Raw genomic sequence first — 135,494 nt, forward strand, 5'->3', positions numbered from 1 at the left:
AATAAGTTCTGATGGATTGATTTAGAGCTCCTATAGTGATACCACCAGCTGTTCAGAACATTTTGGGAGGGATCTCTTTCAAAACTACCTTCAGAAGCTTTTGTCTGCTGCATATTATTTCAGCCATCTTCCAACACATTAAGAAATTTTCTTTGACTCTGGAACTGATTATGTAACCATTTAAGATAATATTTCTTTGTTTAAAAATTTTAATATTCTAAAATCAAAATCTGACTTATACGTTCAAGGCTTCTTTGTGGACTAATTGATAAGAACAGCCCTTTGTAAACACTTATTATATATAATGTTAAGTTGTTATGATCATCTAAAGGGTCATGTTTTTATAGTCATAATATTTAACAACTAGAAAAGTATCATAATCACAAAGTAATTTCGTTTTCCCATTGTGTCTTGCTGATCGATGTGATCTATCTTCTAATAAGATGGTCTTCTCTCTAAAAATGTGGTTACAAAAGAGTTGTTCTGTCATTCTTTCCACATTATTTTTACTTCATTCCAATTATGTCTTGATACTTTGGGGTACTGTTCCAAGCTTTGAATGGAAATGTATCAAAAATGCAAATCCAGGTTACGGCTACAATTAGGATCATCTTCCTAAGCCTCCTCCCCAGTGAGCCTGCCCCCCCCCTTCCCGCACAAGGTGTGAGCTGGGAGCCTGCAAAAGGAAGCTTCCATTCTGTGAATCTCTAAGGAGATGTCCTGAGTGGTGTTGGGCTTCCTGGTTTCCCTGCATTCACAAATCTAGAAGAGTGCCTGTCACCTCAAAGAACAGCAGGCACCTTTCATCTGTACCTTTTATCCAGTACAGTGGGGTTTCTCAGTCTGTTGTCTGTGAACCATTTACATCAGAACTCCTAATCCCAACTCTGACTTTCTACTGAATCAGAAATTCTTGAGTTCAGCCCATGAACCTATGCTTTTTTACACTTTCCCCCAGGGATTCTTATACATTCCAAAATTTGCCATGGTTTGGCAGATTTCCTGAAGTCCAACTTGTAGGGTACAATATGAACTAGACCTGGTGATGTACCAGGGTAAAGCTTCATTGCATTAAAAGATTCATTGATGTGATACATTTCATTCCTCATCAAGAACAAATGGAAGACTGAGGGTATAGCTCAGTGGTACAGTGCTTGCCTAGTACTTGTGAGGCACTGGGTCCAATCCTCAGCATCACATAAAAATAAATAAATAAAATTAAGGTATTGTGTCTGTCTACAACTAAAATTATATAATAAAAAATTTAAAAATAATTTAAAAGAAAAACAAATGGAATTTCTCTCCAGCAATCATGAGGACAATAGGTCAGACCCACATTCATTCCCTTTAATAGACTTACGGTCTCATGATCCTTTGCTTCTAGATATTTCAGGTCACTCAAATGCAGATTTTTATTTTATGTCATTATTATTATTATTGTTGTTGTTGTTGTTTGGTAATGGGGATTGAACTCAGGAGTGCTTAACCTCTAGCCACATCCCCAGCCCTTTTAAAATATATATTTTATTTAGAGACAGAGTATCACTAAGTTGCTAAAGGCCTTGATAAGTTGCTGAGGCTGATTTTGAACTTGTGATCCTCCTGCCTCAGCCTCCCAATTTTCTGGGATTGTAGGTGTGTGTCATTGTGCCCTGCTCAAATAAATACAGATTTTTAAAAGTGCATTTATTCATTCAACAAATATTAATTAGTCCTCCCCATGAACCAGGTTTTATGCTTGTCATCAACAATATTGGGATAAATAGGATGTTTTCCCCAAATAATTCATTCTAGTTCTTAATCCTGTCTTCCCAGTCTCCCTAGTAATTGCTGCAGAGGAATTCCAGATATTTCCTAATCCAGTGTTGTTCTCTTTTTAGCTTTGTCTGTCTGTTTATGGTGTTACTTAGAACTTCCAGGGGACACAGGTACAGATCAGGTAGGCTCCTCACAACTACCTCCCATTCAACCACATAGTTCATTTTCTCTACTTATTTTTTATTACATTTTCATGCAAAATTTCAGTGAAGACAAGAAAGTTTATGAAACAACAACCTAGAATAGACATATTTTCAAGTGTTTATCTCCAACAAAAACTTCTAACATTTTTTAGAAACAAAGACTTTATAATTTTAAGAATCAGTCTTTGTGTGATATTTATAAACCTTTTAGATATTCTTTCAAAGAGCATTGTTAACATTTCAACCGTTTTTTATTGAGGTTTCACACACAGAGAAACACAATAGGACTTAATTATAAAAGTTAAAAGAATAGTTCAAATACTGGTATTACTTTACACATTTACTTAACACATAGAATACAGAAACCAACTGTTTTCCTTTCTCTTTCATAAAAACAAAAGAAACTGGTACATATACACAATGAAATATTACTTAGCCATAAAGAATAATAATATTATGGCATTCACAGATAAATGGATGGAATTGGAGAATATCATGCTAAGTGAAATAAGTCAATCCCAAAAAACCAAAGGCTGAAAGTTTTCCCTGATAAGTGGATGAGGATGTATAATGGGGACTTGGGGGTGGGGAGTGAGAGAAGAATGGAGGAACTGTAGATTACATAGAGGGAAATGAAAGGAAGAGGGAGTATGAAAGATGGTGGACTGAGACAGACATCATTACCCTATGTACATGTATGATTACATGAATGGTGTGAATCTACATTGTGTACAGCCATAGAAATGAAATGATGTACCCCATTTGTGTACAATGAATTAAAATGCAGTCTGTAAAAAATTAAAAAGAAAAATAATTTAGCAGGGTGCAGTGGTGCACTCCTGCAATCCCAGGTACTTGGGAGCCTGGAACAAGAGGATCACAAATTCAAGGTCAGCCTGGGAAACATAGCAAGACCTGTGTTGAAATAAAATAAAAAGTGCTGGGGGTGTGGCTCAGTGGGAGAGTGCTTGCTTAGCACATATGAGGAACTAGGTTCCATCCCTGGCCTATGAAACACACCAAAATACAAAAATTGTTTAAAAAGAATTGTCACTGGTTATGAATGATTTAAAATCATTTACGTCTGAGGAGAACAAATCTAAATTACTTCCATTTTGAAAAAACAAAACCCAGCTTATTCATTTCTATCCACTCAAGTCTTAGGCCCCATAATTTTGACAGTACTCTGCTATTTATTCTAAACGACAGAAGATACGTTATCTTATAATAAAGAAGTCTGTACAATGCAAAAAGTATATAGAGTTTAATTAAGGCACATTTCCAAGACAAAAATACTGCATACACTATAATTGAATTACATTTGTTTTGGGTTAGACAACAAGGCTTACACTGTAAGAACATTAAGTATTCCTAGGAAATCTCATATGATTCTATTTTACTGCGATTAGTTCAACTCTCCCTTTCTTGTCTTCTTTTTCTGTTTCGGATAAATCAGAGACAATACCTCAAATTGGTGCTTACTTGGTATAAACTCTTTTCCCACTAGCTAAGCTTTAATAAAGATGTTTGCCCTCGAGGGAGCTGGAGGCAGTAGAATCATTAACTTTCAGAAGAACTACCGTCCTTGAGTTCCACTTGGAAGAAATTGTTTTGGAACCATCTCAAGCCACAAAAATGGGTACTTGAAGCCACAAACCTTAATTCTCCATTTCCTGAACTGTCTTGTTCTAACCTGCTCCTATCTTCTTCTAGGCTGATTCTTTGTTTAATTTCCATTGAACTGTGGTTCAGTGACAACCTCCACTGAATTAAAAAAAAAAAAAAAACTATCAATTTTCTAAAACAACATTTGCCTTTCACATCAAGAGTCTAGCTGCAAATTTGCTCAATTGTTCTCAAGAACCTAGGTATTAAAACAGAACAAGAAGGGCCTCTTTATTTATCACCAGTCATGTATATTAATACATATGCTTCTATCAACCTACACATTTAGACATATTTAAAAGACCTGTGTTCCCTGGAAAACCACATACTAAGACTGAAGTAGTGGAGACCACATGGTGGGAGGGTGGAAAAGCACAGATTTTCCTCTAGAAACGAAACCCTATTCATAAATAGAAGGTGCTTATGTCCAAGTGCCTAAGGATAAATGCAGCAACTTAATCTGGCTAAGTGACATTCAATACACTGGGCTGTTTGCATTCCAGTTACTTGTAACTCCAAGTCCACACATTTACATTGGAGTGTGCATGTCTGCTTGCTTTGGGGGGTAGTTCTTGTTGAAGCAGTTTTTAATAGACAACAATGGGTGTTTTGCCCATTTGCTGTTTGTGCTGTACTTACAGCTGAGATAAAGGGTTATGGAAAGGGCTATTTCAGGCTATGGCTGCTTATGGAGTCATAGATGTGTTTTCCTGGAATAATCACTCACCTCTAAGTAGTATATCACGACAATAACTTGGAGATGTTTTAAATGTTCTCCACATTGTTATAGTGAATTTCTAGGTTTAGGACTTGAGAAAGCAAAGATCTAAGCCTCGATGACCTCCAAATGGATACACAGTTGCTCTAGGCATCTTTGAAGAAAAAGTTCAAAAGAAGTTCACTCTCTTGTTTTGTGAGCTTGGACATCTGGTTCAACATCTCTATCCTTAGATTTCAGATCTCTCTTTTGTAAGACATAAAAGTATCTATCCATCCAACCTCACAAGGTTGTAACATGAAAGTTCCTGACTGTGAAAGCATTCTGCAAAGTCCTTTGTAAATATAAGGGGGGAATAGTACGATTTTTGTAACTGTTAATGAAGTTATAAGATCGTTAAGATCATTCACTGGGGACAATCCAGATCCCAGACCCTCCTTAGATCCACTGACAGTGTTCCTATTGCTTCCAGCTTTTTTTGGTGAACACCTGGCACCAGCCTATCTTGGGGGACATTTCTGAATGAACCATGGCATTTAGGAAGCTGGCCTTGAGAGGAAGCAACATGCACAATAGAAAACTACTCACATCCTCTAACTTACCCCTAAATTCATATTTCCTCTCATATTTAGAGAAAGACATTTCTCACAGCAAAAGGCACAGAGCAACATTAAGTTGCAGTTTCTGGGACATGAAACATGAAAAGGTTTATTTCATGGGAGACTGATTCCCAGACTTGTACTGGTTCGAGCAAACACAGGTACATGAAAACAGCCTCCCAAGATGAAATCAGACCGTAGCTCACTTGTTACCTGTATTTTGGCATCAGACTGCCAAATCCAGCTAGGCAGTTTCTTTCATAGAGATTTTTTGGAGCTGGCAGACATGTAGGTGCATGTGGAAGGTAAACACTTGAAGAAGAGCAAATACAGGCACTTCTATCACCACCATGCCGAGAAAGTCATGCCACCTGCTGAGAGATGATGTGGTCAGGTTCTCTCAGGTCATTACTCAGAATTACAAAAGTGTGGAAAACACCTGCAAGAATGAGTGAGAAGAGGAATTCTGGAGCGAGAGTGTGGATGTCAGCAAAATTTTCCAGACTCCATGAACAAACCCAGCCCCTCCAGGGCTACCAAGCAGTACCGAGGGAAGCAGGTGTGCTTGATTCATAAAGAGAGAAATAAGGTTCCACATTTAACATAAACTTTGAAGTCATGTTTCATGTATTAACATCAAAGTAACATTCTCAATGGTATCACTAGAAATCCATTCTACATGTTAATTATGTATGTTCCCCATAGTTACAAAGTTAGTAAGTTAGTAAGTGGAAAAGCCAGCACTTAGATTTCAAGTCCGATGCGCTGTATCTGGGTTGGGGAAGGCACATACATGAAGCTTGATTGGTCAACAGGTGTTGACAACCAAGCTTCCTTGGCAATAGACTTCATAGACTCAATGAAGTCTATTTAAGACATATTTTCCTTCTCATCCACCACTGTGGAACCAGGGATACAGAAGGAGAAATCGAATCTCAAGCCACACAGACCTACCAGGAAAGAGGAAGAGAGAAATGTGTAATTTAAATAACATCTAAAACCTAAATTACCTGTAGCCTGACAGAGTGTGTTCTGTGTTTCCATGTGATGATTATGTGTGTGTGTGTTTTAGTAAGCTGTTTTGCTACTGTGACAAAAGTCCTGACAAGAACAATTTAAAGAAGAAAAGTTTATTTTGGGACTCACAGTTTCAGAGGTCCCAGACCATAGATAGCCAGCTCCATTCCTCAGGGCTTAAGATGAGGCAGAGCTCATGGTTGAAGAGTGTGGTGAAGGGAAGCAGCTCAAGTATCACACCAGAAAGCAGAGAAAGTCTCCACTCATCACAGACAAAATACGTACCCCAAAGACACGCCCCCAATGCCCACCTCCTCCAGCCACACCCTACCTGCCTACAGTTACCACCTAGTTCATCCCTATCAGGAGATTAATTCACTGATTGGGTTAAGGTTCTCATAACCCAATCATTTCACCACTAAATGGTGAAATGTCTCACACATTTAGCTTTTGGGGGACACCTCACATCACATCTAAACCATAACAACATGGAATGCCATGATTTGAACCAATTCATCAACTACTAAAACAAAAGGCCAGATTTTTAAGGGATCTTGCAATCTGACTGAATTTCTCACTCTAACCTTGGCCCAAGTTCAGATACCCCCGCCTCCACCTAAAATAACTCATTAATTAAAATTGAGGACACAGTAGAACTTAATTAATTGGGTTTTTAACCTGTCATCAAAAACTGTGCTTCAGGGCTGTGGTTATGGCTGAGGGGTAGAGCACTTGCCTAGCACGTGTGAGGCACTGTGTTTGATCCTCAGCACCACATAAAAATAAATAAGTAAAATAAAGGTATTGTGTCCATCTACAGCTAAAAAACCAACTGTGCTTCAGCTGTTTCTCCTCTCTAAAAATGAGAGGGTAATTATTGAATTACTTTTAAAAATGAAGGAAGTTTTTGTTTTTGTTTTCCATATTTTTATTGGTGCATTATAATTAGGTAAGTACATATGATGGGATTTATTACATATTCATACACGCATAAAATAAAACAATATAAATTGGCTAGTATAATTCCCCAGCATGTCCCCTTTCTCTCCCCTCCTGCCTTCTCCTGGTCCCTTTCCTCTACTGGTCTCCCTTTAATTTTCATAACATCCCCGCCCCCAATTCCCTTTTTTCCTCTCAACCTTCTACGTAGGAAAGAAAACATACAACCCTTGACATTCTGAGTTTGATTTATTTTACTTAACATTCTCAAGTTCCATTCATTTTCCCACAAATAACATAAATTCATTCATTATGGCTAGATAAAACTCCATTGTGTACGTATTCCACTTTTTCTTTATCTATTCATCTAAGAATGAAGTTTATGTTTGGAAAGCAGGAAGAAAAATGCTTGTCACACAGTAACTACTCAGTGTCATGAGCAGTGAGTAAGAGAGGAATCAAGTTTGGTTCCAACAAGTGGATTTTATTCATGCAATGCACACTCAACTTAACATTCCTAATAACAGCAAGTCACAAATACATTGAAGATTCACTTCCTTGTTCACCTAGAGTCCAATCCCCATGGACTTACTCAATGCAACATCTCTTAGCCAAGAAGTCAGTCTGCAAGACCGAGGGGATTCTTCTCAGCCATAGCCTCTCTCAGCTCCTCGGATGTCTTTGAATGTCCTCAGGTGTCTGATAAGCCGGAGGTGGGTGGCAGTTGTCACCGTGGGAGAGGTGGTCAGCTGTATGGCCTTGGTGACAAGAGTCGATCAGCAAACAGCGATAGAGTGGACAGCAGTCAGGGCAGTCAAGAGACAGAGCGACGTGGAGTCCTCTGGTCACGGTGCTGCTGACAGTTTGCTCCAAAAGTCCAGGGGTTTAAGTAGTGATTTTCAGCCCAGTCATGTTCTGGTCTTCATTGATAAAGACCAGAACGTGACTAGACTAGGAGCCACTACTCAAATCATAGATAAAGGTTCATATCGGCATTGTTCAGGAGTGTCATCCTGCCACACAGCAAGTTTGTCACCAGGCGCCTTTTATGATTTTAGTTTTATAAGTCCAGGCAAATACCAAATACAGCTTATTATTACTATATAACACACAACTATAGCAATTCCAATTATTTCCTTGCCTCATTACACTCAGTAAACAATGGGTACAAATAATCCTAAAAGTTTATATACCTTAAACTAGAGTTCAAATACACGAAGCAAAAGCCAGTGGATCTAAAAGGAGAAATAGACACATTAACAATTAAAATCAGAGATTTAAAAAGCCCACTTTTAATAATTGATAGTACAAGAAGAAATAAAATAACTAAAGGTACAGAAGACATGGGTAGCACTTCAATCAACTTAATGTAACTAACAATTAACAGAACACTCCACCCAATAAGAGACTACAGGTCCTTTTAAAGTATTGTTATGAGCTGAATGTTTACCTACCCCAATTTTGAGGCCCTAGCCCCCAGGGTGGTTAGTGTTTGGAGGTAGAATCTTTGGAGGTTAGGTTTAGATGAGGTCATAAAGGTGGAGCTCTTATGAGAATAATCTCCTTAAAAGAAGAGGAAGAGAGACCAGAGTTTGTCCTGTCTCTACCATGTTGGAAGAAAAAGACCCTTCACCAGGAACTGAATTGGTCAGCACCTTGATTTTTAATTTCTCAGCCACCATAATTATGAGAAATAAATGTCTGTTGTTTAAGCCATCTAGTCTATGGTATTTTGTTAGAGCAGTACAAGATGACTAAGTACATATGAAACATTTTCCAAGATAGATGGCATCTTACTCCACAAAACAGTATCCATTGATTTAAAATGATTCAAAGCATACAAACAACATCTAAGGAAAAAAACCTCAAAATTGTATAGTAAAAGAAATGGAAGGAAATTTAAAGACACTTTAGAAAATATCTCATCCAAAAGAAGGTAATAATGGAGAAACTGATGAACCAAAAATAAACACATAGTAAAAAGCAAATTACGGAAGTGAATGTTTCCATATTGGCAATGACATTAAGTGTTAATGAATTAAACTATCCACTTAAAAGGCAGAAATAGGCAGAATGGATTTAAAAAATAACCTGACTATATGCTAACTACAAGAAACTCACTTTAGAGTCAAAGACACAAATAGGTTGAAAGTGAAAGGATGAAAAAAAGATACTCCATGTAATCAGTATCCAAAAGAGAGCTGGAGTGGATAAATTAATGTCAAACAAAATAGACATTAAGAAAATATTATAAAATATTACATTATGTGAGAAGTCAATCCATCAGAAAGATATAGTGATTATTAGCATATGTGAATCTACCACAGAGCTTTGAAATGCATGAAGCAAAAACAGACAAAACTGAAAGAAGAAGCATTTCAATACCCCACTTTGAATAGTGGACAAAACAGAGAGAAGATCAGCAAGGAAATAAAAGACATAAAAAAAGAAAAACTAGCTGGGTTCTGACAGCACACATCTATAGTGTCAGCTGTTAAGGAGACTGAGGCAGGAGGATTACAAGTTCAATGCCAGCTGAGCAATTTAGCAAGAACTTATACCAAAATAAAAAAGAAAGAAAGAAAGAAAGAAAGAAAGAAAGAAAGAAAGAAAGAAAGAAAGAAAGAAAGAAAGAAAGAAAAAGAAAAGAAAAGAGCTGGGGGTTTAGTTCAGTGGTAAAGCAGTTGCCTAGCATGCATGAGGTCCTGTATTCAATCCCCAGCACAACACACACACACACACACACACACGCACACACACACACACACAAGAAAGGAAAGGAAAAAACTAAACTAAAAAATAAATAGAGTTAAGAGCCTTCTATAGAACACTTCCTCTAAAAAATTAAATTCTTCTCAAGGGTGCAGGGAATATTCTCTAGTACAGGCCAAATTTAGGACATGAAACAAGTTTCAATGAACCTCAGAAGACTGAAATTGCCAAGTGTGGTGGCACACAACTGTAATCCCAGCAACTCAGTGTTATAGGGTACAACTTAAGAACAGACTGATCACCACTGAGAAGTCCAAATTTGAGAGTCTTTATTAACCGGGTCAGCTGACTGTCTCACACAATGCCCCCAAAAATGGCTATTGGGAGAACAGCCCCGACCATAGGGTTGTAGGGGTTCTTATACCAAAAATCACATAAATTATGTGTCTATTGCTATGATTCGAAATTACAAACTAACATTATGAGATCATTAACAGAGGGGGAAATGGGTCAAAACGACCCTTACCTAGGTACAAACTAAAGAATGGTTACTAACATTCACACAATCACCTTTCACATGGTTTAGGAGCAATAGGAATCAAAAGAGAGCAATTTTTCATTACTTAAGAATCATAATTTTGTGTCACTAAACATGTCATGCTAAGTAACTGATGATGGGTACAGAGGCAGGGTGTTCCCATGGGAGAAGCTTATTTCCTACATTACATCGAGTCTCAGAGCAAAATGGAGTCTGTTTAGTTATTTCCCTTATAGTCTGGCCTATAACATTCTTATGGAGCCAGATCTGTCAGCCCATCACACTCAGGAGGCTGAGGCAGGAGGATTACAAGTTTGAGTCCAGCCTGAGCAACTTAGTGAGATTTTTGTCTCAAAAAATGAAAGGCCTGGGGGTGTAGCTTAGTGAAAGAGCATGTTATAGTTTCAATATTAGGTGATCTCAAAAGCTCATGTACGAGACAATGCAGGAAAGTTTAGAGATGAAATGATTGGGTTTTAAGAACCTTAACCTAATCAAGAGTATTAATTCTCTGATTAGGATTAACTGAGTGGTAACTAAAGGCAGATAGGGTGTGGCTGAGGAGGTGGTCCCGGGGGGTGTGCCTTTGGGGTTTATATTTTGTCCTTGTTGAGTGGAGCTCTGTCTCTGTCTCCTGGTGTCATCTCCCTGGCTGCTTTCCTCTGCCACATACTTCCTCCATGATATCCTGCCTTATCTCTGGTCCTGAGATATGGAGTCAACCATCTATGAACTGAGACCTCTGAAACCATGAGCCCCAGAATAAATTTCACCTTCTTTAAAATTGTTCATGTCAGGTCTTTTGGTCAGAGCATTGAAAAAGCTGACCAAAATAGAGCACCCTTGGGTTCCATTCCCAGCACTACTGGGGAAAAAAAGAAATTCTTAGAATTATACAAAGTATCTTTTCTCTCCATAAATAATTATGTTAGAAATCAATAACAGAAAGAAAGTAAAAAAATTCACAAATATGTGAAAATTAAATGGCAAGTTCCTAAAGAATTGATAGGTCAAAGAATAAATCATATGGAAATTAAATATTATTTGAGATGATTAAAAACAAAAACAACACACTAAAATGTATATAATATAGCAAAAGAATGCTCAGAGGAAAATTTAGAAACTGTAAATGCCTGTATTTTAAAAGAAGAAAGATTTCAAATCAATAATTTAACATTACATCTTCAGAAACTAGAGAAAAATTAAACCTGGCAGAAGTTAGGAAATAAGAAATACTAGAATGGAGATAGGTGAATGAAAAAAATGAAAGAGAAAATAAATGAAACCAAAAGTAGACAAAAATATCCACAAAATCAAAACACTATGAGCTAGACAACCCAAGGGAAAAAAAAGAGAAAATGAAAGTAAAATCAAAAATGAAAATTGAGGAATCCTAGAACAAGGAGACCTCGCCTAAGATTCCAGCGGTGCGAGCTTGGAGTGCAGGCCCAATGGAGCCCCAGACGCTAGCTCCATTCCCCTCTGGTCCGCGTCCCTCCCTGGGCCAGGCTGGCACACTTGTCTTTCTCTTCCCTCTTGGCGCTGCTCCAACGCCCGATGGTGTCCACTGATTTGGAGAATATTGACACAGGAGTTAATTCTAAAGCTACGAGTCATGTGACTATTAGGCATGGGGTTTTAGAAGAAATTGGAAATAGAGTTACAACCAGAGCAGCACAAGTAGTGAAGTACCACCAAAGTATCAGTTCAGGCCACCAAAGCAACAAATGTTGACAAACTGAAACCTACTGCTTCTATGAAACCAGTACAGATGGAAATGTTGGCTCCAAAGGATCCTTCTCCCATACCTGAGGATGTCTCCATGAAGGAAGAGAACCTCTGCCAAGCTTTTTCCAATGCTTTGCTCTGCAAAATCGAAGACATTGATAATGAGGATTGGGAGAACCCTCAGCTCTGCAGTGATTACATTAAGGATATCTACCAGTATCTAAGACAGCTTGAGGTTTTGCAATCCATAAATCCACATTTCTTTGATAGAAGAGATATAAATGGACGTATGCATGCCATCCTAGTGGACTGGCTGGTTCAAGTCCACTCCAAGTTTAGGCTTCTGCAGGAAACTCTGTACATGTGCATTGCTGTCATGGATCGATTTTTACAGGTTCAGCCAGTCTCCTGTAAGAAAGTTCTATTGGTTGGGATTACAGCTTTGCTCTTGGCTTCTAAGTATGAGGAGATGTTTTCTCCAAATATAGAAGACTTCATTTATACCAGTTCTCAAATCCTAGAAATGGAAACTCTAATTTTGAAAGAACTGAAGTTTGAGTTGGGTTGACCTTTGCCACTACACTTCTTAAGGCAAGCATCAAAAGCTGGGAAGCTGATGTTGAACAGCACACATTAGCCAAATATTTGATGGAGCTGACTCTCATTGACTATGACATGGTGCATTATCACCCTTCTAAAGTAGCAGCAGCTGCTTCCTGCTTATCTCTGAAGGTTCTAGGCCAAGGAAAATGGAACTTAAAGCAGCAGTATTACACTGGATACACAGAGAATGAAGTATTGGAAGTCATGCAGCACATGGCCAAAAATGTGGTGAAAGTAAATGAAAACTTAACTAAATTCATCACCATCAAGAATAAGTATGCCAGCAGCAGACTCCTAAAGATCAGCACAGTCCCTCAGCTGAACTCCAAAACCATCAAAGACCTTGCCGCCCCTCTGATGGGGAGGTCCTAGGCTGATGCAGCTTCATCCATGCACTTTTTCTTACTGTTGTGAAACTCTTGATTTTGTACATAGTCCTCTGGTCTAGTTCAAGAAACCTCTTCTCAGACTAATTTCTAAATGTATATTGAGGAAAAATAAAGCTATTGATTTTTCTTAAGGTAGAAAAAATGAAAATTGAGACATTATAATGACCTTACAGAATATATGAACCTTATAGAATACTATGGACAATTATATAATGCAAATTAAATAACCTAGATGAAATGGACAAATTCCTAGAAATACACAAACTGCCAAAGATAACTCAAGAAGAAATAATGAATATACCTTTAGCAAATAATGATAATGAATTGCTAGTCAAAAATCTCCCAGCAAAAAGTACCCAGGTGGGAACAGCTTCATAGGTGAATTCTCCCAAATATTCAAGAAGAATTGACACAAATCCTTCTCAAACTCTTCCAAAAAATGGATGAGGAGAGAATGCTTCCTGACTGCTTTTTTAGGCAACATTTCTATCCTGTTACCAAGTCATACAAAGACAATACAGAAAAAGAAAAATGCAGATCAATATCCCTTATGAATATGAATGTAAATATTCATGACAAAATGTTAATAAACCAAATCCAGTATATTAAAAGCATAGTACACCATGACCAAATGGAGTTAATTCCTGTGTGGATCAAGATCAATCAATGTAATAAGCCACATTAATAGAATAAAAAGGTGAAAAACCTACATGAGCATCTTAACAGATGCAAAGAAACATTTGACAAAAATCCAATACCTTTTTGTTGCAAAACACTAAACAAATTAGGAAGGGCGGGATCTTCTTCAACGTGATAAATAGCATGGAAAATTCATAGACAACATCATGCCAACGGTGAAAAACTGAAAGTTAGTTCCCTCATGTCTGGGTAAAGACTAGAATGTCTGTTCTCATCACTTCTATTCAACATTGTAGTTGAAGTTCCAAATTAGGCAAGAAATAAGGGCATTGAGATTAGGAAAGAAGTAATTATTCTCAGATGACAAGATCAATTATATAGAAAACTTGCACGCAGAGGTAAAAATTCGGTTCAGCAAAGCTGAAAGGTCATTATGCAAAAGTTGTTTGCATTCCAATATACAAGCAATGAACAATCCCAGATGAAATTATGAAACAATTCAATTTATAATTATATAAAAAAACAAGTAGGAATACATTTAATAAAAAAAGTACAAGATTGTACATTGAGAACTACAAAACATTGTTGAGCTGGGTGTGGTGGCTCATGCCTATAAGTCCAGCAAATCAAAAGCTGAGACAGGAAAATGGCAAGTTCAAGGCCAGCCTCAGCAATTTAACAAGGCCCTAGGCAACTTAGTAAGATCCTGTCTCAAAATAAAAAATAAAAAGGGCTGGGAATGCAGCTCAGTGGTAGAGCACTTCTATGTTCAATCCTCAGTATGAAAACAAAAACAGAAAATCTGCTGAAAGAAATGAAAGAAAACCTGAAACAAGTGGAATGACATATGGTGTTCCTGGGTTTGAAGTTTTAATACTTTTAAGATGGCAATACTCCAAACCGAACTACAAATTCAATTCCTATCCAAATTCCCACAGTTTCTCTTGTACAAATGTAGAGGTAAAACCTTCAATTCATACGGAATTTCAAGGGACCCTGAATAGGGAAACAATCTTGAAAAAGAGGAACGAAGCTATGGGAACTCACAATTCCCAATGTCAAAACTTGCTGCAAAGATACAGTATTTAAAATATTTGTGGTACTTAGAGATGGATAAACATCTAGATAAGTGCAGTAGAATGAAGATTCTGGAAGTAAATTCTCATGGCCATGGTCAATTGACTTTGATAAGGGTTCCAAGACCAGTCAATGGGAAAGGGTGGTCTTTTCTACAGGTTGTGCTGGGTCACTGGCTACTCACATGCAAAAGGATGAAGATGGACCATTTCCTCACACCATACACATACACACAAAAAAAAAAACCTCAAAAGTATCAAAGGCATACACACACACACACACACACACACACATATATATGTGTGTGTGTGTATATATATATATATGTATATATATATATATATATATATATATATATAACTTAGTTATAAACCCTCAGAAGAAAATATACAGATAAATCCTCATGAATTGGGTTAGGTAATGGTTCTTAAATGTGATACCAGAAGTACAAGCAACAAAAGTGAAAAGGGTAGATAACTAGAATTATAATAAGTTTAGAGTTTTTGTACATCAACAGAAACTATCAGGAAAGTGAAAAGATGGCCCACAGAATGGAAAAAAAAAATCCGTGTATCATACGTCCAGTAAGGCCCTAGGACTCTAGCATAAAGGTGAGTTCTTCAATTTGATAAAAGGGATACACACAAAATTCAGAAACACTATCATACTTAATGGTAAACATAATAAATGCTTTCCCCCTAAGATTTGGAATAAGACAAGGATAATCTTCATTATTTCCACTTAGTATTTCACTGAAGCAAGAAAGCTGGAGCAAGAAAGCAAGTGAAAGGAATAAAAGGGACCTAGATTGAAAAAAAAGTGGTAAAATTATGATTTGTACACATTCTTTATCTGCATATTATTCATTCTGGATTCCAGCCAGTCGGAGTTTGACCTTCACCATTGTTCTGCTGGCTGGGATCTGGAAAAGGATGGATGCTTTCAAACCCCAGGACATCTTGCAGACAAATGGCAGTGGCATGCACAACCCAGCCCCATGGTAACTGCTAAGGCCAGATTTATTTTAGAAGATGATTTTTAACTAAGGATAAAACCTGCCTTCACAACCAGCTAATGAGCCTTAACTGGGGAAATCAGAGGACAGAGAGCAATGGGTAAGAGGAAAGAGCCTGGAATTTCAGAAGTAAGGGAGAACTCTTAGGTAAAAGAGTGGCAGCTAAAACCAGGCATGAGAAAGGGCATCAGCCACAGAAAAGACCAGCGTGGGTCCCAGTTCTGGCTCTTACCATAGAGCTATTTGACCTTGGGCAATTTACTTAACCCTTCATGTTGTATATGAAATGGAAATAAGCACCTACCTGACACCACTTGTCCTTCAAGTCTTTTTTTAAATAGTATCCCCCATCTACAGAAAGCCTCCTCCTACTTTCATATAATTAGGTTTCATTTTCTTCATAGCACTAATGTAATCTGAAATTAATTAGTTCATTTGTTTAATGACTGGGGTGGATCTTTGAGATTAGTTGATAAAATATTTCTTAAGCCAAGAAGATTGTTCGTTCTGAAAATAGGGAAAAGAAATCACCTGTGCCAAGGATTTAGCCTTGTACCTGGGTCTCAATAAACAATTAGTATATAATAACGATTTCTTTATCATCTTTGTTCTTTATGAACACATTGTAAGTGCTTATTAGAGTGTTGGCTGAATGCAAGCTCTAGACATTAGGCCAGGGAGGCAACAGAGGTGGCCCAATATTCTGGTCATATGCAGGTGACTTGGTCAGAGAAAAGCCTCTACTGGAGGTCAAAACTAGAGGGTTGAACCAAAAAGACACCCTGACCTTAGACAACCAACCCACAGTTCCTGGCTGGCTGCAAATCTGGCTGGCATCTCAGCTACCAGGACTTACCTCCTGGGACTCACCCCAGTTCTTTTCCAATTTCCTCCTTATTGCCCCCCAGGAGGGCTCCCCATTCACCCCCCAGAATAATGTATGCCGTATCTGTACCAAGCATTAAACTTTCTTTGAAAACTGTTTTCATTTATAATCCTATTCTTACTTCCATTAGTGAATGATGCTGGACTGACCCTCCCGCTCTGTCTCAAAACATCCCCCTGAACAAGCCCAGATCAGCTCGATGGGAACAGCTTCCTATGGAATGTCCCACTGAATGAGTCCACAGCTTTCTTTTATGAAGTGTCACCTCTGCTTGTGAGAACTTTCCTTTCCCTGCAGAAGAAGAAGAAGAAGAAAGAAGTCCTTAAAGAAAAATCCAGTCAAAACTCTTCTAAGTAAACTTTGACTCATTTTTCTATTAATTTAAGGAGATGTGGCAAAGACAAGCTAAGGTACTATGGAACAGCAGAGCCTGGTCATGGGTTCTGGAGCCCATCTGCCTGGTGTGGATTCCAGCTCTGCTACTTCCTAGCTGAGAGAGGAGGCAAATATCTGAACCTCTGTGCCACTCATGGGTTGCTGTAAGGAGTTAAATGAGTTACTAAATTTAAAATGAGTCAGAGTCTGCTACATAGTAGATACATGTCATCCAACGAACAAGACAAAACAAAAGTGAAAGAAAGGTGTCAAAAGAGACATAACTAGAGACTGACAGAGACAGGCATCATGATACATCAAATGGGAAACTTGCCCACAGATGCCAACAGGTTGTGTTACAAAGTCAATAATGTTAACTGATACCTCAAATTCATGGAGAACCCAGAGTTCCACTGTAGGATCCACCACCCCTAAAATGTCTGTTAGGAAATAGAGACATGTCCTCTCTGAGAAGAATAGGATTTGGGTAAGATTTGGGTTTCCAAGCAGACTTTGATTCAAAGTGGCTTTGATGGAACTTGGGATGCCTTAGCAAAAGTATGAAATAAATTCTGCATTCAGGTCTCCATCAAACAGCAGTGCTTGCCTACTTGGAGATTAGATGGTCCAGATAGGGTTTACTGCCACTAAGTGATGTAGGGAGCACTCACTTTGTGCTTCACATTGGCCCTAATAATTGCATGTAGTCAGTTTGCCTATCTGGCTTGTGGGGTACCACAGCCTCTGGCCAGAGCTGAGGATGTGGTTATTGGTTGTCCACTGATGATAACCATTCAAAACTTCCTAGACTGGTTTGCACCAAAAAGGTTTCCTTCTTCAACCTGAAGACACAAAAACACCACTGAACCTTCATGTTTTAAACAATGTTCTCTGGAATGTAAGAACCAAGAAGGCATTTGACCAGCCAAGAAGGTGAATTTATTGAAAAGTCATAAAACCCAGAGGCAAAAAAAGACAGCAGGTTTAGAGCCTGGAACCTGGGCCTGTAGAGCTTCCAGAGGCGGCTGATTGCTCTCAGAACTTCCCCAGCTTTCTTGCCAGGGAAGTGTACCTCTCATTTCTCCTCCCTGGAAATCTGCTCATGCTCCTTTGGTACTACAGATGAGCCTTCTTTACATTCCCATTCACATGGCATGTGTGTTACCTCAAAACTGTCACATTGACTCTCTTGAACACATATCCTAAATTCTCAAGAGAACCTAATTATTCCCTTGTGGATCATATTTCCAATCCAGGTTCAGAAAGCTGTGGCTGTAACAGAAGCATTGTATAGTACAGTCATGGCAGCTGGGACCCCACACACTCTGAGTGTGTGACTGGGTAGGGGGTCCTCAGAAAAGCCATCACCACAAACAAGATAGCACCACATCCATCATCCCTAAACATCCTGTGCTCCTGGGTAATCTGTGTTTGCTGCCCCTCCCCAAACAACTCCTGATTTACTTTTTTGTCACCATGGCTCTGTTTACATTTTTCTGGAGGGTTATATAGATGGCACCACATAACAGGTACTGTTTCATCAGTTTTTTTAAGATTCATCTTTATTGTTGCATGTATTTATAGTGCATTCCTGTTTATTGCTTAGTTGTATCCCATTGTATGGATGTTTTCTTGACTATTTATTAAATGGAGTTTTTCAGGGTTTACAGGGTTAAAAGTTCACATCACTGAACTCTGTGACAGGATAGATCTTAGCAAACTGTGAAACATTCAGCTCAAGTTCCTACAAGTGGGAAGAACAGTTTATGCAAATTATTAGCAGAGAATGTAGATTGCAACAGTTTCTAAGTAGTGTTCCATAACTGCAATTTTGGCATTCAATAAGAGATAGCCCAATGGCTTTGAGGACCCAGAGGCGGGGAGTGAAGCAGCAAGGAGAAACAGGAAGAGCATGATCTCTGAGTCCTAGCCCAGCTGATTTGACCCAGGGAAAGTCACTTCCCATCTCTGAACCTCAGTTTCCTTATTCATAAAATAGGGAAACTGGACAGTGGTGTCTCAGGCTTAGTATTGGTGGAATCTCCTGACTCAGCAATGTCAGCAAATGAGCCATCTTCCCTTAGCAGTGCAGGATCTGAAGCACATCCAAACCATCACCAAGGATGAGCAGCTCTTTTCTTTCTCCATCTAACAGGAAACTCGAACTGCATAGTGGGAAGTGACATTTTGGAGTTAGTGTCCAACTTCAAGGAGGCTACTTCTTCAAAACCTCTTTGCTGTCAACTTCTATTTATTTAGCGGCTGCAGCTCTTGGGAGTCGGTCCTTGGCATAGAAAGAGAGAAGAGCCCCCTGCTGGTGAGTCTCAGGCTGACACTGTGTTGGACTTGCATAAAACTAAAGCGCAGGGTTACTTCTTCAGGCTGTGCTACCTGGGGCCACTTCTCTAACTCTAGTCCCTCTGAAGTGCTGCCTCCATTTCTATGAGTGTAAGTCCACCTTCAAGATTCTCCTGAGATTCAGCAGGGAAGAAAGAGCCAGAGCTTGCAGAGGAGAGGAGCACAAAAAATGGAAGCTGGAATGGAGCCCGAGCAGCAGTAGCTGGACAGAAGGTAGTGAAGCATCCTCAAGGCAGGGATAGAGAAAGATATGAGCCAGAGCACCTCCCTCCCTCTGTTCACAAGTGCCTAAGGTCCATCTTGTCACGCGGGGTGCACAGAGCATACCTTCATCCATTCAGCATCCCACTGCTCTGTCCCACTGGATCTGCAGCAGCATTAGGATGTAGGTAAATCCAGTTATGATTACACCACCCTCCTCCCATCTCACAGAGAGGAAAACTGATGTTCAGAGCAATACAATGATTCCCTCCAAATAGATTATCAGGCAGTACAACCCCAAGCTGTTCAGGCTCAATCCTAGGGTCTCCACTCCAGAGACAACTTATGGAGCACTTTCCAAGTATAAGATCCTTGAAAGAATCAAAGATTTATCAGGCAAGCCGCTTCAGAGAATCTCTCTCCAGCAAAGTAGGCCATTGCTTCAGTGGAAATCAGGGAATGAAGTTAGTGTAAAGGGCACCAATGAAGCTCCATCAGCAGCAGAAGAAAGTAAGGAAAAATTCCAGCCCCAAGGAGCCAGGAAAGCCTTGCTTTTCCTTTGGCCTGCCATTTCATATGTGGAGCTAGCAAGCCTGCTGCAGAAGCCAGCACAGTGATCAGGAGGTATAGAAAAAGGAAATGAGTGAAAATATTTAGAAGGGAAAATGACTGTGAGGTTTCATTAAAAAAAAAAAAATAATTCTGTTCACACTTTTTTCTTTTACTTTTCAAAACCATTTAACATGCCAGTTTAAAAGAAGGAGAGAGAGAGACTGAATTATTTTTGGTTTGGTACCCAAAAAGGGGTTAAAGGATTGTGTCTGCAGTAGAACTAAGTTAATAGAATGTTAATAGAAGCTGAATTTTTACTTTTCATTGTTTTCTAGTGTTTAACATCTTACCATGTGCCTAGATTACTTTTATAATAAAAATAACTTTTATAATAGAGGAGAAATCCATTCCTTCCTCTCCACCCTATCTATACTAGCTCAGTGACAGGCTTATTACCACTCATCTGTTAATCATAACACTTTTCTAACAACTTATAAGGAAGAGCTACTCTTTACAGAGTGCTTGTTATATGTAAGACAGTGTGCCAAGTTCTCTAAATGCTATCTTCCCTATTCCTCACTACAGTTCTAAGGGTAGGTACTGTGATCCCCTCTACAGATGAGGAAACTGAGCTTCAGAACGATTAAGTAACTTGCTCAAAGTCACAGAGTTAATACGCAGCAGAGCCAGGTTAAAATCCAGACAGAACTTGCCATGGTCTGTGAACAGGAATAACAATCACTACTTTTTGTTGCCAGTTATCATCTTAAACCAGATATAATCACTTTACTCCTTTGCTTAAAACTTGTGCAGCACCTGCCTGCCATTTCCATTACCCAAATTCCATTTTCCACACATTTGTTCACCTATTCTTTGTAAATCAACAGATTATAGTGAGCTCTAATGTTTACTTCAAACCTGTTTATATATGGTCTCTAAACCCCTATGACACAGGCAGTGAGCAAAGAGTCCCATGCAGTTTCAATGGCTGTCAGGAGGCAAGACAACAAATGCTTATAGCTGAGACCCAAACCCAGGCTGTGACTGCCTTGTGGGATGCGTGCCTGAAGTTCCTTCCTGGGTCATTCAGTGCTCCGAGCTTACTCTCAGATTTCAAGAATACCAAGTTTTCTCTTTTCTCTCTGATTTAGCTACCGCTCTGCCTTCTCCAGGTGTACCCTCACCCTGCCTGGTGAACCCATGCAAATCCTTCATGACTTAGCTCCAATGACCCATCTTTCTTTGAGCTTTCATAACAACTATTAATATCCCCTATTACAGCACTGGTCAGAACGTTAGATTAGATGATTTGCTTGCCTTGCTTTCTTTCCCAGGAGACTGTTACCTTCCCTAGAACAAAGATTACAAGCTGTGAGCATAGCCTGAGTAGAAAGCTAGGACTGACTAGTGATGGTGGATGGAGATGAACAAGAAATGAAGGAAGATGTGGTTAACAGCAAAGCTGTGTTTCCAATGCTTCCATAATTTATGCAACACTGAACCACGTACACATATACACACATATATATGGTGTATAAGTGTACACTATATAATGTGTATACATAGCATGCTTGAATTATGTATACATATATAGTGTGCTATATGAGTGTACTTTACCTATATATACTGCCTGTGCATATATAATGTGCATACATATGGCATGTAAATACATGCATGTGTACATATATAATAGTGTGAACATATCTATAAAGTTTGTGCGTAGGTTGTGCATATATAGTATACATAATATACATGTCATGTATAGATGCACATATATATAGTCTGTGTACATATAGATGTGAGCACACATTTTGCATATATACTATAATGCAATGCAATAGGAGATTTACATAGTACATTAGGAGATGGTAGGAAGGATACACATGACACACAATACAGATTTTAAAAAAAACTAGTACCTTGAGACTTGCCTTCCTGTTGTGTTGAAAGAGAAGCCATCAAAGGGAGAGGAAACAGGGCAGGGGATATAGCTCAATGAAAGAGAATTACCTAGCATGCACAGGCACTAGGTTTGATCCCCAGTACCACAAAAGAAGAAGAAGGAGGAGGAAGATGAGGAGGAGGAGGAGGAAGAGGAGGAGGAGGAGGAGAAGAAGAAGAAAAAGCAGCTTCTGGAGAATTGGGAAGGAAAAGGATTTAGAGAAACCTCACTGAAACTAAGTAAGAACCACATTCTAAGATGAGATTGGTTATTAAATGAAATAAACTGAACTTGGAAAGTCAAGGGTCATATGTTTTCTCTCGTATGTGGAAGCTAGAGAGGAAAAAGGAAAAAGAAAGGTGGGGGAGGATTTCATGAAAACAGAAGGGAGATCAGTGGAGTAGAGTGAAGGGAGGAGGGGAAGGAAAGATTTACTGGAGAATGATATTGGTTAACATATTGTTATTTGTGTGCATATATGAATATGTAACAACAAATCCCACTATTATGTATAACTATAATGCACCAATAAAAATATGGAAAAAATGAAACTGGGTAACAAAAACAAGAAGAAAAAAAAAGCCAGGAGTTGGAAAAACTAATAGGGAAAAAAAAAAATCCCTGGATCTGATAATTTGGAAGATAGATAGTGAACCCAGAATAAGGGTTTCAGGAAGAGTTGGGGGTGGAATGACTCAGAAGTGAGGAAGTAGAAGGAGACAAACATAGACTTCTGTCTCTTTCCACAACCTTTGCCTTGAAAGGGTAACTAGAGAAACAGCTTGTAGTGGAAGCAGGATCAAAAACTCAACTTCTTTTGGCTCCGTATGAGATGGGAGAACTCAAACATGTTTGTGTGCAGAAAGTCACATCCTGTGGCTGTCCTGGTGCTTACGTGGTAAATCATCAGTCACAGCAAACACTACAACCAAGACCTCCAGCCCACACACCACTTGACATCAAATAGCTCAAAAACACCTCACATCATCTCTGTGAGGGAGATTCTATGATAATCCACATTTTGCTGATGAAGAAACTGAGGCACAGAAAGGTTAAATAACTTCAAAGTCACTCAGTAAGTTTCAGAACCCAGGTTCCTCCTGGTAATCTGGAGTACATTTGTACTCTTTTTTTTTTTTTTTTTTTTCCTGGTGCTGGGGATCGAACCCAGGGCCTTGTGCTTGCAAGGCAAGCACTCTATCGACTGTGCTATCTCCCCAGCCCCCAGCATTTGTACTCTTGACCAAGAAGTAGTGTGGGTTGCTGAAAATGGAGTCCTTGACCTGCTTCCTGCTTAGACTGACCTACATCTACCTTCCCCAGCTCCTCCTCATCCCCCCAGGCCTGGCTCAGCATCATAGTAGTGAGCCAGGGGAAAGCTGTGTTTTAGCAGTAGTGGCCAAGAAGGAAGAGCAGAAAGAGGCCATTTGTTGGCATTGCAGGGTTTGCATCTCTCTGGAAGTCGTGAAAAGTCTCTTAGCATCAGAAAAGAGATATAGCAAATGCTATGAGACCTAGGTTTGGGAGAACTGGCTCCAACTCCTAGGGTTACTTAGAAAAGGAATGTGACATGTGCAGGTACCAATATTTCATCCATAACATTGATGAGGATAACAATGATGATGATGGTGATGATGTTAACTATCTTCATCCCTTCTGGTTATATTGCAAAGAGCAAGTGAAAGAATGGGTTAAAATGCAAGCCAATATGAATGATTTCTAATTACTATTAGGCTCTCAAACTCTCTGAAAAATTGCTCATCCTTCCCACTCCCTCAGTTCCACCTCACAAGGTATTGACCATTAAACATGATTTTGAGAAAGTGTTTCAAAATCCTAATACTTTCCATGTGTTCAATTTGCCTCAAATCTAAAGTTCCCTTATATGGTAAGGCAGCATGGCACCTTTTAAAAGTTCACTGAGAGTGAATGTGACCAACTGTCATTATCCAAGATTTACAGAGCAACTTTTGGATGCTCACAATAACTAGTTGCTTCACATATTCCACTCCCTCCTGTTTATCCTTCTTTTCTTTCTCCACTCACCATGTACTACCTCCAATGTAACATTTACTGCTCACTTATCATTTCCTCTTTCTGCAAGTTTCACTTTTATAAATCAGTGTCATCTTTAAGTTCAAGCCCGGTCCTGCCGTGGACTGAGGAGGAGGTTAACTTCTGTCTAAAAGGCAAGGGAACATGCTAGAGGAAACATGAGCAAATCAGTAGAGAGACCAGGCATATTTCAGTTGCACACTGCCGTTCCTTTGGAAGACTTCTTAGGAATCTCATTGGCAGATTGTGAAAACCAGGTCTTTGGATGGATTTTTACCTTTATACAAAATAGTTCAGTTCATATATAATTAGTAGAGAATTACATGCAGAGGTACCCTTCTTTACAGATTTCCGTCTAAATTATCTTTGTTTTTAACTTTACCCTTTATGAACTATAGTTCAAAATTAACATTAAAATAATTAAGCAGCAACAAGATGGGTTGCTTGATTGGTGACAGGTATGTGACCAGAAATAGGGACACTTGCTAATACAAGTAATCTGCTAGAACATCTGGGACACCATCTCCTTTTTACAGATGAGGAACCAAGGATCTCAAGGATCTTTCTTTGAGATGGGGCTCTGCATTTTGCATATCTGTCTTAAGTTAATAAAAGGAAAATGCAAAAATTCCAGATTGCAGAGGCAATGTTTTGATGGTCATATAATAATGCACCAGCTAAGGATGGATTCCTGAGAAGGAGGGCTTACTCAAAATCCCTCGTTGGATGGATCATTGCCCTAATGGACATTATATATTACCAATTTTCAAAGGAAAGCTCTCCTCTAATGCTATAAGTCCTTCTAAACACCCAACTTGAAATAACTCAATGATTGCCCAGTGTTAATTGCTCTGTAAAAATTTACAGAGTAATTGTATTGTTTGTCTGTTACGAAGAAATCAGCTGAAAAGTATTCAGAATGAGTGTTTTTCTTTCTGTGAAATCTCTAGACCAAAACAGACAGCCCCCATTCTCCTGCCTCCTTCTTTCTTATAACCCCCTTCCCCACAAAACACTTCCCCACTAGGTTCCTCTCTTTCCATGGTAGGGTGGGTGGAGACTCTGAAGCACTTGTCATCCCAGCTCCCCCTTCCCATTTTTAGTTTTTATCCATCGAAATGTCAGTGAAACAGGAGTCAGTACTTGTTTGGTTCACTTATTTCTTTCTTGCTTTTTAAGCACAAATAACATTTCTTTCAATATAAATATACGGTTCTATGGAAAAATACAAAAAAGTACTATAATCTTAGTCACTGTCCAGCAGGAACATATTTATGAATAGAGTCAGAAGTTAGATACTCCAGAAAAGTGTTATGTTAGCCCAATTCTAAGACACTTTTAAACATAAGTCCTTGTTCCATAAGCAGATCCTTTTAGAGAGGCTTTAAATATGCCAGTGATAACTGTCTAATTTATGTCCAGGAATCAAGGTTACTGAAGTGAGCTAGAATTTGACACCAAGAATACAATTGTATTATGTACAAATATTATATAAATTACTCTGTCAGATTGCAAAAATAAATCAGATTTTATCTATAATAGTTTTCATCAGTTAATAAGTTAATTGATTTTTTAAAAAGCAGCTCAGGTATATTTCTTCTGATTCAAGAGTGAAATGCAGAGGGGTCCAGGGTCTGAGGGACACCCACCACAGTCACAACTCCATGCTGGCAGTGGTGCAGGGCGAAAGGTACCCAGTAATTTGTCCCAGTGTGTGAAGTAAGGGGCAAAGTTGCAGTTAAACTGAGAGTGATGCACATCGTGATGCGCCACGCCTCCATACCACCCGAAAGGAACCAGTCTGTGAGTGGACCACGGGAAGTCGTAGCCTGAGTGGTCCTCCACCGACAGCCAGATGTTGACCACGTGGAAGATAAGGACGGTGAGCGGGTGGCACTTGAGCAGCGTGACATTCACCAAGTCAAAGAAGCCCAGGGAAAACAACTCCCAGACGCTCATGTACTGCGTGGCCAGCGCGAACGAGGACGAGTTCTGGTGATGTACCTTGTGAAACGTGCGGTACAGCCAGGGCACTTTGTGGTGCAGCACGTGCCACACAAAGAATTCAGCGTCGAAGAGCAACAAGCAGAACACGATGTGGCTCACTAGTTCCAGCAGCTGGGGGGCTTCAGGTGGCAGGAGCACCGGGCTTCGGGTCCAGTGCAGCAGCGTCACGGGGAAGACGAACACCACGTGCTGGTAGAGTGTCTGCCCTAGGCAGGGCAGCAACTGCCGGGCTGACGGCGAAAAGTCCGGGTGAATCTTGTAGCGACGCAGAGTTGGCACCCAGGGGCTCAGGAGGTCCAGCACCACGAAGGGGAGGCAGAAGCCCACGTAGGTGATGACTGAGAAGAGGACCGGGAAGAAGGGTGACTGGGTGAGGGTCTGCCAGGTCTTCAGGCGGTCCCAGAGGGGCTGCAGGAGTAGCTGGCTGGAGCTGCAGAGGACCTGGAGTTCGGAGCTGTTGTGGCAGCTCATGATGAAGCTGTGCTTGGCAGCTGCCGCCGCGCTCCAGTTCCACCGACTTTTCTTAGGACTGGCGGCCCCGCCCCGAGTGATGTCAGCAGCCTTTTCACTCCTTTTCCCCGCTGCACGGAACTTGAATAAATAACCGCAGAGATGCGCTTAGTTGCTACACATATCCACAGCTGCCTGCAATGCTTTTTTTTTTAATGTTTAAAAAATTTGTGCTAATTAGTTATACATGACAGTAGAATGCGCTTATGCATTTTAATCAATCATACATAAATGGAGTATAATTTCTCATTTTATGATTGTACATATTGTAGGATCACATCAATCATGCCGTCATATATGTACATGAGGTAATAATGTCTGTTTCACTCTACTATCCTTATACATGCATGTAAGCAGTGATTCTTAGTAACCTTTCCTATGCATGAAGAATTATGTTCTCATTTTTCAACTGACATGCAATTTACACTCAACATAATGTTTGGATCTACAGTGTAGAGTTTCTATGAGTTTTTTGATCGCTCAATTCACTTGTCATAACTTCTTCCAAACTAATGTCTCCATTATTACCGGAAAATGCTCCTCCTCAATCAATGCAGAATGACTTCTAATTTTTATGCATATATCAAACCGCATATATGCGTTTTCATCAAGACACAAGCATAACTTCATTGAAAACAACAACAAAAAAACTCTTTAAAGCGACGTACCTTGTGCAGTCCGAGTCTTTTGTGTGCTCACTCTATAACGGTCTAACCTGCAGCGAAAGGTAAAAGAATTCCTATGCAGAGGGGACGGCGAATCCTTGTCTGTTCGCCCGATGGCTCCAGAAATCATACAAGACCAGTGGCGAGATGGGAAATTCCGTCGACTCCAGCGACTCGGGAAAGGAGCTTTCCCTCCGGGACTGGTGGGAAACACACCGTATGCAGGCTTGAGAACACACCGTATGCAGGCTTGCCGGGAAGGTTCTGCGCCTGCAAGAGCAGATGATACTTAGCGCGGCGTGTAGCAGCGCATCCAAGACTAGTGACCGCGACCGGGAGACACAGCAGTCAAGAGAGGGCTGCCGTGGAGGCGGGGGGATGCTTGGTTAACACCCAGAGCCTGCAGAGATCATGCTAAAATGCCCTCGCATCTCAGTATGGGGCGGAAGTGATTGGATAGGTGAACCACCTACTTTCATTGACAAGGGAATTATTTGTGCGATCCTGAAGCCTCCCGGGAAAACTGCGGAAAGTACAGAAGATCCCTTACCTCCCCTGCCCTTCCTTTGACTAGCTCCTCTACACCTACTTTCCCCCAGCACCCCCTAAGTCCCTTCCCCAAACCACTCCCCGCCCAGAAATCAAACTACGACTCATTGCTAACCCCTGCGTTTCTCCGCCACGAACTGGGGTCGCAGGGCCAGGGACTAAGCAGGAGGTCCGTACTAGGAGAGTTCTGGGACTACCCTGGGATCTGTATAAAAAACAACCTTCGCCTTTCACTTGAGTGACTGACACAGGACACAAGGGACCCCTAGTGGATTGAAGTTTTGGACAAAAACTTTGAAATGGACCATTCTGCATTCTAATTTTTTCCTTCTTTTATCTCTGCGGGTGGGGCCCAAACTGGCATTTTCTCATCCGCCTGCAGGGAAATAATAATAGCAGTCATCTTTGGAGCCTATTGTGAGCGTTAAACGGAAAGATAATATTATCTACCATGTAATGTTTGTCGACTAGATGCTTGGCATTAGCTAAGTTTTTTACTTGAAATTATTTCATCCAATCCTCAAGAGCTGAACTCCCCCTCTTACAAGAAGTAGGCATTATTATTGCTGTAGGTTTACAGCAGCAAAACCATAGTGCAGCAAACACACAAAATAAGATACATATTAAATTTGTACTCCACATTTCATCTAAAGAATAATTGAGATGTTTGAAATTAAAATCAAGTCAGATTATGGAAAGAAATAAAAAAAAGTAAAGCCATATATTATGAGCAAAGAACAAGTAGTATCAACATATAGACCAATAAATGAGCCTTAGATCTATAATATATAGAATATATATAACATAGAATAGGCCTATTAATATATTTTTATATATAGGATATATATGTTTATATATTTATATATTTATAATAGGCCAATTCATAATTTAAAGTCTCCCAACAGGCATATATCTCAGAAGTTCTACTAATGGAATATGGATAGTCCTTAGATACTCATTCTCCAGAGCCCCTAGAAAGTAGACTCTGGTTCTACAGCAACCTTATTTATTTATTTAGTTAGTTAGTTTTAAACTCCAGCTTGCCCCTAAGACTATTATTATATTCTGCTTGCTTTTTTTTTTTTTTCTGCCATTGATGAGATAGTCTCAGAAGCAGCTTGGAGCTTCTTGACAGCCAGTGCAAAAAGGGAATGAGAATAGATTTTCTAATGCTGCCCTGAAATCTAGATGGTAGCAGAAAACAGGTTCAAGGCAGGCCCCTGGCCTCCCTGCTGCTGGCTTTCTTCCAATTAGATGATGACAGACCCCTTCTCTATCTCCCCCTCCCCCACTTCACTTTGAGGACAATCTAGGAACTTTCCTCTTTCTCATTCCTGGTGGACATGGTCCTGCCCTTGATGCAGCAACTCAAAGGAAGAACCTCTTTCGCTTTGCTCGTGTGCCCTTCAGTGCTCCATACAGACTACCCGGAGCTCGCTTTCTCAGATTTACAAGTGAATTGTAAATATCACTCAAATTTACCCTCACCCAAAGTTAATTCAACCCTCAAATCTCCTTTCAGCACACATTGTTCTTTTCTTTAGTCTGATCTACCATGCTTAGATGCCCTTGCAGATTTCTTTAAGTGGGTGGTTTTGGCAGGTTTGCTTAAATTGAATTCAGCTTTTAGATTTGCTGTCAGGACATCTCCTTTGAGTCCCCAGCCCAAATCAACCCATTCCTTTGGTGCTTTAGTGGTTCTGTCCTCTATCCCTGTTAGAATAGCCTCCAAGTGCAGATTACATTAAGCCCTCTGAAACAAGACCTAGAAGCCAGGGCTTCAGACTGATGGGTCCCAATTCACCCACCTTACCTTGTGGCACTTTGAAGATTAGCAACTGTGCCTGCACATGCAGCCCAGCAGGACAGAAGTTTGTGTCCAGTATACAGAAGCAACCATGTCAGGGAAATTGGTCAGGTAAAATCTTACTAGCTGTTCACTCTGTGTTGTGGAGGGTACTGAAAAAAATAGGTGTAATATGTCAGGTGATCAAAAGCAATCAATTGTAATGGACCAGAATAAAACTGATACATTTATAGGGCTGACTAAAGCATTCTTGAATTTGGCAAGCTTGTACCTTTGAAGATTCTCTATTTGCACAGTTGCTAGTGGAACAGATCTTTTTAGATATTTTTTCCCCACAATGCCAATCTTATCTTTGGGGGGGGAGTGTGATGGGGGGTGCTGGTTACTGAACCAGGGCCTGACAAGTAAGTGCTGTGCCACTGAATGACACCCTCAACCGCAAACACTCTATCTTGTATGTAGTGAATATTCAAAAGGTACTAGGTGAACGTTTTAAAAGATATCCATTCAAAAGTGAAGCTAAAAAGTAGGTTCATGGGGCTGGGGATATAGCTCAGTTGGTAGAGTGCTTGCCTCACAAGCACAAAGCCTTGGGTTCAATCCCCAGCACTACAGGAGAAAAAAAAAATTGAATCATTCTTTTCTGGAGGACTAATTGATGTAATTTGGGTCTGTTCACCTACAGGGCAGTTTTCCACACAGAGGGTTGTTTTTAAATTTCAGATGGCATAAGGACTTTGGCAACACTTTTCTAGTTGATCATTACTTTCTGTGTATTATTTTTATCTCAGCATGAACTCTCCATCAGGGGTGGGAAACAGGAATCCTTTCTTCTCTAGTTGCCATAGGAGTCAAACACTTTTCTGAGAGTACAGCAATCAAACCTATGCATATTTAACTCAATCTCAAAGTTATTTGGTTCCAACTCACCAAAAGACTTTGTATAGTGTCCACCCCTACTCCACACACACACACACACACACACACACACACACACAACTACAAAACACACACACACACACACACACACACACAAAGTTGGTAAATCCTGTTATCAAGCACATAATCTCTTTTTTTATGACCTTTATGACTTTTTTCTTCCCAGCATGAATTGAGGCTGTTTTGGTAGCTATCTAACTAAAACAACTATTCCTAAGTATCAGAAATATGTAGTAATGTTAGACTCACAAAGGTGGACTAATCTCAAAGTCTAATTCTGAATTTTAAAGACTAAAGATTAAAGTCTCAGTCTCAGAAAAGTCAAAACTTGCTAGGGTTAAATAGTAAATTACAGCCAAGTCAAGAGTGAAAGCTTGTTTGGTGTCAGTTCCAAGCTAAGTATCTCTACAGGAGGAGCCTGGTGTCGGAAGGGGGCACCAAAGTTGCTTTTATTTGACAATTTACAAAAGATTCAGAAAACATATGTGAGCCACAACAAAAACAGTAGGTGATGTTGATAAAGAACCCGAGGGATGCCAGCTCCCCTGAGACACTGCCTTGATGTTCCTTTTAACCCAGATATCGATTCAGGGAACTGATCGATCATGTGGCATATAAGTGGAAACTTGCACTGATATTGTTGGAACTCTCATCCATCTCTCTAAAACATTTAAAATGTATAAAACCATCCCTAATAAAAGGCAGAGAAAACAAACAACACTCACTCCACCTGTCCAAGGGGTTGTTACAGTGATGGAGGCCTTATGAGAAGGCTTTCAAAAGTGAAAGCATACCTTAAAATACAAACTTTTATTTTTAGTAATTCTAGAAGAATTTGGAAAAAAAAGTTTTATTTACTCAGTTTAGAATTGAGCTTGACATCTGCACCTTGCACATTTCAATAACTACTCTTGAATGAATAACTGTCAATTTTTTATTTTCATCAGAATAATTACAAACCCAGAGTTGCCTTTCAGGTGCCACAAGAAATTATGATGGCTTCCATTCTGGAAATCTCTCCAAGTGTAAAAATAAATAAATAAATAAAGTGTCACAGGCAAAAGATTCAACTACAATATAGTTTAAAAGGTTGCATTTAACAAATTAATGCTTTTAATAACCACAAGCACGAAATAATCTTCATTATTTGGAGATAATGCACAATATTTTAGTGCTTAATAAGTGTGAGGCCTTCACCACTCCCCACCTACCCACCATTCATGTCCAAGATTATGACCATTTATTTACCTAGGAGGCACATTTTTATATTCAGTTCACAGTTGAGTTATAGTTATCCCTTGCGAATATTTTTCAGATGTTATCCATTAGGCAAAAAGTAATCATAATCCTGAATAGAAATGACCACAACTGTAGTTGGCCTTACCTGTCAGTAGAGACCTCAACAAGATGCAAAGGTTTGAAGAAAGGCAGGGGGTGGGTCTCGGAAAAGATATGCCAGGAAAGCCAAGAGCGCCCTCTTGTGGCCAATAACAATGATTTATTTATTTATTTATTCTCAATTCTGATTCCCTTGGAAATGTTTCATTTTCCTATGTGTTCGTGGTACCTTAGAAAGGAGTTTCAAGTTGGCAGAATATTAACCAGTCCTCTCCTTGGGCTAGAGGCTTGTGGAGATCTTTGTGTTCTGCTCAACAGAAGATGCATAAAAACCCATTGACATAGAACAGAATTGGAACCCCTATCAAACTATCACAGAACTCCTGGTGGTTGAAGTTACAAAGCTGAGCTAAAGATGAAACAAAACTATATGAATGTGGTCAGGATTAGAAGGCTACAAAGGGTTTATGCCACTACATCCAGGGCAAGAGATAATTGACAAAAGCAAATGAGCAGTATAACCCATACGTTGCAAGAACAGTCATATCTCTACCATTAGACTGGTCCAGCTACTCTTCTTTAAAGACCCAATGCAAAGTTTTGAGAACCGATGAAAGGAAGGGAGAGAGAGAGAGAGAGAGAGAGAGAGAGAGAGAGAGAGAGAGAGAGGTGAAGCGCAGGCTTTGGAATGCATCCCCTGTTCATTCCACAGTCTGTCATCTGTGGCAGGGGGACTTGATTGATTGCAATTGTCAAGGGAATCTCTGTGAGACCCACCCCCTACCCAATGGCAGCAACCACTGCTAGAGAAACCAAGTCACCTCTGAACTGCAACCACTCTCAAAAACTATCCCCACTACTGGTGAAAACAGAAAACAAATATACCTAGTCACTGTCCCCTTCTTTTCAACTCTACCCAGGTTGGGAAACTATATCATTGGCCAAACCAGTTTAACTTGGCTAAAGAAGAAAAAAGGGCTCCCGGAGAGAGTCGTGGCTGGCAAGGTGGGTGGCATCCTCCTGGGGATGCACACTCATTACACCTAGCAACGATGTCCACTCTTGTGTGACCGCCATGAAAAACCACAGTAATTGTGTCAGTCCTTAGACCCGCCCAGGTGTCACTTGTGCATCTAACTTCACTTAGCTAAATGAAGAATTCCTGTTTCCATGGATTTGTCAGTACACATGCACCTACTGACTCACTATACTCCAGGCTCTGTGTTGGACTCTGGATATACAGAGATGAGTAAGATGTATGTTCTGCCCTCAAGTTCACAGAATAGTGGAGATTGCACTGGGCCCCGAATGTGTGTTTTGGGGATCCTAGAATATGAGCTGTCTCTACTGGCCTCTGTTGCCTCATATGTTCAAGGAGAGCATTGAGTGGATAGTCCTTGAATCCATGATGGTACCTGCAGCCAGTCACTGCCTGCAGATGGAGTTCACACTGCCTACTCTCCACTTATAGCCTATGACAGTTTAGATATGAGATGTCCGCCAAAAGTTCATGTGTGAGACAGCGTAAGAACTGTTCAGAGATGGAATAGTTGGATTCTAAGAGTTGTAACCTATTAGTGGATTAATCCATGTATATGGATTAATTGGGTGGTAACTGTAGGCAGGTGGGTAGTGGCTAGAGGAGGTGGGTCACTGGAGCATGCTTTTTGGGTTTATATTTTGTTCCTGGTGAGCAGAGCTCTCTCTGCTTCTTATTTGCCATGTCTTGAGCTGCTTTCCTCTGCCATGTCATTCCACCATGATGTTTTTCCTCACCTCCAGCCTAGAGTTATGGAGTTGGGTGATCATGGACTGAACCTCTGAAACTGTGAGTCAAAATAATGTTAATTTTGTCAGGTCTTTGAGCCACAGCAATGCAAAAGCTAGCTATAATACAGCTTCATTAACATGGACCACACTGGACAACATCGGAGCCCATGTTTCCAACCATCCTCCAGGCCTCCGTGGGCTGGAGATCCCTTTCTCCTCCCTGTGGAGGGGAACATTCATGGAGTCTATCTGCAACATTCATGAAGAGGACAGAGGAAGGGGAGATGAGAAGGAAGAATGGAATGGTTATTAAAGAAAGGGAACCACAAGGTACACAAAATCCTTCAGGCCCATGAGGCTCACTGAGTTTTATTGAAAAGTTTAAATAAGATCTGGTAAATGTTACAAGCATTATTAGTCTGCCTGCAGTTGTTAGCCAACAGAGCAAGAATTGTTATTGTCGCTAACTGTGTCGGAACATCAGTCACTCAGTCCTTCTGTCCATCTGACAGTATTGTGAGGAAAGGAAGCGAAGCAGATACATATAATGCAGAGCAGGCTTTTTAAAAAATAAGGCTACAAACAAAACTAAAAAGGTAAAGTGAATTCCTGAGCTGAAGTTGAATCTGAAAACATTCACATTAACCTGTCATTTGAGTGAAAATGAACGAGAACATTTTCCATAGAGGCCACAGGACTTCACACAGATGTCCTCACTGAGTTGCAGCAGTTGGTTCAGAGTTCGTTGGTGTCAGGAAAAAATAGTGGTGAAGTCTCTTCCACAGGATTTTTCTTCTTTGACAGGTAGAATTATGGCCTGCCACATAATCTAGAGTTCATGAACAAAAACAGTTGAATGTACCAGTCTTCAAGCTATTTATAACACAGACTTTTTAAAACAGTGCAATCTGTTTTTGAAGACTCCAGCCAACTTTTGCTTTACCTGAGCGATTTAAACATTTGCTAAACATTTGTCACTTATATTGAATGAAACTTACTACAGAATATTTATTACTGGCACAGCTAGGATATCACCGGGTTTGACTAGGTACCTCCTGCATAAAAATATGAAAAAGCAGCATTTGCATCCCAAAATACAAGCCTATTGGACTGGAGAGCACTTTAAGGCAAGGAGATGAAAATTGAATACTTTCATACCCATGTTTAAGTTAGTGACATTATTTAATATCAACCAATACAGTTTAAATGTATGTTAAATTTGTGTGTTAAATGTATGTTAAATTTTTGTGTTAAATGTATGTTAAAATGTGTGTTAATTTGTCCTGAATAAGTGTCAAGACATAATAGCTTTTAAATTGTAAGGAAAAACAGAATGGTTTTAATAGTCTTTTCATATGTCTGTGATATTTGTTTAAAAAAACCAAAATGACAACGTTATGGTTGAGACACTAGCTTCAGGTTCGGCCATAATTAAACAAAATAGAGCCAGTGCGTTTTCATCCTAACTAGAGAGAATTGGGCATCTTCAGAGTCATAATTTTCTTGCATATAAAAATATAAAAGACCTGGGAAAGGAAAACCAAGTATTTTAAGCAACGAAGCAAACACGTTTTCTTGTGACTTGGTGACGTGCATCTCAAGTCTGGCTTTCACTGGTACTTCCTCATCAGATTGATAATTTCACTATATAGCCGCCAAGGAGCATCCAGGCCCCAGATAAAGTCAAGATGTTCCCAGTCGGGAATGCGCTTGTGGTACACCAAGTTGGTGATCTGAGTCAGTAACATGTTGACATCGCTGTCATCGGCAAGCCAGTCCTGACCTCCATTCCACACCGCGGTGGGCACAAGCATGTCTTTCACATTGTATGAGGGAGGGAAACTCTACAATGAAAAAAAAAAAAAATAGCCATGGAGAGCTTTGTTATTTTGCAATCATTTTCAAAATCACAATAAACCGTTAAACACAATAAAACATTAAACACTGTCCACTAAGTCTGATCTGAGAATAAGAAACCAGATTTTGAAAATCACTTTCGGTATACTTTTCAGGTGGTCACTATCAGAACAACAACAACAACAACAACAAAAACAAAAATTCAGGCCACAATGAGAGAATACAAGATGTGGAACTTGGGCCCAGTAATGACTTTAATTCCCACTGAGGAACCTACTGTTCTCTGCAGGGAGTAGACGTGAAGCAGGAGAACCAACTGGTTAGGATGGGGCTTTCTTTCTCCTTTTGGGTGTAGAAGGAGTCACAGAAATTTTCTACACCTCAGTGTCCTCATCTTTAAATCAGGTACAATCACGTTTATCTCACAAAATTATTATGATTAAATATTAAATATGAAAAAACAGGTAAAGCATCTTATACTTTAGTACATTTAGCATTAAAAAAAATAGCAATTTTATTAATCCTGGGAAGAGATATAGTAATTTAATATGGCCTAGAGCCCCAGCTGGCAGGTAATGGAACTAGGACTCCTGCTGTTTAATCTGTGTTCATGGTCACTCTGAATTACACAGAGCAGTGATGGTTCTCATTTAGAGCCAGAGAAAGGACAGAGAAAAAAGGCCCGGCTGCAAAGCCTGGGTCGTTCTGGTGTGGACTAAGGGAAGAGAAACATCATCTTAGCAACCCACCGCACCCGAGCCAAACAGAATCCTGGTAACACAGGTTGGCTTCCCAGATGAGTCTTCAGGGCCCATTTCAATGAAAACACTGAAAACTTTTACCTGGTTGTAGTGAAAATAATTTTTGGCACTGCTTCCCCAATCAAAGGCTTGAAACTTTTGAAGTTTAACAGTCTAAAAGAGAATTTGGAAAAAATTATCTCACACAAAAGTCTGAGAAAACATCAGGTTGCTAGAGTTCACCTTATGTCCTCAGAAATAATTTTATACTAAAATCCACATTTACTCTTCATTCTCAGATTATTATTTGAAATAAAATGAAACTGTTTTGTTCTCTTTACTACATGATTCAGTTTCTCATTCAGTGTTGGAAAGTAGTGGCTACATGACAAAAGAAAGCAGCTGTACCTGCATGCTTTGAATTATGCAGGATGCTCCCACTAGCTGAACTTTTATTTATAAAAATGCTTTCCACTGAAAATTGTATCTTGGACTTTTTAAAAGAGTTCAGGATTTTACTTGGCTATATAGATAAATGCACAGGTACCACACAAATAATGTTTCAATCATGGGCTGCATATGATGGCAGCCCATAGGAGTCTATCACCAAGTTACATCATAACTATGTTAGTTTGTGTAAGGACACTCTATGATGCTTGCATAAGGATGAAATTGTCCAATGTCATATTTCTCAGAATGTATGCATACCTGTTAAGAGATGCCTGCTTGTATCCATATAAATAAAATCAGATTTTCTACAAATATATCCACCCTACTTGTCTAGTACATTACTTGTTCATATTTTAATAATATTATTGACTTAGAGCTTTTTCCTGAGATTTGGTACCACTATAATCACCAAATGGTACCATATACCAGCATAATTCTGAGTTGGGGATATTATCACTATGAAATAACATTGTATATTAAATTTATATGTACGCATATTTAGAAAAACATGATAGAAAGATATTAACAAAAAGCCATTTACCTGTGAAATTTGAAATAATACAAATTCATACTTCCTCTAGGTCCCCAAATTTAAAATATGTCAAGAATTAAACCCAAAATTACCAAATCAAATGAATTGGGAACTACAAGTTTTGGCCACATGGTGGCGCGTGTTTGCCTTTGATTTATGAGAAATTTCAGTTTTTATCAATTACAAAAAAATTCCACTGCTTGATGTAATAAAAGAGTGTGAGTTTAGCTACTACAGGGGATTGCAACAGAAGAAATGTCTAGCATTTGCTTTTGGCTTTTGCAAATGACAGATATTAAATAAGTGTGTCGTATTTTATGGATTTACAGCAACTGGGAGTGCATCTATTCTGTCTCTGCCACAGTACTCAGACATTGGTTTACCACTTCCTCACACATGCACTTGTATACAGCACCAGGCATGAGTATAAAATACAAAGGAAAAACTTCCTTATACCTCTGACTGACCTGCTAAACCTGACTTTTGCCCTTGAAGTCACTTAGGACTTCAGGTTACCCATTTGAAAAGGCATCTCCAAAGGAGGGAAGTGTGAAGATTACTTACAGTAACAAATAACTTGGAAATAAACTAAAGCTCAATTATAGATATATGTTACATTAACAATACAAAACCAGAACATACTGCCACAAATATAATAAAATAAAACCAGAAAACTGTTTACAAATTCCATAAATAATGCTAAGTGAAAAAAGTCTTCAAATAAAATTGAATACACACTATGGTCATACTTCTGTGATAATACTATGTAGATAAAAATCAGGAACAAATGCTTATAGTATTTATAGTATTGAAACAGCTTTAAAGTGACATGTCAAAGTGATTTTTAGGTCTTCAATGCTAATGAAAATATAAATCAGCTAAACTCTTATAAAGTATACTACATACCAGAAAAAAGAAATGTGTACCTTCCCACCACTAAGTGGTCTACTCCTATGAATGTTTATCCTAAGAATATTTATCCTAAGAAAATAATCTTCCTGATGAATAAGAATAGATTCATATACAATACAAGAATATTTTTCCCAGTATCCTTCACTATTGCAAAAATCTACCATGGCAAAAAATAAAAAAATTAAATTCACACAACAGAGAACTGTCCTTCATTACAAATACTTTAAGAATCAGTTATGATCTGGAAAGATATTTTTAATTATAACAGAGACTAATTTTTCCCCAGTACCCGTTCTTGTCTTCTTCCTTTCAGTAATGGAATCCCTAAAGCTTGCGCAAAGCATATGGCAGCCAGGTTAGAAAACACATCTGCATCCCTCTGTGAACAGCCAAGCTGTGGCCAAGCCACTCACTTGTCAGCAATCTCCCTCATGCAGAGCCACTTGTCCTGGGCCTCCTCTCTCCCACCTCCCTGTGGGCTGGGACAGACATGGCACTGACCCAGCTTCAACCTGGCATAGGTAGATATATGTTACATCTATATAGGTTGGTGCTCCAAGGGTGGCAGAACTGCGTATGGGACCTACATGATCTCAGGGAGACAGGCACGCCTCCCTCTCCTAGTCGGTCCCCCATTCTTTGAATTGTGTTATGAGAAAGAAACAAACTATTTATTTCTGGCTATATATTAAGGTTTCTGATAGAGTAATTGAACCTCTACCTAACAAATACAATGCTATTTAACTAAATGAAAAATTACTAAAAAGTACATACAGTCTGACCCTACTTTTGTAATGGAAATGATTATGTTAAAAAAGTATGATTATGTCAAAATACTAGGAGCGGTTATTGCTTGGTGGTAGAAATAACAAGTGATTTTTTCTTGTACTCATGTATTTTCTAATATTTCATAAAATATATATTACTTATAGAATAAAAATTATACTGAATTTTTATGGTGTTTTAAAAAGCCAATCAAATGTTCACTTTTGTTTTTAATGCAGTTCAGTTTCAAGCAATAGAGAACATCAGGATGGTCCAAGGTATTTATTAAAATGAAGATCCCAGGGACATATTCTCAGAAATTCAGATTATCCACAGGTCTAGGATAGGCCCAAGAATCTGTATTTTTATGGGCATCCTGAGTAAGTTGTGACCAACACTGTAAAGATAAGTTAGGACTGAACTTCTTCCAACAAAAGCAAATACCTGGGCTCTGGGCAGATATGAGAGGGGAAGATAATAACAAGAGGCTTGGCTTGGGAGATCTCTAAAATTCATCAGGTTTAGGAAGAAAATAGGAAGGACTGTAAACTAGATTTAAAAGCCCTGAAAAGAGTTTTTAGATTGTTAATAAGTGAATATTAATTATTTAAACAAAAAGTAAACTTTGAAATGTACAGTGAATAAAATGACCTTAAGGCACCCCCAAACTCACAACATAGGAGCCTTCAAGCTCCACAATGGATTATAGCCTCCAGTCTGCCAGCATCCAGGCCTTGCCACCCTCAGCAGAGCCTCACCCAGCAGGCACCAAGGCTGCCTCTGGCCAACGGCCCAGAGGATGGGGAACCAAGGAGATACCACTATGAGACAGCTGTACAAAGCAGCTCTTGTACAGACAAATGACAGGAGAGTGAGCAGACAGCAGAGGGCCAGGCTGCCTTCTGCAGTAAACCTAGGTTTTGGAAATGTTCTAGAAGCACATTTCAGTGTAGTTTAAACTGAAAGCCACAAGGTCAAAACTGGGCCTAAAAGGAGCACACTGGACTTCAGCCTATAGCCTTTGTAGCAGCTTAGTAAAAGGGGCTGGAACAAGAGAAGAAGGCTGATTACATTGTAGAGGATCCAACTGTGCTACTGCAAAGCCCCATATTAGTGAGGCCTGGGACACAGAAGGTGAAGCAAAACCACCATGTCATATACACAGAGCAGTCTTGGGACAGTTAAAGTTTCCACGTTTCTGAGGACCCCTGAAAGCCTGTGTCTGGTGGTTACTCAGACTTTGCTGAGTCATGTGGCATATCACATGCGGGCTGCTGGCGGTCACTAAGCTGGAAAGTAGCTCAGTACCTGCCTTCAACTGGGCTCAGTCGCCTTCCATACATCTCAAGGAGGACACTAACTCCTAAAGTGAGAGAAATTGGTACTTTTTGAGGCGTAATCATTGGATAGGAGGGTAATAATGTTCAAAAATGTAAGTGAATTTTGGCGTCAGTGTATGTGAAGAAAATAAGTGATTATAAACAGAAATGTGACTAAGGAGAGGAGCAGGACCTGAAAGAAGAACCTCTATGAATCGGAGGGCTTTTGAAGATCTGGGGCATTCCTTCAGCAGTACGGGTGGGCTGCCCACAGGAACAACTTGCATTCTGGAGGCCTTCTTCTAAGCCTGGCGACTTCTGCCATGTAACATCCAGCCTCTGGTCACCACAGTGAGCCTAGAGCCTCAGGCCAGGTCCTGGACCATTAGAGACGAGGCAGGGTTGGTGGTAGGGATGGTGTTCAATAAGTGTTTAAAAATACACTCCCAACAGACAGAGCTCCTGGGACAACTGAGGGAGGAGGCTAAAACATCAGTGATGCCCCATTCAGCGACTCCCAAACCTAAGTGGAGAGAAGAATCTGCTAGGCAGGGTTTTAAAAAATACTGGTATTCAGAAATAAAAAGGACTGGCCTACTGATCCTCAAGAATAAAAAGAAATGACCTGCTGATACATACGACATGAACAAATCTCGAAACGATTAATAATAATAATGAATAATATCACTGATATGAATTAACCAGGTGGTAACTGTAAGAAGGTAGGGTGTGGCTAGAGAATCGGGTCACTGGGGGTGTGCTTTTGGGGTATATATTTTGTCCTTGGTGAGTAGAGCTCTCTCTCTCTCTGCTTCCTGTTGCCATGTCCTGAGCTGCCCTCTTCTGCCACACCCTTTCCAGCATGATATTCTGCCTCATCTTGGGCCCAGAGTTGTGTAGCCAGCCAGCTGTGGACTGAACCTGTGAAACCATGAGCCCAAACAAACTTTTCCTCCTCTAAATTCTTGTCAGGTCTTTGGGTCACAACAATAAAAGGCTGACTAAAATAGAGCCTGAGGGAATTTTGTGGGAGACCAGTGTGTTCACTATCTTGATTAAAGTGATGGCTTCACAGGTGTGAAATATATTTAAACATATTAAATATATTTAATTGTACCCTTTAAATATTCGGTCATTTGTACCTCAATAAAGCTGTTAAGATAAAAAAAGAAAAAAAAAGTGCAGATTCTCTAGTCCAAATGAATTAGAATTTCTGGGGATGGGACACAGGAATCGTTTTTTTATTTTTTTAAGCCTGAATTGTAGCCAGTTCTACAAACCCAAGCCTTGTTACTTCTTTAAGCCATATTTTATTAAGAGGTGTACTTCTAGCCAGGCACAGTGGTGCCTGTAGTTCCAGTTGCTTGGGAGGCTGAAGAGGGAAGAGTAGTTGCACACATGAGTTCAAGAACAACCTGGCAACATACCAAGACCCCATCTCAAATAAATCCATAAATGAACAAATAAAAATAAAATGTGTACTTTTAAAAGCAATTCAGTCGTTCTGATGCAAGCAGTGACTCCCAGGTGCTTGGAAATTATTATCCAAGACACCTACAACATCTTGGTTTAGAGCTCAAATAGTAAATTGCTCCATATTTTTAAAAAGTCATCTGGGGAAAAACATGTCAAAAATATATGCAGATTTTGAGACAACAGCCAGGCCCCGTAGGACCCCTGGCTGGACTGACTGAGCCCCATCTCCAGGATCCCTCAGCCCCACCGATCACTCCCTGCCTCTGGGTCCCTCACATCGACTGAATGCTCCCTGCCGCCAGGACCCCCAGATCAACTGACTGCGCCCTATCACTGGGACCCAAGACTGACTGATTTCACCCGGCCTCCAGGATCCCACAACCACACCAAATACACCCGACCTCCAGGACCCCTGCCTGACCAACCCCATGCCGCCTCCAGCACCTCCAGCTGACCATGGCCACACCCTGAGCTGCAGCTCCCCATTTGCCAACACATTTGGAAGCCAGAGCAGCCATCTTGGATAATCCTGGAAGCCATAGCTCCGATCTTTAGGTGGGGCAAATCCCATCCTGAGATGCCTGCAGGAGACCTGATGCTCATTGTCAGGTACCTCTCATGCATCAGGCTACTGAACACTGGGAGGTTTCATTAGTATATGTTATACTGAAGATTTTCATCAGTATGTTATACTGAAGATTTTCTTTTTTCTCCTCATTGAAAAAAGTTAAGTTTTTATTTCTTTACTTTTCTTGCTCTCTTTTCCTTTTGTTTACCTGTTCCCTCAGAGTCTCTTTTTCCCTTTTTTGCATGCTAACATCCAATTTCTTTTGATTATACTCTCACCCTTTCTATTATCTAGAACTTCTGTATATTCTTTTCTTATCCCATTAACAGCCACATTCTACATCTCTCTGATCATCTTTGTCCTCCATTAGAAACTGCAGACCTTATTGCAAATCTGTTTGTTTTACTGAAGATAATATTTGAACTCATTCTGTTTATTATGACAATTTTGTTATTGTTCACTTAGGGACTATTTGGTCTAGGATTGCATAGTGTCTGAATTGGGCACTGCTAATATTGATCTCCCCTTAAAGAAAAGGTTTTGGAAACATATAGGGCCACTATAAGCCTATAGGGGGAAATCTGCAATACTCCAGATATGCACTGCTAGAGGGGAAGATACATGAACAACATGAAAAAACAAGGGAAGAAAATGATCCAAACAAATCTAGATTCTATATTAATAGAACCCAATGACAGTATGTTAGAAGAAATGTCAGAAAAGAACTTCAGATTATACATGATTAAGATGATTTGCGAAGCAAAGGATAAGATAAGAGAGTAAATGCAGGCAATGAATGATAATACCAATAAGCTGAAAGAGCAAGTGCAGGAAGCAAAAGATCATTTCAACAAAGAGATAGAGATTCTCAAAAAAAAAACCAAACGGAAATCCTTGAAATGAAGGAAACAATAAACCAAATAAAAACTCAATGGAAAGCATCACCAAAAGACTAGACCACTTGGAAGACAGAACCTCAGACAATGAAGACAAAATATCTAATCTTGAAAATAAAGTTGCCCAAACAGAGAAGATGGTAAGAAATCATGAACAAAATCTCCACGAACTATGGGACATCATGAAAAGACCAAATTTAAGAATTATTGGGATTGAGGAAGCACAGAGATACAAACCAAAGGAATGAACAACCTATTCAAGGAAATAATATCAGAATATTTCCCAAACCTGAAGAATGAAATGGAAAATCAAATACAAGAGGCTTACAGAACACCAAATGCACAAAATCACAACAGATCCACACCAAGGCATGGTCCACATGGAAATGCCTAACATTCAAAATAAAGATAGGATTTTGAAGGCTGCGAGAGAAAAGCATCAGATTACATATAGGGGGAGACCAATACAGATAGCAGCTGACTTCTCAACCCAGACTCTAAAAGCTAGAAGGGCCTGGAACAACATATTTCAAGCTCTGAAAGAGCATGGTTGCCAACCAAGAATCCTATACCCAGCAAAACTAACCTTCATATTTGAAGATGAAATAAAATCCTTCCATGATAAACAAAAGTTAAAAGAATTTACAAATAGAAAGCCTGCGCTACAGAATGTTCTCAACAAAATATTCCATGAGGAGGAAATGAAAAACAACAATGTAGGTCAGCAAAGGGAGCAACTACCTTAGAGAAAAATCACTCAAAGGAGAAACCAAGCCAACTTAAAAACCAAAAATAAGCCAAATGACTGGGAATACAAATCATTTCTCAATAATAACCCTGAACGTTAATGGCCTAAACTCATCAATCAAAAGACATAGACTGGCAGAATGGATTAAAAAGAAAGACCCAACAATATGCTGCCTGCAAGAGACTCATCTCATAGAAAAAGACATCCACGGACTAAAGGTGAAAGGATGGGAAAAAACCTACCACGCACATGGACTCAGTAAAAAAGCAGGGGTTTCCATCCTTATATCAGATAAAGTGGACTGCAAGCCAAAGTTAGTCAGAAGGGATAAAGAAGGACATTTCATACTGCTTAAGGGAACCATAAATCAGTAAGACATAATGATAGTAAATATTTATGCCCCAAACAATGGTACATCCCTGTATATCAAACAAATCCTTCTCAATTTCAGGAATCACATAGACCACAACACAATAATTCTGGGTGACTTTAACGCACTGCTGTCACCACTAGATAGATCTTCCAAACAAAAACCAACCAAAGAAACCATAGAACTCAATAACACAATCAATAACGTAGACTTAATAAACATATATAGAATATTCCATCCATCAATGAGCGGATTCACTTTCTTCTCAGCAGCACATGGAACCTTCTCAAAAATAGACCATATGTTATGCCACAAAGCAGCCCTTAGGAAATGCAAAAAAATAGAGATACTGCCTTGTGTTCTATCAGATCATAATGGACTGAGAGTAGAAATCAATGACAAAATAAAAAACAGAAATTACTCCTACACCTGGAGACTAAATAATATGCTATTGAAAGAAACATGGATAACAGAAAACATTAGGGAGGAGATAAAAAAATTCTTAGAGGTCAATGAGAATGACGATACAACATATCAAAATCTCTGGGACACTATGAAAGCGGTACTAAGAGGAAAATTCATTGCATGGAGCACATTCCAGAAAAGAATGAAAAGTCAACAACTAAATGACCTAACATCAGAGCTCAAAGTCCTAGAAAAAGAAGAACAGAATAACAGCAAAAGTAGTAGAAGGCAGGAAATAATTAAAATCAGAACTGAAATCAATGAAATTGAAACAAAAGAAACAATTCAAAAAATTGACAGAACAAAAAGTTGGTTCTTTGAAAAAGTAAACAAAATAGACAAACCCATAGCCACACTAACAAAGAGAAGGAGAGAGGAAACTCAAATTACTAAAATTCGTGATGAAAAAGGAAATATCATGACAGACACCACTGAGCTACAGAACATAAGGAGAAGCTACTTTGAAAATCTGTATTCCAACAAAATAGAAACTACTGAAGACATTGACAAATTTCTAGAGACATATGCTCCTCCCAAACTGAACTAGGAGGACATATACAATTTAAACAGATCAATATCAAGCAATGAAATAGAAGAAGCCATTAAAAACCTACCATCCAAGAAAAGCCCAGGACCACACGGATTCTCAGCCGAGTTCTACAAGACCTTCAAAGAAGAACTCATTCCAATACTTCTCAAAGTATTCCAGGAAATAGAAAAGGAGGGTACCCTATCAAACTCATTCTATGAAGCTAATATCACACTCATACCCAAACCAGGCAAAGACACATCAAGGAAAGAAAATTTCAGACCAATATCCTTGATGAATATAGATGCAAAGATCCTTAACAAAATATTGGCAAACCGTATCCAAAAGCATATTAAGAAAATCGTGCACCACGATTTTCTGGAATGCAAGGATGGTTCAACATTTGGAAATCAATAAACGTAATCCATCATGTCAATAGACTTAAGGATAAGAATCATATGGTTATTTCAATTGACACAAAAAAAGCATTCAACAAAATACAACACCCCTTCATGCTCAAAACACTAGAAAAAATAGGGATAGTAAGAACATACCTGAACATTGTAAAGGCTATTTATGCTAAGCCCAAGGCCAACATCATTCTTAATGGAGAAAAACTGAAACCATTCCCTTTAAAAACGGGAACAAGACAGGGATGTCCTCTTTCACCACTTCTATTCAACATTGTCCTCGAAACTCTCGCCAGAGCAGTTAGACAGACTAAAGAAATTAAAGGGATACGAATAGGAAAAGAGGAATTTAAGCTGTCACTATTTGCTGATGACATGATTCTATATTTAGAGAATCCAAAAACCTCCTCCAGAAAACTTCTAAACCTCATCAATGAATTCAGCAAAAGAGCAGGCTATCAAATCAACACGCATAAATCTAAAGCATTTTTATACGCAAGCGACAAAACAGCTGAAAGGGAAATGAGGAAAACAACTCCATTTGCAATAGCCTCAAAAAAAAATAAAATACTTGGGAATCAATCTAACCAAAGAGGTAAAAGATCTCTACAATGAAAACTACAAAACATTGAAGAAAGAAATTGAGGAAGACCTTAGAAGATGGAAAGATCTCCCATGTTCTTGGATAGGCAGAATTAATATTGTCAAGATGGCCATACTACCAAAAGTGCTATACAGATTCAATGCAATTCCAATTAAAATCCCAATGATTTACCTTACAGAAATAGAGCAAGCAATTATGAAATTCATCTGGAAGAATAAGAAACCCAGAATAGCTAAAGCAATCCTTAGCAGGAAGAATGAAACAGGGGGTATTGCAATACCAGAACTTCAATTATACTACAAAGCAATAGTAACAAAAACGGCATGGTATTGACACCAAAATAGACAGGAAGAGCAATGGTACAGAATAGAGGACACGGACACAAACCCAAATAAATACAATTTTCTCATACTAGACAAAGGGGCCAAAAATATGCAATGGAGAAAAAATAGCCTCTTCAACAAATGGTGCTGGGAAAACTGGAAATCCATATGCAACAGAATGAAACTAAACCCCTATCTCTCACCCTGCACAAAAATCAACTCACAATGGATCAAGGACCTTGGAATCAGACCAGAGACCCTGCATCTTATAGAAGAAAAAGTAGGTCCAAACCTTCAACTTGTTGGTTTAGGACCAGACTTCCTCAACAGGACTCCCATAGCACAAGAAATAAAAGCAAGAATCAATAACTGGGATAGATTCAAACTAAAAAGCTTTCTCTCAGCAAAGGAAACTATCAGCAATGTGAAGAGAGAGCCTACAGAGTGGAAGAATATCTTTGCCACTCATAATTCAGATAGAGCACTAATTTCCAGAATATATAAAGAACTCAAAAAACTCTACACCAAGAATACAAATAATGCAATCAACACATGGGCTAAGGAATGAACAGACACTTCACAGAAGAAGATGTACAAGCAATCAACAAACATATGAAAAAATGTTCCCCATCTTTAGTAATAAGAGAAATGCAAATCAAAACTACACTAAGATTCCATCTCACCCTAATTAGAATGGCAATTATCAAGAATACTAGCAACAACAGGTGTTGGAGAGGATGTGGGGAAAAAGGTACACTCATACATTGCAGGTGGGGCTGCAAATTAGTGCAGCCACTCTGGAAAGCAGTATGGAGATTCCTTAGAAAATTTGGAATGGACCCACCATTTGACCCAGCTATCCCACTCCTCGGCCTATACCCAAAGGACTTAAAATCAGCATACTATAGAGATACAGCCACATCAATGTTCATAGCTGCTCAATTCACAATAGCCAGATTGTGGAACCAACCTAGATGCCCTTCAATTGATGAATGGATAAAGAAACTGTGGTATATATATATACAATGGAATATTACTCAGCTATAAAGAATAATAAAATTATGGCATTTGCAGGCAAATGGATGAAATTGGAGACTATCATGCTAAGTGAGATAAGCCAATCTCAAAAAACTAAGGGACAAATGATCTCGCTGATAAGCAGATGAGGACACATATGGGGGTGGGAGGGGGGGGCAAGAATGGAGGAAGGAGGACTGTATAGAGGGAAAAGAGGGGTGGGAGGGGTGGGGGGAGGAAAAAATAACGGAATGAATCAAACATCATTACCCTATGTAAATATATAATTATGCCAATGGTATGCCTTTACTCCATGTACAAAAAGAAACAACATGTATCCCATTTGTTTACAATAAAAATAAATTTAAAAAAAATATATGCAGACGTGGAAATGAGTCCCTGACATATTGTCAGGTAGAAAAAGAAGAGCAAAATGTAAAATAGTAAATAGGAGAAAAATCTATTTCTACTTTTACTATTTCTATCTCTAACTACCTCTTTTGGAAATTATATGCAGCAAGAAGTATAGAGTAGAATGCAGGGAAATTTCATATCTTTAAATGCACATTTCTTATCTCTGGTTGGGGTTATGTGATAAGTCTATTTCATTTCAAGATAATTTTTATTTTTTGTCTAAATGCAGTTTCTAAATTTTCTAGAACAAATGTGCATTTCTTATATGATAAAATGATCAAAAGTTTATCTTTAAAGTTAATGGCCTCCACACACATCCATGATTGGTTTAACTCTGGTTTATCCACTGCAATTCTAGGAATATTGTGTTCATAGGTTAATGCTGAAATTGCAGTGTCTATCTCTAATGTTGCCTTATTATCATGTTTTATGAAGCAATGCAGAAATAAAATAAATCTTGGACCCAATGAAAAACAAATGTAGAGAGAAGAGGGAAGAAGGAGAGGAGAAAAGGAAGAAAATACATAAATCTGAGATGCAAATAAAGGACAGGGAAAGAAATGGGAGGGAAAAGAAAAAACAAAAGCCAACTCCAATAGCTATTTGGTAAATCTATACATAACACAGAGTTTCCCACAGAGGCTAACCAAAGCAACACAAACACAGCAGCAAGCCCTGGGACCCTGGGCAAGGATACCAGATCAGATTTGTAAGCAGATGTTTTTTTTCTTTGAGAAACGTTTGCAGAGAGATGCTTCCAGGGAGATACAGTCTTTCCAACATGGACTTCACATGACCCAAACTGCACTCCTGGAATGCTTACCTGGCCCCAGTGTAACATGTTCTGCACAGAAGTTCCAGCAGGTGAGTGTGTTGCATACACATCCACTCTCGACTGCAAAATAAACAGGATGAATTAAAGAATGAAAATAGCATTGAGGCAACAACATTGATAATGAATATATTTTTCTCCTCAAAGCATTAAAAATCACAAAGACATAATCTCAAATATATGAGATCAGGGTGGAACATTTTTTTTGCAAAGAAGTCCCATATGAACAACCATATATGTAGATTACCCATGAATGAAATACAATAATAGGATAAGTGTGAAGCTGTGCAGGTTGAGACCAGAGGTCTTTTTAATTGTTTCTTCATGCTTTCCTGAATTTTCAGGATTTTAAATAATAATCATCTTTCTTTAATCAGAAAAACAAAAATTAAAATCACTTTTTAAAAATTCCCTAGAGCCTTCATTCCAGAACTTTTAAAACCATTTTCAAAATACAACATTAAAAACTACAAAATATATTGAGAAACACCAGTTTATTCCTGGCCAAGAGTTCATATTTTAAAAAACAAGTGAATAAATACATGTATACACCTATATGTGAATGAATGTGTGCTCTGTGTGTGTGGAAATGAACACCTCAAATTTAAGTACGCCCATTGTGTTTTTTAAAGAAATGAATCATTAGGATAACTATATACATATTATGACTTAAATAGTGACATATCCTCTATTCATTAGTCTCCATATAGGATCAGTGTGGGAAGCTGATGACAGTTGGCCTGAAGACAGCAGCAGATGGTACTGTAGGCACTTGCAGGAAGTTGATTCTAGTGCCTCTTAAACTGAAGATCCTTCAGAGCTCTGATGAGGTTATTCCCGAATCACCCACATCACCTAACACAAATGAGCACATTCACAGATACCATCACTGAAAGTTTAAATCAAGTCTTATCGTCGAAATAACATACCATATTCAAATTCTTCTCATTAAATCCACACAGAAGAAAAAATATATTTCCACAGAGCTCCTTCAGAATGACATGGGTGCAAACGTGGGTACCCAGCCACTTCGTAACAATATTCTCAGGAAGAAATTCTTTGTGTCCAAATAATTCCTATAAAATAAAAAGAAATCCAAGAATATCTTAGCATTTTATCTGGTATACAAGCTTCCACAACTCATCTCAGAAGTATGGACACACTGCAATCCTTTCATGTGGTCTCAGGAGCAAAATGGCCACCAGTTGACATTCAAACCAGGGTACGTATGCAAAAAGTTCCCTCGCCAAAATCAGATGTGTTACAGATATGCATTTAAATTCTCAAAATGAAACACAGAGGCAGAAATTAAATAAGTTTACAGCAGACTTTTACAAAGGAAAAGGGTTTTGGCTAGTTATTCCAAGGCCACCCACAAATGGCTTTCATGGTCTCTGATGGATCGTTGGTGACCTTTGAGAAATAGTTGAGACTGTGGTTGTTCAGCAATGTCTGCTAGGTATGCGTTTATCTAATCTGGCATGGGTCAAATTCAGTCCACTGCTTGTTGTTTTCTTTTTTTAAAGATATTTTTATTGTGGTAAAATATATATAATATTAAATTTACCATTTAAATCATGTTAAATGTTCAGTTCAATGGCATTAACTACATTCACATTGCTATACAATTATCATTACTATCCATCTCCAGAAACTTTTCATGTTCCTAGCCTGAAACTCTGTTCCCATTGAACAATTACTTCCTGTTACACCCTCCCCCAGCATTGCCTGTTGTTAGAAGTGAAGTTTTATTGCAACATAGTCACACTGTTTCTTTATGTACTGTTCCTGGCTGTCTTCGCAATACGGCAGCAGAGTGGAGTGTACAACAAATACCATATTGCCCACAAAGTTAAATATATTTACTATTTGTCTCTTTGCAAAAGAAGTTTGCCAACACCTGGTCTACATCGTATCTAAACAATGGTCACTGAATCTATACAAGTTCCACCGGGGCAATCACTACATTTTCAAGATAGATCTTCATGTACAGAAAATGGGAAACAGGAAAAAGATCTTTCTTATATTGAACTGGAATCTGTTCCCTTATACTTTTACTCGTAAAAGTATACCAGCTAGAGGGACACTTAGGAATGGTAAACTCAAATGCCTCCAGAGGCAGTTTTATAGGTTGAATAATGTTCCCCTAAAAAACAGGTGTTGGAGTCTTAATGGTCAATAGTTCAGAATGACCTTATTTAGAGATAGGGTCTTTGTAGAGGAGTCAAGTTAAAATGAGGTGGTTAGCGTAGGACTGAATACAATATGATGTCCTTGTAGAAAGGGGCAATCTCGACACAGAGGTAGACATGCACCCATAGAAAATGCCAAATGACAACAGAGTCAGAAACTGGGATGATGCTTCTTCAAGTCAAGAAATGCCAAAGATGGCCAGCAAACCACCACTGGGGAGGCATGGAACAGATTCATCTCACAGCCCTAGCAACTGAGTACAGGCAAGCATGCAAATGTAAGTGAGTAACACTGTAAAGAGAAAATGGCCTGAGAGTTGATGCGTAGGGAATGCTGAGGACCTCTACGGTGGAGCACTTAGGCTCAGCCTAGCTGCTACTCATAGCCACTACTTGTTCTGGCCTATCACTAATCCACAAGGGAGTGGACAACAGCTTGCTTTTCTCATCCCCTTTAAAAAAAAAAAATCAGTTGTCAAGATGGCTATGTGACTATCTCACAAATTTAAATTTATAACATTGTATGGGGCATACTCAACACTTCTAGCAAATTTGGTCACCCACTGACAGCCTGTGATCTGTCAAGTTAGTCTTCTGTAAGATAACCAATATGTGAAGACAGATAACAGGTCTTTGTGAATATTCTCCTTCTCCAGACTAACCACAATGGAATTAGTTGGGGAACCAGAAGTAAATACCATACATAGAGACTTGTTATGGTTTGGATGTGAGGTGTCCCCTAAAAGTGAGATAAGCAAGAAAATTCAGAGGAGAAATGATTGGGTTGTAAGAGTCTTATTAACCCAACCTGTGAATTAATTCCCTGATAGGGATTAACTGAGTGGTAACTGAAGAGTAGGGTGGGGCTGGAGGAGGGAATTAGGGGTGTGGCTTGAGTATATCTTTGTATCTGTCAAATGGAGTCTCTGCCTGCTCATCATCATATGAGTTGCTTCCTCTTCCCTCTACCACACTCTTCTACCATGATGTTCAGCCTCACTTTGAGCCCCAAGGAATGGAGCCAGCCTTCTATGGATTGAGACCTCTGAAACTGTGAGCCCCTAAGTAAACCTTTCCTCCTCTACAGTTGTTCTGGTCAGGTCTTTCAGTCACAGCAGTGAAAAAAGTTAAGACAAGACCTCACAGTCAGTGGCATGAAGAGCCACCATTTTTTAGACTATTGACTTTAAGTCCACATAATGGTCACATGCAACAACTGTACTTATTTCCAAAGGTCTCTACTAAACACAAGTTATCAGGGTGACTCATCACTGACATGAATCATACATACCCAGCTTTCCTTTTGACTGACAAAGGATGTGAAATTGACCATGTACTTCAGAACTACAATCTAAATACTACTGTGGCAGAAAATTATATCCATGTAGGAAAGTATGTACAGATAAAGAAAAATATGTTCCTTATACATTTGTAGACCCGCTTGTATTAATTTTGATATCTTTATAATTTATCCTTTATATTTGAAAAGGGATTACTCTACTTTCATGAAAGCAACATGTATTTTTCAGAACAGTTAATTCAAAGGTTTTATTCAAAGATTTTTATACACGCATTCATTTGCTTTTTACTCTCTCAGTATAATATAAAGCAGTATTATCTAAAACAGTGCTTCTCAAATGTCAGACCATTTAGCTTACATCAGAAATCACAGAAGGTGTTTATAAAAGCACTGAACCCTGAGCCTTGCTCCAGATTTTACAAAACACCATCTCCAAGGTGAGATGGGGGTTACAAAGGGGAAATGAGAGTTTGTATTTTCACAAAATTACTAACTTATCATCTCCAAATATTAAATTAAATTAAAAACACATATCCCTATGACACAGCAATTTCATTTCTCCATGTTCACTCTGTAGATGTTCCCAAACTAGGGCAAAAAGATTCAACCATAGCAAATTAGCAGCAACCTGAATATCTACCATATTAAGACCAGCAAAATAAACAGTTCCCTTTAATCCAAAGCATATTATGCACCAGTTAAAAAGAAAGTCATTTAACATAATAGCTCTCCAAGGGTGAAACATGTGCACAACAATCTATATAGTTGGATACCATCTACATTAAAACATAGCCCTATATTTTTCTTGGCACATCTTTTATGTGTACAAATTCACACACAAAGTCTGTAGGAGAAGGCCCCCAAAAAGCGTTCTACTTAATTCTGAGGAAGGCACATGGAGAAGGCTTAGTAATTGAGGAGTTCTTTACTTGTAACTTCTGAACTGTTTTTAATGAAAATCAATGCTTCAATTACCCAAAGCACTAAAGCACATTTGGTCTGAGGGGGCTACATCTCATGTGCATGGTCATGGTGCAATAAACCCATCTTATGTAGTGTTAGGTTTTGAGATCAGAATATAGTCTGTATTCCCTGTATTCTTTTAAATGGTCTGTGAGGTATGTTATAATAGATTGTAAGAACAATTATGCATCACTTAACAACAGGAATACATTCAGAGAACTGTGCCGTTAGGCTGTTTTATCACTGCACAAATGTCATAGAGTGTACCTACAAAAACCCAGATGGTGCAGGTCAATTATTAGATGTGACCTCTTTATGCAGTCAGGAAAGGCAGTGACCACAAACTGTATGAGGCCTTTACTGACATCACACAGCATACTATTTTATAGTCAACAATTTTCTTACAGGTAGGAGGAAAATATTCTAAAATGATATATAAGACAGTATAGTAAATATGTAAACCAGGGACAGTCATTTATTACCATTACCAAGTATTATACTTATATTGCTATATATAACATAATTGTACTGCTGTACTTTTTATATGACTGACAACACAAAAAAATTATACTAGCATCACCTCAAACATGTGAATAATGCATCAAGCTAAGACATTACTAGGCAATAGAAATTTTTTTAGTTCCATTATAATCTTATGGAACTATTATCAAATAAGTGATATCCTATTGGAAGAAATGTCATCATATGGCACATAACTGTATATATTTCTGTGCAAGATTTCGTGTGTGTGCGCATGTGTGTTTGAATGTGTTTAATTGTTTGGTACATATGACCGATAATACATGAATGATGAACCATCTGGCCTCAGTAGGCTTAAAACTCCACGAAAGCTGTTTCCTCCTCAAATGGAGCTTGGGGCCTCACAGCTTGAGGGCTGAGTCCCCAAGGAAGTCTTTGGCTTATGTCTAAGGGGGCATATTATAAAATATATCAAACTGTTATTAAATCACCCTCAGTGTGGCTAGGGATGGGCATGTGGGAACAGCACATTCCTGATCTCCCATCTCCTGCCTACAGCTGCGCACAGGTTCAACTTGTGGACTAAAGTGTATTCCACAAATGTTTAAACTGCTTCCTTCAAAAGGTGGGTGGAGGGTGTACTAATATGTCCTAACCATGAGTACATGTGGCTGCAGCACAGTTAATACATACCTCCCTGGGTTCCCCTTCATGGGAAGTAGGGGCAAAGGGAGAAGAAAAAACCCACTGCTCCTTTAAAAACAAACAGATCATCCCTCTGGTGGCAACATTCTTCTGCTCTGAGGAGGAAATCTGTGGGATAGGGGGACCCAATTACCTTAAGGAGAATATCTGGAAATTTTCCTAATTTGGATAGAGGGCTCTCACAGAAGATAGTTAAAACCACAGGAGCCAATGCAAAAAACACATTAATCCTTTTGGCCAGTTCAGGGATCTGTGAAAATGCTATAAAACCTGTGGGAACAAAGGAAGATAGAAAATTCACCTTCTGGGACTTCCTTCTCAGAAAAGGCAAGAAGGGTTCTGAGAACCATGCAAGCAAATGCTGCCTTCGGGAGATAAGAAGCCTTTGTGTGTGTGCATAGGCTGCATTTGATTAAACTAGTAAATAAAGCATTTTTAAGGGCTTGTTTCAAAGTTCAACCTCGATATACATGGGAAGCAATCCCAGTTGGGGGAACAGATCATCTTCCCTCTTCCTTTAAACGTGTGAACCAGAAGACTGTATTTCTACATTCCACCCAGCACCTCCACTCCCCACCACCTCCCTTGTCCCCAATTCCCAGCCACCTTCAAAGACACCAAGGATGACTCAAAAGGAGCACACACATCTAGAACTCCTCAGTTTAAAATACCTTTTAGCCCTGGCTCAGGTCACTTCTTGATACTTGGCCCCAGAATGTTACTTTAGAAAATGGCAGGGCACAGGATATAAGTAAACTAGTCATAAAAGAAGAAATATAAACAAAGAATGTGCAGCTCCATTTTTCTGAGAGCGAGATGATTGAACCATATATATTGACATGCTAAAAGTGTTCATACCTTTCAAATAGTAACTCTCCTTCCAGGAGTGTATCCTAAGGAGACCATGTGATGTGAACACAAAGGTGTTAGTCACAGTGCACACAAAAAGGGATGACTAAATAAATTATGGGATAGAACCCTAGGCCCTTATTAGGGAAATTAACTTGTTAGGATTATGGATAATTTGTATCTTCTTTTAACTTTGCAAAATTTTCTATTTTTCTTTGTTATAAATCACATTACTTATATAATCAGCATAAATAAAAGATGCATATAGCTTTTTAAAAGTGCTTATAATTGAAGTATAACCTGTCACCCTTATAGGTAGTTATATTCTGTTATTTATTTATTTGTTTGTTTGTCTACATATTTCAGTGCTTTGGACTGAACACAGGGTTTTGCAGATGCTAGGGAGTCTCTCTATCACTGAGTTATACCCCCAGCCCTCCAATTAATTTTAAAAGTTAGCATTTTCTTGATTACTTTTTGAAGTTCTCTGATCTTAGGAAACTTCCTTTTTCCCACCCTTTCACATCCTATATTGCTTAACTTGGAAAATACATAACAGGATGTGGCTTGCATTAATTTTTTCAATTTTAAGGGAATAATATACTATATTTGGTGATTTATAGTAAAGTCTGAATTTCCAAAGAATATTATCCAAATTTCTTGCCCTATTCATGATTTCTGCTTGACATTAAAAAAAAAAACTGTATTTAAACCAACATTACTTTTTATTTTTCACTTTTAAAAACAAATATAAATATGTCAACGTAAATACGTCTTGTAATAAAGACATATCCACGTCTAATCTTTATTATATACATACCTAGTGTGGTGCCTTGAGAATGACCCACATAATACACTTTTTCTTGGCCAGTTTTATTCAGAATGAAGTTAATTGAAGCTGGTAGGTCATATTTTGCCATCTCATCGAAACTATAATCCAAAATAGAAACTCTTACATTGAAAAAGTACATAAAATAGATCAGCACACAAGTACAATGCATGAAATTTGAGGAATTATCAGAAACTGAATATGGCTGGTTAAATAGCACTGAGTTCAGGAAACAACATCACCAGGACAACAGAGCCCCCTCAGACTCCCCTCCATTAGTACCTCCAAAGGTCACTATTATCCTAATATTTCACACCACAAGTTTGTTGCACCCATTGTAGACTTTTTCTACAAATGAGATTATGTAGTATTTACATAATCTTCTGTCCCTGGTTTCATCCACAATGGTGCCTAGAGTTTTAGTTTTTTATTCTCATCCTATTATGTTAATATGCCACACTCACACTCTATTTGTCCATTCCTTCCATTCACTACTGATGATGTGCATGCAAGTAGTTTTCAATTTTTCACTATTACAAATAGTATCACAATAAACATCCTTATCTATACCTTTTGGTAAAAGCTCTCATGCTTGTGTTTCATGTCCTTAAGGAGGTTCCAGTTTTAGCAATGGGAAGCAAGTCTGGAGATATCCAGAGTGCCAATGATACACCAAGATTCAGCCCTGAACCACATGTGTGTATGTGTGCGTGTGTGTGTGTGTATCCTCAGGGGATAGACGGGCCAAGTGCCACCAAAGACATGACAATGTGCCAGGCCCCATGGAGCTTCTTTCCTGGTATCTTCTCCTTATGAGATAGGTATTTATTATCCCCATTTTATAAATAAGGAAACAAACATAGAGGGATTATGCAATATACCCAATGTCATACAGCAACTAATTAGTAGAGCTAGAAGTAAGACAGAGAAAAGTAGGATTTCTGAAGAGAGGTAAACATGTGGGGTACATGTTTATAGAGAATGGAGGAAGATAATGAGGTAACATTTACCCAGCACCTTCCACACCACCAGGAATGCCAAAATAACTTAAGAATTGCTAACTGAGTTGAACTCTTAATATAATCATCTACTTAGACTTTACCTTAATGCTACTTACTAAATTCCTGGCAAGGTCTAAAACCTTTCTAGAGACATCAGTGTGGCCTCTCATACAATATGAGAGTTACTCATCTGGCAGGCTCTTCTGACTAGTTCCCTGTGTATCTGCTATAAGAACATGAAGGGAAAAGGCCCAAGTTGTAATTAACTCAAAGCTACCTGAAGGCCCAGAATTCATCCTGAGAAGGTGAAAGAGTCTTGTGTTTCCGAGACCAGGTGTTCCCCCTGCTGTTCCCCATCCACACGTCAAAACCAGCGTCAGCGAGAATGAAGCCCAGGCTGCTGTTAGCAAGGTTCGTGACCCAGTTACTGGAATCTGCCAGCAAGCCATGCTGCAGAAAGACAGCTGGTTTGGGACCTGAAAAACATTCATTTTTAGAAAGTAGTAGCCCCAAGCTTCAAAACAAACATGATATCTTGCTAAACAGGTAATTGCTGGAAGATTCCAAATCAAATAGCAAAAGAAACAAATTAAAACATTGAAGTATTAATGGATTCCTATATAACATTAATAAGGTTTTTTTAATTTTACAGACTGCATTTTGACTCATTGTATACAAATGGGGTACAACTTTTCATTTCTATGGTTGCACACGATGTACAACCATAGAAATTCACACCATTCGTGTAATCATACACATACATAGGGTAATGATATCGGTCTCATTCTACTATCTTTCCTTCTCCTGCCTCCTCCCCACCTCATTTCCCTCTACACAATTCAAAGTTCCTCCCTTCTTCTCTTACCACCTCCATCCCCCCATTATTTTACCATCATCCACTTATCAGAGAAAACATTCGGTCTTTGGTTTTTTGGGACTAGCTTATTTCACTTAGCATGATGTTCTCCAGCTCCAACCATTTACCTGCAAATGTCATAATTTTATTCTTCTTTATGGCTGATAATATTCCATTGTGTGTGTGTGTATATATATATATATAAAATAAAATTTCTTTATCCATTCATCTATTGAAAGGCATCTAGGTTGGTTCCACAATCTAGTTATTGTGAATTGAGCAGCTATAAATATTGATGTGGCTGCTTTACTGTAGTGTGCTGATTTTAAGTCCTTTGGGTATAAACTGAGGAGTGGGATAATTGCATCAAATGGTGGTTCCATTCCAAGTTTTCTGAGGAATCTCCACACTGCTTTCCAGAGTGGCTACACCAAGTTGCAACTCCACCAGCAATGTATGAGCATGCCTTCTTCCCCACATCTGTGCCAACACCATTATTGCTTGTGTTCTTGATAATAGCCATTCTAATTGGGGTGAGATGAAATCTAATAAGGATTTTTTAAAAAATAGTGCTGACAAGATAGCAGTAAAATGGACTATTTTTGCATGTCTGGTAACAAAGCACACTGACTTAATCATTGAAGAGAATTTGAACACAGTTTTGAGAACATACAAAATGTTTCTACAATTTGCTCCAGTAATTATGTTTCTCACAATGAGAGTGAACAAAAGAAAGCAATAGAAAAAGATCACAATGAGATGCCACAATGCACCTACTAGAATGGCCAAGATCTGAAAACACTGATAATTCCAATTACTGGCACAAATGTGGAGGAACAAGAATGTTCATCATTGCTGGTAGAAATGTAAAATAGTACCACGTGAGAAATGAGTTTGACTTTTTATTACAAAAACTAAACATAACTTACCATACAATTCTTTTTTCAAATTTTTTTAGTTGTAGACAAATACAATACCTCTATTTTATTTATTTAATTTTTATGCAGTGCTGAGGATCAAACCCAGTGCCCTCACACATGCTAGACAAGTGCTCTACCACTGAGATAATCCCAGCACTTACTGTGCAATTCTGCAATCATGTTTCTTGGTATTTTACCCAAGGGATTTGAAAACATACTTCCACACAAAAATCTGCACATGGATGTTTATAGTTGCTTTATTCACAGTTGCTAAAATTTGCAAGTAACCAAGATGTCCTTCAGTAAGTGGATGCATAAATAAACATGGTATATGTGGACAGTGAAGTACTACCCAGTCCTAAAAGGAAATGAACTCTGTAATCCCAGTAGCTTGGGAGGCTGAGGCAAGAGGATTATGAGTTCAAAGTCAGTCCAGCAATTTAGTGAGGACTTAAGCAACTCACTGAGACCCTGTCTCTAAATAAAATTTTTAAAACATTTGGGGGATGTGACTCAGTGGTTGAGTGCCTCTGGGTTCAATCCCCATATAAAAAAAAAAAGAAAGAAAGAAAGAAAATGAGCTAACAAACCATGAAAAGGCTTAAACACATATTAGTAAGTGAAAAAGTCATCTGAAAAGATTACATTCTATACGATATTCTAGAAAAGGCAAAACTATAGAAACAGCAAAAAGATCAGTGGTTGCCAAGGGTTAGGGGAGGTGGGAGATAAATAAGCAGAGCAAAGAGGATTTGGGGAATAGTGAAACTCTGAATAATACTATAGTAGTAGATAAATGTCATTATGCATTTGTACAACCCCTTAAAATGTACAACCCCAAGAGTGCACCCTAATATAAACTATGAACTTAGGGTGATGATGATGCTCCAATGTAGGTTCATCAACTGTAACAAATCTACAATTGGGGATGTTCATTAAGGGGCAGGCTATGCATGTATGGGGACAGGAAGCATGGGAAGTCCCTGTATATTGATGATTTTAATAATTTTATTCATAATTGCCAAACTTTGGAAGTATCCAAGTGTGCTTCATTACTCAATTCTACTGCTTAATTTTGCTGTGAACCTAAAATTTCTATTTAAGTTGAAAATAAAAGTTACATAAAAAAATCACATGCATATCAATTCACAAATTATGCTTGTATGAATTTATTTTCTACTCATTGGTAACTGAGACAGTGAGACAGGATAAAAAAACTGACTTCAAGCTGCTTATAGCGCTGAGACCATTCAGTCACTCCTCATACAAACTTTTATTCAGCACCAACCATATGCCAGGTATCCTCCCCAGCATGTATGGGGACACAGCAGAGAAAAAAAGCAGGAAGGGAAAAACACCAACCTCACAGAGTTGACTGTGAATTTCAGAGTCAAACAAACTTGGGTTCAAATCTGTCCTTTCCCGGTTCTAATGTGGTACATAAGCAAAGTATTTAAACATTCCTTGAAACTTAGGTTATCCCTGCAACTGGAAATGATAATGTGTACCTTGTAGGGAGTAGTGAGATGTAGATATTATATGGCAAGTTCTTAGCAAAGTGTCTGACAGAAAGAGTTTGAATACATCAGCTCACATTACTAATCTGCCTAACCAGTCTATGCTACATAAATAATTAACAGGAGTAAATAAGATCATTAAGTGTCAAGCACAGGGACTGACACAAAGGTCAAAGTGAACAAACGGAGCTCCCTTTGCCTTCTGCCCATCTTTAATAACAGTGAAACACTGGAAATAAGCCAATTGTCAAGTGTTTGAATAATTAATTGCGATCCACTTGGTGCAATAATTAAGCCATCACGAATGACAGGGACCATGTTGGCACAGAGAAGCTTAGAACATAACATTAAAAGAAAAAAAAGAGACAGGGTACAAAATTATAGACGAGACTACAGCTATGCAAAAACAATGCATGCCCACGAAAAGGAATTTAAAATATCAAGGAAAAAAAGGGAAGAATGATTCATCAAGATGATGAGACTGAAAGTGACTTGACACATTTTTACTTCTGCTCATGTCCTAATATATGTAGTGGCTCCTTGGTATCTACGGCATATTAGATCCAGGACTCCTTGGGCAAATACCAATACCTGTGGGTGTTCAAGTCCCTTATATAAAATAGCAGTGTACACATATAACCTACAGACATATCTTCCTATACATTTTAAATCAGCTCTAGATAACTTATAATACCTAATATAATGTAAGTGCTTCATAAATAGTTGTTATGCTGTATTGTTTAGGGAATAATGGAAAAAGTATGTACATGTTCAGTACAGACACAATTTTGGTTGGTTGAATCCACAGATGAAGACCCCACAAATATGGAAGGTCAACTATATTTGGCAATTAATAAATCGTTTTTAAATGACAGTTCCCCTGATGCAAGGGGGTCTTGGTAGTCAGCTCCAGGAGGCGTTGTTCACATCCATGACAACATAAACGGCATGCCCTGGAGCTGTGTAACATGGGGGTGTTGCTCCCCTGTGTAATTAAAATAATAGGCTTCCCAAACCAAGATTCCAAAGGACTCCTAAGATTTGCTAATCACAAAATTGCAGACCTGTGTACTCATAGGGTCACACATCTGCTATTCTTCCTGGGGGAAGACAACAGAAAGCAAATAAGACAAGTTGCTTTATTTATCTCTTTCCCTTTGAACATTGATTTTAATGCTACGTTAAGGGGATGAAGCTTGCTATGAAAGTTCTATCTACAAAGCACTGTGGTGGACACACGATCTTATGGGCAGGCTCCCTGCCTTCAATGAGGAAGATCCAAATTCAGCTTAGGAATTAAAAAAAAGAGATAAACAGTTTGAAATTATAAACTTCTATGTAAGTGACAATAATAATCACCAAAATTCCCTCATCATTAAAGTGTAGTTGGCTCTAGGAGGGCTGGGGCCAGTGACTTCATTGTGGTCACCTACGCAGCACCAGGAAGGAGGGCTAAGAAAAGCAATCCAGGGTTGGCTCATGGAAGTGCTGCTCACCTGATGAGGCTATGCCATGGGTGGAAGTGAGAAGGGATTACTCAAGTTCTGAAACTGAATGTGGTCCCACAGGAGGAAGATGGCCACTGAGTCCTGATGAGACTCCAGTGTACTCTAAAATATTTGTGAAAAAACAGCCTGATCTGGGGAAGAACCAAGAGGAAGGAGGAAGGAGGCCAAAGTTGAGTTGTTAGCATGAATCAGCCCTTAGCTATGAAACCCTGTAGGACTTACTCAACTTATCTGAAGTATGGGTGTTCTTGGAAAAGCTAAATAAATAATAGTCCCTGATGATAAAAATACATAAGTGAAGTAAAATATCATTAGAACACAAGAACAGTGAGGAAAGATAAAATGAAGTGGTGATATAATCATAATCACAGCAAGGGTCAACCATGTGTTAGGTACTGTGCTAAGTACTTCATATGCATCATCTCAGATAAGTCACCTAATGGCTGAGTTAATATGAGTAGAATAATGGACCCCCAAAGACAGCTACATCCTAATTTCCAGAACATGAGAATATATTACCTTATAAAGCAAAAAGGACTTTGCAGATATTGTAAGGATCTTGAGATGGGGCGAGCTACATGTATTATCCAGGCGGGCCCAATGTAACACAAGGGTCCTTATCAGAGGGAGACAGGGCTGGAGGGAAAGGGATTAGAAGATGGCCACTGATGGCCTTGAAGATGGAGCAAGGGCCCAGGAGCCAAGGAATGCAGGCAGCCTCTGGAAGCTGGAAGAGGCATGAAAACCCATCTTCCTCTGGAGGTTCCAGAAGAAACAGCACCCTGTCGATACCCTGACCTCCTCCAGAACTGTAGAATAAAACAAAACAAAACAAAACTGATACTAGGCAGAGTGGCATGTGCCTATAGTCCCAGTAACTCTGGAGGCTGAGGCAGGGGGATTACAAGTTTGAGACCAGCCTGGGCAAGTTGGTGAGAATCTTAGCAACTTAGGAAGACTTTATCTCAAACTAAAAAAATTAAAAAGACTGGGACTGTAGCCCAGTGGTAAAGCATACCAGCATTCAATTCCCATACTGGGGGATGGGAGAGCTGTTGTTTTAATCCAGACTGTTAGTGGTGATTTGTTAAAGTGGTGATTTTTCACAGAACTCTAATGTAGTTAGCAACTAGCCTTTATGCTCATTTTTCAGATGAGGACTTAGCATAGTGTGGCTAAGGAAGCTGGTCACAGCCTCAGGGTCAGCAGTGGTGGAGCCAGGACACCATGGCAAGCAGCTTGGCTCTCATGCTTGCCTTGAACCCTCACTGATAGATTCCTTGGGGAAGGGTGAGGCTGGGAGGGATATGACTAATTTCAAGGTTATGGTAGACGACTCCACAGAATTCTTTTAACTTTGCTTCCATCTAAGAGTTCTTAAGTTCTAACATTCCACTATAAGGGTTTCAGAGAATCCCCAAACTCCTCTATAAAACTACTTGCAACATTTTATGTATATAGCATTTATTTTGAGTCTACCCAGTGACTACTAAACCTGGCTACTCATCAAACTTCCCTGGGGAACTTATAAACCATTCAATTCCCTGAGGTTCATCCCTAAGGGTTCTCGGGTAAGGGCCAGAATTCTACCTATCAAGGTGATTCCTTAGGGGAGGGGCCCCTGAGGTGCTAAGTCTTTGCCTTGCTCCAGAACTATAAGGCTCTCCCTAGCTTGACAGCCAAGGCTCACTGGTTCCCCTACTGCAGAGGGTCAGCCTGGCTCCTCAATAATTTGGGAGGAGTCTGTATATTCCACAGAATGGACCTTTCTTTCTTTGAGATGGCAAGTTCTAGAAAAAAATAGCAACACGAAGTTTGGATAAGGTACACACACACATTTCCACTACTTCATACTGAGTAATGCAAAATCAGTATTGCCCCTCTTTTTTATTATTATTTTTAGTTGTAAATGGATACAATACCTTTATTTTATTTATTTTTATGTGGTACTGAGACTCAAACCAATCCCTCACACATGCCAGACAAACCCTCTACCACAACCCCAGCCCTTGCCCCTCATTTTATACTTCCCAGGATGGTCCATACCACTGAGCAATTCAGAAAAGTTTAAGACCCAGCAAGATAGGCCTTTAGCTCTAGACCAAACCAAAGTCCACAGGCTACTCTGACAGGTATAGCACATGCCTAGAATGTATGAGGCTCTTGGTTAGATCTCCAGTACCACAAAAAAGTGGGGGGAGGGCTGGGGATATAGCTCAGTTGGTAGAGTGCTTGCCTTGCATGCACAAGGCCCTGGGTCCAATCACAGTACCACCAAAAAAAAAAAAAAAAAAAAAAAAAAAAAAAAATTCAGGGTAGGATAGACTTTCATTAATCTGAAGTAAGGAGCTACTGAGTCACACAGCTAGTTTTAGTGATAGGGCCAAAATTTAAGCATAAGGCTGGCACTTTCAATGTGCTCGTACTTAACTATGGGCAATATAGCTTCCAGTTTTATTCACCATAATAAACCCACAAATTGCCTGGGAGCCCAGAAATAGAAAATCCTTAACTCAAACGTAGCCTAGAGCAATGATACTACAAATTCTCAACGCTTTGTTCTACCCAGTGCCAGGAAGGCTGCAGGTGGATTCATGCACAGACTTAGGCCTTGGATTGGAGCAATTAACAAGCAAATGAGTCAGAAAAGACTTCAGCCTCCATAGAGCTCATTGTTCAGTGGGGAAAACAAAGGTTATAGATGTTACCTATTGCCTACCTAAGTTACTTTTTATTGTCTTAACTGATATGAAAGAAACAGAGAACCCAGAACATATAGCCGCAGGGGATTGACCTGGTTTAAGCAGTTGGGGAAATTTCCTTGACAAGTGACATTTAGCACTTGGCCAGGAGGAAAAGGAAAGCTGGAGGAGGGAGGAGCTTACACTCTTCCTTTCTACCCTGACCCTTTGCTATCCTAGCCCCAACCTGGGTATATGAGACAAACAGTGCAGCTGACACCGAGATATATTCCCCCATTAGGCAAAGGATCTGAATGTACGTTCCTACTCAATGCACATCAGAGACCTTGGCAAGCCAGGGCATGAGCTCAGCCCCAGGCACCAAACTCAGGCATTGATTAATGAACTCACATCTGGTCAATGCCCCCACGGCAAGGAATTACACACCAGATTATCAAGGTCTACCTGTAGCTTGTTAGAGCATTTATTTAAAAAAAAAAAAAAAAATGAATTCTTTAGGAGGGAAGAATTTCTGCAAAAAAGGAAAAAAAAAATCTAGAAACTATTCAGAATTCTAAAATAAATAAGCAAAGCAAACCACAGGGTGATGGCCTTCCCCTTCAAAGATTTAACTCATAAGCCATGCTGTCAATTTTCAAAGATGACTCAAAAAGCTCAAAGGACAACCCCTGAGGGGCCTGCGAAGGCCACAGTCAAGAGACCTGTTCCCACATGCTTCCATAGTTATTCCAGGCCCTCAGAGCCCAGAATGCCACTTTACCCACTGGGCCATCAGCTGCATAACTTGTCAGAGACAGATGTGCCATACTGATGCCTTCTTTGATTAGCTGATTTCCCAGTTAGGCAATGATAATCCATGTCTCTGTTGCTGTTTAATATGTTTTATTTTTAATGCTGCAATTAAAAATAAACAATGCAAGGGCCTATTGGGTAAAGATATATATCTTCCTTAATATCCTCTCCTAGTCAAATATGCAACCAGCATTTACTTGTTTTAGTCAAATAAAATATGTATTATGACTATCATGGGATCAACTTGCTCAATACTGATTACATAAGACTTTGTTCTCAAATTAAGGGACTTTGAATTTGTAGTCAGACTGGAAGGCAGCTGACCGTTTGACCTGAGGCAAGTCTCTTTCCTCTTTTGAGCCTGGCTGTCTCACTCTGCAAAGTGAGGGTGGCGGCCTAGAACACAAGGTCTAGATACCTTCAAATCCCCCTGGGGAGTGTGTTAAAACTAGAAGCTCTCTAAATCAGAGAGCCCAAGCAGAAACCTGAGGTTTTTTTAGTACTATGACTTTCTAAAATAGGTTGAACAGATGGAAAAGAGAATCACTTCCCCATAAATGATTAATTTCTGAATTTCAGTTCCTTTAAGAAATTAGCAAATAGCAAGAGCAACTCAACACTTGATGAGAAGGTTGCTTAACAGTGGAAAACAGCACATGAATACTCCAAGTAGCCAAGGACCACTACCACACAGGATGGAGGTGAAAGGTACAGAGGAGGGCCAGGAAGAATATTAAGAAAAGTGTGTCTTCACCCATTAGACCCCTGAAGATTGTTGTCTAGCAAAATCACATAACTATAGCTGGGCTTTAAGCAACTTCATCCTGTAAAACATGTATGATAGATGAGAACAAGGAGGATGGCAGCATGGAGAGCAGTTAGCAGAGTTTACTAGAGAACACGGCAGAGGGGCCAGTTGGCTCAGCCCTGTCTTCATGCAAAACCTACAACAACCTCTAAATGAGCCTATGCACACTGCCAGAGGAGTCCACTACAACAGGACCGAAAGATGGTCACCATTTAGCTGAAAACTCATGTTCCACAAGGAATGGGGTCCCAATAAATGAATAATATTTTAACATATCTTGTAATTACTTGTAAACACTACAGATATATAGATAGCATTATTCCATATGTATTAAAAGCATTCATTTCTTAAATCATACTGAATTTCCATATTCCCATTTTGAAATTCTTTCTTTGTTTAATACACGGGAGCCTTGAAAATGGAAGTCACTCAGGCCTCTCTCAACTTCTGAGCTTATGTTGGGCGCCCCGTTAAATGATAACAAGAACTTAAGGTGTGGTTAGGGAAAGCAACAAAGTGATGAACTGATGGGATGTAGCATAGGTGGCCCAGAGAGGACCTGATAGCTGCTTGAAGATAGGCATCAAGAACAATTCTGCAGTTTCCATTCTAGGTCTCTGGAAGGGTGATGGTGCTCCTAACAGGAAGTCAGACAGAAGTGGCATGCAAAAGAAGAAGATGAATTCCGTTTGGGGTATAAGACTTGTGTATTCTTTTTGTCTATTTGGCTTTCAATGATCCAAAGTAACAGCACTGAAAACACTGCTCTTGAATAACATGAAAGACCAGAAGAACCTCTGTCCCCATGCTTCCTCTTGGGTCAAGGAAAGCAAACCTCAAAAAGTACCTATGCAGTTCTTAGGAAGATCATATTCCTTTAGAGAACTGAGTTCTTTGTCACAGATTTCCTTGAAAAGTTCCTTCCAAGTTTAGCTCCCAGCAAGCACGATATACGTGTCAGTGATCCCTTGTCAGGGGCGGAGGACCTCATCAGAACAGAGAAAGAAGATGGGAATCTAATGTACTGGCCAGACTTAGCTTAAAGCACTTTCAGTCTATGTTCCCCATTCTGAAGACCAGAAGTACCCACTCCCCCACCTACCAACAACAACAAAAAATAAATAAAGAACATAACTCAGAGAACCAGAGGGTAATAACAATTAAACAGGAACTTTGAGATAATCCCAGTCAATCAATTGTTGTCCCAGAGGAAAATTCCCAGACATACAGTGGTGAAAGCACACGGGGAGTCAGGGGCAGACTTGGCTCTGGCACTAAGATCAACTGACACTTCTTTCTTTCTTCCTTTCTATCAAGACTCATGTTTACTTTGACAACTTCACCTGCAAGTGTGATACTTACACCTCAGGCAGAGAGTCCTGTGTGTATGGAAAGAAAAGCCTGGAGGTAGATACAGAAAGACAAGAGGAAATACATTCTCTCAGTGTGTTTGACTGAGGTTTCCACACTTTTAAACAAGGACTTACAATATATTTTTCAACTAATTTTAAGAGGAAAAAAAAAATCAATACATATTTTTTTCTTTATATGGGATCTGAAATTAGTATAGAGGAATTGTTCTTTAAAATGAAATAAATGGAAACCAAGATCATATGCTCACTCTGGCATTAAATGCATGCTTTGCATGTTCTGAGCAGAGGAAAATGAGAAGCCCTCACTGCAGTTCATTGCTCACTCTTTACCACATTTATACAAGGAAAGTTTAATAGCATGTAGTTACAAACTCTAAAAATTTTTAAGATGAAGAAATTAAATTTCAAAAAGAACATTATGTTTATTCATAGTCACTTAAACATTACTAAATACCTTATTTTAGCTAGAATTTATGGGAGAAAAGAATAGGTAAATAATATTAGATTAATAGGTAAATAATATTAGATTAAGAACAAACAAAGCATATAGTGATACAAGGCTCATTTTAACACAAAAGGTTTTTAAGTTAATTTTAACAGTTTGGGAAGGAATTGAGGAATGCACTTCTGCCCAAATAAAACTTACATTTGGAGATAGCTACCCAATTACCTTAATCTAAACCCTCACTTCCAAAGAAAGTTTCTAGAAACAGAAAATGTTAAAGAATAGACCTCATATGGAGAGATGATTAAGTAAAAATCTGTTATTCTTATATCCATTTAGCAGTTTCAAGTAGTCTGTCTAGAAATTCCTTCAACTGCATCAGAAACCAAAGATTCATTTGCCTTATAAAATGAGAGAAAAAAGATATACATATATATATATGAAGATATATATATATATATATATATATATATACATATACATATTTTTTTCTTTTTTACATGTTTTTAAAACCAAGTCTACAAACACTTTTATATATTCCTGGTGAGAGTAGTTGTCAGTACATACACACATGGAAAGCAATTTAACAATATCTATCATAAAAACAAATTCATATATTCTCTGACCCAAAAAAATCTAATTTAGAAAATGTATCTTGTAAATATATAAACCCTTGCATAAAGAATTTGGTTTTTGTTTTTTTTATAGCAGCAATATCTGTTAACAGAAAACTGAAAATAACTCATTTATAGAATGCTTGTTAAATAAGTCATGGTACAGCTACAGAGTGGAATATTAAGTATCTGAAGACTAAGTGTTCTGTGTACTGTATGGAAAGACCCCCGAGACACCAAGCAAAAAATTCAATGAACAAAACAAGGTGCATGGGCTGGGGTTGTGGCTCAGCCGTAGAGTGCTTGCCTGGCATTTGTGAGGCACTGGGTTCAATTCCCAGCACCACATATGAATAAATGAATAAAATAAAGATCTATCAACATCTAAAATTAAAAAAAAAGAAAAAAAAACAATGTGCATTATATGACCTTTTATGAATTTAAAAGGAGGCAACGGAAAAAATAAAAATCCATGTCTACATTTATTTCTAATGAGACTTTTGGAGTTAAAAAGATAAAGACAGAAGGATACATGAAAAATTGAGAAATGAGGAATGAGATAGGAGGGAGGTATTTCACTATGTGTCTTTTTATTCTCTTGATTTTTGGACTATGTGAATACATTCTACTTAATACTCAAAACATCTCAATAAGTAAGATGCTTCCTTATAAAACAAAGAAAGGAGACATTTCATTATATCCTCAAAGGATTTTGATCTGTGAATCTTTAAGCAAAATATGAAATTAGTTGAGTCATCCTTACTTCTTTTTTTAAAATATTTTTTAGTTGTTGAAGGTCCTTAATTTTATTTATTTACATGTGGTTCTGAGGATTGAACCCAGTGCCTCACACATGCTAGGCAAAAGCTCTACCACTGGGCTACAACCCCAGCCTGCTCATCTTTACTTCTTTAAAAGCATTTTTCTATGCCTCGAATAAATACCATACATTTAATACTTTGACTTAAAACTCATCCTATTTCAATGGTTTCCACTTAAATCTGAATGTGGTTACTGACATTAAAACCAGTCAAATCCCAGCAATGCTATTACTTTTAAGAGCTCTTCTATCTCATTTCAGAAAACACCCACCTTTGCCAAAATTGTTCTTCCTCCCATGAGGGATTCGGTGAAGGCACAGAATATACCCATCTTCTGTCTCAACTACATGTTCCTCAGCAGGGAACCCCCAGTGAGTGATGATTTCAGTCTGGGAAGATAAAAGACAAAGGGCATTCTGTGGACAGAATCTGAGGCAATCTCCCATGTTAACAGGCAACGAAGAAGACAATACAGCGATGATACATTCCAGGCTTTAAGAAATCAATTGTTACGAGTCTGCTCAATCTAAAAGCCAACAGTGCATCATGAGAATAAATTTTCATGACCACAGGTGTTAGGTTCAACTTCAGTTTCATCTTTCTAGCATGTTCTACACCAAGCATAGCTAATTTTGTCATAGCTTTGGATCTCATTGTTTCCATCCTGTTTACCAGGTACAAATAAATACTCTATGTCTTTCTTTCCTAAATACGTCAACTAACGTCTTCCTTCTTTTAAGAGTTCTAATCCTAGGAAATAAAGCATAAAACAATCCATTTGTATCAATGGACTAAAAAATTACACTAGAGTATCAAGATGCAGTAGGGGGGAAAAAGCTAAAAGAACAAAGAATTATGATCAAATTCACTTCTCCATAAGGAAAGATCCAAAGGGCACAGTAGCTTAATGGGATATAGATGAATTTACAAATTAATGTAATAATAAGTGCTTGTTACCCTATCATTAATACTTGGAAGGATTTAATTTTATTATTCTTATAGGAAGGAATTTGTTAAAAGAAGGGGAAGAAAAAGAAAAGTTTGGGACAAGAACTTAACCTTAAGAACCTATTATTATAGGGCCATACTCTCTTGATTACTATGAATTTTTCTCAGTCTCCCAGGTTAATGCATTCTTCAGTTGAATCAGTGAATTTGTTATTTTGAAGTTGCTGTTTCCTTTAGTCTATATTTTTCCAATATTTTATGCCAAAAAGAGGCTTTTCCAGATGTGATTGTTTGCTTAAGATTAATAACTTTGAAATGCTTTAATTAATCAAGGAGTTATTGTTGCTTATTTCTTCTAACAATTTTTTTAGATACTTTTAGTATTTAAGTATGTTCCCTGAACATTCTGAACCATGATCTTTTTCCAACATATTCTAAAACTAGCACTCAGAAATAAAGTTCTTGCAATAAGTTCTGTGCAACTTCCAATAGTCAAATGAGGTTCATTAAATATACATCACCTTCTAGGAAAAGTCTAGCAAACAGTATCTAAGATTCAGAGAAAGAGAAAAACATAATGAGTTATAAAAAGATTAGAGTTGTGGTCTCATGTAGCCCATATAACTGGATTTAAGGAAACAACATTCACAATAAGTTGCATTTTAAAAGTATGTGACTTTGAAAAACTTACTACATTCATGTATGCTTCAGGATCCACAGCTGCCACCTCCCATCTGGGCCCCTCGGAATGCAGGATCCCAAGGACAAAACAGACCGCCAACCCCAAAAACTGCATTTTCACTCTGTATTTTTAAAAAATTAATTGTTATTTGCCCAAATTTTATTACACAAAAATGCACTGGTAGATTAAGGTTCCCATAGAACATTCTGAGCCAGGTGTAAGGCAAGTAAAAGTTAGGTAAAAGACAAATATGAAGCAATGACTGCAGCCCTATCTAGAAGGAGAAAATGAGGACTTCTTTTTCACTAAAACAAACAAACAAAAACCCCTCCTGATCTGTCACCCCCAGATAACATGTGACCTTTGGAACCCAGCACTTGCCTCCTCACCACAAAGTTAAATTGTTCCTAGGGAGACAGCAGGAGGCAGAACTTAGAAGCAGACAAGATGAGAAAAAGGAAGTGCCATGAAATTCTGGAGCCTATTAATTTCCCACCTTTCCCTCTCTGTGAGTTAAACATTCTTAAGTTTGGTCACTATTAGCTTTTACCTCCCATTATCTACACATTTCTGCTCTTGCCCCCAAGTGACATGTCAGGATTCAAATCTATCACTCAACAAAGCTCCATCAACAAAGCTCATCCTAGTTTCTAACTCAAAATAACTTAGCACAGCAAAGACTGGGGGATGTTAAGGTGAAGGGATGTGATTCTTCTAAGGATGCCAGATGGTTAGAGGAAATGTTGTGACTACTACCCAGGCTTCCTACATTTAAAAAAAAAATAAATACAATCACTTACAAAAATATACACATATATGCCCCTACAAAAACTTACACAAAAATGTTTATAGCAGCTTTGTGTGTAACCACCAAAAACTAGAAAAACCCAAATGTTTCAAGTGGATAAATGAATCATGCTATATAAATACTACTTAACAATATAAAGGAATGAACACACAAAAATGTGGCCAAATCTCAAAAAATCTCAAAGTAAGTATACTGCATAAAAAAGAAAGAGAAAGACAGAAAGAATATAAATACTGTTTGATACCATTTATATACATTTTGGAAAATGCAACCTAATCTGTATTGACAGAAAGCAGATCAATACCTGGGGAGAACAGGGGCAGGGTAGGGGGTGGATTATCAAGGGGTACACAAGGAACCTTTTAGATTCATAATATTAAATAATGTACCGATGGGATCACAGATGAATACCTGTGTCAAACTTAAAAACTCTACAATTTAAATATGCCCTGCTATTGTGTGTCAATAATACCTCAACACTATTGCTTAAAAAAAAAAAACAAACTTGTGTTTAAACCAAGTATTCCACAAGTCTTCAGAAATTGGTTCTTAGAAAATTGCAAAAGTGAATTTATTCCCTTCTGCTGATGCAATTCCTTCTAGTTATTTTTCTAAGCAATAGCAAACCCTGATATTCTAGACAGGAGGGAATGTTAAATTTTGAGTTTGCATTGGCAAACAAGTCCATTGCTTTTAATTACAAGTACATCTTTATGCAGTTAGGAAGTGCTGTCAAGCCCTGGACTATCTTGTATAATAATTATGACCTCCCCAAATTCCATTACAACTACTACACAATAAGGAGAAGACTGAAAAGGAGAAGGAAAAAAGAAAAAAAAGTACTACCACAATTTAAAATAAAGAAGATTTTGGTAGCAGCTGCTGTCCACATAGTGTCCATTCCAAAGAACCTGGACCAGCAGACCAGGGGGTACATCATTCAGTGACAGCTGGAGTTTACTCCAATGCAATGTCCTCCAGTTAAGTTTCCTCCCTGCACAACACTTAATTTCTCAACATACTAGATAAGCAATTCTCATCAAGGAAAAGATCGTTTGAGTTCAAAGGGGGAAAAAAACAAAAAACAAAAAAACCCTCTAAGTTGAACTCAGGGTGCTACTCTGAACTCCTAGTACCTTTATCTCGGTTCTTTTTACTTTGTAATAATCCAGTTAATTGCCGGCCTGCCTTTATTACACCGCAGGCAAGAGGGCAGAGCCTAACTTTGATTTATCTTAGTATCCCCAGAACCCAAGCCAAATGTCAAGCACATATTAGATGCACAATACAGGTTTTGAATGATGGGATGTGGTGGTCCAACAGTTCACGGCAAAAGGGCCCAATGCAACTTGTCATTTAGTTTTCTAGCAAGAACAGCAACACATAACTGCTAAGCAGTGTGTCAGGCCTTAAACAGAGCTTTGGCTGCCCGTTGTCAGTTAACAACCCGATGGCAGTTCAATTAAGTCCACTTTTCAGGAAACAGGAGTCACACCCGAATAGGAAACAAAGCGCCAACTGGTTAAACCGCAGTATCCCTGGAATTTTAACCAGGACTGATGCTCAAGTCTGCTTTTGACCACGCAACTGGATAACAAATTCAAAGACATAGGGCAGGCTACCTGGGGGAGATAACGGAAGGAAAGGACCAGAAGGAAGGAGAGCTGGGAATCGTGTATCCCGGCTGTCTCTGTAGAATAGGAGATCTGAGCAGATTCTCTGACTGGTGACCCAGTCTGTCCAGGAAATTGAAGACAACCCAAGGACCAGTGAGCCACTTCGGAAAGCCCCGAATCCAGGGTGCTTGGGAGATGCCTCTGGTCACCGGCCGCAGAAAAGGAATCCGCAGATACCCCAGGTAAGAAGCACAGGGGGCCAAGCAGGGAGACCCAGGCGCGCGGGGACACAGCACCCGGAGACGCTGAACCCCCTCTCCAGGCCCGTGGAGGCAGGCAGCCACCAACTCCCACGCGGACCCGCAATCGCACCCAGCGGCGCAGCTGGGGTCTGCACTCACCCCGCGCCGTCCTCCCGGGCCGCTGCCTCGTGCCGCAGTGCCTGCTTGCGGGCGCCGGGATGCGGAGAGGGGACTTAAAGGGGACGGGGCCACCCTGGTGGGAAGGCGGGTACCCGCAACCCCGCTCAGGCTATTGGCGCAGCCAACCAGAACAGCCAGTCATCTGGTAGTGCCCCGGCGACTCCGCCCTGGCCCTGCCGGGTCGCTTCCGAGCAGGCCTAGGAGCCTGGCCCCAGAGGAGCATGCGCGGTGAGCGGTTGGGGAGGCGTGGCGGCCGCGTCTGGGTCGCCAGGCCCCACCGCACCCCAACTCTACCCGCAGGCTGCGGGTCTTGTAGCCGCTGCCTCCTGCTGGGCCACAGGAACTCCTGCAGGGCTGGCACCCATCACACCCGGTATGGAGTACATGGACCGTATAATAAATAAAAACAAATTATAGGCTCCATATAGGTTGCATAGCTCATATTACCAAGTTGTATATCTTATTTTTATTACTATTAATTTTTTGAAAAGAGGAAGGACATGAATATTGGATGTGCACATATTATTTATTAATCATTTCATTCAATCAAAGTTTTTTTTTTTTTTTTTAGTACCTATTAAATGCCAGGCATTATTAAAACTGGGGGTATAACTGCCCAAGTTCTTGTTCTCCCACTTTTAATGAGAAGTTATTAATAAATAACTATATAATGTATGAGGTGGTGGTAAGTGCCATGAAGAACAATAAAACAAAGTCAAGAGATAATGGAAAAAGATGCTATGTACAGTAATAAGGAACTCTGATTAAGTGACATCTGAAAATAGACAGGAAAAAGTATATGGGGAGCCATGTGGTGACGGGGGAAAGAACACTCTGGGATGAAAACAGTCTCATATTCCTGAGGCTAGATTATGCTTTGTACATTCTACAAAGAGCACTGGGTCAATGCAACTGCATCAGAAATGTGCATCACGGAGGAGGGAGATCAGGAAGTACTAGAGATAGCTAGGTAACTTGGGGCTCAGCCATCAAGATTTCCCCTCTCCTTTTGACCAAGATGAGAATCCAATGAAAGATTTTCAGGATTTTCATAGTCTGGTTTCCACAGAGATCACTCTGGTTGCTGACGTCAGCCACGGAAGCAGGAAAAGTAGAAAACTCCTGCAGTGATCCAAGCAAGAGTTAATAAAGGCTCAGACAAGGGTGGTGATACAATGGAGGTGGAGAAAAATGCTCTACTCTAGGTATGTTCATAAAACCAAGCCAACAGGATTGCTAGTGGATTGGATAGAGGTATGAGAAAAAGAAAAGTGCCAAAGACGGCACTACTACATTTAGTAAAAATGGGGTACCATGCATTAAAATGGACAAAGTGCCAAAAGTGCAGCTTGAGGATGAATTCAAGAGTTCGTTTTAGATCTATTGATTTTGAGATGCCTGTTAGAGAACTCTACCAGCTAAAGCCACAGCAGAAAAAGAAATCACTTGAGGCAATCCAAGCAGAGGGAACAGTTGCATAGATAATGGAATGACTGAGAAGCCAGAGTTTGGGCAGCACCCCAAAGATTATTAGCAACAGTGGAAGGGTTAGGTAAGGACGTACTGTCATCAGAAATCAAAGGTTGAGCCTCTGCCATACACACTACTCAAGGACAAAAGCGGGGAGTTAGAAATACCATGGCGTTCCCTTCCTTCTGCCCTCCAACCTCCCACTATTCTCTCCTGTAGATCAAATACTGGCTGGTGCAAGAGCGTAAGAAATGCAGGCAGTGAGGGCCAGACCTTTTCACCTTTAGAGACACAAAGTAAAGCAGAGCAAGGAGAGAGAATAAATCTGAAACAAAACGGCAAAGATCAGCAAAACATCCACATGGAGGTGGTAAGCAGACACCAGGATATACAGGTTAGTATTCAAAGTCAACGTCCAGATAAGAGATATAATTTGGGAATGAATATTCAGTTTAGAGACAGAATTTCAAGCCATGAGCTTAGATGAGTGCCCCTGTAAAATAAGCATAAACATAGCAAAAGATATACAGAGATATTCAACAGAAGACAATTGGAGAACTAAGTGTCTGTCACACTTGATGATAAGTGGGAAAAAAAAAATTTTTTTCTCAAGGAAGAAAATGATCAACCCAGGGAAGTATCAATGATAGCTTGAATGAGTGAGCACTGAGACATGAGCGTCAGATTTGGCAAACTCAGTGTGTCAGACACTGTGCTAAGCCCTTTACAAGGAGCCCCATAGCCCCATTTTACAGGTGAGTGAAAGAATCACCCACTCAAAAGGTGCATTTTCCCTGGGGTGAATCCCCAAGGGATCAGACAGAATGGGACAACCTTGTAACATACATGGTACTAAGTAGAAGATTTACAAGGCTATTGCCTCAGTAGTAGAGCAAAATTTGCACTAGGTTAAGACTGTTTAAAAATAAGAGTACTGGAATAAACCCTCAAATGATTTTTACCAACGTAACAAATGGTTCTGAGAGAATTAGAGAGCCATGTGCAAAACCTCTTATCTTATAAAAAGTCAACAGGAAATGGACCACACATATATATTTGAGAGCTAAAACTGTACCCCTTCCAGGAAAAAAAAAGAAAAGGAAAAAATATGGAATTTGGATTTTGTCAACAATTTCTTATATACAACACAAAAGCACAACCTATAAAAAAAAAAAAGATCTTCAAAATTAAAAAAAAAAATTGTACCTCAAAGGATACTTTATAACTACAACAAAATACCACTTTCTACTCACTAACATGGCAATAATAAAAAAGATATATAATAGCAAGAGTTGGTCAGGACGTGTGGAAATTTGAACCCTCACTGCTGATGGGAATGTAAAATGATGTAACTATTTTGAAAAATAGACCAGTAGTTCTTTAAAGGCTAAACAGAGAGCTGCTATATGATCCAGAAATTACACTAAGAAAAATGAAACATCATGTGCACATAAAAACTTGTACAAAATAGTCACGGGGGCATTACTCATAATAATCAGAGAGTCAAAACAACCATATTACCCATCAACTGAAAAATGGGTGGATAAGATGTGTCAGTACACTGCAAGCTACATGAATGAACCTTGAAAACAGTATGTTGCGTGGGGAAAAAAAAAAAAAAAAGCCAGACATGGAAGACTACTACACTATTTCTATGAAATGTCCAGACCAGGCAAATTTGTACACATCTGTACACATGTTGCCTAGGGATGATGGCAGCAGGAAAGAAAGTGGGTTGGTACCAGGTGTGATGGCACACGCCTGTGAAACCCAGAGGCTTGGGAGGCTGAGGCAGGAGAATCGCAAGTTCAGAGCCAGTCTCAGCACCTACTCAAAGCTGTAAGTAACTCACTGAGACTCTATGTCTAAATAAAATACAAAAAAGGACTGGTGATGTGGCTCAGTGGTTGAGTGCCCCTGGATTCGATCCCCAGTACCAAAAAAAAGAAAAAATAAAATAAATTTTAAAAAAAAGAAAGGAAAAAAAAGAAAAGAAAAAAAAGTGGGTACAGTGGATGGGGGCATTTTTCTTTTTCTTTTTTTTTTGTTCAGAAAAATGCAATTTATTAGTTCTTTGCATTTTTGTAGATACACACATATGTAAATTGATATCACAATCAACAAATGGATTCTGTTTTTTTTAATTTTTTTATTGTAAACAAATGGGATACATGATGTTTCTCTGTTTGTACATGGCGTAAAGGCATACCATTTGTGTAATCATAAATTTACATAGGGTAATGTTGTTTGATTCATTCTGTTATTTTTTCCCTTCCCCCCACCCCTCCCACCCCTCTTTTCCCTCTATACAGTCCTTTCTTCCTCCATTCTTGCCTCCCTCCCTAACTGTAACTCTAACCCTAAAACTAACCCCTCCCACCCCCCATTATGTGTCATCATCCACTTATTAGCGATATCATTCGTCCTTTGGTTTTTTGAGATTGGCTTATCTCACTTAGCATGATATTCTCCAATTTCATCCATTTGCCTGCAAATGCCATAATTTTATCATTCTTTATGGCTGAGTAATATTCCATTGTATAAATAAATAAATAAATATATATATATATATATATATATATATATATATTTATCAAGGATACAAACAGTATATATATATACCACTGTTTCTTTATCCATTCATCAATTGAAGGACATCTAGGTTGGTTCCACAATCTGGCTATTGTGAACTGAGCAGCTGTGAACATTGATGTGGCTGTATCTCTGTAGTATGCTGATTTTAAGTCCTTTGGGTATAGGCCAAGGAGTGGGATAGCTGGGTCAAATGGTGTTTCCATTCCAAGTTTTCTAAGGAATCTCCACACTGCTTTCCAGAGTGGCTGCACTAATTTGCAGCCCCACCAGTAATGTATGAGTGTACCATTCTCCCCACATCCTCGCCAACACCTGCTGTTGTTTGTATCCTTGATAATCGCCATTCTAATTGGGGTGAGATGGAATCTTAGAGTGGTTTTGATTTGCATTTCTCTTATTACTAGAGATGTTGAACATTTTTCCATATGTTTGTTGATTGCTTGTACATCTTCTTCTGTGAAGTGTCTATTCATTTCCTTAGCCCATTTGTCGATTGGATTATTTGTATTCTTGGTGTAGAGTTTTTTGAGTTCTTTACAGATTCTGGATATTAGTACTCTATCTGAAGTATGATTGGCAAAGATTTTCTCCCACTCTGTAGGCTCTTTCTTCGCATTGCTGATAGTTTCCTTTGCTGAGAGAAAGCTTTTTAGTTTGAATCTATCCCAGTTATTGATTCTTGCTTTTATTTCTTGTGCTATGGGAGTCCTGTTGAGGAAGTCTGGTCCTAAGCTGACATGTTGAAGCTCTGGACCTACTTTTTCTTCTATAAGACGCAAGGTCTCTGGTCTGATTCCAAGGTCCTTAATCCATTTTGAGTTTAGTTTCGTGCATGGTGAGAGATATGGGTTTAATTTCATTCTGTTGCATATGGATTTCCAATTCTCCCAGCACCATTTGTTGAAGAGGCTATCTTTTCTCCATTGCATATTTTTGGACCCTTTGTCTAGTATGAGAAAATTGTATTTATTTGGGTTTGTGTCCATGTCCTCTATTCTGTACCATTGATCCACCTTTCTATTTTGGTACCAATACCATGCTGTTTTTGTTACTATTGCTTTGTAGTAGAGTTGAAGATCTGGTATTGCGATACCCCCTGCTTCACTCTTTCTGCCAAGGATTGCTTTAGCTATTCTGGGTTTTTTATTCTTCCAGATGAATTTCATAATTGCTTGCTCTATTTCTGTAAGGTACATCATTGGGATTTTAATTGGAATTGCATTGAATCTGTATAGCACTTTTGGTAGTATGGCCATTTTGACAATATTCATTCTGCCTATCCAAGAACATGGGAGATCTTTCCATCTTCTAAGGTTTTCTTTAATTTCTTTCTTTAGTGTTCTGTAGTTCTCATTGTAGAGGTCTTTTACCTCTTTTGTGAGACTGATTCCCAAGTATTTTATTTTTTTCGATGCTATTGTGAATGGGGTAGTTTTCCTAATTTCTCTTTCTGAAGATTCATCACTTATGTATAAAAATGCATTGGATTTATGAGCATTGATCTTGTAACCTGCTACTTTACTGAATTCACTTATGAGATCTAAAAGTTTTCTGGTGGAATTTCCTGGTTCCTCTAAGTATATAATCATATCATCGGCAAATAGGGATAGTTTGAGTTCTTCTTTTCCTATTCATATCCCTTTAATTTCTTTGGTCTGTCTAATTGCTCTGGCTAGAGTTTCAAGGACGATATTGAATAGAAGTGGTGAAAGAGGGCATCCCTGCCTTGTTCCAGTTTTTAGGGGGAATGCTTTCAGTTTTTCACCATTTAGAATGATATTAGCCATGGGCTTAGCATAGATGGCCTTTACAATGTTAAGGAATGTTCCTACTATCCCTATTTTTTCTAGTGTTTTGAGCATGAAGGGGTGCTGTATTTTATCAAATGCTTTTTCTGCATCTATTGAAATAATCATGTGATTCTTGACTTTAAGTCTATTGATATGGTGAATTACATTTATTGATTTCCTGATGTTGAACCAACCTTGCATTCCTGGGATGAAACCCACTTGATCATGGTGCACTATTTTTTTAATATGTTTTTGTATGCGATTTGCTAAAATTTTGTTGAGAATTTTTGCATCAATATTCATTAAGGATATTGGTCTGAAATTTTCTTTCCTCGATGTGTCTCTGTCTTGGTTTAGGTATCAGGGTAATATTGGCTTCATAGAATGAGTTTGGGAGAGTTCCCTCCTCTTCTATTTTCTGGAATACTTTGAGAAGTATTGGAATGAGCTCTTCTTTAAAGGTTTTGTAGAACTCGGCTGAGAACCCATCTGGTCCTGGACTTTTCTCTGTTGGTAGGCTTTTGATGACTTCTTCTATTTCATTACTTGAAATTGGTCTATTTAAATTGTGTATGTCCTCCTCGTTCAGTTTAGGCAATTCATATGTCTTTAGAAATCTGTTGATGTCTTCGAAATTTTCTATTTTGTTGGAATATAGTGTTTCAAAATAGCTTCTAATTATGTTTTGTATTTCAGTCGTGTCTGTTGTGATATTTCCTTGTTCATTCCGAATTTTAGTGATTTGGGTTTTCTCTCGTCTTCTCTTTGTTAGTGTGGCTAAAAGTTTATCAATTTTGCTTATTTTTTCAAAGAACCAACTATTTATTTTGTCAATTTTTTGTATTGTTTCTTTTGTTTCAATTTTGTTGATTTCAGCTCTGAGTTTAACTATTTCCTGTCTTCTACTACTTTTGGTGTTGGTCTGTTCTTCTTTTTCTAGGACTTTGAGCTGTAGTGTTAAGTCGTTTATTTGTTGAGTTGTACTTCTTTTATTACATGCGCTCCATGAAATAAATTTTCCTCTAAGTACTGCTTTCATAGTGTCCCAGAGATTTTGATATGATTCTTTGTTCTCATTTACCTCTAAGAATTTTTAAATTTCCTTCCTAATACCTTCTGTTATCCATTCATCATATAAGAGCATATTGTTTAATCTCCAGGTGTTGGAGTAGTTTCTGTTTTTTACTCTTTCATTTATTTCTAACTTCAATGCATTATGATCTGATAGAATACAGGGTAGTGTCTCTATCTTCTTGTATTTGCTGACATTAGCTTTGTGGCATAATATATGGTCTATTTTAGAGAAGGATCCATGTGCTGCTGAGAAGAAAGTGTATCCACTCTTCGTTGGATGGTATATTCTATAAATGTCTGTTAAGTCTAAATTATTGATTGTGTTATTGAGATCTATGGTTTCTTTGTTCAATTTTTGTTTGGAAGATCTGTCCAGTGGTGAGAGAGGCGTGTTAAAATCACCTAGTATTATTGTGTTATGGTCTGTTTGGTTTCTAAAATTGAGAAGGATTTGTTTGACATACATGGATGAGCCAGTGTTTGGGGCATAGATGTTTATGATTGTTATATCTTGCTGATTTATGCTTCCCTTAAGCAGTATGAAATGTCCTTCTTTATCCCTTCTGACTAACTTTGGCTTGAAGTCCACATTATGTGAAATGAGGATGGATACTCCAGCTTTTTTGCTGAGTCCATGTGCATGGTATGTTTTTCCCCATCCTTTCACCTTTAGACTATGGGTATCTCTTTCTATGAGGTGAGTCTCTTGCAGGCAACATATTGTTGGATCTTTCTTTTTAATCCACTCTGCCAGTCTATGTCTTTTGATTGATGAATTCAGGCCATTAATATTCAGGGTTATTATTGAGATATGATTTGTATTCCTGGTCATTTGGTTCATTTTTTAAATTCTATTTATTTATTTATTTTTTTGACACAACTTGGTTCCTCTTTTATTTGACAGTTCCTTTAGGATAATTTCTCCCTTTGCTGATTTGCTTCTTTGTGTTTTATCTCTTCCTCATGGAATATTTTGCTGAGAATGTTCTGTAATGCTGGCTTTCTTTTTGTAAATTCCTTTAGCTTTTGTTTATCATGGAATGATTTTATTTCATCATCAAATTTGAAGGTAAGTTTTTCTGGGTATAAGATTCTTGGTTGGCATCCATTTTCTTTCAGAGCTTGAAAAATGTTGTTCCAGGCCCTTCTAGCTTTTAGGGTCTGGATTGAAAAATCTGCTGATATCCGTATTGGTTTCCCCCTGAATGTAATTTGGTTCTTTTCTCTCACAGCCTTTAAAATTCTGTCTTTATTTTGTATGTTAGGTATTTTCATTCTAATGTGCCTTGGTATGGGTCTGTTGTAATTTTGTGTATTTGGAGTCCTATAAGCCTCTTGAACTTGATTTTCCATTTCATTCTTCAGATTTGGGAAATTTTCTGATATTATTTCATTGAATAGATTGTTCATTCCTTTGGTTTGTTTCTCTAAGCCTTCCTCAATCCCAATAATTCTCAAATTTGGCCTTTTCATGATATCCCATAGTTCTTGCAGATTCTGTTCATGATTTCTTACCATCTTCTCTGTTTGTTCAAGGTTAAATATTTTGTCTTCAATATCTGAGGTTCTGTCTTCCAGGTGTTCTATCCTATTGGTTGTGCCCTCTATGGAATTCTTAATTTGGTTTATTGTTTCCTTCATTTCAAGGATTTCTGTTTGGTTTTTTTTTCAATATCTCTAACTCTTTATTGAAATGATCTTTTGCTTCCTGTATTTGCTCTTGTAACTGTCGATTGGTGCGATCATTCAATGCCTGCATTTGCTCTTTCTCTTTTTTTTTTTTTTTTTTTTTTTGGGTGCTGGGGATCGAACCCAGGCCCTTGTGCTTGCAAGGCAAGCACTCTACCGACTGAGCTATCTCCCCAGCCCCCTGCATTTGCTCTTTCATCTCTTCATTTTCTTCCCTGATCATTTTAATTATGTACATTCTGAACTCCCTTTCTGTCATTTCTTCTGCCATGCTGTCATTGGATTTTATTGATGTAACATCTAGATTTGTTTGGGGCATTTTCTTCCCTTGTTTTCTCATAGTGTTCAGGAATCAGTGGATCATTAAGCTATTGCGATTTCCTCTATTGACTTATAATATCCCTGAATATTTCTAGTATATCCCCTCTTATCCTTCAGTAGTCTGAAGTCTTGGAGGAAGTTGATAATGCGGTGCTCCACAAGGAAGCTGCCTCTCTAGGGGTGGTGACCCTCAGGTGGGCTATATTCCCTGCTAGTGGGCAGAGGTGCCTCCACTTGTTGACCAATGGTCATCCAAAGGGAACTAGGCTGCGGGCTGAGGCAAGGCCTGTTTGTGCCTGTGTCTCTGGTTTTACAGTCCTTGTGGGAAAACCTCACCTGGCAGGGAAGACTCACCTGCTGGGGAGGTCTCGCTGGTCAGTTGCCCTCCTAGAGGTTCCCCTCAATCTACAACTACCGCCTGGGCTGGGCTGCCTTCCTCTGCAATGTTCCCAGGGGCCCGGACCTACCTCTTGGGCCTGGGAGCCTCACCCTTCGCAGATGAGTCTCCTTAGGCTGCCTCTCCTCAGAGAATCTGCCCGCAGTCCTGGAATCCCTACTCCGCCCCCAAGCGTGTCTCTGTGCGGCTCTTCCAGCAAGAAGCCGGTCCTGGACCCTGCTGTGCACCTAATCGCCTGGCTATGGGTCCCCTCCTCTGAGCAGCCACCCGGAGCCCTGTACAGTCGCTCCAAGTCCCAGCCACCTGCCACACACCTCTTCCTCTGGACAGCCGCCCGGTGTTCCAACATGGTCACTAGGAGTCCAAGCAACTCACTTCGCGTCTCCTCCTCCCGCCAACCGCCCGTAGCCCTAGGCAGTCACTCGGAGTCCAAGTGACCCACCCTGTTCCTCCTCCTCCTCGGGGTAGCCCCCCCGGGTGTTCAGGAGCGGTCGCTCTGAGTCCAAACAGCTCTCCACGCAGCTCCTCCTCAGGCAGCTGCCCGGAGGCCCAGTGGCTGCTCCGAGTCCAAGCGCTGTGGCTGAGCAGCCACCTCTAAGATGTTCCCAGTTTTCCATGTTCACTGCTCCGGTGGGTGGAGGGGCGTCCCGCCAAGCAACTCTACTTCACAAAGTTCCCTGCATTTAGGGGCTACCGCCCCACTTGGGACGCCTCCCCAACGGGAGAGACTCACCCGGCGGCTCTGAGTTGGTCCCAAGTCTCTCACTATCTCCTCTTTTGAATCCTGCGTCCTCAGTGATGGATTCAGTCTTCCCGGTCTCTTTCCAATCTGGTCGCAGCTGCTCCGGGAGTGAATCTTCCGCCACCTCTGCTCCGGTTTCATCCAACAAAAAAATCGGCATTTTTCTTTAGGGTGATAAAATGTTCTAAAATTAATTGTGCCAATGGTCAAATATACTGAATTGTTCACTTTTAATGGGTGACCTGTATGGTATGTGGATTATATCTCAATTTGCTATCTTTTAAAAACCTTATAAAATGATAATATATACTCCTTACAATTTAATTGGACTTAAAGCCCAATCAAAAATGGGCACATCTTACTGGTGCACCCCTGTAATCCCAGCTACTCAGGAAGCTGAAGCAGGAGGATCACAAGCCTGAGGCCAGCCTGGGCAACTTAATGAGTCCCTGTCTCAAAATGAAAGTTTAAAAAGGGTTGGGGATGGAGTTATAAAAAAAAAAAAAAAACAATCGAGCAGACACTTTAACAAAGAAGATACCAAAGATAATCTATATGAATGACAAATGTGGAAATATGCTCAACATAGTTAATCATCCGGAAAGGTACCCTATCTCTAGGGGTTCAATAAATTTAGTGACTGCCCTGTTAGAAGGCAATTTAAAGATTTCTTTCTTTTCTCTCTTTTCTTCTCTTTTCTCTCCTCCTCCTCCTCTTCCTTCTTCCCCCACCCCCACTGTAAACTGCAGTAATCAAAGGGTTGTGGACATGCAATTGAAACTACCCAGTAAAGCAAGTCACAGAGAGAAGGGAAGGGGCAGTCATGGGGTGAATGGACGGATGCTCCATGCTTTAACCTCTGAGGGCTACTTCTATTCCAGGCTTTGAAGTTAGTCCTGTCATAAAAAGTGATGATGACTGGCAGTGGTACCTCCCAGCACTGGAAGAGTTCTAGCAATTATTGGAAAAAACAAAAAGAACATTAATTCAGAGCAACACAATTGCCTTTGATTCTTACTGGCAATGTTTGTGGACACCTACTAAAGACCTAGCCCTAAGCTGATGAGTGAGGCCAAGACTTCAATGCACTCCCACGCAATGTAACTGGGCATGATGCCCAACCCAGAGGTCATACCCAGAGGCCTTCAGCTCTGCTTCATGTACCAGCACATCAGGGCCATCAGAGTGTTTGAGAAATGTGAATTAGTGTCTAACAGCTAAAAGTCAGAAATGTACAAATAAAAATATGTAATTCTGACTGCTCTCGAAAAACCTAAATGGCACCTGGGCTCTCACTTCATTCATTTGGCAACAATGTGCTGAGGAAAAGTCACTTCAACAAGAGCTCCAGTGCTGTTTGAAATGCCTCCCACTCTTTTCTGCTACATGACAGGCATGTCCTCCTACCTCTGTGGGCGCCTAGACTGGCAGGGTCTGGATGATGGCGTTGTATACAACAGCCAAAACTCATGTTGAATGTAATCACCACAACAATGTCATAAAGAGGTGGAACTAAAGAGATAATTAGGTCACAGGGCTCTGCTTGTGAATCTATTCATGTCCAAAACACCAGAGTAGGTGTTCCTGTTGTTGCAGGAATGGGTTCCTTATGAATGCATGAAGTTCAGCCTCATCTTTCTGCCTCATGCACCTGCTTGTCCCTCTGCCACACAATAATGCAGCAGGGAGATTCTTCCCAGGTGCCAGTGCCATGCTCTTGGAGTTCCCAGTCTCCAGGACCATGAGCCAAATAAATCTCTTCCTTATAAATCAGCAGTCTCTGTTATTCTGTTAAAGTAGCAAAATGGACCAAGACACAATCATATTTGTATTTAAGTTTGGGATAGTGTTTATAACACCTTGAGTCCAAATGCCTGTGGTTCTAATCCTCAGAATAATTTCATGACATAGGTGCTAATATTATGCCTATTCCAAAGATGAATTAGAGACACAGAGACATTAAGTAACCTGCACAAAGTCACAGTCAGTCCAGGGAGGAACTAGGTTTTTCTCTGGGTAACCTGCCTCCAGAGTTTGTGCTCTGAACCAGAGCACATTCGAAGTCCAGGGTGTTCCTCAAAGAGCACCATAATTTCTAAATGCAACAAAATCCTATATGTTATAAGCACTGCTCAGTAATTAAGTTGACCAATAGTCCTTTGCATTATGGCATCTTGGTGCTCAATTGGCTCTGTCCTGATGCATGGTCAATGTTGAATATAACAGCCAAGGGCTTCCAGGCCCACTACTTGTGCTCTGCTCCAAGAGCACAGGAGCCCTGTCCAAAACCTGCCAAGAGGAAACATGCCAAGATTCGTGCTCCTCAATGTGTGATCCACTGGCCTTCTACACCAGCACCACCTGGGAACTTGCTCAGTAGGCTCATATGACTGATCCACTTCTTTTAGGATAAAACATGTCTTCCTTTAAAGTTCTTATTGAAGACATATGGCGACATTTACTTTGGTCTCCTTGCCAGCTTTGTGCCACACAAGATCATGCCCACATTGTGCCACAGGAAGGGTGTGTAATCTGTTCTTTCCCTCTTTCTGGGCTTTTCCCTTCCCATTACCCAAATCCTTGCTTGTCCAAGCCAGAATCAGGGGAAGATGGGATAAAGGAATGGAATTTCATCAGTTGGTTTTACATATTTTGTACTGAGAACATAGGTATTTTTATTATTCTCAGCAGGCAAGCACATAATTGCTATCTCTTGTTTAGGGCACACACTATTCAATCAAATTCCAAAAGAATAATTATAACACACCATTTGACAGCTGCAAGTCACTTTGCAGACAATCAGGTATTAAGTCAATGGAACTTGGTCTCTGGTAATCCTTTCTTCAGTGACCTCAGGCCATCCTTAGACTGTTAAGAGGCTCTTCACTTTGTCTCTTCCATTCTCCTTTCTCTCTCTCTCTCTCTCTCTCTCTCTTTCCTCATCTCTACCTGTTCATAGTCTAAGACGCCTATATGAGCTCACAGTGAGAAAAAGGTCATGGAATCTGAATCTTTTTTCTTGTCTAAATCACAGATTTTCTAAGATAGCACCTGGACTTTTTTTTATATCTCTATTCATCAAGTGTGATCACTATCCAAAAGTTTAGGTGCTTACTATCCAGAGTGCTCCATGAAACAGCACAATGACATTACCTGGGAGAATAAGAAACTCCAACCTCACTTCAAACCTGTTGAATAAGAATCTGCACAGTAACGATATCCCCCCGTGACTCACATGAAGACTGTTTAAGGAGCTCTCTTTACAGGACTCTAATTCAGAGATTCACCAATATATAAAACAGTTTCCCCGAATTCTAGTAATTTGCATTAAGACCATTATAAACCCTTTGCTCACATTTGATCAGAAATCCTAGTAACCTGTGATCTAGGATCTCCTCTTATTTGACAATCACTTTTTGTCAAGGGACCATATTAACTGCCAAGCCACTAAATGCCAAGAACATCTGCAGTTAGATAATAAGTCACTTTAAAGCATGCCAACATATTGCTGTTGACATCTGAGGCACTAGAAATGGGAAAGGCAACAAGAGCTTCCAGCAGTTCCACGAATTTCCTCATCCTTCTCTCCCTGGAACTATTCTTCCCATGCAAAGTATCACAGTTGCAGAGCCAATTTGGCCTTTACTTTCACTTCCTCCTAATCTTCCTCCTGCTCTTCCTCCTTCACTTCAACAACGCCCTCAGTGAACTGTCTTAAGGGAAAACCAAGAATATTTGATCTAGAACACTTGCCTAGCATGCATGAAGCCCTAGGTTTCATCCCAACACTGCAATAAATGAATAAATAAATAAAATACCTTATGCTTTACTTAGTTGCCTACTGTCTGTCTCTCCCACTAGAATAGTATTTCATACAAGCGGAGATCTTTATCATTTTGTTCTTGACTATATTCAAAGCCTAGAATGGTTGTTACCTAGGTGCAGTAGGCATTCAGTGAACGTTTCTAAAATTATGTCAATGAATGACTGAATAAAGCTGGCGACAAGGATGTAATAGTTAAGGGGTATGCTTTATAAACATTAAAAATGTTAGTTTCTAGCTCTAAAATTTTCGGCAACTTTCCAGAGTCTCAATTTTCCCATCTGTAAAATGAGGCTAATAATGCCAACTTTGCAGGATGTCGTGTGAATTTAAACTAAAAATGAATGTAGTGCCTGGCATGTAGTAGTACACTCTCACTATGACTATTTATCTATTTACTTTTTTTATATTAAATTAAGTATCTTTTCCCAGAGGGAAGCCCCTGGATGGTGGCGATGGGGTGTGTGGTGTCTTCCCAAATCAGGGCTCCCCAGGAACACTATTTCTCCGGGCCTCGAAGCTGGAGCCGGATCAAGCTCCCGGCCTGAGCAATTGAATCCGCCCCCCACTCCAACCCCCTTGGCTTCCGAGGCCTGAGCATGTGCTGCTCACTTTAGGGAACAGGGAATGTCTGTACTAGGGAATCCGAAAAGGACCAATGCCACAAATTAAATTAAAATGTAGAAAACAAGGCTTTTTAAATCTGTCGCCCCAACTAGGTAAGCTGCCTGCTCCAGCAGCGGAGCAGCTATGACCACGAGCGGCAGTCACACTGCCGGCTGCTCCAGTTACAGTCATTGATTGTCCTTAGCAGGAGGGATGGAGGTGACTTGACCCGGGCTGCTTCAGCTGACCCCTAAGGGCGGGAGGCGCCGGCGGGCCGCCCACTAGAGGGCGCGCTGCGCCTGAGCAGGCTGGGGCGGCTCCTCTCTCCCCAGAAACCCCGAATTTGTTGTTTAAAAAGGAACACACAGAAAATTGGGCAAGTGCAGAAAATTTAAAGAAAACAAAACAACTGTCCTCAATCCCTGAACTCTGGAATTCCTATTAGTGTGCTAAGGTAATGAGTTACTTTTTTTTTAAAGTAAGAGCGGGTATCAGGATTCTTTTGGTGAGTGTGCCGACGTGGCCATGACTTTTTAAAATTAAAAAAATAAATAAGTTGATCTATCCCTGGATTCAGGGATAGAGAGAGATGAGAGGTGGGACTGTGTGTCTTTTGGAAAAAGGGATTCTGCAGTGGGAAGATCTGGATGCATTCGTGGCCTTGTGTGTGAGAGCATTTTGGGGTGCTGTGAAGAGATGTTAATGTTGTGTAAGTGAAAAGAGCCGCATAAATGGGGCATCTGGGAAGCAGGAACTCGGGAGGCCCTGAGCCTCAGGCCCGCTTACGCTTCTTTGAAATATCAACAGACTCTTGGAGCAGATGATTGATAACATTTTGACACCATGGAAAATGATGTGCTATGAAAAAATAGTGTAATATGGGGAGCAGAGAAGAGACTGAAGAAGGAAGAGTGAATAGTCAAGGCCTTGTTTCTTCAATTTGGCCTATGAGCGAGGGGAATGTATAGGGCCATAGTGTAATCAAAGGTCCTGTGAGTGCTGGAAGCTTCTTCTCTTGCACACCAGAGGGAGGGTGCGAATTCGGTAGCAGATTTATTAGGTGGAAGCAATGAAAGCTCCCACTGCATGAGAAGGGTCCCAAAGAAGGTCCCATTTGGTGGCTCTCTGTCTAGGGATGATAAGCTTTCATTGGAAAGTCTCTCTTGTTGGTTCTTGTTTTCTGACACAATTGAAAGTGTACGATTTCAATTTCTTATTCCCATAATGGGATTGCTTAATGTCTTTGTCAACCCGAGTTCATGGTGCACTCGTTCCTGAAAACCAAAGAATTGCTTAGGTTCAAAACAATAGGGTTGACTAATGTTAGTGTAGTCAAGGAAGTCTGCAGCAAGAGCTGAATGTGTGGGCATGCAAGCCTGAATGGGCCTTCCAGGCAGGCAGCCAAAAACAAACAAAAAATTAGCTTTAGCAGAGGGTTTTTAATCTGGAGTGGAGAGATCCCATTCTCCGAGGTCCCCGCTTCTTATCTGCCTGTAGATAACTTATCTCCTGCCTCAAAAGTAAAGAAAATGTAAAGGAAAAAATAAATAAACAACTGTCCACAGCCCCTGAACTCTGAGATTCTGTTTGGCATGTTAGTTTAATGAGTTGCTTTCTTAAAGAAATGGTTGACATCAGGATTCCTCTTTTGGAGGGTGGGATTGTTTTTCATTTTTGCTTTTGTTTTTGTTTTTTGGTTGTTTTTAAGAAAATAAACTAATGGGCTGGGAATATGGTTCTCAGTGGTAGAGTACTATGCTTAGCATGCATGAGGCAGGGGTTCAATCACCAGTATCAAAAAAAAAAAGAAAGAAAGAAAGGAAGTAAAGAAAAGAAACTGACACATTCTCTAGATTTAGGGTAAAACATTTTGTCCCTTACTACAGGAAAGAGAGATGAGGGATGGGACTGGGTGTCTTTTAAAAGGGATTCTGCATGGGAAGAGCCGATGCATTCGTGGCCTTGTGTGTGTATTTTGGGGTGCTGTGAAGAGGTGCTAAGCTTATGTAAGTTAACATGAGCAGCATAAATGGTATCAGGGAAGCAGGAACTTGGGAGGTCTAAAGCCCACTTATACTTCTTTGAAATATCAACAGACTCTTAGAGCAGATGATTGATAACCGTTTTGACACCATGGGGTGTGTTACCAAAAATAGTGTGAAATGGGGAGCAGAGAGGAGACTGAAGAAGGTAGAGTGAATAGCCAGGACCTCCTTTCTTTAAGGTCTATAAGTGTGGAAAATGTATAGGGTTATAGAACAAGGGTGAACAAACAGCCCACAGGCCATGTGTTTTGGTAAATAAAAATTTGTTGGGACGTGTATTGCCTATGACTGCTTTCACACTACAATAACAGAGTTGGGTAGTAGAAGCATTGACTACAAATTGTTCATAAAACCAAAGGAAATATTTGCTACTTGACCCTTAACATAAATAGCTTTCAACCCTGCTTTCAAACATCATTATAGCCATGATCCATGTTCCTAGAAACCTTGAGACACACAAGAGTATAGGAACTATAGGAGATTATGTGCCAGCGAGCCTTGGACAAAAATGTCCACTGAGGGATTTTTCAGTTAATTGAAAAGTTTCAAAGTTTCCCATGAGATATAATTTACTTAAATAATAACAAGGGTCTAGAATAGAAACAAGGATTGTTATAGTCTTGTATTCTGCCATGTTTCACATATTTTTTTGCTTTGTATTGTCTATCAAAGAACAGAGGAAACCTATCTTTTAATGCCCATATGAGAATTGAAAACATGTATGGATACCATCATTGTCAATCATTTGGGGATAATTAGATAAGAAGATGGGTGACCTCAATGGAGAGGACCAGTGATAAAGTTCATCTATGGTACCGGAGTCCAGGGAGGCTTCTGCATTTGTTCTTCCTAAGGCAGGGATGGCTCAGATCTCAGCTCTGCTCAGTCCTGAAAAGCAGCCCATGAGTTAGAGAGGCCTCTGCTTTGAAAGCCTGACAAGCCAGGGTACTTAATGTCTATGAGAGTTTTTGAAAATTGTTTTTGAAGCCAGGTGCACTATCACCTGGAATCTCAGTTACCTGGGAATCTAAGGCCAACCTGAGCAATTTAGCAAGAAACTGTCTGAAAATAAAATAATAATAGCAATAATAATAATAATAATAATAGGACTGGAGATGTAGCTCAGTGGCAGAACACTTGCCTAGCATAGGCAGGCCCAGCCCTGAGTTCAATCCCCAGTTCTGGAAAAAAAAAAAAAAAAAAAAAAGCAGCTTTTGTCTGTCCCTTAACATCCTGGATCTTGACTCACTGACCCAATAAATAATCTTGCTACTGAAATCTGGTAGACCAAAAGCTATTTCTCCTGATCCTTGAACCATGACAAGAAACTAAGGATAAGGATAGGCGGCAGGATTCCAAGCAGGAACGGCCTTTCCGTGGCTGGGAAGTGTCCCTGTTGAGATGGACATTCTTGGAGTTTCTTTTAGAACAAAGAGACAGGATGACTTAACTTCTAGATTGCTACTACTATTATTAGAGGAAGCTGCCAGTGCCATTTCTTCTGCTATCATTCCAGAAAAAAAGGAGTGTTTTGTATTCCTCAACATGTTCTTCAAACGAAAGGGCATTCCATCTTGGAAGGTCCCTGCCGAAAGACTCACAGGACAGTGCCTGACTTAGGCAAAGAAGAAGTGAAGAAACCTGGGAGCTTTGTAATGTGTCAGCTGGGCCAGGATGAACTGTGTTTCCCTGAATTTTCTTCTTTGTATATTTCCAGTCAAGGGGAGTCAGGAGATGCTTTTCTGTGTGTTTTGAAGGACACAAAAGAAGCAGTCGTTTTGCTTTTTTACACTCAAAAGGGCAGGTTGGTGTTTTCATGACTCCCAGCACATTGTTGCTCATCTCTTGATTGCTAGACCTAAAACTACTCCACCATCCCCTGGATCCTCCTTCAGCATCTCCAAATCTTGGGCTAGGTGTATGTTTAGCTCCACCACTATGGGCTCCAACTTCTTCTGCAGGTGAACGGGAGGCTGTGAGAGCTCACTAGTTTCTCATCCACCTCCAGGAGGCTGCAATTCATCCTTGGGGTTCCAACCTGACCTTGTCCTCCACATTTTCTCTCTCTCTTCCCTTCTCTACTGTCTGCCTAGGGGACTTTGAGCTCTGGCATCAGACATGAAGACAAGAGCCTCACAGAAACTACTTCGTTAGCCAGCTCTCACAATTATAGAAGACCAATTCCTGTAAGAAATAAGTTTATGTTCCTCTTGGTGGTTCTGTTTCTCACCAAACTCTGAATAATACACTATTAGAGAAACTGAGTGAAACTAGGAAGTAGAAAGTTAATATAGTTTCATTTCTGCCAATTCTGTCCCAGTGAAGAAGTTATATGATTCTTTTAAGTTTCAATTTCTTTAAAGTACAGGAGTTTTATCAAGTGAACCTCTTACATTCCGTTTCAGCCAGGACTATCAGATGACTGACTCTGTCCAGGTGGACCAGATACCTCATGCATAGCTCTCTATCTGCAAAGTATGGAGATAACGCTGTGACTTCATCTATTTTTATATGATCTTTGACCATCAAATACATAGTTTGGGTGGTAGTAATCCCAACTCAGCTCAAAGTATGACCTTTTGATTCCATCATATAATTTTCCAGAGAATGTTAAGCTGAGGAGGGTTAAGATGCAAAGAGTTTAATAATGTAGGTTGTGAAAAATGGATGGAACTGGAGACTCTCAAGCTAAGTGAAATAAACCAATACTCAAAAAACAAAGGCCCACTGTTCTCTCTAATATGTGAAGGCCAATACACAGTAAGGGTAGGGGGGAAGAATAGAAGTTCATTGTATTAGACAAAAGGAAATGAAGGGAAGGGAGGGGGAATGGAAATAGGAAAGACAGAATGAATTAGACACTCCTATGTTCACATATGAATACACAACCAGTGTAACTCCACATCATGTACAACCTCAGGAATGGGAAGTTATACTCTACATATGTATAATATGTCAATACACATTCTACCATCATGTATATCTAAAAAAAAAAAAAAAAACACACAAATTTTAAAAATGAAAAAAAAAAAAAACAACTCATGAAAACTGAGATTTGGAGAACGTCTGAGTTGATGGCCATCAAGGTACCATGCTACCAACTGTATATCTTGCTCCATGCATTTCTTCCATTTAACTGTTCCTGAGTTATATATCCCTTGTAATAAACTGGCAAATGTAAAAAAAAGTAGGTTGTGTCATCCTTAACAATTAGTGAAATGCAAATCAAAACTCCACTGAGATTTCTTTTTATTTTTTTAAAGACAAACACCTTTTTCCATATTTTTTCTTTTTTTTATTGTAAGCAAATGGGATACTTGTTTCTCTGTTTGTACATGGAGTAAAGGTATACCATTTGTGTAATCATAAATTTACATAGGGTAATGTTGTTTGATTCATTCTGTTATTTTTTCCTTTCCCCCACCCCTCCCACCCCTCTTTTCCCTCTATACAGTCCTTCCTTCCTCCATTCTGGGTCCATATTTTTAATTACCATTGTTGCACCAATACAGCATACACTTTATATACATATATCTTAAACTTCATTTTCAGTTTTTCAGCAATTTGAATACATAGTATCATATCATCTTGAGAATACAAAGAACACAACATGGAGGAAGATTGCAAAAATAGGTTCCCAGTAGTTAGTCACTAGTGATTCTACAGACTTTCTTTATAGTGTTTTCTATTGGAATTTTAAAATGTCCTACCATGGCTCTGGAAGAATAGAGCTGCCTGAAAGGGGCAGAAATGAAAAATATGGACCCAAAGTTAGAAAAAGTAAAGAATGAAATTCAGGAGAAATAATATATTTTGAACTAAACATAAGAACCTCCCTTCAGTCAGAATGAACATATCCATAGGTGCTAAGGGAAGAAATCATATCCTCCCATTTAGTTCTCAAAATTGTCCACTAACAAACAGAATAGGTAGTGCCCACTCATCTGAGGAGGTGAACTATCTTCCTAGCATCGTAAAAGGAATGGCAGGGCAGAGGGAAAGAAAATCATGGGAGAGCAACTTGCTTGTAAGATACCCTGGCTGGTGGGTATCAAAGTCTAAGACAAAACCTGTAACAAGTAAAGCTGTGACTCTCCAACTTCCTTCATAAATGACAATATATGGAATAGCCACTTTCCACTGAAGAGTTAGATGGATTGAAAAATAAATGTTTATGGAAAATGGTCAGATACCCAGGCAGCAAGACAATGTGGGTACTGAATGAGAGTTAAATGCTTTCAACCTCTGTTCTACAGACCAGGTTAAAAACACAACTCTTCAAATTACATGAAATAAAGGCGTGAACACAAATTAATGCTGTGCTTCAAATGCAGCAGAGATGTGGAGCTGCAAGAAATTAAACATGTCTATAAAATATAACATGGAAAGCACAGTCCCTTGAACTTCTTTCCTTCCTGAAATACCCAAAGATGTCAAAGATGTTGCACCATTCAATAAACACAAGAGTAGTGGTGCTACCAATACAACCCTATTATCATAGGAAAAGACATGTAAACATACAAGAAGGTGATGAGCTGTACTTAGTGCTGGATATTCATTGAATAGGACAAACCTGAAGGAGGCTTTATAGAAGAGACCCAGGACACCCATCGTTTTCCAAACCTACCCTTATCAAAATTCTGAATTTGTAAATACTGAGATCAGTCTGTCCATTTTTAGAGTCTTGGGTTAGTGGAAAAGAAAGATTCAAGCCTCTGTCTCCCCTGAAACAAATAGGGTTTCACAAGGACGCACACAAGGATCATGAGATGATTCTGAGATAAGTTCAAGAATTTAAAAGATGGAGAAAAATTTTACAAATTAGAGGTCATTTCCCCTCAAAAAGACACTGGTCTTTTGAACCCTGCATAGCCAGCCACATGTATGGTAAGATCCACTATTCTCCTGCACTGATAATCACCAGGAAATAACAGATACTCTCTTGGCTGTATAGCAATTAATAACATAGGAGAGTGACATAAATCAGCTTGAATGTAATGGAGAAGCTATGAAGAAGATGGTCCATTAATTTTGGTTTGGGGGAGGGAAGGGGTTCCTAACCTCCCTCACAGATTGGTGCCCTCAATGTCATTTTTATTCTTTAAGTCTGTCCTTTCTGTCTTGCCAAGGCTATTCAAAACTGGACCCAGCTGGATGGTTGTGGTGCTTGGTTTAGAACAGAGCTGGATGCAATGCTAAAGTCTCCCCAGAAGTCATTGCTTGCAGAAAACGGAGCTGGTGCTGGTGTTGTGACAGGTGCAGGAGAATCCAAATCTAAAAGGATACCTGAATTACTACCTCCATGGTTAGATTTTGGAATGGGTGGGGAAGTGACATGATTACTGATAGCAACTGAGGAAGATGGTGGGGGAATAGTGACTTTGCCTCCAGGGGGAAGAGGAAGTAAGCTTAGGCCCCAGCTCCTGCAGTCCTGGGCTTAGAAGCACCTCCTTTCTTGGTTGTAATGTTCCCAATACTCAATTTGATGACCTGTCTTTTCTTGAAGCCTAGATCCAACTTGGGATGAGTGTCCATTTCCTGACATTCTTGGGAAATCTCAAGTTCCTGCTTTACCCACTTGAAGTGATTTTGCAAGGAGATATTAAGGTCAAAGGCATCTCCCAATCTGTGAATCCAATGCCAATGAATGCACTTTGCCCAGTACCATCCTGGATCCGAATAACAAAGTAGCGACTAGAATCTGTCACTGTCTCCACAGCAATACCAGGATATTGTTCTACTACTGCCTGAGCAAAGAGCTCTCCTGAAATTTTATCTTCAAGTTTGATAAAGGCAATCTTCCCTTTTGAAGTGATTCGGAGAGGACCAGTCCAATCAGATTGATCTAATTTCCAGTCAGATGCCCTGTAACTGCGGTTGGAGGCCTAGAGTGGAATCCGATAGACTGAGGTCAGGCTTCACACACAGCACAGATTCATACTCCAACTCGGCTGCCATCTTGGCTCTGCTCTCTCCACTGAGATTTCATTTCACTCCTGACAGAATGGCAGCCATGGAGAGTGTAAATGATAATAAAATCTAAAGAGAATATGGAGAAAAAGGAACACTTTTATACTGACTACAATTAATACAACCACTTTAGAAATCAGTATGGAGAGTCCTCAAAAGAGTTGGAGTGGATCCATCAAATGACCAGTCCTTGGTATATATCCTAAAGAATTAAAACCACATAGTATGGTGATACATGAATGCCTATGTTTAGAAAAGTGCAATTCACAATTGGCAAACTATGGAAGGAGATGAAAGGATAAAGAAAAAGTGGTATATATACACAATGGAGCTCTATTCAATCATATAGAAAAATGAGAGGTTTCTCAAGGCAGAATAGAGGAGGTCACTTTCCTGGCTGCTCCTGTGGCATGAAACCAAGTAAGGAGACAGGCAGCTTCTCAGCAAGTGAAGTACTGGAGCCTTCAGGGACACTATAAATCCATAGGGTATAAACTCTACTGCCTCAGATCCATACTGTTAGATGGGTAGACCCAAAAAGACCATAAAAAAGCAAGGGAACAAATAGCCCCTAACAAACCAAAATACTCTAACAGAATCCATTGACACCACAGTGGAAGAAATGTCAGAGAAGGAGTTTAGAACATACATGGAGAAAGGGACCTGAGAAGTAAAGAACGATATGAGGAGTGAAACCAGAGAAAATACTGGAAGTGAAAGATCACCTCAATAAACAAATAGTCTGAAAAAACAACCCAGCAGAAATCCTCAAAATGAAGGAATCTATAAGCCAAATTAAAAATTCATTTGAAAGCATCACCAATAGACTATATCACTTGAAAGACAGAGTTTCAGGGAATGAAGACAAAATAAATAAAATTGTAAACAAAGTTGACCGTGGAGAAAAAAATGTTAAGAGACCATAAACAGAATTTCCAAGAAATTTGGGATAACCTAAAAAGATCAAATTTAAGATTTATTGGGAAAGATGAGCACTCAAAGATACAAACAAAAGGAATGCACAGTTGTTTCAATGAAATAATATCAGAAAATTTCCCAATGCTAAAGAAAGAGTTGGAAAACCAAATACAGGAAGTTTACAGGACCCCAAATATACAAAATTACAACAAACCCACACCAAGGCACGTTATTATGAAAATGCCTAACATACAGAATAGGGATAGAATTTTAAACACTGCCAAAAAAAAAAAAAAAAAAATTGACAGGTAACAATTATAGGGAAACTAATCCAGATCTCAGCTGATCTCTCAACCCAGACACTCAAAGCTAGGATGTCTTAGAAAAATATATACCAATCTCTGAAAGAAAATGGATGGTAGCCAAGGATACAATACTCAGCAAAATTAAGCTTCAGAATTGATGATGAAATTAAAACCTTCCCTGATAAACAAAAGTTAAGAGAATTCATAACTAGAAAGCCTGCACCACAAAATACACTCAATATTTCTTGAAGAAGAAATGAAAAATAAAAGTGAAAACCAGCAAAGGGAGGAACTACCCTAAAATAATAGCTATAAGTGAGAGGAGAAACTAATTCAAATTAAAAACTAGAAATAAATTAAAATGTCAGGGCATAAAAATCATATCTCAGTAATTACATTGAATATAAATGAACTAAACTCATCAATCTAAGGACTTAGACTGGCAGATTGGATTAAAAATCAAGACCCAAAAATATGCTGTGTCTCCAAGAGACTCAACCCCTTAGGCAAAAATATCCACAGACTGAAGGTAAAATGATGGGAAAAAACATATCATTCACATGGATCACATAGACAAGCAGGAGTTTCTATCCTCATATCAGATAAGTGGACTTCAAACCAAAGTTAATCAGAAGAGACAAAGAAGGTCATTTCATACTGCTTAAGGGAATTATAGATCAATAAGACATAACAATCATAAATATTTATGCCCCAAACAATGGGGCATCATTGTACATCAAACAAACTCTTCTCAATTTCAAGAAGCAAATAGACCACAACACAATAATACTGGGTAACTTAAACATACCTCTCTCATTGCTACACAGATCTTCTAAACAAAAACTAAATAAAGAAACTATAGAACTAAGTACAATCAATAATCTAGACTTCACAGACATATGTAAAATATTTCATCCATTGATGAATAAATACACTTTCTTCTCAGCAGCACATGAATCCCTCTCTAAAATAGACGGTATCTTAGGTCACAAGATACATTATGTCATCAGCAAATAGGGATAGTTTGAGTTAGATATACTATTTCCTGGCAAATACAAAAAAAAAAAATAGAGATAATACCCTACATTCTATCAGATCAAATGAACTGAAATTAGAAATCAATGATAAAATAAAAAACAGAAGTTACTCTAACACCTGAAGACTAAATAATACTCTATTGAACGATGAATGAATAGCAGAAGAAATCCCAGATGAAATTAAAAAATACTTAGAGGTAAATGAAAATACTGATACAACATATCAAAATCTCTTGGAAACTATGAAGGCAGTTCTAATAATAAAGTTCATTGCATTGAGCTCATTCATTAAAAGAATAGAAAGTCAACAAATAAATAACCTAACATTACATCTCAAAGCCCTAAAAAAAAAGAACAAATCAGTAGAAGACAGGAAATAACTAAAATCAAAACTGAAAGCAATGAAATTGAAACAAAAGAAACAATCAAAACAATTGACAAAACAAAAAGTTGTTTCTTTGAAAAAATAAAATTGATAAACCCTTAGCCAAGCTAACAAAGAGAGAGAGAAAATTCAAATTACTAAAAGTGTGATGAAAAAAGGAAATATGACACACTACTGAAATACAGATGATAATCACAACCTATTTTGAAATCTTATATTTTAATAAAACAGCAAATCCTGAAGGTATGGACAAATTTCTAGAGTCATAAGACCTACCCAAAGAGAATCGGGAGGATATAGAAAATTTTAAAAAATCAGTTTCAAGCAGTGAAACTGAAGACTCCATCAAAAACCTACCAAGAAAGAAAAGCCCAGGACCAGACAGATTCTTGGCTGAGTTCTACTAGACTTTTAAAGAAGAACTAATATCAATCCTCCTCAAATTATTACATGAAATAGAAAAGGAGGGACCCTTCCAAACTCATTCTATGAAGCTAGTATCACCCTGATACCGAAACCAAAGACTCATCAAGAAAACTTCAGACCAATATCCCTAATGAAAATAAATGCAAAAATTCTTAGTAAAATACTGACAAATCCTATATAAAACCATATTAAAAAGATAGTGCTCCATGATCAAGTGAGGTTCATCCCAGAGATGCAAGGTTTGTTCAACATACAGAAATCAATAAACATAATCATCAAATCAACAGAGTTAAAGACAGGAATCACATGATGGTCTGAATAGATGCAGAAAAAGCATTCGACAAAATTCAACATTCATTCATGTTCAAAACACTAAAAAAAACTAGGGATAGTAGGAACATACTTCAACATTGTAAAAGCTGTATATGCTAAATCCAAAGTCAACATTATTCAAAATGGAGAAAAACTGAAGCATTCCCTGTGAAAATTGGAATAAGACAGGGATACCCTCTTTCACCACTTCTATTCCACATAGTCCTGGAAACTCTGGCCAGAGCAATTAGACAGAAGAAAGAAATTAAAGGGATACAAAGAGGAAAAGAAAAACTCAAACTATCCCTATTTGTTGATGACATGATTCTTTATTTAGAAGACCCAAAACACTCAACCAGAAAACTCCGAGAAGTCATAAATGAATTTAGCAAAGTAGCAGGATATAACATTAACACCCACAAATCAAATGCATTTCTGTACACCAGTGATGAATCCTCTGAAAGAGAAATTAGGAAAACTACCCCATTCACAATAGCCTCAAAATAAAATAAAATAAAATACTTGAGAATCAATCTAACAAAATAGGTGAAAGACCTCTACAATAAAAACTATAGAACACTAAAGAAAGATATTGAAGAAAACTTTAGAAGATGAAAAGATCTCCCATGTTTTTGGATAGGCAGAATTAATATTGTCAAAATGGCCATACTCCCAAAAGTGTTATACAGTTTTAATGCAACTCCTATTCAGGTTCCAATGATGTTCTTCATAGAAATAGAAAAAGCAGTCATGAAATTCATCTGGAAAAATAAAAGGCCCAGAATAGCCAAAGCAATCCTTAGCAAGAAAAGTGAAGCAGGATCTTAAGTATCACAATACCAGATCTTAAGTTATACTACAGAACTATAGTAACAAAAACAGCACAGTATTGGCACCAAAACAGACATGAAGATCCATAGTACAGAATAGAAGACACAGAGACAAACCCACATAAATACAGTTATCTCATGCTAGACAAAGACATCATAAATATACATTGGAGAAAAGATAGCCTATTCAACAAATGGTACTGGGAGAACTGGAAATCCATATGTAATAAAATGAAGTTAGACCCCTACCTCTCACCCTGTACAAAACTCAACTCTAGGTGGATCAAGGCACATCTGGGCACCTAATAGAAAAAAAGTAGACCTAACTCTCCATAATGTTGGCTTAGGAACTGAATTCTTCAAAAGGACTGCAAAGTGCACAAAATAAAATCAAGAATTAATAAATGGGATGGATTCAAACTCAAAAGCTTCTTCTCAGCAAAGGAAACAATCAAGAACCTGAAGACAGAACCTACAGAATGGGAGAAAATCTTTGTCACTTGCACCTCAGATACAGCATTAATTTCCAGTATATATTAAGAACTCTAAAAACTTAACACCAAAAAAGCAAGTAACCCAATCAGTAAATGGGCAAAGAAACCGAACAAACACTTCACAGAAAAAGAAATACGATCAATCAACAAATACATGAAAAATGTACACCATCTCTAGCAATTAGAGAAATGCAAATGAAAACTACACTGAGGTTTCATCTCATTCCAGTCAGAATGGCAATGATCAAGAATACAAGCAACAATAAATGTTGGAAAGAATGTGGGGGAAAAGGTACACTCATACATTGCTGGTGGGAATGCAAAATGGTGCAACCACTGTGGAAAGCAGTATGGAGATTCCTCAGAAAACTTGGAAAGGAACCACCATTTGGCCCAGTTATCCTACTCATCTTGTCGGTATATACCCAAAGGACTTAAAATCAGCATACTATAGGGACATGTCCACGTCAATGTTCATAGCAGCTCAATTCACAATAAACTATGGAACCAACCTAGGTGCCCTTCCACAGATGAATGGATTTTAAAAAGTGGTATAAATACACAGTGGAATATTACTCAGCCATAAAGAAAAGAGAAATTATGGCATTTGCTGGTAAATGGGTGGAGCTGGAGAATATGCTAAGTGAAATAAGTCAATCTCAAATAAACCAAAGGCTGAATGTTCTCTTTGATATGCAGACACTGACTTATCATAGGCTGTGGGGAGGCAGGAGTGGAAGTTCACAGGATTGGACAAGGGATGAGGGGAATGGTTATGGGAAAGAGAGTAGAATGAATTGGATATAAATTTCCTATGTTCATATATTAATACATGTCCAGTGTAACTCCACATCACGTACAACCAGTAGAATGGGAAGTTATATTCCATGTATGCATGATACATAAAAATTCTGTTGTATACAACTAAATAGAATGAATTTTTAAAAATTAAAAATAAAAAAGGAATGTAAGATGACACCAAAGCAAAAAAAGAAAGAAAGAAAAAAAGGAAATTATGTCATTTATGGAAAAATGAATGGAACTTGAAAAGATTATGTTAAGTGGAATAAGCCAAACTCAGAAGGTCTTGGGTCTTATGTTTTCTCTCATATGTGGAAGCTATAGAGGAAAAGGAAAAGAATGGTGGGGGAAGGGGATCTCATGGAAATTGAAGGGAAGATCAGTAAAGTAGAGGAAAGGAACAGGGGTTGTGGGTTAGGGAAAGGGGAAATGTTGGGAAATGATATTGGCCAAACTATAGTTTTATATCATAGGTATACAAATACCACCATTATGTATTATAATACACCACATTAAAAATATGGGAAAAAATGTAGGTGGTGAGCAGGGCTGGGACACAGCACAGTAAGGTAAACAGGGCACTTAAGGTACATTTAAGGAGGTATTCAGTCTTGGGATTGTATAATAGCATTTTGCACCATCCTGAGAATGAAAGTCTCCTTACATTTCATACCTTAGCCCCTCACTTAGTTCACTCTAGTCCTGGTTTTGGAGTTAGCCTACCAGCATTGTAGAAACAAAGATCCTCCATTTACAAGTGTACCATCCTGCTCAAATTACTTAATCCCTTTGTAGTCTGTTTCCTGACACCTAAAAATGAGTTAACCACTAAATATGCCATAAAGCTGTTTCAGGGATTAAACATAATATAGATAACAACATAGAACAACTAAAACCGTTCCTGACATGCAGTCTGTAATTAACTAAAAGACTGTCATAGAGGTCAAAGGAAATACCATTTATATGGGAAACAAAGAATTGCATTTCAGGTACAGTGAGTCATGCGGTCCTGGATGGTGCCCCAAAGGACAAGTGCAGGAAAGAATTTTTATAGATTTTCACACACACACAAAATTGTTTTCAGAGGTAATTTATTGTCTGGGCAGAAATCCTAAATTGCAAAACCATTCTAATTGTCTGTTAGGCATTCTAGTTAGTCTGTTAGGGTTCTCTCTACAGAGAGATGTTGAAGGCCTGCAGATACTAACTCCAGTTGTTTACTAAGTTTTGAATACTCTGTGGTTTGACTTTTAGCCAGTAAGACTGCATTCCTCTCTTTACCACCTGTCTGACTTCCAGAAAGTTTTAACCTCCATTTCTTTATTTTTTTCCCACTGGATCAATAAATGTTCTTTATTTTCACTTGAATTATTCTCAAAACATGAGGAACACAGAACAGTGTCTAACACCTGGTTGGAATTCAATAAACATTGACTGAGTGAATTAATGAGTGAATAATTAATGGGTTTATGAATGCATAAGAAAGGATCCATGAACATGGATGAATGGACGGACAGGCAAAATAGGTCATCTGAGTTCAACTTCCCTGGACCACTCCTCAGCTATTTAGAAAAATATGGAGAAAACAGAGGGAAAAAAATCCACTGACTGATTATTGACAATTATCTCTAAATGAAAACGTTATTTGAAATAAATCTCTGTTGCTCATGATTAGCTCTGGGGTTGGAGGCAGCAAGGTACCTTCTTTCATCTGTTCTTTTATCTTCAAAGAGAGAAAAAAAAAAAAAAAAGCACAATTTGCAGATTGAATTTACCTGGTGTCTTCTACTCCGTGGTTCTTCTGGGCATAAATACCACCCCCCTCCCCACGTCCCGATGGAAGCTCCCCTGGTTCCTGTCCTGGCTCTCCTTTTATCCTGTTCCAGCCTCACTTCTCTGTGTTGCAAAGGTAGCTTGAAAGTATGGCGAACACATAGAAGTTAGGCCCAAGAGATGCCACACTGCCATTTGGAGAACCCCTCTTAAGATCCTGCCTCTCTTCTCAGTTTCCCTTTCCTCCATTGGAGGTATGAAGGAGGCACAGGGCCAAAGCCCTAGTGAGCCCAGTCAGAGGGTCACAGCTGAGAAAGGAAGACAATTCTTTCCAAAATCACTTAAGTTTCTGTCCCTCAGGGAGTTTTAACAAGTTGGGTTTCATTTTCTCGCTTTTGATGATTCCCTATCTACACTGAAAAGAAAAAGAAGAACAAGTCACAAGACTAGTCCTCTGCATAGCTGGACTGATTCCAGAGCTAAAATCCAAAGCAAGAGTGGCAGAGATTTGAGTCATCTTGCTGAGAGGATCTGAAAACAAAACTATGAGATAAGCCTTTCTGCTCCAGTGTGTCAGAGAGGTGTTGGGGAGAGCCACTAACATTTATTGACAACTTGCCGTTTGCCAGGTGTCAGTCTTGGGGCTTTTCTTTTATCTAATTTAATCCTTAAAATAAACATATGTGATAGGAAGCAGAGACAGAGAAAATCTAAGTAACATTCCCAAGGCCACACAGCTAGGAAGTTGTGCTCCCTCCTCCCATTTTTTTGTTTGTTTGTTTTTTGTTTTACTTTAGAGCTGGAGGATCTGACAAGATTTTATTAGTTTGGAATATTACCCCCAAAATATAAAAGCACAAAGATAGGCGTCAAATAGTTCTTTATGCTTTGGAAAAACAAAAAACAAAAAACAAAAATCTAATAAAATAAGCTTAGGTTAAAATAGTAATAATAAAAGCATATGAAATATATATTGTGGATTCCTGTAGTGGATGTGTCCTGGAAGGAGGTGTCATGTGTAACCTCTTAGCCTCAGCATCCAGAACTCCAGAAAGGGGAAATTTCAAGACAGAATTTCATACAAACATTCCTTGGGAACCTCCAACACTCAAGATCCCAAGGTCATGACCTCAGTTTCAACAGAGTTGCTCTTCGTCCTCATTTCATTGTTTTTTGTTTCCCCACTTGCTGAAGCAATAAGAGTAGGAGATGCAATCATCGCCCTTTTGTTAGGGGTGGTCAGCAGTATTGCAGGCATCTGTGTTTGCCTTGGTGCGTCTGCACAGAAGAGAAATGAAAGATGTGACCAGATGCGACTTTCAAGGGTCTCCTGAATCAAACTTTGCCCTGAAAACTTTTGGGCTATTGAAGTTAAACCTAAGCATTGATCTGTAAAGTTCTCAACAAAACGTAATGCTTTCACAGTCTTAGTTGTTTTCCAAGAAATGGGAACAAGTAGATCATTAAGTGGGAAAATTGTTCTCTTTATATCAATTAATAAACTGAAAAAATACAGCCTATATATTGTATTTGCTGCTTAGAAAGAGAGTCAAAGAAATTAGATGGTTCAAGTTTACATAAGTGTAACAGTGGTCTACTTGCCCTTTTGAATATAGCTCTGAGGCTTATTTTTAAAAGGACAAGTTTTCCTTTTTCTCTTCTCTCATTCCCCCTCCCTAACCTGGGGGCAGAGAACAAGATTATCCTGAGTTATCTGGGCTCCACAGGAAGGAGATGGCTGCTGAGGATCTGGGAGACCATCTCCCAAATTAACAAGTGTTAATTTGTTAATTAACAAATTAACCTGATGTGGAGGCCAGGCCCCCTGGGACCCCCTGCCAGGGCCCACCTGGAATGTAGCCTTTGGTACGATGTGTGTACTTGAGGCTTCAGTGCTTTGAGAATAAACTGAGACCTGGCTCTTGTCCACACTACCCTTTCTGCCTTTTTCTATGGCATGTCTTCTCCTTTCCTCTTAGCTTATTGAAAGTTGAATCTGCCACCAGCTTAGTCAAAAGAGGTTGTTCTCTAGAAGAGAAGCAGGTAGAATTAGCAGATGAATGAAGAGTGTGAGGGATTCCTGAGCAGTCTTGGAGTTGGGGGCCAGTTTTTGAGAAGTATCCAGAGATTAACTCTTTACTTGAGTGGCAGGAAGAAGGAAGAAGGAAGCGCAGAAGTCTCTACTGCTGGAAGAATACCAGCTTTCCAGGGCAGTGGTGGAAGCCAAGGTCCTGCCATTATCCTCAGTTGGAAACTAAGACTGTAACCAAAGCACAAAGAACAATTGAAAACAACCAATGGTGAAATCCACCCATTTCCTGAGAAATGCGGAAAAAATAAACCCACAAAACCTAAAAGAGTTCCTCCCCTGCTCCCAGAGAAGTACAGAATTGACAGAAAGAGAAGGGGTTCCCAGCTCAAATTTGGTTAAGGGTATAAGCACTGTGCTTAATAAGGAAGTGGGCCGTGGTGGCCCCATGATTACTGTGAGTGAAAAAGCAACTGAACACTGCAGTTTGGACAATAAAAGAGGCCAGGATTTAAGTTGTGGCATGATACATCTGGTCAACTTCTTTGACCCAGGAATTCTATTTTTTGGAATGCATTCTACTGAATGCATTATACAAGAATTATACAAGATATGTGTACAATGATATTTACTACAGCACTGTTTGTAACAGTGATCATCTGAAAGTGACTTAAAAACCCAAAGAGGATTCATTAAATATTAAAGTGTGTCTATTAAATATTAGTCTTGAAAAATAGCAATATATACACTGATATGGAAAGATATCCAAGATTTATCTTTGAATTGAAAACTAAAAACTAAAAATGCAAAACAGCATGAATAAAGTGGATGTGGGCATATTATATCTCAAGTTCAACTTTGTATATTTATTTTGTCTACATTGATGTATTTTTAATATACACATATTTCTTATTTTTTATAATTAGAGAATATATGAAGACAGGCAAAAAATTTAAAGGGATGTGGATATAGCAAAGAAAAACAGATTAATATGAAGACTCTCTCACCATAGTTAGAAAGAAATAAAAATGCTTTAAGGCAACCAGGAAATGAAACAGAAGAGATCCATTGAGAAACTGGAAAGAAGAGGAAGGGTGTCTCAGGGCTTTCTCCCTCTGTCTTCAACTACTTCTCTCAGTGTTAACACTGTTGAATTTCAATCTAGTAGTCCTCCTATCCAAGGCTTCACTTTTCATGGATTCAGCCATCCAAGGTCAATTATAGTCCAAAAATATTAAATGGAAAATTCCAGAAATCAGCAACTGACAGTTTTAAATTACACACCACTCTGAGTAGCATAATAAACTCTCCTACCATTCTGCTCTGTCCCAACCAGGACATGAATCATCTCTTTGTCTTGTATATCCATGCTGTGTACGCTCCCTGCCTATTAGTCACTCTATAGCTGTCTCAGTTCTCAGACTGATTGACGACCAAGGTATCACAGTGCTTGTGTTCAAATAACTCTTACTTAATAATGGCTCCAAAGTGGAAGAATATTCATGATGACAATTCGAATATGCTGAAGAGAAGCCACAAAGTGCTTCCTTGAAGTGAAAAGATAAAGTTAATCACAGGTACATACCTTATATGGGGAATGTATGTATAGGGAAAAAGTAGTACGTATATAGTTCTATACTATCTGAGGTTTCAGGCATCCACTGGAGATCTCAGAACATATTCCTCCAGGATAAGGGAGATTGCCACACAGCTTGCAGAAGTTTCCACCCCGAGTGGGATCTCTCCTAGTTGAAGAGAACCTCTGTTTCTAATTCTGAGACTAGCCGACTCAGGAACCTTCCAGTTCTCAGTTGGTCCCATCTGAATCTGCTCATCCTCAGACTGCCACGTCATCTCATGTTGGTTCTGCTACTTTGGGTCATGACCATATTTATAAGTTGAAATTTGGGGATTTCTTCACCTTCTAGTTTTAGTACTGATGTAGTTTGTGAGAACTTTTTCTTCTGACCCCCTTTTCTCTTTAGAGTTCCAGAAGAAGTAGATATTTCTGAACTGAGCTGTCCCAATGTTCCTTTAATGGTACCATTTCTGAAGTGGGGTTTAATGGTCTATTTTGGAAAGTATAGATGAATAATGACTCTTTCTTTCTCTTTGCATCCTAGCTATGGTAACCCAATTTCCCTTAAAAACAAAACAAAACAAAATTTAAAAAACCCTCTTACCTCAGGTTTTATAGGTAAAATGTCTTGGATAAAGAATTACAAAAGGAAAAGCACATTAGTATATTTCCAACTGTGATCTTACTACAGAGGAAATCATAAATAACTGTGATTTAAAAACCCAAGTGGCTAGATCTGATGAAAGGTAATTATTTGCTAAGTACTCAGTATAACTCTTGGCCAAGATTTCCTCCTTGACCAAACTTTAATCAGTTTTCTTTCTGGCCAGAGCCATCTCCTTGACTTGGCCTTGACTTTGGCCCGTAGAGTTCAGTTTTAGGAAAGAATCTTGATAAACAAGCTTATCAAGAATGTCCCCTACCCTTAATATCTAGTTAAGTTCCTCTTCTCTAATCCTTGATATCCTGTCAAGTTCCTTTTAGTAATTTTCCTTCTACTCTCTTACACTGTCTGTTGCCTATAAATCCACATTTGTGTTCAGAGTTGAGTTCCATCTCCCTCCCCTACTGCAATAGTCTCTCTCCCTTATTTCCATAGTCTTTATCAGTCTGCCATATCATTTTAAACAAATGCCTGCTGCAAAATTTCTCTTTAACACTACAAGGTTTGTATTTATACCTATACTTTACAGATGTAGAAATTAAGGTTCAGCTCAAGTAATTATTCAAGGTCAAACAATTGGTAAGTGGAGGAACAGAATTGAATTCAAGCATCAAGGAGTCCAGAAACAAGCATGTCACCACTACACTTTACCTGCCTTTTTCAACTTGATAACTGATGAAGACATCTCAGTTTGGAACCAGTTTAGGACATGAAAGTCTACTTTAGAGGAGGCATTAGATGTAGGTAGGATGAATGATGGTCTTTAGCAATAACACACCCTTGGGCTGTGAGGCCTGATTCATCTTAGGGCCAGGTATTGAGAACTTGTACATATGGTGGGAACTAGATTCCAGGATATAGATCCATGAGATTTTATAGTCCCAGATTTTTATACTGAGAAAGGTCCTTGAAGAATCATCCAGGCCCATTAGTTTATTTCTTTGAGAATAAAACTGAGGCTTGCTTTATGATTTGTCTGTCAAGGCAGTTGGTGACAGAGTCAGGAACTAGAGCCAATGCCAAAACTCATTCCAAACATAAAACAGTAAGAGCAGACACTCCCTTTGCAGCCATTATGTGCTGGGGTCCATTCTAAGGGTTCCACAATAACATGTTCATGTGAACTACTGTTCTCTTTACAGATGAAGAACAGATACAAGTTCACACAAGTAGTGAAAGGCAGAGGAGAAATTGGAACCCGTGTAATTTAGATCCAGAGTCTTTGCTCTTAAGAACGATGAACAAGTGAGAATGTAAGAATCAGATAGACCTGGACTTTCCTCCTTGGGCAGGCTGCATAAACTATGAATTATTAACTGATTGTCTGGAGATTGAACCATGGGTACTTTACCATAGCACAGCAGTCTTCCCTCATTCTGGTTAATGACCCTATCTCACATGGTGTCAAGTGCACTAAATTAGGGGAGTTGAATGAAGTTCTAAGCAAAAAAAAAAAAAAAAAAAAAAAAAAAAAATTGATCACTATAAGCTAGTGGTGGCATTTCTCCAGAAACCATCCTCGTCCAATGGTTATTTTTAGATTTCTAATTCTCCCAAGGCCACATTGCTGATCCTCCCTCTAGTAAATGTCCCTTTGCCTTGCACATTTCCTCCAAAACACTCCATCCCAGTTGAGTCCCCAACCAGAAAAGTCAAAGCTCTCCCTGTTATAGTCTCATTTTCCTACAGCAGAAAACCAGTGTAGTAGAAAGTTAGTAGTACTCGCCAGGATAATGTTCCATTTCATATTTGCAAATGCACATAAAGGCGCTCTTCACCAACAGCGCGGTGCTTCTTTCCCTCAGGGCTCCGCAATCAGCTCAGGCAGATTTCTGAACAGCAAATCAGCCTTCGCCAGAAAACTGCAGGACCAGGGCAGCCACCATGAGGTAAAGGATTTTTTTCTTCTTGTTGTATTGATTCCTTCATATTGTCTCTAACGCCTTTGAAAATCTCAAAGCAGATTTGTCTGAAGTGTCGGATTTTGACATCTACTTAAATATGCAACATGCCATAATCCGGAGAATTATCCCCACCCCACCCCCAATCTGGCATTTTAAGTTGTGGCACATCTGGGCACCTACAGACTTTCCTTAAGGGAAGTTTTTAGAAATCCTAAACTGGAAGTGGCCAAGACAGGGCAGTGGGAGGAAGGTCGCGTGTGGTGTTGGCGGAGGGGGAGGGGAAGGGGCGGGCTAGCCTGATCCCTGTCGCGGCCACGTCTTTATCAGTAAAGGATGCAGAAGGGGCAGAAATGTTCTTGCAGCCTCTTGTTTTTTTCTGTTCTTCATCTGAAAGGCCGTCAGAAGCGTAGGTTATTTCATTATGATTTTTAAAGGTGGCGGACTTCTTTATCAGAGCTCAGCACTGGCCGCGCTGGTAAGGGACGGACTGACGAGATGCAGCAATTCGTGTCTGAGGAACCGCACAGTCTGTCGCTGAGCTAGGATCTCTACCGCTGAAGGCCCCCCGGAGCCCTCGGAGAAGCTGGGCGTGATCGGCCCCAATATCCATTCACTCCTCTTTCTGTTTTGTTTTAAATCTTCAGTGGTCTTTAAAAATTAAAAGGGCAAACTAGAATTATCAAAGACTTTTCTCAGAATAAAAATACAGAAAGCACCCTAAAGAAATGTTGGGAAATTATCAAGTATTAGGGGAAAATTAGTATTTCCCCTTATATCACCAACCAGAAGAAAAACTTTATATATATATATATATATATATATATATATATATATATATAAAATATATATATATTATATATACATATATATTATATATGTGTATATATATTATTATATATATGTACATATAGTATTATATATATAATATATATAAAGTATGTATTAAGATAAGATTAAACTAAATGTAATATACATCAACTTTGAAAACTTTTCCAAAAAAAGTTGTGTGAGTATATGTATGTGTGTATATGTATATATACAGATCTCTTTTTTTCCTTCTTTCCTTCATTCCTTCCTTCCCCTCTCCTTTCTCCTTTTCTTCCTCACCCATTCCAGATTCATTCTTTTTTCAGCTTCATCAAATTTATACATGCACACCATTTAAATAGTCAATATGATCTGTAAAAGGTATGGGAAATAGCAGCCTCCCACCTCCATTCCACCCTATTTCCCATTCTCCAGAGGTAACTATTTACTGTGTAACTCATTTAGTGACGATTGTGTTATTTATTGCTATAACTTAAATAATGGTAGTTCTTGATTTTTAAGATTTTAAGCATTATAAATTAGTTTTCTGTCATAGAAGTTCTTTCAAACACACACACACACACACACACACACACACGCACTTCTGCAGCACCCTGTGCTACCAATTCTTGAGCCTATGGAGAATTCTGCATTATAAATTACGTTGCTTTTTAAAATTTCTCCCAACGTTGTCAGATTTACTTTTTTTGAGTTTGGTGAGCAATTACTGTTTATCTAACTCTTTCAGAGTCTTCAAATTTTTGTTGTGTTTTGTACTCCTCTTTTCTTTTTCTTGTGAATTGAGTTTTGCTCAGGGTGAGAGATAAAACCATGTCATTTTAGTGGGTTTTGAGGAAGAAACTAGAGTAGTATCATGTTCAATTGCTAGTCCTACAATACTTTAATTTTGGGGAGGTACCGGAGATTAAATTTAGGGGGACTCGACCACTGAGTCATGTCCCCAGCCCTATTTTGTATTTAGAGACAGGGGTTTTTTGTTTTGTTTTATTTTTTATTTAGAGACAGGGTTTCACTGAGTTGCTTAGGTACCTTGCTTTTCCTGAGGCTGGCTTTGAACTCTTGATCCTCCTGTCTCAGGGTCCCAAGCTGCTGGGATTACAGGTGTGCACCACAGCATCTGGCTTTTAAAAATATTTTTATATAGAACATCATCTAGTTTGTTGAGAATTTTAAGCAATTGTAACTACCTCTTCAGTGAGCCTCCTTAGTTTATTAATCTTTTAGTCAACTGGGATTTAAGCAGAGAAACAAAAGCAATAGGAGATATGTCTTAAGAGATTTGTTACAAAGAACTGGCTTATAGGACTGTGGGGGCTGAGAGACTATTTTAAATCCACTGGATGAGCCATCCAGAAAGGCAGACTGGAACCCTGGGGCGCAGGCTGAAGCTGTTGTCCACAGGCAGGATTTCTTTCCTTCTTTTTTTTTTTTTTTTTTTAATTTTTTATGCTTTATTTGTTCTAATTAGTTATACATGACACTAGAATGCATTTATATGTTTCCATAAATCACACATAAATGAAGTATAATTTCTCATTTTTCTGATTGTACATGTTATAGGATCACATTGGTCACACAGTCATGTGTGCGCATGAAGTAATAATGTCTGTTTCAGTCTACTCTCCTTCTTACCCCCATGCCCCTCCCCCTCCCTTCACTCCCTCTACCTAATCTAAAGTAGCTCTAGTCTTCCCTAGTGCCCCCGCTCCTTATTGTGAATTAGCATCAGCATATTGGAGAAAACATTCGGCCTTTGGTTTTTTGGGTTTGTCTTATTTTTCTTAGCATGATATTCTCCAACTCCATCCATTTACCAGCAAATACCATAATTTTATTCTTCCTGAAAGCTGAGTAATATTCCATTGTGTATATGTACCACATTTTCTTTATCCATTTGTCTGTTGAAGAGCACCTAGGTTAGTTCCATAGTTTAACTATTGTGAGTTGAGCTGCTATGAACATTGATGTGACTGTGTCACTGTAGTGTGCTGAGTTTAAGTCCTTTGGGTATAGGCCAAGGAGTGGGATAGCTGGGTCAAATGGTGGTTCCATTCCAAGTTTTCTGAGGAATCCCCATACTTTTCCATAATGGTTGCACCAATTTGCAACTCCACCAGCAATGTATGAGTGTATCTTTTTCCCCACTTCCTTGCCAACATTTATTGTGACTTGTATTCTTGATAATTGCCATTCTGATTGAAGTGAGATGAAATCTCAGTGTAGTTTTCATTTGCTCTTTTCTAATTGCTAGAGATGGTGAATGTTTTTTCATATATTTGTTGGTCAATTGTATTTCTTCTTCTGTGAAGTGTCTGTTCAATACCTTTGCCCATTTATTGATTGGGTTATTTGTTTTTCTGGTGTTAAGTTTTTAGAGTTCTTTATATACCGTGGAGATTAATGGTCTATCTGAGGGGCAGGTGACAAAAATTTTCTCCCAATCCATAGGCTTTCTCTCACATTACTGATTTTTTTCTTTTGCTGAGAAGAAGCTATTGAGCTTGAATCCATCTCATTTATTGATTCTTGATTTTACTTCTCCTGCTTTAGGGGTCTTGTTAAAGAAGTCAGATCCTAGGCCAACATGGTGAAGATTGGGGCCTACTTTTTCTTCAAGTAATCGTAGGATCTCTGTTCTAGTGTCTGTCTTTGATCCACTTTGAGTTGAGTTTTGCTCAGGGTGAGAGATAAAGGTTTAATTTCATTTTGTCACATGTGAATTTCCATTTTTCCCAGCACCATTTGTTAAAGAGGCTTTCTTTTCTCCAGTGAATGTTTTTGGCGCCTTTATCTAGTATGAGATAACTGTATTTATGTGGGTTTGTCTCTGTGTCTTCTATTCTGTATCAGGCAGGATTTTTTGACTAGAGAAGGTCAACTTTGCTCCTATAGCCTTTTTATTGATTGATTCAGGCCTGTCCAAATTATCTAGCACACTCTCTCTTACTTAAATAAACTACCTATAAGTTTTAATCCTGTCTACAATATACTTGCTTAGCAACACCTAGATTAGTGTTTGAATGAATAATTGGGGACCACACCTTACAAAAGTTAACATATCAAAAGACCATCACAACCTTTGTCTGAATAGCTAATGTTCTGTACATTCCTAAAAATTAAATTTTTATGTCTAAAATACCTATTACATTTTGCCACAATGACCTACAAGTTCTAGTCAAAATATTGTCTGAGTACTCCTGCATGAGAATGTCCAATTCACCATATTCTTGTCAGATTTGATTTTTTGAAAATTATAACTGAACATACTGTTTATTTAATTTGCATTTCCTTGATTATTAATGACCTTTTTCATATATATGTTGGTAAATTTTAAATTTTAAATTGTATATGTTCACATTAGAATTTTCTTAACCATTTGTTAGAACCTTTTAGCTGTTAAAAACAATGCTTATATTATTTATTTTCTGTTTCTAGTTTTCCCTTTGATTTTTGTGAATAGAATTTTTGGTGTGTTTCTCATCTACTCCAGATCTCTCTCCTTCTCTGTAGGCAATATGTCTATTGTTTTCATGGCTATCGGGGATTTGGCCACTAACCAGGGGATAGGGTGGTAGGTTATGGCATCAGGCGGTACCCATCCAGGTAAAGAGTAGGAAGCATTTGAATTATTTCAGTTCTTGAATCTGTCCTGCAGGCTAGCTCAGCAAAGCAAATCAATAGGGACAGTGACAGACATCTCCTCATAGGCCCAACCTCAGATGGATAAAATGCTCACAATGGACCAAACTGAATAAAGTAATTTTCTATGCACACTCCATCCCTATGAAAGACTCCTAAGGGATATCTATTCATATGCAGGTCACTGACTGATCTCCAAGTGTTTGGGCAGATTGGCAGAAAGGACAGGGATTCTTCAATAAATCTAGGAACAAATCTAACTGTGGCAGAAGGAAATGCTCTGCTGCACTTAGGTTGGCCTGGCCAGGCTACTGAGCTAATGATTAGCTAGTGTTGTTCAGGGTGAGTTCTGGCTCCTCATGTTAGTATGATAAAAATGTCTCCTTCCTCCATGTCTGGCGCATTAGTTAATTTTCTTTCACCACCTTGTTTGAGACAGAATGAAAAAGAGGGCACGAGACTCAGAACTCAGAATTTGAGAATAATGAAAGGAGTCTGAAGTTTCTCATCTTCTATCTGAGATGTGATCAGGTAGCCATGCCCCCAAAGCACTCCTTCCTGCTACTGCTCACTGTCATTCCCCAAATCTTCCTTTTTCTTCCCCTGTAGTGAAATTACCAAACACTCCTTGGAAAATATCTTACCGCAACTGAAATGTCACTTTACCTGGAATTTATATGATGAAGAAAGTTCCTTACAAGATTTAGAAGACAGAGTCCGCGATCAGGTAGAATTTCTAAACACAGAATTCAAAACAATCATGTACAATCTCTTTGCCTATGTTAAACACCTCAGGGGCCAGCATGGGTTGGCTCTGGAATACCTACAGCGAGCTGAGGAGTTTAATCAGCAGCAGCAGGCCCACCAAGGCAAAATCAGAAGCCTGGTCACCTGGGGCAACTATGCGTGGATTTACTATCACATGGGCAGACTCCCAGAAGCGCAGGCTTACATCGACAAGGTGGAAAATCTCTGCAAGACATTTGCAAGCTCCTATAGAATCGAATGCCCTGAGATTGACTGCGAAGAAGGATGGGCACTTTTAAAATGGGGAGAAAAATACTATGAACGGGCAAAGGAGTGTTTTGAGAAGGCTCTGGAAGGGAAACCCACCAATCCTGAGTTCTCCCTGGGATTGGCAATCACTCTGTATCGCCTGGGTGATGAAACACGAACAGAAAACACCATTCACCTCCTGAGGCAGGCCATCCAGCTGAATCCTAACAACCAGTATGTTAATGTTCTCCTGGCTCTGACTCTTCAAAAGGTCAAGAACAAAGCCGAAGTGGAAGGAGACAAGTTGGTTGAAGAGGCCTTGAAGAAAACGCCGTGTCCAACAGACGTACTCTGTAGTGCTGCTAAATATTATCGGAATAAAGGCTCCCTGGACACAGCTATAGAATTGCTGAAAAAGGCACTAGAATCAGTGCCTAACAATGTCTACCAGCATCTCCAGATTGGATGCTGCTACAGAGCAAAAATCAGACAAATACAGAGGTCAAGAAAGTGCACCACTAATGAGGATGAGGAAGAACTACGGGAAATACTGAAAAATGCTGTGGATCATTTTAAGAAAGTGGTCGAGTTGAACGTTAACCTCCCCCGGGCCTGCTCAGACCTTGCCTGCCTGTATGCCATCACAGGTCAGTACGATGAGGCAGAGTATTATTTCCAGAAGGAATTCAGTAGGGATCTCCCTCCTGCCGAGAGACAAGTGCTCCACCTGCGGTATGGCAACTTCCAGCAGTACCAGAGGCTGTGCGACGCCTCCGCCATCCACCATTACCTGGAGGGCTTGAACATACGCGGGTCATTGACCGAGAAGGGAAAACTGATCATAAACCTAAGAAGAATCGCCAATAAACGACTCTCTGAAAATGCCTCGGATGCCGTGGGGTGGCAACTGTCCAGGTTCATCCATGAACTGAATAGAAAAGGGGTTCCGACAGCTGGAGGCCCTGGGAGAGGACTGGGAGGCCTGATGGGCAATCCGGCCTCAGATCCTGGCAGATTTGGCCCTTCTGGGTCTCTGGATGGGAAGGGTAGTAATGATACCTCAGAGGGTAAGGGTGGGACCCACTACCCAGAAGAGGCCCAAGGGAGACCTTCCTACCAGGTCTCTGGGCTTCAGAGGGAGGAGGAGGGAAAGAAGAAAGAGAAGTAGAACTGGTTTGTTAGTCGTGAGAGGGAGGAGCAAAGGGAGACAGGCCCCAACTGGGGAGAGCTGGGCCCATGACTGGACTTTTCACTTGTTTCTCTCTCTTCCAGGTTCTAAGAATGCTCATCCCAATGTAGAAATTTATAATCTGTCATGTGGATTTTGAGCAAAAGCTCCTTTAACAAAAGCACTTGCTTTGAGACTATGTGACCCTGATTTATTCTTATGGTGCACCAGACTCCCTAGGTGACTCTCACCCAGTGCTTTGCACATTGGCTGGTACACAGTAGACCCTCCGTATTTGCTGAATAACAAGAGACTAGAACTCCCCTGGTGACTGGTCCCACCGCCTGTCTTCTTAAACTCCAAAATGGATTCTGTATAAATCAGTTTTTAGTGTTCATAAAATAGAAATCATAAAATTATCACAAGAATTCTTTAGATAATTATTTTTTAAATCTTGGGGTTTGGGAGTTATATGTATGAAACAAAATACCAAACTATTAATAAATTCAGCTATGTTAAAATATAGATATATTAAAATATATCTTTGCATGAAGACAGTACTTTAAAACATCAAAAGGTAAATGAAAAGCTAAATAATAATATTTCAACACAGTATTAGGTTAAAAAAATAATTTCCTTAATGCTGAAATAGTTCTTGTAAATCAAGACCAAAAAAAAAAAAAAAAAAAAAAATCAGCCCAAGGTAAAAACAAGCAAAGGTCAGTAGCAGGCAGAAAATGAAAACAGCTTTTAAACAGATGAAAGGATTGTCAGTATCATTCATAAAAAGCTACTCAAATCAACACTGCAAGTGAGGCTATTTCCAAGTCAGCAAGGAAAATATATTTCCTAAGAGTGTACTACTAGGATGTAGATAAATAGGCTGTTTTATGTGTTGCTGTTAAAATAATAAAGTATATAGTAGGAGGGAAATGGTTGATTGTCATTAAGAGTCCCTGAATCTTTGCCCCAGCAATTCCAGTCCTATGAATATTTGCATGAGCATGCAAAGACATATACGTGGATGTTCATGAAGCTTTGTTTATAATAACAAAGAACTAAAAAGGACTGAAAATAACTCATTGGAGGACTCGTTAACTTGATTTTGACATTCCATATGTGGGATATCATGTAACTATTGCAAATAATAATAGTAAAGCAGTTCAAAATGTAAAAATGTAGAACTCTTATCTCCAAGATATACTTAAATATAAATAGATAAAAATGCAAAAGTGTATATAACATGTTAACATTGTTGGAAGGAAGGGAAAGAAGGATGATGGGAGGAAAGAAGGAAGAAAAAGAGAAAAAAAAAGCATATCACAAGTAGGCTATAAAATATTTGGGGAAGGATATTTTCTTTCCAAGGTGGTCTCTAGAGAGGGAGCTAATTTTCTGGGAAGATTGATTTTCAACAGTATATCTGTTTGAATTTTGTCCCCAGAACATATATTACGTAGACAAAGTAAAATCCAATTCAGGACGAAGAAGTTCAGAACAGAATGCTGTGATCCCTTCCTTAGTAGCCACTCCTCAGAACAGTTCCATCCCTGATGTATGCAAGGTCACGCTCAAGTCTGAAAATCTCTACCACCAACCAGGCCCACACAAAATGCCCTCTAACTCATTTCACTTATCCATAATTATATTTATCATAACCAGTATTTGGACAATCAATCACCTCTGAAGAGACTGCAACGACCACTCCTCTACGACTTTCTGCTCTGGGTTTTTTTGTTTTCTTTTGTCATCAGTGTTAGGGAATTAATTTTTTAGGCAACAAGCTTCTAGTGGGCTCCTGACAGGTGTTAAGTAATGTGACAAATGAATTCCAAGTTGAAAGGCATATGCCTGACTCCAAGAGCACACAGCAGCACCATGCTCCTGCTGAGCACAGACGTGCCCTTCCGGTGTCTTTGATTTCCAATAAAACAAGAATAGTTTCATGCATTCCCTGTGCAATTCATTTCCTGTGGGCTTTCATCTCTCTGTCATTTTAGATGCATGCAAATTTAATATTGCAATCAGATTATAAACTCCAGAAGGGCAGGGAATGGGGATTTTATTTCATAATAAAATTATGGAATTTTAACCTGCAGTGCTTGGCCTGGAATGAGTGGTGGGGATCACTGCCTGCAGCCCTTTTTTAAGCACACAAGTGTAGAGGAATATGCAAAGTCTGGTGGGAAAACCCAGGAGTACCTTAGAAGTTTGGCTTCCAGGGCCCTGCTGAAGCAGCTAATGACAGAGTGGAAATGCTCCTACTGTTCATTTCAAAAAAAAGAAGAAATTCATATACCTGCAGTGAACTCTTGAACATTCAACACATTTCTTCTGACCACTTATGCTGTCTCTTGTACCTTTATGTGGACTTTTTCATATCCCTCTTCCTTTTTGATGCTTTCATAATAATCTATTTTTAAAACTCTTGATTCTCAGGGCTGGGGTTGTAGCTCAGTGGCAGAGCACTTGCCCAGCATGTGTGAGGCCCTGGGTTCGATCCTCAGCACCACATAAAAATAAACAAATAAAATAAAGGCATACTGTCCACCTATAACTACAAAAAAATTTTTTTAAAAACCTCTTGATTCTCAGAATCAAATACTGAAAAATGCAGGAGGCGTTCTTTGAGGGTATTAATCAATGTTCTCCTCAAGGAACACTATTAACGAAGGTCCTATTTGATTACAGGAAGCTCTAGGAGCAACAAGGCAAAAACAGAACCCCTTCCCCATGATGGAAAGATGAGAATAAAATGAGAATGAATGTCAAAAAGAACTTCCCAGAGGATGGAGCTAGGTATCTGGAGAACAATGACAGGACAGTTTCTATCAGATGACAGAACCAGGGGTCAAATCAAGAAACTTTCATCATTGCCAGGATAGAGGATCTTCAAAATGCTCATCCAGCAGAGTCTCATCACTGCCATGGATTTAAGATCTCTAAGATTTTTCCATATTCTCTTTCTTCAATTGGGTGTGATTCTTGCTATCCTGCACTAGCACTGCACATAATACATATGAATTATCTCACTGTATCTAGACTTTTAGTCTTAGTTTTTGTTTTTTCAATCTCCAGACCACAAAGAATCTTATCGGGACCATTGGAGAGGACAGTGCCTCAGATTCCTGACCACCTGCTGAGGGCAGTGGTTGCCTTGATTCTGGGTGGGCTCCTTTGAACAAGGTCTGAGTATATTCTGTGTTTGGGAGGAAGGGTACATGTGGATCTTTAGAGTCAGAGTAGGGTACTGTGGTAGAAACAGCACATGATCCACCCAAATCAGTGCTCATCTTCTGTAGCACAAAACTGTCACTGAGACAAAGGAATCCTAGTCAGGAACTACATTTCCCAGCCTCCCTTTCTGTGTAGGAGAGACTATACTAACTCTTCTTAATGGAATATGAAAGGAAGTGTTGCAAGAAATCTATGTCCTTGGATCATTGTACAGAGAAGAACTACCAGCTGTCCAGGAACACCAACCTTGGATAGTTATGTGAACAAGAAATAAACCTCTTTTATAGTGTTGTTTATGTTCTTGAGCATCTTTGTTATAGCAGCTAAACTTATACAAACTTAGGAGCCCTATGACAGCATTATTTTTCCTCTTTTGAGCACTTTTTCAAACCTTGATCTTCCCCAATTCTAAACTATTTCCAGTCTGAGTTAAACTTTACAGCACTTTTGGCAGCAGAAGTATCCCTTTATACAGAGATGCTAATTCTTCTTCTTCTAAAGTAGCATTCTGGCTGGAAAGAGGATAAAAAGAATCTGATGTAGCAGCTCAGTGTCATCCACCAATACCTGACAGTACTATACAGTCAGTGCTCCACAGTAGAGCATAGATATTTTTAAGTCAGTGACCCCTGGCCCTAGAAGTAAATGCCATTCCCAAATAGTAGTGGTGGCAGTAGTATGTAGGAAGGACTCTCCCTTAATGGACATTTACTTTGTGCCAGGCACTATTCTCTGGCCTTTATACACAATAATTCACTTAATCTTCATTAAGCCTTGTATGGTAAGTACTGATATAGTTCCTATTTTAACAATGACAAAATTGAAGCATAGAGAGGTTTTCCAGCTGTATAACTCAGCGACTGTTAGGCCTTGGGTCCCTTCCCTCCCCCATATATAATTCTTACCCTTTCTACTTGCTTTCTTTCCCCACAGAACTTATCACATGCTATCTAATTTATTTATTATTGCGTTAGTCTGTTTGGATTGCCATAACAAACAAACAACAAAAAAAAAAATCACAAACTGGGTGACTTAAACAACAGGAAACTATTTTCTCACAATTTTGGAGGCTGAAAGTCCAAGACCAAGGTACCATAAAGATTAGCTTCTGGTGAGGTCTCTCTCTCTTCCTGGCTTGCAAATGGCCACTTTCTCACTGTACCCTTTCATGGCCTTTTCTCTGAGTGTGTGTGTGTGTGTGTGTGTGTGTGTGTGTGTGTGTGTGCAGGCAGGGGAATCTCTGGTGTCTCCTCCTCTTCTATAAAGACATCAGTGCTATCAAATTAGGATCTCACCCTTATTACTTCATTACCTTTAATTACTTCCCTAAGGCTGTATCTCTTTATAGTCACCTTGAGGGTTAGGGTTTCAGGGTATGAATTTGGGGAGTGAGGGGTGACACAATTCAGTCCATAATAGTTGTGTTTATTTTCTTCTCTTTTGCATAAACTCCAGGAAAACAGATATTTCTGTACTGATGTGTCTCAGGGCCTAGAGAGGTGCCCAGACATTGCACTGCATAAGCCTTGGTTGAACATATGAATGAAGAATGAGTGAATGAAATATCCTTACTGTTCTAACAGGGATAAGGGTCTAAGCTACCTCTACATAAGTTTATTTGTAAGTTTATTTTCTTTGGGCTATTTGCTTAGGGCTGCAGAGAAGTAAATTCATTTACTTCTATCAAGTTCCCAATCAAAAACAGTGCAATTGTACTCTCAAAAAATTAACATTAAAAATGTCATAATCCATTTTGTTCTATTATAGCAGAATACTACATTCAGGATATGTTGGCCTTTTGCCACTGTGACCAAAATACCTAACAAGAACCATGTAGAGGAGGAAAGTTTATTTGGGGCTCATGGTTACAGAGGTCTCAGTCCATAGACTGGCAACTCCATTTTCTGGGCCCAAGATGAAGCAGCACATCATGGGGGAAGGGCCTAGCAGAGGAAAGCTGCTCAGTTCATGGTGGAGTCAGGAAGCAGAGAGGTGGGCAGGAAGGAACCACAGAGATGATGCATCCTTCCCAGGCATGCTCCCAGTGATCCACCTCCTCTAGCCACACCTCACCTGCCTACAGTTACTATCTAGTAATTCACTCAGATTATTAATCCACAAAATGGATTAATCTACTATTGCGGTTATAGCTCTCATTATCTAATCATATCACCTTTAAACATTCTTACCTTGCCTAACATATGAGCTTTTCAAGGTACATGAAAGATTCAAACTAGATCAATGGGTAATTATATTGGATAGACAATTATGGGCTCACAGTTCTGGAGACTAGGAAATCCAAGATTGAAGGGATGCATCTGGCTAGGACCTTCTTGCTAAGTCATTCTGTGGTGGAAGAGCAAAAAGAGATTGAAAGAGGGAGGCTCAAATATGTCCTTTTGTAAGGATCCACTCCCATAGTGATGTCATTACTCCATTCATTTCAGGACAATGGGCCCTATGACCCAAACATCTCCCTTAGGCCTCATCTTCCAATACTGCTACATTGGGGATCTAGTTTCCAACATTTGAACTTTGGGAGACACATTCAAACCACAGCAAAATGAAATAGTGTTGAATTAATTTTCATGTTAGTCAGCTTTTCATTACTATAACAAAATAACTGAAATAATCAACTAAAGAGGAAAGGTTTACCTTGGCTCATGGTGTCAGAAGATTCAGTCTATGGTTATTTAGCTCCACTGCCTTTGGTTCTGTGGCAGGGAAGCACAACATGATGGGGAGGATGTGGCAGAGGAAGATGCTCACCTCATAGTGGCCTGGAAGAAAAGAAAGATACTGAAAGGGAACAGGATCCCAATATCTCTTTCAAAAGCACGCTTCCAATGACCTAACTTCCTTCCATTAGATCTATCTCTCAATAGTGTCACTTCTAGACACCTAGACTTTAACACATGGGCATTTGAGGGGGACACTCTTCCAGACTATAGCAATGTTTGCAAAAAGAATATGAATGAACTGTTTTATTAACTTATCTTTTTAAGTTATTGGAAGGATTCCTTTAAATATGTCTATGCATGAATGAGTAAAGGAGTGAATGCTGTATCAGGTGGGAGCACATTATTCACAAATTACAGGTCATATAGGTGTGAACACTATTAGACTAACCTCCAGCTCATTAGGTAAACAAAACTCTAGTCAAACATTCTTCACTAGATACAAAACAAAAATAGAGTATCAATTAAATAATCTCAATGGAAAAGCATAGTATTTCATTTTATGGAAGTAAAAGTATTTTCATTTACTTTCAACATATGATATGGTTCTCAGACTACAATTCACAGGGGTTGTCTGGAAGCCTCATTAATACATGGATTTCTGGTTCCATCAGTCTAGGATGGGGACTGAGAATTTGCATTTCTAACAAGTTTCCAGATGATGCTGATGCTGATTGCTAATCACAGTGTGCAAAGTATTGCACTTTACCTCCTTATAGCCAATGCAAGTACTCGTGGTGACTTTCCCTGTTCTGGGGACAGCAAGCAACTCCCCCTCTTTGAAACCAAGATAAACAGGTGCACTCCTAGGCCTATAGTCTAGGGAAAAGATTCGCAAATATTTGTAGAACCAGAGTAATCAGAACTTTCACTAAATATATATATTTTTTCCCCTCAGAAGAGAGCTAGCTATCCTTTCCAGGTTCTATTTTGCAGTCTCACCACCTGTTCTTGCACTAACCAGCTACCACATGTATCTTGGCTGCAGTTTTGCTATCTATGGGCATGGGCCAGAGAGATTTCTGAAATGCAGACATTTCAGAGTGTACTGACCATGAGTAAAACTTTTCTCTGTACCTTTATTCATAATTAAAACATTCCTACTCAACAGTTCCTCTTTTAGGGATTTTTTTCACTGGAAATTAGATCTAGAGTCTTACATAGGCTAACCAAGTGCTCTACCTCCATGCTACATCCCCAACCCTTTGAAAATTTTATTTTGAGACAGGGTCTTGCTATGTTGTATAGGTTGGCCTTGAAGTTGTGATCTTTCTGCTTTAACCTCCCAAGTTTCTGGGATTAAAGATGTGTGCCACCGTGCCTGACTCCATTAAGTTTTCTTGACTGCAAACCCCAACACCAAAACAAAACTGACAAGCATCCCTGTTTTCCTATTTCAGCATTTCTTCTATACCTAAGCACATTTTTATAAACATACACTAGAATTTATAAATAGAACTAGAACTTGTCATGTGGGAGTGAGACTTAAGAGTTTACAACTGGGATAGGTACAGCTGTGTATCCTAATCAAAGGGTAGAGGATTTTAACAAGATCAGTTTCTGTTTCTATCCTGATCTAAGCAGAAAATCAAGCTATGTGACTTTCTCTAAGATTGAGTGCAGTTTTACTGGAAAGTATGGTTCACCTTTTCTCTGTGCCAAAGGCATTTGGTATTATTACCTTTGTCCCTCTTGAGTCTATGTACTTTATAATCCTTTAGTGATTTTGTGATTTAGAGTGTTTTTGTCAACTTTTTTCTGCTGTGACTAAAGGACCTGACCAGAACCATTTTAGGGGAGGGAAGTTTATCTGGGGGCTTTCAGTTTCAGAGGTCTCAGTTTATACATGACTGACTCCATTTCTCAGGGCGTAAGGTGAGGCAGGACATCGTGGCAGAGGAGTGTGGCAGAGGCAAGTGGCTCACGTGATGATCGGAAAGCAGAGAGAGAGATTCTCCTTGCCAGATACAAAATATATGCCCCCAAGCCATGTCCCCAATTTCCACCTCCAGCCACACCCTACCACTTCAGTTACCACTGAGTTAATCCCCGTCAGGGGATTTGGGTTATCACTGATTGGGTTATCACTGATTTGGGTTATGACTCTCACAACCCAATCATTTCTCCTCAAAACTTCCTTGCATTGTCTCAAACACGTGAGCTTTTGGAGGACAATTCACATCCAAACCATAACAAGAGTACTGCAGGATTCTCCAGAGGAACATAACTAATAGAATATATATATAATTATAAGAGGGTATTTATTAGATTAGCTTAAAAAGTCAAAGACTGAATACTCCCATGATGACCATTTGCAGAATGAAGAGGTGGGGAAACCAGTAGCCACTCAATCCAAGAAACTGGAAGACTCAGGGAAAAAGGGATCAATGATGCAGTCCCAGTTAGTGGTTAAAGACTTGGGAGCCCCATGGATAATTGCTGGTGCAAGTCTGCATTCAAATTCTGAAGAATTTGGAGTTTCATATCTGCCAGTGATGGCAGGAGCGAAAAAAAAAAAAAATCTGCTAAAAAAAAGTCAAGGGTAAGTGCCCAGGCAAGCTTCCCACTTCTGTTGCTTTTGATTCTATCTGTGCCCCAGCCTCCTGGATGGTGCTTCCTATGCTCAGGGCAGGTCTTCCTGCCTCAGTTCACTGACCCAGATGCCAATCTCCTCTGGAAGCACCCTCACAAATGCACCCAGAAGTGTGCTTTGCCAGTTTTCTAGGAACTTCTCAATCCATTCAAGTTGGCAATCAAAATTAAACCTCGTAGGTATGAATAAGGAAAAAGCAAAGGAAACACATTTCTCTGTCATCACAAACCACTGTGGCTGCACATTGTGATAATGTGCTATATCACAATGCCAAATACTAAAGTGACACACAGGGATTTTATGAGTCTCAGGGAAGCCAAGAACACGTAGAAATGTTAGGAATTGTTTGGTTTAGCTTCTAGATCATGATGGATCATAGGATTTAGAAGATTTAAAACTCTAGGAAAACAAACCAACATTGAAATTTCCCCTCTGATTTCTTTGGTTAATGATTTTAGTTATTAATTATAATAAAAGCTCGCATCTAGTTATTAGGTGCCAGGAACTAGTCTAAAGACGTTTCATGTAAACACTCTTTTTACTTCTCATCTCACCACCATGAATTGGTAGTAGTATTGTTCCCAATTTGTAATCAAAGAAACTAAAGCAGAGACATTCAATAATTTCCTCCAAATTTCATAGCATATAAATGGAGACTGATTTCAAATGCAAATAGACTGACATCAGAGCCCACGCTTTGAATCATATATTCACTCACTTAACAATTACTTTTTGAATGTCTGCCATACCACACAATGTGCATGTATTAGTGCAGGGACTGGGACTTTGCAGTGGCTGTGAATGAAAGCGACAAAAAAGTCCGCCCTGTGGATGGCAACTGCTCCTTACAGTGACCTGCGGGTCCTAAGTGTGCGGGTGGATTAACATGTAATGATGAGGACAGGTACTTTGTAAGTGTGTTCATCTCCACAGTGGACTCCCTGAATCTCTTAGGTCTAGAACTGATCATTCTGACCCACTGCACAAAGCTGTTTCCTGAAAAGCTTGAATATTACCCAACATTTCTCTGTCCTGATGATTTCACTTTCCAGTTTCAATTTCTCTTTTGTAAAGTTGACTGCAGAGAAACAGGAAGAGAAATCACCTGCTTGCCGCTATATAAGGGTCTCCAGCATCTATAGGAGGCAGAAGAGGAAAGTTTCTGAAGCACACAGCAGCCTGAACTGCAGCCCTTCAGCACAATGGAGAACTGCTCCGAAACAGTAAGGTAAAGCTTCTCCCTTCTCTGATCACACTGCAAATGTAGAATCGCTCTTATTGAATGCAAATGCTAAGCAGCCTTTCTCCCAAGCAAAGCTAATTCCATTTTAGTGTTTGCTTGAACCGTTTCTATGCCTTGATGTCTCTAGCTGTTAATCTGTTTTATCTGTAGCCATTAATCTGTTTTAACAATGCTCATTTGTTTTCTCTTAAGGCAGCACACTGTCCAGTTTCCTAAAATCTGCTCACCGCAGGACCTGAGAGCTGAAGTCAGACAGAAGCAGGCAGAGACGTTTCTGTTTGAAAGGATTAAGTTGAGGGCTTATAATACAAGTATTATTTAACAAAAGATTTCTTTTCAGGAGATATTGTTAAAGATGTACTCAGAATAGCAACCTCACTTCCTGCTGAAGTGAATGTTCTTTTAATGGCCCCATTCATCTCAGATTTGTATTAGGGCTGGTTACTAAACAGAAATATTTTTACTCCTCCTGCATCTTACCCAAATAATTGACTAAAGTATGAATTGAAGATGGGTGTGTAGAGAAAAGAGTTCTCATCACTAAAATCCTCTCCTAACCCAGAAACATGAGATTGTCCTGAAGAGGAAGGTTAATGCACTGGAAAGGGAGACTTCTGTTTCTCCAGTTTGAGGGTAGGATGGAGAGAGTTCTGGAATTCAGTGCTTGGTTCCTAGAAGATGCATAGACTTCTTTTGTAAGGCTCCTGATCTTTGTCCTTGAAATGGCATTTTTCTGCTAGTCTATGTATCTGCTTGATAAGAGCGGGGGAAGATTTGAGATGTTTATAGATTTGTTTCTATGGTCACCCAGAATATATATGAACTTTGTTCTTTTTTTTAATTTTTTTTTTTTTTTTTTTTAGTAGTAGTTGGACACAATACCTTTATTTTATTTTTATGTGGTGCTGAGTATCGAACCCAGGGCCTCAGGCATGCTAGGCAAGCGCTCTACCACTGAGCCACAACCCCCGGCCTGAACTTTATTCTTATTTCTTAGAATTTTAGCATGGACTTACCTTAGAATCTTCTTATAACTATACAAACCTATCAGTCCCTCTTTTCACTGTTCTTGATTCTTTAGTTATGGGCTCTTTTCCCTGGATTTTGCCACTGTGATCTTAGACAGTAGTTCTCAAACTCTTGCATATGTAAGAATTAACCTGAAGAAATTGTTAAAGGCAGATTCCTGCACTCAGTCCCTCACAGATTATGATTTAGTAAGATGAACTGAGGTTTAAGGATGTGCATTTCAACTGGGCTCCTCCATGACCCTGAGACAGTTCTAAGACACTGAGATGTCAATTAGCTCAGAAGGGCACTACCTGCAGCTGTGACTTCCTCCAGAACAGAAGAGGGGAAGAAATCGTTGTCTAAACCACTGACCTTTTTTTTTTCAACAGAGGAAAAAAATTAATTTATTTTTAAAATTTGTTCTTTTTAGATATACATGACCGTAGAAGGTATTTCAACATATCATAAATGAATGGAGTATAACATTTTAATTAGGATCCCATTCTTGTGGTTGTACATGATGTGGAGTGTCACTGGTCATGTATTCTGTATGAACATAGGAAAGTTATGTCCGATTCAGTCTACTGTCTTTTTCCATTCCTCTTCTCTTCCCTTCATTCCCCTTTGTCTAATCCAGTGAACTTCTATTCACTATTCACTGGATTATGCATCTGCATATCAGATAGAACATTCAGCACTTGTTTTTTTGGGATTGACTTATTTCGTTTAGCATGATATTCTCCAGTTCCATCCATTTACCAGCAAATGCCATAATTTTATTCTTCTTTATGGCTGAGTGATATTCCATTGGTATATATATGTGGTAATATTCCATGTGGTATATATACCTAATTTTATTTTTCCATTCATCTGTTGAAGGACACCTAGATTGGTTCCATAGCTTAGCTATTGTGAATTGAGCTGTTGTAAACATTGATGTGGCTATGTCACTATAGTAAGCTGATCTTAAGTCCTTTGGGTATATGCCTAGGAGTGGGATAACTGTGTCAAATGGTAGTTCCGTTCCAAGTTTTCTGAGGAATCTTCATACTGCTTTCCATAATGGTTACACCAATTTGCAGTTCCACCAGCAGTGTATGAGTGTACCTTTTCCTTTACATCCTCATCAACATTTATTGTTACTTGTATTATTGATAATTGTCATTCTGACTGGAGCGAGATGGAATCTCGGTGTAGTTTTAATTTGTATTTCTCTAATTGCTAGAGATGTTGAACACTTTTTCATTTATTTGTTGATAAATTATATTTCTTGTTCTGTGAAGTGTCTGTTCAGTTCCTTTGTGCATTTATTGATTGGGTTATTTGTTTTTTTGGTGTTAAGTTTTTAGAGTTCTTTGTATATCCTAGAGATTAATGCTCTATCTGAGGTGCAGGTAGCAAAGATTTTTCCCATTCTGTGGACTCTCTCTTCACATTATTGATGGTTTTATTTGCTGTGAAGATGCCTTTTAGTTTGATACCATTCATTTATTGATTCTTTATTTTACTTCTTGTGCTTTAGGAATCTTGATGAGGAAGTCCATTCCTAAGCTGATATGACCACTGGGCTTTCTAGAGGCATCAGGAGGATAAGTGTCACAAGTCTGAGCCCAGGAAGCAAATGTCAGGAACCAGCTTCTTTGATTTGCCAGTGGGAGTACAGAGGCAAGATGAAGCAGTGAATCAGATGCCTTTTGAAAGGCTGCTCAAAGACTACTTATCAAATGCCTCTTTCCTGCAAATGCACAATTGACTATATGTTTTATATGGCAGATGAAATCTGAATTCCATTCCTCTATTTCTTTTCTCAAATAAGAAAAGAGCTAAGGAGCTCATACCTAAGAGAATCTTCCTGTAATCTCTGAAAAGGAAGCTAGCTCAGATTGAACATGTGCTTTTCAAGGGGACACTGCTGTCATTAGAACCCAGGCACTGTCCTATACCTCATCCCTGGAGTTAGTTATGACACCTTGTTCTTTCTAAGATTTACCTGGAGTTTTGAAAGAAAGGAGGGTCCTTCCTAGAAACTCCAGTGTATTTTCCCTCCAATTTATGTTGTGTTTATTCTGGGGGTAGTTACATCTCTATTTGTCCCAAGAATCAGAGGGGAGGAAGAACTGATTTAAAGTTCTTGGAGTGCCTCACACGACCCAATGCAGAACTGTAGTAACAGAATACTGCAGAGATGGGAACTCAGACCCTGTGCGTCCCCTAGGTGTGTGCACCTAGCTCACACTCTGCAGCGTGTGTTACAGAACGTGGTGAATCCTGCAGAGTAAGGTCACCTTCAGACCCATGTGCAAACAGTACTTTTCTTCACACATGAAGACCCCAGCTCCCCACTTCTCTCAATCATTCCTGGTTTGGTCAATCCTGGTCAGGTCAAAATATATGGGGGAGGAGGGGCGCAGAGATAGAAAAAGAGAGGGGGCAAGTAGAAAGAGGAGAAATATAGTCTTAAATGGAGGCATATACTTCAAAAGTGATCCTTGTCACTTTGCATGACTTTCCAGATATCTATCTATTGGTTATGTCAGAATTCATGTATGTAGAATTTATAGCTCCCCAAAAGAGGGCTGATTTATAGACACCATGAAAACTTTTATGTGAGAAAAATCAATATTTTAGAGACTCCAGTGCATAGGTAGTATGTGGGGGATTGCTCTTTTGTCTATTGGCTGGGTTGGTTTGTTGCTTATTCGTTTAGTTATTTTGAAGATCCACATTGAAGGAAATTTTCCAGAGAATGGAAAATGCTTCAGGAGAGGTGTAAGTGCTCTCTAAAGGAAAAAGAACTCTTCCCATAAGGAAAAGGAGTAAGCTGCCTGTGAGCCTCTCCCATGGCCACACTCCTTATTCCTGTTCTAAGAGGAAACCCCAGGCAAGAAAAATAAGATTCCAAAAGAAAACTAAAACAAAAGATGCAAATTATTAATAGGCCAGCTCAATGAGACATGTTAATCACCAGTCGAAGAAGTAGAAGGGGGGATGATTATATTTTACTCCAAAACGAAAGTTTAAGATATTGCTAGCATATATAATAATAATATTAAGAGATAGAATAGTATAAAAGCAGGAGAAATGACAAAATATATTAAGAATAATCACAAATAAAATTTAAATGGTTAAAATAGAAAGATTCGCCATACACACCTGTAATCCCAGCATCTTCGAAGGCTGAGGCAGGAGGATCATGAGTTCAAAGTCAGCCTCAGTGAGAGTGAGGCACTAAGCAAGTCAGTTGAGATCCTGTCTCTAAATAAAATACAAAATAGGGCTGGGGATGTGGGTCAGTGGTTGAGTGACCTGAGTTCAATCCCCAGTACCCACCCCCCCAAAAAAAAGATTCAACAGCAAAAAGAATGAGAGCATAGACTATTAAAATAAAATAACAAAACCAATTTGACAAAACTCAAAAAGTTTGTATAGAAAATTTATTAAGGATATACTCAAAGCTGAAATGATTAGAGGAAATAGAAAGTAATAAGGCTTTTTAAAAGGCAAATTAAGGAGAACTAAGGAATTAAGAATAAAGAAGATAAAATAGAATCAAATTTCCAGAACAATATCTAAGAAATTTAAATCAGCACAGCAAACCAGGGTCCAGGAAAGAACAGAAAACTATGAAGCTAAGATTTCCAAAATACTACGTAAAGATGAAGAACAAACAAAAAGCAATTAAATAGTCTTACTATTTCTTTTAAAACTATCTAAATAAAATTTTAAGCCTTTGCTGACATCGGTTTCTAAAGATTTTGCAGCCCTATCAGTGCTACCTAACATGGCCTTCTGGGAAACCAAGCCTCAGACTTGACTGACCCAAGTTCCTCTCCGTAATTCTGCTGTCCATTGTCACCAAACTCCTGTTTCCCCATGCAGGAATTACCACATAGGCCAAAACATTGGAAGAAAAAAAAAAAAAAAGGAAAATTTGTTCTTCTTTAATTTAGGTTAAAACCCTTTAGGAGGAAATATTTTATTTGCTATGATCCTACTTCTTGACAGATGAATTTATATGGTGTCTCCAATTGTCCATCTTTCTTTCTTTTCCTACAGTGAAATCACTAAGAAATCTTTGGAGAAGAGCCTACAGCAGCTAAAATGCCATTTCACCTGGAACTTGATGGAGGGAGAAAAGTCCTTGGATGAGTTCGAGGACAAAGTGCTTAACAAGTATGAGTTTCAGAACGATGAATTTAAAGCCACAACATACAACCTATCAGCCTACATAAAGCATCACAGAGGCCAATATGAGGCAGCCCTGGCATTCTTGAGGAAAGCTGAAGAGTCAATCCAAGAAAAGTATCCAGACCAAGCAGAGATCAGAAGTCTGGTCACCTGGGGAAACTACGCCTGGGTCTACTACTACATGGACCAACTCGAAATCGCTCAGTCTTACGTGAACAAGGTGAAAGAAGTCTGTGCGAAGTTCTCCAGCCCCTACAGAATTGAAAGTCCTGAGTTTGAGTGTGACGAAGGGTGGGCTCGGTTAAAATGCACAAAAAATCAAAATGAAAGAGCAAAGATGTGTTTCGAGAAAGCTCTGGAAAAGAACCCAAAGAACCCAGAATCCACCTTTGGATGGGCCATCGCCAACTACCGTCTGGATGACAAGCCACCATCTCGGAACTCCATGGAGCCCCTGAAGAAAGCCACGGAGCTGAATTCACACAACCAGTACATTAGAGTTCTCTTGGCTCTAAAGCTTCAAAAGATGAATGAAGAAGACAAAGGAGAGAGCTTAGTTAAAGAAGCCTTAAAGGAAGCTCCAGATGCAACGGATGTACTGCGCGCTGCAGCGAAATTTTATCAAAAAAACCCTGACCTGTCTATAAAGCTGCTAAAAAGGGCTTTAAAACACATGCCAGACAATGCCTACTTGCATTACTCCATTGGGTGCTGCTACAGGTCAAAAATCCTTGAATTACTGAACGGAAGAGAGAATAAAAATGTTGGGGGAGTAGAGGATTTACCGGAACTAATAGGACAAGCCGTGGATCATTTAAAGAAAGTTGAGAACAATGGAAATCTCCTGCATGTCTGTAGCTATCTTGCTGCTATCTATGTGATAGCAGGTAAGTACAAAGAAGCAGACCATTACTTCCAAAAAGAATTCAGCAAGGAGCTTACTCCAGTGGGTAAACAATTGCTCCACCTGAGGTATGGCAATTTTCTGTGGTATCAAATGAAATGCAAGGAAAAGGCCATCCACCATTATTTAGAGGGTGCGAAAATAAAGCAGGAATCAAAGGAGAGAGAAAAGATAAAAACCAAACTGCAAAAGATTGTCCAATGGCAACTTTCCCAAAATGAAGCAGATTCTGAAGCCTTGCAGCTCTCGGCATTGCTTCAAGGGTTGAATGAGGATAGGCAATAAGCAGAGGAAGACTCTGAGAGGGTAGTGGACTCTGAAAGTTTCGTCCCTTCGACAAAAAATGAGAAATTGGGACATGGTGTCCATAGGGCTACAGCTAGAACAGAGTTGAAAGCCTTCTACCAAATTGGTATTCAAAATATTCAATGACTATTATGACACAACATGGACTGAAACACTGGACATAGTCCCAGATCAGTGTTATGGGGGAACCCTGCTGTGCCATCCACAGCTCCACTCCATATTCATTTCCTCTCTATCTCCCTCTCCTCCCTATCTCTGCCTTCTTCTTCCTGTTCCCTAAGCAATACTCAATGTAAAGTGAATACCCATGGTAGAAATGTTGTTTGAAAAACTGAGAGCAGAGATCTAGTCAAATTTAGAAGAGGGCCTGTCTAGGAGACGATCAAGCAACCAAAGTTCAAGACTTTTAAGACACATGTGGGAAGATTTTGCCTCCAATCCACTGTCCCTGAAATTGTAATACAGCATGTACATAAGAAAAAAGTATTCTGTACAATATGTTTCATTTAGAAACTGAAATACACAGTTCTTTAAAAACCTCTATGGAAAAACAAATGTCTCACAAAGGCTAAGCGAAAGACAGAGAAGGAAATGCTGGTTTCTCTTTGTAGATTGTAATCACAGGAAGAAATATTTACTTTTGAAACCACTATTAGGAACATTTCTTTGTCATTGCTTTCTTCAAAAAAAAGTCTCACCTAACTCAGGTTTGAGATAATGGGAAAGCAGCTGAATGGAAGAATAACTTGGTGACTAAGGGCCTAGTGGAAGGTCTTAGGAATTGACATTGACAATGAACAGTGGGTTTCTTTTTTCCTCCCTTAAGAAATGTTACACATTAGGTGATACAAACCTAATACAAAATTCTTTTAACTCAGAAAATCTTCGTAAACATAAGTTTATATTAGTATTTGTGATTAAACAATTAAAACAGCATATAAAATTCAACATTTTTTAAAATTAATTTCAACTACTGTAACAATGGTTCATGTTATTTCCCATATTGAATGTAGTGCTGTATGTATTTGAGATCATCCGTGTGCACAGTTAAAATTTCTGAAAAAAGTCATAAGTTTGATTAATAAATAACTTTTAAAGCAGTGTTCTGGTTTATCTGAAATTGGGCTTTTGTCTTTTAGACTTAGCTTCTGATAAGTAAAATGTTATACTGAGTATGAACTGGCCCCAAATAACCTACACTAGTCTGGTATCATAATCACTAAATAGAACAGCCTTCAGAGACTAGGGCTTCTGTTCACACCTGTCACCTGCCACTGAGCACACCTGTGCACACAAACACCCTGCCCCCCACATTGACAGGGGGTGGGGTGCTGCCTGCTTCTCTCTTCAATCTTGTGCTTTATCATAATCTCTCTTCTGACCTCTATTGTGAAAGATGAGGAAGTGTCACTAATTCTGTTTATGCCTCCAAATGTGTGTTGGAGTTTTCCTTATTATGCAAAGAATATACAGAGACTTGAAGCCCTAAAGTCTCTCTTCTTTTTCAAGAGCTCTATCTAGTGGAAAGTGCAAGCCACACCAGGCACAATGGTAAACTCACTCCATCAGACAAGGGAAAGTTGGAGCTCACTTTGCCTAAGTAACTGATTAGTTTATCTGGTCCCTGGGGAAGAAAACCAGGTGTGTTCTTAATGAAAGGCAAGAAAGAAGACCATTAAAACCTGTGTGTGCTAAAGAAAGTTTATTGGGCACATGTAATCTCCTTGTTGCATGTCACACCACCAAACCCTTGCTGGAATAGGACCCTGAGGGGGTAAATGGTAGAAAAAGTAGAGAAGGGATTTGACACATTACACTCTATTTATTTGAGGACTTAAAGTTAACAAATGATTGGAAAACAATAAAGAAAATTATGTTTGTAGCTCATTTTTCCTGAAATTTCTATCTAGGGATAGCAAACAAAGTTACACGAATTGGTCTTTTTTTTTTTTTTTTTTTTTTTTTTTTTTATCCACTATGGTTTTATTGGAATAGATAACTTATCTTTTTTTTTTTTTTTTTTTTTTTTAGTTACTGAGTACTTTATTTGGTAGTCATTCTTTTTTTTTTTTTATTGTAAACAAATGGGATACATGTTGTTTTTCTGTCTGTACATGGCGTAAAGGCATACCATTTGTGTAATCATAAATTTACATAGGGTAATGTTGTTTGATTCATTCTGCCATTTTTTCCCTTCCCCCCCACCCCCTCCCACCCTTCCCCTCCATCTATACAGTCCTTCCTTCCTCCATTCCTGCCCCCCTCCCTAAACCCAACTCCAACCCCAACACTAACCCTTCCCACCCCCCCTTATGTGTCATCATCCACTTATTAGCGATATCATTCTTCCTTTGGTTTTTTGAGATTGGCTTATCTCACTTAGCATGATATTCTCCAGTTTCATCCATTTGCCTGCAAATGCCATAATTTTATCGTTCTTTATGGCTGAGTAATATTCCATTGTATATATATACCACATTTTCTTTATCCATTCATCAATTGAAGGACATCTAGGTTGGTTCCACAATCTGGCTATTGTGAACTGAGCAGCTATGAACATTGATGTGGCTGTGTCTCTATAATATGCTGATTTTAAGTCCTTTGGATATAGGCCAAGGAGTGGGATAGCTGGGTCAAATGGTGTTTCCATTCCAAGTTTTCTAAGGAATCTCCACACTGCTTTCCAGAGTGGCTGCACTAATTTGCAGTCCCACCAGCAATGTAAGAGTGTA

General features: G+C 39.0%; 5 protein-coding genes and 2 pseudogenes across 6 annotated transcripts; 4 read left to right on the forward strand and 3 right to left on the reverse strand.

Annotated features, from left to right (window-relative positions):
- The first annotated feature begins 5,293 nt into the window (after positions 1-5,293).
- LOC124985761 (G2/mitotic-specific cyclin-B2-like) lies at positions 5,294-12,852 on the forward strand (annotated as a pseudogene).
- Positions 12,853-25,173: 12,321 nt separating this feature from the next.
- On the reverse strand, positions 25,174-27,266 carry Ch25h (cholesterol 25-hydroxylase). Its single transcript, XM_047554054.1, has 2 exons — positions 27,155-27,266; positions 25,174-26,567 (listed from the first exon to the last, which is right to left on the reverse strand). Exon 2 carries the CDS (start codon positions 26,445-26,447, stop codon positions 25,554-25,556), a length of 894 nt encoding a protein of 297 aa, XP_047410010.1. The 5' UTR covers positions 26,448-26,567; positions 27,155-27,266; the 3' UTR covers positions 25,174-25,553.
- A 6,628-nt stretch (positions 27,267-33,894) lies between these two features.
- Lipa (lipase A, lysosomal acid type) lies at positions 33,895-74,118 on the reverse strand. Its single transcript, XM_047553478.1, has 10 exons — positions 73,912-74,118; positions 71,096-71,207; positions 69,728-69,845; positions 57,378-57,576; positions 56,091-56,200; positions 54,555-54,691; positions 49,711-49,857; positions 48,773-48,844; positions 36,254-36,325; positions 33,895-35,398 (listed from the first exon to the last, which is right to left on the reverse strand). The coding sequence occupies exons 2-10, from the start codon at positions 71,198-71,200 to the stop codon at positions 35,165-35,167; spliced, it is 1,194 nt and encodes a 397-aa protein (XP_047409434.1). The 5' UTR covers positions 71,201-71,207; positions 73,912-74,118; the 3' UTR covers positions 33,895-35,164.
- LOC124985097 (interferon-induced protein with tetratricopeptide repeats 2-like) lies at positions 73,523-117,115 on the forward strand. Of its 2 annotated transcripts, XM_047553477.1 has the most exons (3): positions 75,774-75,796; positions 109,813-109,896; positions 114,988-117,115. In XM_047553477.1, exons 2-3 carry the CDS (start codon positions 109,892-109,894, stop codon positions 116,540-116,542), a joined length of 1,560 nt encoding a protein of 519 aa, XP_047409433.1. In that variant the 5' UTR covers positions 75,774-75,796; positions 109,813-109,891; the 3' UTR covers positions 116,543-117,115. The 2 variants fall into 2 exon arrangements, with proteins under 2 accessions (XP_047409432.1, XP_047409433.1); XM_047553476.1 differs by lacking the exons at positions 75,774-75,796; positions 109,813-109,896 and adding an exon at positions 73,523-73,752.
- On the reverse strand, positions 95,619-96,442 carry LOC124985099 (adaptin ear-binding coat-associated protein 1-like; annotated as a pseudogene).
- LOC124984794 (small integral membrane protein 30-like) lies at positions 104,860-105,069 on the forward strand. The gene has a single exon (XM_047552848.1). It carries the CDS (start codon positions 104,860-104,862, stop codon positions 105,067-105,069), a length of 210 nt encoding a protein of 69 aa, XP_047408804.1.
- A 9,062-nt stretch (positions 117,116-126,177) lies between the features above and the next one.
- Positions 126,178-133,856, forward strand: Ifit2 (interferon induced protein with tetratricopeptide repeats 2). The gene is made up of 2 exons (XM_047553494.1): positions 126,178-126,338; positions 131,421-133,856. The coding sequence occupies exons 1-2, from the start codon at positions 126,313-126,315 to the stop codon at positions 132,739-132,741; spliced, it is 1,347 nt and encodes a 448-aa protein (XP_047409450.1). The 5' UTR covers positions 126,178-126,312; the 3' UTR covers positions 132,742-133,856.
- The last annotated feature ends 1,638 nt before the right edge of the window (positions 133,857-135,494 follow it).

This window comes from Sciurus carolinensis, chromosome 5 (assembly GCF_902686445.1).
Source record: "Sciurus carolinensis chromosome 5, mSciCar1.2, whole genome shotgun sequence".
NCBI lineage: Eukaryota > Metazoa > Chordata > Mammalia > Rodentia > Sciuridae > Sciurus > Sciurus carolinensis.

Coding starts and splice junctions, on each gene's coding strand:
- Ch25h (XM_047554054.1), bottom strand. CDS start 26,447: ATGAGCTGCCACAACAGCTCCGAACTCCAGGTCCTCTGCAGCTCCAGC.
- Lipa (XM_047553478.1), bottom strand. CDS start 71,200: ATGCAGTTTTTGGGGTTGGCGGTCTGTTTTGTCCTTGGGATCCTGCAT. Junction 54,692..56,090: donor TTCTCAAGGCACCACACTAG/GTATGTATATAA, acceptor TTGTTCCCACAG/GTTTTATAGCATTTTCACAG. Junction 36,326..48,772: donor ACATGTTACACTGGGGCCAG/GTAAGCATTCCA, acceptor ATTCTCTTTTAG/ACTGTTAAACTTCAAAAGTT.
- LOC124985097 (XM_047553476.1), top strand. CDS start 73,706: ATGCCTCTGGTCACCGGCCGCAGAAAAGGAATCCGCAGATACCCCAG. Junction 73,753..114,987: donor GGAATCCGCAGATACCCCAG/GTAAGAAGCACA, acceptor CTTCCCCTGTAG/TGAAATTACCAAACACTCCT.
- LOC124984794 (XM_047552848.1), top strand. CDS start 104,860: ATGACCTCAGTTTCAACAGAGTTGCTCTTCGTCCTCATTTCATTGTTT.
- Ifit2 (XM_047553494.1), top strand. CDS start 126,313: ATGGAGAACTGCTCCGAAACAGTAAG. Junction 126,339..131,420: donor AACTGCTCCGAAACAGTAAG/GTAAAGCTTCTC, acceptor CTTTTCCTACAG/TGAAATCACTAAGAAATCTT.